The 134637-nt window shown below is 38.3% G+C and overlaps 2 protein-coding genes across 2 annotated transcripts; one reads left to right on the top strand and one right to left on the bottom strand.

The window, feature by feature from the left end:
- Positions 1-27457: 27457 nt before the first annotated feature.
- Positions 27458-88938, bottom strand: LOC122142829. Its single transcript, XM_042753888.1, has 6 exons — positions 88694-88938; positions 84893-88422; positions 83933-84775; positions 29085-29146; positions 28739-28873; positions 27458-27715 (listed from the first exon to the last, which is right to left on the bottom strand). The coding sequence occupies exons 1-6, from the start codon at positions 88936-88938 to the stop codon at positions 27458-27460; spliced, it is 5073 nt and encodes a 1690-aa protein (XP_042609822.1).
- A 23049-nt stretch (positions 88939-111987) lies between these two features.
- LOC122142825 lies at positions 111988-113928 on the top strand. Its single transcript, XM_042753885.1, has 5 exons — positions 111988-112005; positions 112091-112188; positions 112941-113116; positions 113280-113384; positions 113552-113928. The coding sequence occupies exons 1-5, from the start codon at positions 111988-111990 to the stop codon at positions 113758-113760; spliced, it is 606 nt and encodes a 201-aa protein (XP_042609819.1). The 3' UTR covers positions 113761-113928.
- Positions 113929-134637: the final 20709 nt, after the last annotated feature.

Below are 134637 nucleotides of genomic sequence, written 5' to 3'. Positions count from 1 at the left end.
AATAAAAATACAAAAAATACTTAGTAACTTATAATAATGTTCAGTTATAAGTCATTTATGAATTATTAGTTAATGATGAAACTAATCATTTAAAAAACATGACTATACTTTCAGAAATGATTAAAAAGTAATAAGTTAACATTTTAGTAATGTTTTATTAATTCAGTTATAAGTCACTTATACGTTATTAGTTAATGATGAACGAATCATGTACAAATCATTCATTTTCATCATTAACTAATAACTTATAGGTGACTTTAAACTGAATTAATGACTTATTTACTAAAATGTTAGCATATACTTAATAATAATTTATGAAAGTATAGTCATGTTTTGTAAATGATTAGTTCATCATTAACTAATAATTTACATAAGTGACCTCTAACTAAGCTTTTTATTATAAAAGTGTTACCAAGAATACTCTACTGGGATGTGCTATGAGACAGGAGTCAGAGTCAGTGTGCAGTTTATAAAAACAAACTAAGTCTGCTAAGAAAGGTCTTCCGTTTAGCTAATATACTGTGTTTTGTATCACTGTCTCATGGATGTTTTTTTCACTGCCTTGTAATTTCTTCCAGCAAAGTTGAAATGCGATCTATCTACTGGCGATTCCCCAAACCGTGCATCCCAGGGCTTAGAATCTGCTCTGCTGAAGGTCCGAGAGTTCAGGTCACACATCACACTGTTTGGAGATTATTAGTAGAGAGTTCAGATCAATAGAAAACGAAGCTCAGATCAGAACGCAAGCTTAGTGACTGCATGCCCAACGTCACAACAGCAAGAGCACAACAGTGTTGAATAGTTTGTTAGGAGTCGCGTGAGGAACTTGGTTTGAAAAACTAAGCTTCTGTTCGCTCTTGTTCCAGCGAAGTAGAGGGAGAAGATTGGCCGAGATGGATCAGCATTTCTCCAGTTTTCTTGGCTATAAGTAAGCCCCAGTACTGCCATGGAGGCGTGGGTACCCAGGTAAGCGTGGACACCAGGTCCGGCTGGCGGCGGCCCAGCAGCATCCAGTCTGGCGGTATACAGGAGGATGTGCTGATCCCGCTTAATCACACGGGTGCGCGATCCAGGCTAATTCACGCCAGTCACGTCACCTGCCCGGGGACGGACAACAGTCTGTTCAGACCAGCTGCACTCCTATGCCTTAGAAATCCTAGCTGCCCCGCCCCTACTTTGCTGAAGACATGCCCCCTCCAGAACCTTGCCCCGCCCCACCCGGAGCTTGTGTCTGTCCCAGGAATGGACTACAGCATGATTCCTAAGCCCGCACCAACAGCACAGCAGGGCTGCGCCCCCTCCAGACCCTGGCCCCTGGCCCAGCCGGAGCTCCTGTCTGTCCCAGGCATGGACTGCAGAATGATTCTAAACCCCCACTCCCTACTGTGAAGCCACGCCCCCTCGGGCCTGGCCTCACCCACCTGGAGCTCCTGGTCTGTCCCAGGAATGGACTACAGCATGATTCTAAAAACCCCACTCCCCTACTGGCCAGGAAGACCGCCCCCCCTCCAGGCCCTGGCCATCCCATCCACCCGAGCTTGTGGCCTGTGCCTGGAATGGATTCCTGCATGATTCTCTAAACCCCACTACCTACTGTGAGGAAGACACTTCCCCCTCAGGGCCTAGCCCCCATCCACCCAGGCCCTTGTCTGTCCCAGGGCCGGACTACAGCATGATTCTAAACCCCACTACCTACTGGGAGGAGGCCGCGCTCCTCCAGACCCTGGCCCCCGCCCACCCGGGCTTGTGTCTGTCCCAGGAATGGACTACATACATGATTCTAAACCCCACTACCTGCCATGAGGAGGACACGCCCCCTCCAGACTTTTCTGGCCCCACTTCACCCGGAGCTTGTGTGCAGTCCTGGGAATGGACTACAAGATGATTCTACAAGCCCCCACTACCTGCTACTTCAGGAGGCAGCTGCCCCCTCCAGAACCTTGCCCTCACTTCCACCTCGGAGCTTGTGTCTGTCCCAGGAATGGACTACAGCATGATTCTAAGCCCTCACCTAGCTGTGAGGAAGACATGCGCCCCTCCAGACCCTAATGCCTGGCCCAACCGAGCTCCTGTCTGTCCCAGGCATGGACTACAGAATGATTCTAAAACCCCCACTCCCTACCGCTTGAGAAGAGCGCGCCCCCCTCAGACCCCTTAGCCCCGCCTAAGCACTGAGAGCCCTTCTGCCTCTGTCCCAGGAATGGACTACAGCATGATTCCTGGCCCACTCCCTACCTGGCCAGGGAGACCGATACCCTCCAGACCCTGGCCCCCATCCACCCCATGGGAGCTTGTGTCTGTCCCTGGAATGGACTACAGCATGATTCTAAAACCCATCACCTACTGTGAGGAAGACCACGCCCCCTCCAGACCCTGGCCCCCTCCACCCGAGCTCCTGTCTAACTCCAGGAATGGACTACAGCATGATTCTAAACCCACTACCTGCAGCCAGGAAGACACGCCTCCCTCCAGACCCTGGCCCCTGCCCACCCCGGCTTCTTGTCTGTATCCCAGGAATGGACTACAGCATGATTCTAAACCCCACTACCTACTGTGCAGGGAAGACACGCCTCCTCCAGACCTCTTGGCCCCCGCTTCACTGGGAGCTCCTGTCCTCCCCGGGAATGGACTACACAGCATGATTCTAAACCCCACTACCTACTGGCCAAGGAGAGACACGCCCCCCTCAGACCCTGGCCCCATCCACCCGAGCCTCGTGTCTCGTCCCAGGAATGGACTACAGCATGATTCTAAACCCCCACTACCTACTGTGAGGAAGACACGCCCTCCAGACCTGGCCCCCGTCACTTACCCAGGAGCTTAGCCCATCCCAGGAATGGGCTACAGCATGATTCTAAACCCCACTACCTACTGTGAGGGAAGACACGCCCCTCCAGACCCTGGCCCCGCCCCACCAGAGCTCGTGGTGGTCTGTCCCAGGCATAGACTACAGCATGATTCTAAGCCCCATCCCCGCGCCGCCCCACTCAGGACTTCTACATGTGTGTGAACGGGCGGATTGACCCAATCGGTGCTCTGCATCTGGTGCCCTGCCTGCAGCCTCGGGATGAGGGAGCGGATTGACTAAGAGGACAAGAGCCGGCCAGCTGGTGCAGCGCTGCTGGAGAAGCACATGGAGGCTTGCTTGAGCACGATCGAAGTCATGACCTGAGCTGACAGCAGGCATGCCTTCTACTACCTCATATCTATCGGACAGGAGCTGCAGTGAAGCATCTGATAACACACACACAAACACAGAACAACACAGTCCATGAGTCTGTGCTGGTTTGTCTTGATGGGAAATGTGACTGGTGTTTCAGTCTGCAAGCTGCAGAAAGCCTGATTCACAGCGCAAGTGTCAGCAGCGATCATTTTTTACTGTGCATGTTAAGAAACGCAGGTTGTTCACACATTGCGTGAGCTTTGCAGTAGCAGCAGCAGCAGCAGTAGCAGCAGAAGCTTAGTGTTTTAGCTATAAGTCTAGCTCTTCACAGCTAAGCTTCTGCCTCAAAGTTACACTGCACTAATATGGACTAAATTAACATAATTTTAAAGAGTAATCTATTGAGTTTAGTTTGCAGATATGTGTAGATTTGATATAAGTTATAGAAAGTCAAGTAAGTGATTTAGCTACCAGTCAGATTAATTTTTCCTCCTCATGTAAATAAGATTCAACAAGCATTTAATGACCATTTTAGGTAATACTTAAATTATATAGTCACCGTGAATTACCTGCAAAAGCAGACCTGCAGGTCAGTGTGAGTGTTTATGGTGAAGTCTGTCAGTCAGACAGCGGACACAGACTGTTGTGTATCACGCATGATCCTTTTGATAGTGAACATCAGACTGTTAAAGATGGTGTTTTCTACCCAGTTGAATAAACCTGGTTAGGTATATGTTTTGAAGCATGGCAGCTGGTTTGAGCTGGTCCTTAGTTGGTCATGAGCTGGTTTGTTGGTTATAAGCTCTTCCTGAGCTTGTGCATGCCAGTGCTCTGATTCAGACTGCAGCAGTCTTCATATGTCTTTTCATTTCAGACCAAACAGTATGGAAGTAAATTAATGCCAAATGTTTTTGAATTAAAAAGCTTGTTGAATTACAATAATTGAAAAAATATGTATTTGCATTAACTGCAGGTTTTGCATTTTAATGCATTGAATTTTTTAAGTTCTCAGACATTATTATGGGCTGAAATTCAACATGGTTGTATATTTAAGCCATGAATATTTCAGTTCAAAAAATTTCAAAACAGATTTTCATAATCAAAAATTCAAGAATCCATATTCACCTTTCAGATTTCACTTCCAAAATATCTCATCTGTTTAAAAATACAACCTATAATTATTCAACAGACAAGTTTCCCTCAGTCCATTTTATTTCGCTTACACACCCGCTCTACTAAATTCAGCGGTTCAAATTGACAGTAAATTCAACGCTTTCACATCCGGGAACAGCAGAAAATCAGTAGAATTACCGAGCATAATCTCATCTGCTGTAGGTCATCTTCACAGCAGCAGGTTTGGGGTCAGCGCATCTTGACAAGCATCAAACGCAATCGAGACGAGAGGCCTTCATTAAAGGTCAGTTGACTAACTGGCGCCGAGCGGTGAGTTGAATTAGGCCTATATTAAGTGTGTTTAAATATATCATTATTAAAACGTGTGTTTTAAGTGCAGTGGTTTGTTCATTGTAGGATGTTAATTTTACTTTCATTAATCTGGCCAGCAATACTGAGCTATTTAACATGGACATTTTGTACTGTTTTTTGGAAAGACTCCCCTGTTCACGCTTTGGAAAATGCTGTTTTGTGACGCCTACCCTTGACATGGACTACCTGGAGTTTATACTGCTCTCACGAATTGGTCTTTGTAAGTTGCTGGCCAATTTAGTTACCATCCCACCTGATATTTTCGAGGGCCATCACAGAAACTGCTCAGACTAGTTTCGACTAAACCTGTCAGACGGGGGGAGACGCGCCTGTTCGACTATCGCTGCGAGGAGTCCAGGGTCGAGTGGGACGACCCACGTCTTCTTATTCTCACCGGATTACATCACCAATCTCCTGGGGACATGAACTGTTCACTGTTTCCAACCATTGCTTAGGCATGGTCTCCAGTAAGTACACGCACAGTATTCAGACGAATGGCTGAATGTAACCTCTCCATTCGGGCACGATATAAGCACTCTCACGGACGAAGAGTTAGATTGACTGTGTTGGACGGATGTAAAAGCAACACATGACCTCAAGTGTGGATACAGAATGATGATGAGCAGCTTTAAAGGCGCGAGGGACACCAAGTGCAGTTCGACCGGGTCAGTGGTAGGAGCAACTGGTGTTTTTTGTGGTGTTCTGCACCGAAGTTGATACAGTGGGAGTCCATGTCACCGAATGGCACAATTGGGCTGCGTGGTACGAAAGACCCTTTTCAGTGTCAGGTCCTAGGTCAATAATGGCACATTGACACCAACCATAAATGATTTGGTAAGTTTGTCAAAGGCTTGGTTTACTCCGTTATTGCTGTTGCATGCAGTCCTCTACCAGAGCTCTGAGTGCTTTTTTAAAAACCATTTGCATGATATTTTTGTTTCAGCTACAATATAGTCGTCTTCGGGGGTGTGGATGGCTTTTCACGCAAGGTAGTGCCCACTCTTAACTCATTTGGTGACTTATCTATATTCACTAACCATCCAGCAAAATAATTTTCTCTGGTTTAATAAGAGAATGTACCTTGGAGCTGCATCTAATAACCTTGCTACAACCACTTTGGATTTTGTTTTGTCAATAAGCAGTGGAGACATTTGGCTTCCCTCTCAGTAGGCTACATGTCAGTAAGATACTCTGTAGGATACTCTGTACACGTGTACATGTAAACAACATTTTTTTTTTCTAACGCAAACAACTAAATTTGCTGCAGTGTTTTTATTTCCCTTAAACGTTCCGTTGTCTAGTAGCTACAATTTGCTGCCATACTGGGATGTCCTCTCTTACGTCATACTCAGGGATTCTCTGGTTTTACTTAAGCACACGCACTCATCAAAATCTGTTATAACGCATTGTAGTCTTGTTTGTTTACCTGGCCACAGATTCAGTATAATAAGTATAAATTAATACATTTCAGACAAAGTATACATAGTTTTATTTATTTGAAAAAACTCTACATTTAGGCTTGATTTCACAGATTAGGACTTAGTTCAATTTAAGCAGCTTTTTATAAACGTGACTAAAAAGATCAACCATTACTTGTGAATCTTAAGACAAACAGTGGCACTGACATACTGTTAAGATATTTCCAGTGCAAGTTGCTTCAGTTTAAACAGCTCAAACATTATTTTAGTCTAGGACTAGCTTAAGCCTAGTCTGTGAAACCGGGAGCTTATGTCTATGAATTTACATTGAGTAATTTAAAAACATTTCTGAAATGTGAACGTTTCAATCTCTGTGCTTAAACACCCATGTTCTTAGGGTACGAGGAGATCAGGGTGTTGAAAATGTGAACGTGGCTCGCCTGATGTTCACAGTTCGTGGGACAGAAAGAGGAAGCTTTATTTCAGGAAAGAGTGTCCAAAATCAGCGGTGAGTTAAAATAGTTTTTTGTTGAAAATCAATTTTATTATTATTACCATATTTTTTTTAATGATTTATCAACTTGTACATAACATCTGCCTAAAAATGTTAGATTCAATTGACATATTACTTTTCTCTTTTCAGTATAGAGAGGTTGCTGGAGAGACGTCTGGTCATCAATGACAAATGTTCTACTACGATGTTCTACATGCTTTGGAAGAAGGTGGCACCTTCGATATTTCTGACCTTATCATCTGTTTGTTGCCACTATGTATTTCTCCATGGCCTTCAATGATGATCTCAACCCCTTTCCGAAACACCTGGGACAATCACCCAATAGCACAGAGGGTAATATGACTCCTAACCAGCTGTGGGTGATGGGAAGTGTCCGCAACGCTGTACCTGAGCCTGACATAGAGGTATGTTTGTGGATTTTGACAGTAAAAAAAAAACAACTTTGAGTAATCACACTGTATTTAATACAAGACATTTCATTTTTATACTGTATTGATGCAACTTATTCTTTGTCAGAACTGTAAATTGGGATCTCATTTGTGACATTAAATGCTCTATATTGTTTTGTTTTAAGGGATTAAGCATACCACAAATAGATGGGGAGAGTAGTGGAACTGAGTGTTGATGCACATTCCAGTATTGTTGTGCCTCAAACCGAATGTCCCCTGACTGATGAGCAAATGGAAGCACTCAGAGAAACTGTAGACCCCAAAAGACCCTCACAGACTTTTGGCTGGGACATCTATCTAGCTGTACTTCATTTTTGCCAATCGATTATGGAATAAATGTGATCGTCGTCTTCTGTTTTGCAGAGGCAGACTTCTATCAGTAGCAGTTAAGAAATAATTAATATTTGTACTCAATACGTTAAAATATCTGAATAAAAAAACCTGTATGTAAGAATTGTTGTTTTAGTGTAATTTGTACTTTTTTTTTGATTCGACAATTCCATTAGTTAGTGATAAGCACAGTGGATTATGGATTTTTTATTCAAGAATAGATTTATTGCTTAGATTTAATATTTATACTCCCATTGAACATGTTCAAATATACATTTTGCATAAATTCAAATACTTTAAAAGAATAAAGTACTTGACAATATTTTGCAAATTCCGACAAGCTATGGAACAACTAACATTCAACATTTCTATACCACTGCATGAGCCCATGAATGAAAAAATCCATTGTGGAATGATACAAGTTTACAATGTAATTGACTGCACGTACATAACATTAACCCATTACTTAACAATGGAATGTACTATATCTTATAGCATAGTATCAAAACATAACAGCATGATGATCAACAAGCATCATGTAAAAGCAATCCAAAAAAGAAAAAACTTGTAAGTTGGATTTTAACAAAGCATTGGTCCTAAGTGCAGTAACAGCATCTAATAAAAGTGTATATCATGTGTAACAAATGTAACATGTATATGTGGCTAAAAATTACACATGGCCAAAACCATACTTGCAAGTGCCAATGCACATCGTCAAGTCCTTTGTGAAGGACTGGAAATTGTTGTAGTGCCCTGGTAGCCGGCGAACACAGAAGCAGGTAGAGGATTTTGGAAGATCACTTTTCACAATTTCCACAGCCATATTTTTCTCCATCCGCTCCCATCCGACCCAGAACTTCAGAAGGTTTTTTAAGTCCTTGCTGGATGCTGAAATAACAGAAGTTATAGAATTTCACCCTAAAATTATAATTCTCTTATTGTTTACTTGCTCTTTCAGAAAATCACACTGTTGTTTTTCCCTTGTGATATTTGTGATTAGATTCATATAAGTATATAAGTATAGTGGAATTTCAGAGGGTTTAAAGATGTAAGTTTCAAAACAGGACACAGAAGATGGGGTAACACTTTATAATAACTTTAATAAATCCTTTAATAAGCATTATATAATGATCAAATCATGAGAATATATATTCACATTGCTAGAAATATGAGAAAAGCCCTTGAACTAAACTGCTATATTCCTATGGATTAGTTTTACGATCTCTATAAACTTTTTGAAGCATCTAATTGGTAGTTGCAAAGATGTCAACAGAGGGACAGAAATCTTTCAGAGTTCATCAAAAAGATCTTAATTTGTTTAAAATATGAACTACAGTAAAAAAGTGCATTACGTAATATAAAAACTAGATTAAAAACACATTTATATATTCAAAAAAAGCTAAAAAATATAAGAATTTAAGTGGTGTAATGACATGTTAGCATTTTAATTTACAATAAATAATGATCTGTTAATTTACATTTACAAATGTACAAATAAATGCAAAAAGGCATTTTGTAGCTATGAGTGATCTGGATGTTCAAGAGAAAATTGAAGAATATAAGAATGACCGGTTACACTTTATATTAGGTGTCTTAAACTACTTGCGTCAAAAATATTTTGTACAATGTACTTATTGTGTTCATGTTCTATTGCAAACACACTAGCTGCTATTGAGGTGGGATACGGGTAAGGTTAGGGACAGGTTTGTTGGTATGGGTATCTTTAAGGGTTGGTAAAGGGGTCTAATCTTAACTAACCACCCTTTTCACAAGTGTTGTTACAGTAACTATAAGTCTAACGCACATAAAGGTAGTAAATGAGACTAAAAAAACATTTACAAATTATTTTCAACTTTAGATTGGGCACAGCAAAAACATGAACATAATAATTTAATGATTGGTAAAAAAACAATACACACCACAACAAAAGATATTTGTTATGACCTTATAAGCTGTGATTATGAATTAATCAATATGTCATTTAAATTGCATAATCATATAAATTCAAAAAGTTTAATGACATTTGTAAGCACTTCTATTTACAGTAAATAATCTGTTAATCATTATGTAACATCTAATTAGTTCATAAGCAAACATTAACACGCACATTATCTCATATTTCTAGCTATGTGAATATACAGTATATTAAAGGGGTCCTATTATGCTTTTCCACTTTTTCAACTTTAGTTAGTCTGTAATGTTGCAAAGCTCAAAGTTCACACCAAAGGGAGATATTTTATTTTACAGAATCCCCTTTTCGGAAATACAACGAATGGCTTGTTTGGATTACAACACATTTTTTCTGGCTTTATGAAGTCATAATGTTAATCAATTTAAAAAAACTCCGCCCACAGAATATGCAAAAAAAGGAAACATGGCCTGGTTGAGCTGCATTAAAGAAGACAGTGCTGTCGCTATGTCAAAGAGACACTTTTTCCACAACGTTTCAAAAAATCATTTGTTTGACCTTCCTAAGTCTGGCAAATTTAAGAGTAGTGAGAATTTATTTCAAACACTGTTCCTGAACATTATAACCCCATTATCTGTGTGTAGCACATTGTACGGAGAACAGTTTCCAGAACCTAAGAGAGTACAGTGCAGCTACGCACAAAAGCTAAAAGATGGGGCAGTTCCCACTTACTCTGTTGTTTATGGACCACAACTAAAGTATATCTTATTATTTATAGTTGCAGTTTCTATTAACAGTTCCAAGTTATAAGTTATATGTTGTTGCTACAATGTAAACAGAGCAAAGCTTTGCTTCCGCTCACCTGCTAGCCATTATTAGCATTGAGATAGTGTTTGAAAAAAATGAGACATGAAAGAATAGCTTCTTACATTAGGCTTCTTACACTTGGACTTCAACTGCTGTTTAAAAAAAACTCAGTAAGACACTGTTGTACTCTTCAAACTCTGAGGCATATACCTGTCTCAATGAACTGCTTTAAATACCCTGTGATCCGTTCCTTTGTATCGTCCTTTCCTGAGTATTCGTCATCATCTTCGTCATCACTCTCTCTAGGCCAGGAGATATGGGAAAGCAGCATCTAAACAAGCAACAGAATGAGAGTCTTTAATCAGTTATGTCTTCATGTTTGCCAAAAAAATGGCTATTGATATCCTGTTTAAGGGAAAAACATTTGTAGTCCTCTTATCGAGAAGAAAGCCTTACCTCAGGAGTGCATGAGTCCTCCGATTCCTTGGGGAAGAACACCACATCCTTCCTCTCAGTTAGAAGAGGCCAAACAAAAGTGTCTTTCAGTCCTCGTTTGAGTTGCTTGATTTGGCGTGTTCTTCTTCCGAGAACCTACAAAATACAAAGAAAAAATAAATAAATAAATATATACCAAAAAAAAAAAAACATAACCACAGACTGAAAATTCACACAATGGAAGAAAAATTGAATAAACAAAATCACAGAACGGCAAAGTTGGGCACAGAATCAATTATGACCCGCTGCGTCAAAGAAGTTTACAGTCATAAATGAAAAGAGTCAGGGTACTACATAACATACATTATATAGCTCTGTGGAAAAATCATATATACAATCTAAACAGTAAACAAGTAAAAAACGATTCTTATTCCTGTGTAACAGTGCCATTAGAAGCAAGTAAAATTAGTTGCAAAATATAATTGAAATGTATAGAAATAAGGGCACTTTCCATTGTCACAGATACTATCTACAAATTTTAATTACCGCATGTGACAGCAGACGTTCGTAAAGCCACCTTCTATTTTCTTCTGTTGGACCAGGAAGATCCCAAGACAAATAAAGTTCCAGGACTTTACTAGTCTGGTCCTCATTCAGTGGAGACTGTCCACTGAGCTAAAAAAAAATATGTATAACACACACACACACACAAACACACACACATACATACCAGCAACAACATTAAATTCCAAATAGTTAAAACCATTTTCCAAAACATTTTCCAATATATATATATATATACACACCAAGTTGATGGTCTCTCGTATGTCAACATCTGGGCAGTCCTCCAATTGCAAAGCGGCAGTATCTTGAGAACCTTGAAGTAGAACATGAACAAAAGCTCTGCTGAGCCCTGCAAGACATGGGCCACCGTGCAGAAAGGAATGGCCTAGCATTCTCCCCGCTACTAGGAAGAGGTCACTTTCAATGAGGAATTGTGATGATGAGGGCACCAAGTGGTCTGGCTGTCCCTCAAAGAGGCAAGTAACTCCTGTGTTTCCTGTTAATCAATTACCAATCAGCATTAGGTAAATCCCATCAAAATAATTATGTACATTTTTCAGTGCAACTAATTAACTGCATACCAAGTTCAAACTGAAACCATACTTCAGTTTTTCAAGAACTGTAGAAAAAAAGTGTCTGGTGACTCCATCACCAACTGCAGCATCCCCTAAAATCAATGAACATACAGTAATTAAAGCTGACATAATGGATACACTATATGAGCTGCATATTTTATAGCATACACAGTTTCATTTTCTCTAGGCTATACCTTCAAGTTGACATTTAACAGGACAGGCCCAGTCTACATTTCTTTGCTTGTAGAAGTTGATCAGTTGCCTTTCCTGTTCTTCAGCACAAGTTCTCAAGTCCATACACATTAAAAGAGGTTTCCCTGTCTCATGCAGTCTGAGAATTTCCCTTCTGTACAAGGCCATAGCCACTTTTGGATCCGGATGGGTTTTCCAATCTGGTTAAAAAAAAAAAAAAAAAAAAAAAAAATTACATTTATTCCAAAATCATGCAAAATCAAGAGCTCTGTTGCACATCAACAGAAGTGTGTTTTTTCCCATCTCTACTTGTTTACCATAAATTCAAGATGGACTATAAAAATAAAGACTTCTTCAGACTGTCAGCAATAGAACAATGTCAAAAACAGTCACATCATTCTCTTTTGCACTGTACAAAAAAAAACAAAAAAGCCAAATGAGAAACAATTTCATTACCATTATCCACGTATGAAAACTCAGCAGTGTCGCTCACTTCATTATCCATATATGACAACTCAGCTGTGTTATTTTCATCATCCATAGGTCTAAAATTTAGGAAAGTGGAAAAACAATTAAAATGCTGTTTCTAATTTGAGGTAAAGAGTACTTTTATAAATCATTTTCTGTTTATCACAAAAGTAATATTGTTTGGCTTGCACACCTTTCCCCACATTCACTGGCATGAACTTCCAAGATGTCAAGGGGCATTTCTTCTTGACAAATAGGACAGCAAGCCTATAATATAGAATAACCAACCATTTTTTTAAAAACTTTTTTTTGCCTCCGTTTGCAATGAACCTTTTGACCAACTATATTTAGCAAGAAATGCAAGTATACCGAGATAATTTACCTGTTCTTTGTTCTTTTTCTCACTTTCCACATCCTGTGCCTCATGCTGAGTTTCATCCTGACTTTCATTTCCATCTTCAACCACAACAACATCAGAACAAGTCTTAATGTGATTTGTAAGGATCTGAAGTGGGTACAGTATTTTGCATTTTTTGCAATCTCTCATATCTCGAAATGCTTCTGATGGTGGTGGCAAGGGAGCGATATCTAGCTCATCTTGTAGTGGAGCTATATAGATGACAGAATTCTCCCCTATTTTGGAGGTTTTGATAAGCCTGCCTGTGTACCCACAGTCTGCCGGTGCCACAAGTGAGAGCTTCCGACTTCCCCAACCCCCTGAAAGTATAATCAACAACAAGAGAACCATTTAATAATTTAATGTAGCCTATTTGCCAGACTTGCGCTGCACGTTGCATTAACTGTATTTTCCTTTTTTGAAGTGATTTCAAATCTTATTTCAAGATATTCAAAACCATCACTGTGAACAGTGCACATCTGAAGTGTCTCAGCTGAGGGAAATAATCCATTACTTATCACCTTTAATATATCGGCCAAATGTTCTATATAACAATAACATTAGGATATATATAGCCTACAAACAGTGCTTAACAAATTTATTAGACCACCACGCAATGTAAGGTTTGTGCCACAGCTGCCCAAAACTAACAGTATTGGTCATTACCAAAATAATTTATGTTTCTGTAATGTTAATCCATCAGCATGTGTAAACTGAGCTCTTTAATCTCAGTCACAGTTGGCCAAGTCAAAGTACAGACTGAATCCTATTGAACGAATTAGGGATTTAATGGCTTGAAAGATACAGTAGATTGCACAAAAATTTAATCAAAAGCAGGTCTTTGGGAACAACTAGAAATTATTTGGAAGTCATCAGAGACTGTGGAAAAGTACTGTACATAAAACAATGAATGCCATCAAGGTCAAAGGACTGCATACAAAATATTAAGTTTTCAGTTTGTTATTTTCCTAATAAATGACAATAACATTGTCAACATAGTTTTAAACAAGTTTTGACAGATTCCTAAAATATTTGTTTTCTCTTTATTGCAGGTGGTCTAATAAATTTGTGAAGCACTGTGTAGGGGTGTAATGGTACATTTAATTGACCCGAACCATCACGGCATGGACGTCATGGTTCAGTGCATAGTCAGGTGATGAATACAGTCTGTCACAGGCGATCCACACTCTAATCCAGAAGGCGCCGCACATGGTAATGCAGCGCTGTTTACGAACCAGTAACCACCATGACATGACAAATAGCAGAAGAAAAATAACAAACAATCTATGCATACAGCTTGAAAATAATATCTTGCATATCAGTACATTTACCTTAGTCAAGTCATTTAATGTCCACAGGATGTTATTACTGGAGAAATTTACTCTAGAGGGAAGTATTTCACTGAATATATGCACTATATTAGCTTACGTAGTCATTATCTTTACTTTACCCATTAGTAATGTTTCAATTATTTCAAGGAAACAATAATTTTTGTCTGCTAGAGGTCAACTATTCAAAACAATGGTGTTGATTGATTGATTGATCCTTTTAATGCTGGAGGATTGTGTTGATAAATGGCATGCAATTAATTTTAAAACGTATTGTATGATGGAGAAAATGCTGTATTACCGTTACAAAAAATAGGGCTGCTTCTGATTATGCTATGTTAGCTACTTCACAAAATAGTGTTTTTCTCTGAGGCATGGTAAAGCATGATACTCGCAATAAAAAAAAATCAAGAAAATTAGATTAAAACAAGAAGACTAAACGTGTTGAGCCATATAACAATGATTAGTATTCTGTCTATAAATGTATCAAAACAGTAGTTCCCTTGTCTATTAAAATGTGTAATATATTAAGCGTCTTTGGTGTTTCCATGGTTTCTACAAAATAAAACTGGAAACCGAGGGTAACGCGGGTATGACGCAATTGACAGGCGACTCCTCACACGTCCCAGAGCCTTGGTTAAAATTGCAATTTTCTCACGATTTACAAATAGTTGGAAACATTTGGAAGATTGTAAGTACTCAAGTGAACAAAATATATAACACCGGCCTAGTGGTTTTTGGATATTTCATGGAAAAAATCTTACATATTGCAGCTTTAATATATGTTTAAATAAATTTGTCATGAAAAGTTATGACAGTAACCATGTTAATTATTAAATTTCAAAAATGAAGTGGAGAAGTTAATGCAAAACCTGCCTTAAGTGCAATTTACATGTTTTTCTTTTTATTATTTATTTGAGTGTTGATTATTAAATCTAAAAATAAAAAAGGCAACTGAATTTTTGAGGGATAGTTCACCCAAAAATGAAAGTTCATACAGGTTGGGAACAATTTGAGGGTGAGTAAATGATGATGGAATTTTTGGGTGAACTATCCCTTTAATATTATAGTAATGTGCAGGAAAGTGCTCTCTGTGTATACTTTACTGCATAGCTGACTGTGACTTTGTGACTTCGATACCGAGGTTCGTACCGAACAATCATGTTTGTGTACCATTACACCCCTTATATATATATATATATATATATATATATATATATATATATATATATATATATATATATAGATAGATAGATAGATGAATAAATAGATAAATATTACATTTCCTAATAACACACTAAAGCAAATTTCTCTTATAAAACATTTAATGTGCATAACACTTCAGCACAGTACTGTTCTTTCTGTGTGTATGCATTCATGTATGTGTGTGTAATTAATAACTAAATATTTAAACAGCTAGGCCAACCAATTACTGAAGGCAGTAAATATTACCTGATGCCTTATAAAGAAGCCAACCACCAGTTACCTCAACAAGTTTTGGATACAATTCGATGAGTTTATCACATAACTGTTAAAAAAAAAAGAAAAACAGAAAAGAAACATAACTGTTAAAGATAGCAGGATTAATATCATTGCTCCTATCACTGCTCTATATGATCATTCACAAAAATAAATAAGTGAACAGGTTCTTTTTGACATGAAGTGTAATGGCACATTACCTCCTGATGAGTCATACTTTCATCTAGAGTGGCAGTTCTGCGTCCTAGTCCTGCCTGTGTATGGAGCAGTTGATCTGGACCACTAGGGGACCGCTCACATTGGGCTGGCAGCAGATGGAACATGACCTGAAATTGTTTTGGTTTAATGGGCACAGGACATGGTCCAGTGAAACGTCGTTTTCCTCTACGATTTGAGAATAATCCAGGAAAGGACCTGTTTTAAAAATTGTCACATGGAGGTCAGAACAGACCTACGATTCATAATCAGCGAGGAATGTAATATACAGTTTCTACTGACCTGGTCATTTCTGTTTGAACAGAAGATGGCCCCGGAGTTTGGCCTCTAACATGACATGATCTGACAAACCAAAAAAAAAAAAAAAAAAAAAAAAAAAATTCAATACCTGTTTATACCCTGACTCGTAGAAGGCCCATCAGCTCTTTCTTGTGTCAAAAGTGACAAAAGGTGCCTTGCTGATCTCAGCACTTCATTGTCTCCCTTGTGAAACAAACATGACATGGATCGAAGATGGAAAGTAGCTTAACAAAATATTACGTCATCATAGTGGCATAACCAAACAATACACTCTCTGTTTCAGCGTATTACAGTGGTTTTACAAAAAAAAATATAAAAACCAAAGGCAAGAGAATTCTAGATTTATATTTATCAAATTATATCACCTTTGCAGTTATATATATATATATATATATATATATATATATATATATATATATATATATATATATATATATAAAGCAGCTTGTGTATTCGGGGTAAAGAGGAATCACTTAGACACTTGAGTAAACAATGATTTGGGTCTTAATCAACCTTTTCCGCAAATGAATACAGTATACTGACCAATAAAATCATAACTTGTACTCACCGCTCGGTCCATTTCGTCAAATGATGTTTTATGAAGGCCTCTCGTCTCTATTGCTTTGATGCTTGTCAAGATGCGCTGACACCTCCTGCTGGTGAAGATGACCTACAGCAGATGAGATTATGCTCGGTAATCTACTGATTTTCCTGCTGTTCCCGGATGTTAAACGTTGAATTTACTGTCGAATTTGAACCACTGAATTTGTGGAAGCGAATTTGTAAAGCAAAATAAAATGGACTGAAACTTGCCTGTTGTATATTATAGGTTGTATTTTTAAACAGATCGAATATTTTGGAAGTGAAATCTGAAAGGTGAATATGGATTTTTGAATTTTTGATTATGAAAATCTGTTTGAAATGTTTTGAACTGAAATATTCATGGCTTAAATATACAACCATGTTGAATTTCAGCCCATAATAATGCAAGCATGTGTAGCGCCCCTAGTGCTAACCAATACCAGAACAGGGCAACTAACATCTATCTAGGTCCGGGGTGTGGTCTGCCTTGAGTGACTCACAAAAGAGTTAGTAATGAGTTGAACAGTTGACAGTTTTATTACATTAGGGGACACAACAATGAACACAGTACTATAATGTACCAAGAATGAAAATACAATAAAACAAAAATAGAGCTCTTTCAATAAAAGGAAAGGAAAATGTCCCTGTGAGCTGACACTTCAGCTCAATGCTCCTTTAAGTCGAGGAGTATGAAATTGAGTTCAGAGTTCAGTTCCTGGTCCTTTTGTGTGTGTGTGTGTGTGTATATAAAGTCCAGTACTACTACCCGGGTAGAGTTAATAGCGTAAGTGTATTCTTATCTGTATCCTGTCTGAACGAAACTAGTCCGACGTCCTCGGTGGCTGGCCCCACGGCTGGCCACACCGTTCTCACGACCATCCACCATCACTCTGGGCTGGGCTCGCCATCTTTGATGCGTCTACTTCTCTCATAGTGATCAAAATAACAAAAAAAACAACCTACACAAGCAGTGTAAAGTAGTAAGTTATTCTGTTCTATTTCTCCATTTCCAACATGAGATCTCAGTAACTTATTTCTGTCATTTAGTGCATCTTATAGTGTATGACCAATGGCTAGAGACATACCTTGCTTACTGTAAAATGAATTACCACATGTAATGGCAACTGGTATTTTAGCACTAAAATACATATCATGAACTCTATATCACAATTTGCACTTAACAATGACAAATTAATTATTTATCATCACATTTATATGTAACATCCTTTTTCCTTAGCTGCTTTTAAGGTAACACACATCTTAATATTAACGCTTTTCAACATGAATTGAATTAAATTATCAGTGCTAACACATTTAACATTATAATAACCCAAACCAAACACTGTAGTTGGCTATAAATCATTAGTGTGCCATTAGTATTTAACTCAATTAACTAAATGTTTTAATACCAACAAAAATGAATGTATGGCACTTTAGTTTCAACCAAGCTATAAATCCTCCTTGATACAATGCAAACTATTAGCTTGGCACTTAGCCATTAATGATTAACGGTTAGCGATTAGCTAGCAATCTTTTGTGAGCATAAATACAATGATACAATATGCACCAACGTACACTGAAACATTAGACAACAGTCTTATAACCCCGATTGTTTTTTTTATGTTAAGTATCTGAACTTTACAGTGGTTTTTCTGCTCACTGTGGTTAACAACAAACTAGCAAAATAAATGTTTAAACTCACTGGAGTTTCAAACAACAACAACCCGACTGAGGCTGCTCCTCTCGTGCTCACAGTTGATGCTCTACTAATAAAGGGGCTTATCAGTGTAGATACGTGTATATAATCAAAGTTTCACACTATTATGTGGCGTTACATACCAGCAATTGCTCACAGCTCACACACGGTTTCAGGAAGAGATCTACCAAAACATGAAAACTGCGCGTAGCACTCTCTACCAATCCTGATACAGTCTGTTTATGATGCTCTAGTGTATTGCACTCTCTGGTGGGAAAACATAGAACTACACCTCTAAACAACATATATGATTGTAACAATAAAAAAAAACTACATAATTACGGGAAGAAGGGAGGCGGGAACCGGAGAACACTCAAATAAAACTTTAATGACAAAATAAACATAAAACAGCGCGACAGCCCCTCACGGTCGACTGCCGCGCGCAAACCAAAAACCAAACACAAAATAAAACCCAGGCCTGGTCCTCTCTTGTCCTTGTCCCTGGTCGCTCCTCTTTTGTATCCTCCCGATCTCCTCCGTGGGACTCGAGACCGGTGAGTGGAGCAGGTGTCGCTCATTTCCCAATCACTCCACCGGCCTCACTCCGTTCCCACGGCTCTCAGCCCCGCCCCACTCGTCACATACCCCCATCGCCCCTCGCAGGCCGGGGTTACCCACGAGACTGCACTCTACTCCCCCCCCCCTTCCCTCCGGGGGGACCGCTCACGGTGGCTGCGGGGACCTGGGGTAAGGACAGACAGACGAGGCGAGAGAAAAGGAGATGGAAGGATGAGGAGCGACAGAGACGAGAGAGGGGAGAGAGGAGAAAAAAAAAAAAATCCGGTTTCCAGACACGCTGGCGCTCGGCACTCCACCAGCTGTGTGAAGTCCTCCGCGGTGCCTGGCGGTGGCACTGGACGGCCCTCGGTGGATGGCACGACACTCCTCCGCCGCCCGGTGGACGGCGACGGCTCCTCCGGTTTCGGGCAGCCGGCAGGAGTCCCCCATTCCCTGCTCCTCCCCATTCTTGGCGGATGGCAGCAGGCTCCGGCCACCTGGTGAACGGCGGCGACTCCTCCGCTCCCTTACGGATGGCAGCCGCCCCTCCACATCACGGGCGGCCGGCAGCGAGTTCGTCCGTCCCCGGCAACTCACTCCAGCCCACCGCCTCGAGCGTCCACGGCACCAGACTGCTACGCCCTACTCGATAGCACCGCGGATTCACCCCAGCGGCGAGGGATCTTCGGCAGCGCGTCCCTCCTTCCTCCCGGGTTTCGGCACCAGTGTAATAATAAAAACTCCATAATTACGGGAAGAAAGGATGCGGGAACCGGCGGACACTCAAATGAAACTTTAATAACCAAAATAAACATAAAACAGCGCGACAGCCCCTCACGGGCGACTGCCGCGCACAAACAAAAACCAAACACAAAATAAAACCCAGGCCTGGTCCTCTCTCATCCTTCACTGTCGTCGCTCCTCTTTTGTATCCTCCCGATCTCCTCCGTGGGACTCGAGACCGGTGAGTGGAGCAGGTGTCGCTCATTTCCCAATCACTCCACCGGCCTCGCTCCGTTCCCATGGCTCTCAGCCCCGCCCCACTCGTCACAATGATTTTAGTAGCCCTATGTTTCATATGGGTTACACATGGTTAATGCAATGCATATTTTTTCAATTATTGTAATTCAACAAGCTTTTTTAATTCAAAAACATTTGGCATTAATTTACTTCCATACCCCGCTCTCAAGAAAGAAACTCGTAGTCTTGAGCACAAATGGAGAAAAACTAACTTGGAAGTTTTTAGAATTGCGTGGAAAAACAGTATGTCCAGCTATAGACAGGCTCTAAAAACTGCCAGGGCCGAGCATATCCACAAACTTATAGAAAACAACCAAAACAATCCAAGGTTTTTATTTAGCACAGTGGCTAGATTAACAAATAACCAGACGCCACCCAATCTAAATATTCCCTTACAGTTAAATAGTAATGACTTTATGAATTTCTTCACTGATAAAATAGATAACATCAGAAATACAATAACAAATGTAGATTCTACAGCGTCTACTACTTTAGTTTTATCCATCGCACCCAAAGATAAACTGCAGTGCTTTACAACTATAGGACAGGAAGAGCTAATTAAATCATATTGATAATACAAATATGAAGCAACAAAGAGTTGCTTCTCAATATTATTAACTCGTCGTTATCTTTAGGCCTGTAGCAGAAAAAACCGCTTCTCAATATTATTAACTCATCGTTATCTTTAGGTCACGTCCCAAAACCATTCAAGCTGGCGGTTATTAAGCCTCTTATTAAGAAAGCATAACTAGATCCTAGTGAACTGGCAAATTACAGACCCATTTCAAATCTTCCATTTATGTTTAAAATTTTAGAAAAAGTCGTGTCTGCTCAATTGTGCTCCTACCTGCAAAAAAATGATTTCTATGAAGAATTTCAGTCAGGTTTCAGGCCCCATCATAGCACAGAAACTACACTTGTTAAAATTACAAATGACTTGCTTCTTGCATCAGACCAAGGCTGCATCTCATTGCTAGTTTTACTTGATATTAGTGCTGCGTTCGACACCATAGATCACAACATTCTCATAGATAGATTACAAAACTATACAGGTGTCCAAGGGCAGGCTTTAAGATGGTTTAGATCCTACCTGTCCGATCGCTACCACTTTGTTTATTTAAATGGGGAGTCATTTCATTTATCACCAGTAAAATATGGAGTGCCACAAGGATCTGTCCTAGGTCCTCTGCTATTTTCAATATACATGTTGCCCCTTGGTAATATCATTAGAAAATACGGGATTAGTTTCCACTGTTATGCTGATGATACTCAACTATATATCTCAACAAGACCAGGTGAAACTTCAAATTTATCTAAGCTAACAGTGTGTTAAAAATGTAAAAGATTGGATGACCAATAATTTTCTTGTATTAAATTCAGATAAGACAGAGATATTACTTATTGGACCAAAAAACATTACACAGAATCTCGTAGATTACAATTTGCAATTAGACGGATGTACTGTTACTTCCTCTACTGTCAAAAATCTGGGTGTAATATTAGACAGTAACTTGTCTTTTGAAATTCATATTTCCCATGTTACAAAAACAGCATTCTTCCATCCTGTTTCTGATGCAGAAAAGCTAGTTCATGCATTCATGACCTCTAGATTGGACTATTGTAATGCACTGCTAGGTGGTTGTCCTGCATCCTCAATAAACAAGCTACAGGTAGTCCAAAATGCAGCGGCTAGAGTCCTTACCAGGTCAAGAAAATATGATCATATTACCCCAATTTTACAGTCTCTGCGTACCTAACTAGTCTTCTACCACGCTACAACCCATCACGCTCTCTAATGTCACAAAACGCTGGACTTTTGATAGTACCTAGGATAGCAAAGTCCACTAAAGGAGGTAGAGCTTTTTCGCATTTAGCTCCCAAACTCTGGAATAGCCTTCCTGATAATGTTCTGGGTTTAGACACACTCTCTCTGTTTAAATCTAGATTAAAAACACCAAGGATTTGAATGCTTTGGCCAAGCATTCAAATAATGCATCTTAATTTTGGACTGCAGTTATATCTGATCAAATGCGCATTATTATTCTTTAGCTTGGATTAAACTAATTAATTTTACTTGGCTGGAACAGCAACTACGCTAATTATGTCTCTATTTGTTTCCCTGTTTTGCCACAGGATTTACATCCCGTGGTAACTAGGATTTACACAAGCTCCAGTCTGGATCCAGAACACCTGAGAAGAGATGATGTCAGCCCCTCAGAGGACCTCAGATGATGCTAACCCAGAGACAAAATACATAACTACCACATTTTGCGATAAGTTTGATTGCATAATTGCTGTTAATAGTGTTAATCGTCTGTTTGTTTACGTCTTTTATTGATTTTTCTGAACATTTCTGCCGTATGCACATAAACTGACAGTCATCACTGATAAGCTACTACTACATATTGTAGAAACTTAATTTTCTGTAAAGTTGCTTTGCAATGATTTGTATCGTAAAAAAACATTATACAAATAAACTAATTGAATTAGATGAAAATTAAGTTAAATATGTTGAATGTTGTTTATTTGCAGATTAACTGCTGTAATTATGTATATTTTTGAAAGGAATGTCTAATTGTATGTTTTGGCTTTGTCTTTTGCAAGGCTGGGTCTTTTCTTTTTTGTCCTTTCTCGTTTTCTTTCTATTTTCTACTTTTTCATAATTTCCTGAGTCGGATGCTGCACGTTCCTGGATACTAACCAATTTCTGAGGAGGATTTTGAACTTGAACTGTCCTTGCTTTACGTTAAAGCCATCATTGCGTGCAGAAACTGGTGAGCCATGGCCATATAAGGACCGAGCTTTGTGGATCAAGGAATCAATGGAGTGGTATGACTGTGTGTATGTTTTCCTCCCTTTTCTGACTGAACTGTGTTGCTCAGAATTCAATTGCAGAAGTAGGATCTTGTGTGAGCAGCATTGAACTGGAACTGAGATTTAGTGAAATCCTAATTAACATTGAGTCTGCTATTGTGAGCAGTTAATTTGATTTATTGTGATTTTTATTTTTCTATTGTTTTTTTTCTTTCTTTTAAATTCTACTGTATTTTATTTAATCCAGTTATTTGGCTTTATATAAATATACATTTCTTTTTTTTCTGAAAAAAAATGAGGGTGAAAAAGGTATTTCAAAGGGCTATCATTTGGAAGAATTGTATTCAAATTTAAAATAATTATTTACATCAAAAAAGCCAATTAGAAACAAATGGAATAAATTGTAAAAAATAAATTTTATACACATTAGCCAAGTAAGGGTCATTAGCATGAATCTAAATAGATTAAAAAAAAAGATAAACAATCTATAATAGTCACAAAACTAAATAAAATACATAAATCTATATAATAAGTTACAATAAGGTAAATTTTAAATTGTTTGGAACAAGACTTTTATTTAAATTTTATGCCATTACTTTTCTTTTATGTCATGTTGTGATGTTGTTTTAAATTTCACTGCTTTAATTTATTTGTATTCATTATTTTTCCTAAATATATTTACCTGTTCTAACACAGCCAGTGTTTCACCATTGCCTTTCCCCTTGTTGACACTGTCTCTTGAGCGAGTCTAATCTTCTGGTCACTGGTCCAAATCTAGAAACAGTGCCATCCTTTCACGTTCATTTCTGTTGTTCGCTGTTTGAAAGGGAGAGCTGCACTCGTGCCGCAATGCGCGTAACAAAAATTTGGCGAGCCAGCCAGGAGCCAGTTGCTTAGCAACAAGGACAGAGATGACAATTTGTTATGAAAAAAATCAGTGTTGACCTTACATTTGTGATTATGGAAATCATAGAAAGAGAAAACGTGAACGTGGCAAATGTGGTCATAGTCAAAGGCCTCACATTGACCGAGGCAGACAATGAGTTGGAGACATACTTGCAAAAGTATGGCTCAGTCAAACAAAATTTGATGATTGATGACCCAACTTATGAGTTCCATTGCAATGCTATAGTGGAATATGCCAACAGTTCTGTGATGCTGGACTTAACGCCCTTGTTACCCTTAACCTTGGGAAGCCTCTTGAACCCGAGTGTTACATTTGTAACCGGACGGCTAGTGGTGCGGTCACTGGAGGGTACATTGGAATGTTGAAGGCTCTTGCTAAAGAAAGTGGGAGATCCTTCTCAGATGTGCTTCAGGAGGAGTTAGGAAAACTCCAAGAAGTCCACTCTACTAATCACACTTCAGCAGGTGGACAAGATGCAAGCTTTGAAGATTCTAGAAGTGCAGAGGTGGTTGTTCCGGGGCTTATGTGTTGCACCCCAGTGACCCTGTCGACCAATGCTAAAACCAATGAGACGAGAACCCCAGAATTAAAAGACCCAACCAAGAGACCAGTAGCCCCTGTAATCTCCCCCAACTCAGAAAGCACTATTGATGGTGTCACGGTGACTACTAGTCCGGTTTTTCCTCCGAACATTGTAGACCCACCGAGTGTTCAGAGAATGGTTGTAGAACACATTGCTGCAATAGCACAGTACTCCACAGTGCGCCTTAGAGCCTTTTCAGGGAGGAGACCTCGCACTCTAAACGAACCCGACTTTGACACTTGGCGAACAAGTGTAGACTTTCTGTTAAGTGATCTGTCCATTTCAGATTTACGGAGCAGATGAAGAAACATCTTGGGTTGTCAAAACCCTCTGCTTCTTACCCGAAACCACGAGCTGTCACTAAAGTGTCACTTTACTCGCACAAGGCTTATGAAATCAACCTCCTTAAGAAACAGATTGCAGAAGTCCAGGCCCAAGTTGCTACTTTAGGTAACCCCCCAGGTCAGAAGCGCCAAAGTAGGCAGTCTGAGAATGAAGAATTAAGCACTTTAAGAAAAGCAGTGGAAGATTTGCGTACTCAAGTAGCTGCTATGAAAGTGTCTGTTGCTCAAGAGGAGAAGTGCGACAACACTGATAACTCAGTGTCAACTGCAAGCACAAAGTGCTGCTCAAAAGAGTTACAGAGACTATTCCTGTGAAACTGCTAGTCCCTGAGTTTTCCTGCCTCAGAATTTGTCTGAGACAGACACTGGTAGAGATTATAGAAGGACCCAATCAATGGCCAACTGGCCTCGCCTTGGATATTATTTCCGATGCGGTGAGGTTGGTCATTTGGCTGATGTCTGCGATAATGCTGCTAACCCCCCAAAAGTGGAGGAAAAGCGGTATACGTGGAGAGAGCAACAGGCCCAGTGGGCATCTTTGCATGAGAATTCCTCTTTGCCTTTAAACTAAGGGAAATCTCTGTAGCAGGGCATACGACAAGGTAGCCACCCTAAATGTTATAGGCAAGTGCCTGTCATAAGCAGTCAACATAATTTGCCTTTAAGGAGTCTTCCAAAGGGGTTAATAGGAATAAAGTGCACTGCACAGATCATTGTTGGTGGGAAAGAGGTAGATTGTCTCCTAGACACGGGGTCCCAGGTTACTACGGTTCCCCAGTCGTTCTATGAGGTACATCTGTCTGATCTCCCGCTGAAGTCATTAGAAAATTTGTTAGAGGTGGAAGGAGCCAATGGGCAAGCCGTGCCATACTTGGGGTACATCGAGCTGGCCTTGAGGTTTCCTAAAGAGTTTGTAGGTGTTGAAGTCGAAGTCCCCACTTTAGCTTTAGTAGTTCCGGATCTAAAGAGTCTGTCACAAGTTCTTGTCGGTACCAACTCCCTGGATGTGCTTTACAGCCATTGCATTAGGGAGAATGAGAGTAACCCTTGTTCGAGCCTCCATGGAGATCAGGCAGTGATTAAAGTCCTTGAAACAAGGTGGAGGCAAACTAGCAGTGAGGCATTGGGGCATGTGAAGCTGATAGGAAATCTCCCTGAAGTTGTGCCTGCCGGGAGCACAGTGGACCTGAATGGCTATGTTCAACTTTGGGAACCATGTATGGAGAAGTGGGTAACTCTTGAGCCACCGTCAGCCCCATTCCCAAGTGGTCTCCTAGTTGCAAGCCGTGCGCACACATTGCCTTCTAGACGCTCTTCTCAGCTGTCAGTTTTGGTTAAAAATGGTACTCAAACAGAAATAACTATCCCCCCTAAAGCTATACTGGCTGAGATCCATGCTATACAGAGGCTTATAGAGAAAACGGACCAGAATACAAACGAAGTTGAATCATCAGCACCTACCAATGCTAACCTTACCTTTGATTTCGGGGACTCTCCTGTGTCTTCGGACTGGAGGGAGCGGATATCAAACCTGTTAAATTCCATGCCTGAGGTCTTCTCTTTACATGATCATGACTATGGCTGTACAGGTCAGGTAAAACATCAAATCAGACTAACTGGTGAGACACCCTTTAAGCATAGGGCGCGTCCGATTTACCCCCAAGACATTGATGCTGTTCGAAAGCATCTCCAGGAGCTAATGACTGCTGGAGTTATTCGTGAGTCAGAATCGCCCTTTTCTTCGCCCATAGTGGTAGTTCGAAAGAAAGATGGCTCTGTATGGCTCTGTATCGATTTTCGAAACTTGAATTCCCAGACAATCAAAGATGCATACGCTCTGCCCAATCTAGAAGAAGTCTTTTCTGTACTTACAGGCTCAGAATGGTTCTCAGTGCTTGATTTAAAGTCTTGGATCTACCAAATCGAGATAGATGTAGAATAGAATGCCCCAGGGAATCACACATGCGCCAAGTACGTTCCAGAGATTAATGGAGCGGTGCATGGGTGATCTCCACAGGAAACAGGTGCTAGTCTTTATTGATGACCTGATAGTCTTTTCAAAGACATTGGAAGAGCATGAGTCACGGTTAATACAGGTCCTCAATCAACATAAAAAGTACTTGTTGAAGTTGTCACCTGAAAAAATGCCGTTTCATTCAGACGTCAGTCAAATACATTTGGGGCATGTTGTCTCTGGTGACGGGGTAAAGACTGACCCGGCGAAGATTGAAGCTTTAAAAACTTGGCCAAGGCCCACAAATTTGAAAGAGCTGAGAGCTTTTTTAGGCTTTGCAGGGTACTAGAGAAGGTTTGTGTGTGACTACTCGAAGATAGTGAAACCTCTCACGGGACTCACTGAACGGTACCCTCCACTTCGTAAGGGCCGCAGTGGGAAACGAGAGGGGGGTGAGTACTTCAATATCAAGGAGCAGTTTGGTGAACGGGTGGACTATTGCATGTCAGAATGCCTTTTATGTCATAATTTCTAAAGTTGACCTCTGCTGATGTGTCCTGGGTTTTGCTGACCCCAAGCTCCCGTATATGCTTCACACCAATGGCAGTATGACGGGCTTGGTGCAGCTTTGTACCAGGAGCAGGACGGGCATATGCAGGTAATAGCTTTTGCCAGTAGGGGACTGACAAAGAGTGAGGCAAAATACCCTGCACACAAGCTTGAATTTTTGGCATTAAAGTGGGCTGTCACAGCCAAGTTCAGCGATTATTTGTATGGTACAGACTTCACTGTCATAACAGACAGTAATCCCCTGACATACATTTTGACTACCGCAAAGCTTCATGCAACCAGCTACCGATGGTTGTCTAGCTTGTCGACATATACATTTAAGCTTCAGTACAGAGCAGGAAGTCAAAATCAGGATGCAGACGGTCTTTCCCGATGTCCGCATGATGAGCCCTTGGATGATCTAATCTCTCAGAAGGAAAGAGAACGGATCAAGCAGTTTACACTCCACCACCTTGCGGAGCCTGGGAATGGGTCTGATGTTCTCGTGGCAGATGTTGTGAAAGCCATTTGTGAGAGGCATGAGGTGATTGGTTTTCTCAAAGGCCCTGGTCTGGCACACCCTTCTGTCCCATTGGTTGAGTCCCTCACTCATTGTGTTGATGCCTTGCCAAATGAGTTTCAGCACGAGATTGAGCATGGTCTTCCCGATCTCCTTCATCTCTCAGAGGCAGCATTAATAGAATGGCAAGGGGAAGATTCTGATCTTAAAGTGATAATTTAGTGGATGAAAAAGTGGCACTAGGCCAAGTATCCTGAGGGGCCAGCCACCTGACATAGTTTTGTAGTTGAGAGAGTTGAGTCAGCTTGAGCTGAAGAATGGGGTGCTGTATAGGAAGAGGCAGGAGCATGGGGCCTCTCACTATCAGTTAGTGTTACCAGCAGGTCCTTTGGTCAACATTCAAACCAGTAGGCCTTTGGAGTTGGTCTGTATGGACTTTTTGTCAGTTGAGCTGGACCATAGCAATACCAAGAACATATTGGTTATCACAGACCATTTCACGAAATACGCTGTGGCGATACCGACTCAGAACCAAAACAGCTTGTACAGTTGCAAAATGTCTGTGGGAAAATTTCTTGGTACATTATGGGTTTCCTGAGAAACTACATAGTGACCAAGGGCCCGATTTCGAATCCCACACAATCAAGGAGCTGTGTCATGTTGCAGTTATTCATAAGATTTGTACCACACCTTACCACCCCAGGGGTAACCCGGTAGAGCGTTTCAACCAGACACTTCTCCAGATGCTAGGAACTTTAGAGAACGAGAAAAATTCCAGGTGGAAGGAGTTTCTGAAGCCACTACTACACGCATACAATTGTACGTGCAACGATACAACTGGGTATGCTCCTTATGAGCTCATGTTCGGGGGCGACTTCCCACGCATGTCGGTAGATTTAGCTTTTGGGTTGCCAGCAGAAAGCTCCAGCCAAGTCCCCTCCCAATACGTGAAATACTTGAAAGACCGGTTTCAAGAGAGCTACAAGATAGCTAAGAATAATGCTGCTAAATTAGCAGAGCATTCCAAAAGAAGGTTCAATGAATGCATGGTTGCTTCTCTACTTGGAGGAGGGTGACCAAAGTCCTTGTGCGCAATGTTTTAGGTTACGAGGGGAAAGCATAAGCTCGCTGACAAGTGGGAGCAAGGTGTCCACCTAGTAGTCAATAGAGCAGGAGACTTACTAATGTACACTGTCCGACCAGTGGGGCAAAGCGGTCCTCTAAGAACTTTACATCAAGACTTGTTGCTGCCCTGTGGGTTTTTGCAAGCAGAAAGGCCTGAGCAGCGGCCGAAGCAAACTGTTCATAGGCCCAGAACTAGAGCTTATTCATATAATGATGAAAGACAAGATCCAGAGTCAGTGTTTGTGAATATTCTGGGTCTGAGGATGATCAGTTCTTTTAGTCCAGTACTTGAGGACTTTGAAACTCGAGTTCTAATGAGCCCTGAGCAATTATCCTACCCCAAAATTCAGAATGTCCCAATTGACTTATCTGTTGTTGATCCTGCTAGAGAATCACTACCTACCTGTAGGTTTTCAGAGAAGAGTCCAGAAGAACCTGTAAGAGAAAGCTTACCTGACTGTAGACCTGTGGGAGAAAAAGCTTACTTGAGTCTGGAGAAATAGAAATATCTTCTGTTGAGCTGGAGGTCAGGTCACAATGATCCAGGATTGGATCTCTGTTCCAAGTCTGTAGATGAGTTTCTCACCCAAGAGGCTGAAACAAAAGTTCATTGGAAGACTGAGAACATAAGTAAAGAAAATTCAGCTCTAAATTAAACTGTGGATACTGGAGGTAATCAAAGTGAACAAACGAACAACTCTGAGTTTGAGGAAGGAGCTATTCCTAGGCGTTCGCAAAGAGAGAGGTGGCCTGCAAAAAGGCTCGAGTATCCCCAGTTGGGGAATCCACTTACTGTAGTGATCCAGTCTCTGTAACAAGGTCTGAGTGTGGCATTCAGCACTTCTTTGGAGGGAGTTGAATGTTGTGATGATGATGTGCGTGTGTGTTGTGACCCAAACCTCAAAAATATGTAGATGCAACGGGACGTGCAATGTATTCAAGAGGGGAGGATGTAACCCAAATTACTAGGAAAAAAACCTGTTGATGAAAAAAAAAACCTACAACATTCAAGATTGTGTAAAACAGTATTTTAACCCTCTGGTGCCGACTAACGCAAATATGCGTTTTGAGGCATTTTCTCCTGGTAAACCCAAAAAGAACTTAAATGACACTTTCAGTTTTGATCGTACAGATAAGAGCAATACATCAATCGAATCTGTAAAGGGTCTACTTTTATTTGTTTTACACATTTGATAACAACAAAACTTTGTGCATTCATAAGATAAAGAAAAAACAAACAGAGTTCGCTGTCTGCAGCCTTGGTCTGCAGTGATCTTTATTTAGAAACTTGTCATTAAAATGAACTGTAACTCAGTGAAAAACTCAACACAGAGACATGAGAGATATATATAGAAAGCTTGACATGTCTACTTTTAAACAAGCAAGTGCTACCAAAAACAAATATTCTGTGATAAAAGTAATCCATATGAAACCAACGCGATGTCCAGTCTTTCACGCCTCCCTTCATTATATCTAAATGCGACCACGCCCATGTGCCGAAGAGCGCGCAATTGAGGATTATAATCTTGAAGCTCGCGGCGGGTAATGCCCCATAACAACAAACAAAAAGCAGCAAGTTTTTTACATTTTTACTTTGCACTTCTCGCTGAGAGGAAGAGACTGAATTCACAGCAGAAACGACTCGCTGTGACAAATAAGAAAGAATTCACCTCAAGAACCTTTAGATTATTGATGCAGCGGCTTGATCAAAGCAGAGATCCTAAACATGAGATCCTAAAAAATAATTTTTTTTTTTATTATCCTACTTGTATTAGTTTTCACATAACCTGTACACATTTTACTAGTTACGAGACTTTTTTCAAACTATAATTCCTGACTAAAAATGTATAATCAAGTGAAAAACATTATAAAATTTTTTCATTCACAGCATCTAAATGTTCTCACCATGCCAGGATATGTTATGTTATGTTTTTTTTTATGTTATGTTATGTTATAAAACATAAACAGCAATACGATATAAAAAAAATAATGTTTGCTAGCCTAATGTCAGTAAGAATGGTTAGACTAAACTTTACTGAGATAGGCTATTCTCTGTTCACGAAATATAGCCAAATATGTTTATAACTATATATATTGTATAGGCCTACATACAAAGCATTCTTGTGTTTATGAATGTAACTAAGCTTCTGTTCATAAATATCTACTCTGGGTGTAAGTATTTTGAATGTGTTATACCCGGGATCCTCTGAGGTGTAAATGTATCAAGTAAGCTGTAAATATCAGTCCATAATATGTGTGCTATGTGGTAATTGTGTTCTTTTTTTCTAATAAATTACTAGTATCAGTGACCATCACAATAATGGAATAATGTAGTTTAAAAAAAAAAAGGTATAAAAAAAGTATTTTTGTCCTAGCAGAGTCTTTCTTGTAACTCTTCTCTCTGTCACACACCTGACAGAAAGGTCCCTTGCTCATTATGCAGCTCATAATGCGGGCCTTTGTCTTATCAGTTTGTGAATCACAAGCATTATGCATGATAGTTGACGCCTTCTCGCATATACCTTTTCCCTACACAAAAAGTCTAAAAAAAAAAAAAAACAACATTTGTAAATCAATAATTGTTTTCTGTGAGCGAGTAATCAAGAGCAAAAAACTCTAGCGCTTCAAAATCTGTTCTCTAAAGTCTTTCTGAATAAATGTTCTCTAGGTGTTTTATTAACCTTATTTCAGTGACTTCAAAAATTTTAGTTTTTTCACTAACCACGCATCAAAAAAACAAACGTCGCTTTCTCAAAAAAAACCACAATCATGTACATACATGCTGCTCACATATTATAGTAGCCCAGTTTGTGCTGATTACAGTGTTATTTAGACTTTAGCCATTTGTGTGTTTGTAAGCAACTGAAAAAAAAACAAATATCAGTGCATGTCAAAACTTCCCCAAAACAACAGCCTCAGGCCCCAGAGGGTTAATTTATTAATATCTATAAAGAGAAAAAAAGGAAGTGTATAGTAGTTAAATTAAAAGCTCATTTAGAAAAGTGATTTATTTAATAAGATAAAGATTGGTCCAATTTAAACGTACGAGTGGGCAAGTTAGCCCCGTCCTAAACAGGCAGAGGACCAGGGACAGGGACAGAGAGATGCAGTGTTTTTTTTTTTTTTTTTTTTTTTAGAGAGAGAAGCAGCTGATGCGATCCTTAAAAGAAAAGGAAGGAGAAAAATAGAGTTTGAACGAACAAACTAACCAGTTGTATCAGAAAAAATACATGATAAATTAAAAGATTTTGAGATAAAAGTTTGGTGGATTGAAACGTCATTAGTTAATGACCATGTGTGAATGTTAGCGTGGAATGCCCCACGGGGAAGATACAGGGCCTGAAGTTGAATTTTTGCCTTTCTGTAAATTTCATAACTGAAAAATCTAATTCTCTTGGTAGGTGAAGTGAATAAATCCTCAATTACTGAGGTTATTTTGTGTAGATGTTTGGTAAATTTCATTAATTGTAGTTGTATTATGTCCAGTTGTATGTAAAAGATGCATAAAAGTTAATCTTCTGGTTTTGGGAATGGAAGAATATTGTGTGGAATGTGTTAACTAACTAATGCTTTAGAGTTAAAAGTTACTTTTGAGCAGTTTACAAATGTTATTTTAATGTTTTTTTTTTGTCATGTATTCGAGCTATGAGCTAACGGCTGATCGTGGAGCACGTCATGTGGGCAGATGAGGCCTAAGCGCTTCATTTTAAAAAATGCTCTTTGCACATCTATGCAAATTCAGTGTGCTAATGTTAGGAAATTTGTATATTTTTGAAAGGAATGTCTAATTGTATGTTTTGGCTTTGTCTTTTGCAAGGCTGGGTCTTTTCTTTTTTTTTCCTTTTGTTTTTTTTGTTCTTTCTCGTTTTTCTTTCTATTTTTCTACTTTTTTCATAATTTCCTGAGTCAGATGCTGCATGTTCCTGGACACCTAACTGATTTCTGAGGGAGGATTTTTGAACTTGAACTGTCTTTGCTTCGCGTTAAAGCCATCATTGCATGCAGAAACTGGCGAGCCATGCCCCATATAAGGACGGCACCCGAGCTTGTGGGAATCAAGGAATCCATGGAGTGGTATGACTGTGTGTATGTTTTCTCCCTTTTCTGACTGAACTGTGTTGGTCAGATTTCAATTGTGGAAGAAGGAATCTGTGTAAGCAGCATTGAACTGGAACTGAGATTTAGTGAAATCCTATTTTTACATTGAGTCTGCTATTTGTGAGCAGTTAATTTGATGTTATTGTGATTTTTATTTTTTCTTTCTTTTAAATTCTACTGTATTTTTATTTAATCCAATTATTGGGCTTTTATATAAATATACAATTCTTTTTTTCTGAAAAAACATGAGGGTGAAAAAGGTATTTCAAAGGGTTATCATTTGCAAGAATTTGTATTCAAAATTTAAAAAGTATTCTTTGACATCAAATAAGGCAATTAGAAAACAAAGTGAATCAAATAGGGAAAAAATAAATTTTATACACATTAGCCAAGTAAGGGTCATTAGCATGACATTAAAATAGATAAAAAAAGAAACAATTCTAATATAGTCCACAAAACTAAATAAAATATATAAATCTATATAAGAAGTTACAATAAGTAAGGTAAAAATTAAAATTGTTTGAACAAGTCTTTATTTGAATTTTATGCCATACTAGTTTTCTTTTGTGTCATTGCTGTGTGATGTTGTTTTAAATTTCACTGCTTTATTTATTTTGTATCATTATGTGTTCCTAAATACAAAATCCCTGTTCTAACACAGCCAGTGTTGTCACCATTGCCCTCCCCTTGTTGGCACTGTCTCTTGAGCGAGTCTAATCTTCTGGTCACTGGTCCAAATCTAGAAACAGTGCCATCCCTTCATGTTCATTTCTGTTATTCACTGTTTGAAAGGGAGGGTTGTACTCGCGCCGCAATGCACATTACACAACATAACACTGTCATTATTTTTATGCCCGCTAGAGGGCACTAAATTTTAAAATGTACAGGTGCTGGTCATATAATTAGAATATCATCAAAAAGTTGATTTATTTCATTAATTCCATTCAAAAAGTGAAACTTGTCTAGTAGTTTCTTCATTAACAGACAGACCTGATATATTTCAAATGTTTATTTCTTGTAATTTGTGATGATTTCTAACTGACAAACTAAGGAAAATTCCCAAATGCAGTATCTCAGAAACATGGAGAATATAACTTAAGACCAAGACCAAAGAAGGGATTTTGAGAAATCTTGGCCAACTAAAAAAAGTATAAAAATGAAAAGCATGAGCCATGTACAGCACTCAATACTTTGTTGGGGCCTCCTTTTGCCTCGGCATTACTGGCAGCAGAAACGCGGGCGTGGCATGGAGTCAATCGTCTGTGGCACTGCTCAAGTGGTATGGAGCCCAGGCATCTGCACCTCCATAAAGTTGGTCAGCAGCAGGTAGCAGTGAAGTGCTCTAAAACTTCCTGGTATACGACTGTGTTGTCTTGGACCTCAGAAAACACAGTGGACCAACAACCAGCGGATGACAATGGCACTACAAACCATCACTGACTGTGGAAACTTTTACACTTGACCTCAAAAAAATGTGGATTTGTGTGCCTCTCCTCTCTTCCTCCAAGACTCTGGGACCCCTGCTATCCAAAGGAAAATGCAAAATTTACTTTCATCAGAGCACATAACCTTGGACTACTCATCAGCAGTCAGTCCTTTTGAAGCAAGACGCTTCTGATGCTGTGCTGTTGTGCAAAGAGTGGCTTGACGCAAGGAATGCGACAGCTGAAACCCATGTCTTGCATTACGTCTTGTGTAGTGGTTCTGAAGCACGGACTCCAGCTGCATTCCACTCTTTGTGAATCTCCCCCACATTTTTGAATGGGTTTTGTTTTTCACAATCCTCTCCAGGGTGCGGTTATTCCTATGCTTGTACACTTTTTTCTATCCCATCTTTTCCTTCCCTTCGCCTCTCTATAATGTTCTTGGACACAGAGCTCTGTGAACAGCCAGCCTCTTTGCAATGACCTTTTGTGTCTTGCCCTCCTTGTGCAAGGTGTCAATGGTCGTCTTTTGGACAGCTGTCAATTCAGCAGTCTTCTCCATGATTGTGTAGCCTACAGAACTAGATGAGAGACCATTTAAAGGCTTTTGCAGGTGTTTTTGAGTTAATTAACTGATTAGAGTGTGGCACCAGGTGTCTTCAATATTGAACCTTTTCACAATATTCAAATTTTCTGAGATACTGAATTTGGGATTTTCCTTAGTTGTCAAACAAGACATCAAAATTAAAAGAAATAAACATTTGAAATATATCAGTCTGTGTGTAATGAATAAATATAATATACAAGTTTCACTTTTTGAATGGAATTAGTGAAATAAATCAACTTTTTGATGATATTCTAATTATATGACCAGCACCTGTAGGTCGTAATAAGGTGCTGCCACAAACAACCTATAGGATTGTTTTTTTGTTGGAGGACAGTCTGTATATGGTAGGGGGCGCTATTAAACATCTTCTGTACAGAAACAAGCCAAGAAGGAACCAAAACAACAGATGCTTCCACATGTAATGTAGCATGATCAGACATAAACCTTGATCAAAACTTTGATCATGATCAAACGTGATCAAACCTTATGGAATAAATTGTTGACCCATGAAGAGGTAATGACTGTCAAGGTATGGGGTGTTGATAGACATTTTGATTATCATTCTGAATCCAATTTAAATCTTTTTTCAGCTTTTTGTTCAATATGTTTATTTATTTTATTTCTGAAACTTACCAACTTTCAAGTGTTTATAAAAAAGAATGCATGAAGCTAGAATAAAATGTTTTTGTTTACAAGCAGATACCCTGTTCTTTCTTTTGATGTTTTGAATTTATACATATCAATACCTGAATAGGGGCATAATAATATACTTAAAGTACGATGTAAAGTTCACTTAAAGAAAATTAACGAGTATACTTGAAATGTAAAACTACTATACTAGTAGTTTGCTGAGACTATACTTCAAAGTGTACTAAAAATGCTACAAGTATTTAATTAGTAAACTATCAATATATCTACAAGTTCGTTTTAGTATAGCTGCAGTACAAACTAAAAAAATATGTAAACTAGTTGTGTACTCAAAGTTTACTACTGTTATACCTGAGACAAACTTAAAAATATACTTTTATATACTAGAAAGTAGGCCAATTTAGTCTCAAGGAGTACTGAAATAGTACATTTACAGGTATACTACCAGTACACTGATATTTGTATACTTACTACATAAAGTATGCTTAAAAATATATTTGAATTTTACTTAAGTATAGTTAATAAGATAAACTTGAAGTATACTTCTTTTTTTGGTAAGGGTATGCATTCTGCTAGTTTTGCAACTAATGAGAGCAGTCTCAGTACTATGATTATATGGTCAAAATCAGGGAAGGGCAACTTTGGCTGTACTTGCCTGTAGCTTTCTAGTGATCTTAAAGACCTTGATTAGCTTGTTCAGGTGTCTTTGATTAGGGCTGGAGCTAAACTTTGCAGGACAATGACCCTCCAGGACCGAAGTTGCCCATCCCTGGTCTAAATCTAGACTGGAATTCCTTGCAGATATAATTTCTCTCTAAAAAGGAACAGAGTTGCGAGTATCCTGCATTTTCTAGTATTTTTGAAAGAAAAAGGAGATTTGAGATCGGTCTGTAGTTAACTAATTCTCTAGGATCAAGTTGTGTTATTTTTAATGAGAAACTTAATAACAGCCAGCTTATTTTATTTATTTATTATTTTTTGGGGATATATCCTAATGAGAGTACTGAATTATTAAAGGGGTGCTATTATGCTTTTTCACTTTTTCAACTTTAGTTAGTCTGTAATGTTGCTGTTTGAGCATAAAAAAGATCTGTAAAGTTACAAAGCTCAAAGTCCACTTCAAAAGGAGATATTTTATTTAACAGAAATCACTTTTCAAAAACTACAATTAACAACTCGTTTGTACTACAGTGCATATTTTCCGGGATTTGTGATATCACAAAGATCGACGAATGGGACGAGACCTGGTTGAGCTGCAATAGAGAAGGCAACGAGTGTAATCACTTTTCAAAAACTACAACGAACAGCTCGACATTTCCTGACCAGGCGCCGAGTGCTGTCAAACACAACACACATTGGCCCAGCTAACCAGTCACAACACAGACTGGCACAGGTAACCATTCACAGCGCATTTCTTATGAAAGCGGGCCTTCATTTAATGCAGGAACTATTCCAGCCATTCACGCCAGACTGGGGAGAGAGGTGTTGTAATAATGTAAAATATATGAAAAATATATGTTTTTCGCACAACCTAGTATGAGAGCCTGTTGTAATCAAGACCTTGTAAAAGAGCATAATAGGACCCCTTTTAAGAAGAGAATATTGGAAGCATCTCTTTCAATAGCTTAGTCAATGGAGGGTCTAACTTACATGGTGTTGATTTTAATGATCTAACAAATTTAGACAGTTCTTCCCCTTCTATAACAAATAATGAATGGAATGAGCGGCAACCTCCCACTCTCTCTCGTGAAGCCAACAAGGAAGTGACTAGAACTGTAATTCATCGACTGGCCGCTTGAGGCTGGCTGCAAAAGGGAGTCAATCCCATAGACGTTTACAGCTTGGTACAAAAATGATTTTGGTCTAATTAGCTAATTTTGCCCTTCATGACAACTGTGAGGGGGTGAATTTTTTTATAACTCATCTGTTTAAATTATATTAAGCCTTAAAGTTCTGCATAATTAAGGGCGTGGCCACGTGAGTGACAGGTGGATTGCCGCTGCTGACAATGCCATCGCCCTAGGTGGGCGTGGCTTCAGCAACCAGCTCCCGCCTTTTTGCTCATTTTCGATTATTTGGGAGAGTTGCGCGTGGCACGCTGCCAAGATGGCGACGGCCCACTCTGCACACTTTGAGCTTCAAAACTGCTCTTCAGGAGTCTATGGGTGACGTCACGGACACTACGTCCATATTTTTATACAGTCTATGGAATGGAATTGTTTCTCATGGAGTCTATAGTGCATTATCTGATGCAAAACTGTAGCAAATGGTTGCATGGTTATATTTTTCTCTCTGATAGTATCAATCTTGCAAGTATAGAAGTTCATAAAATCAATGCTGCTGTGCTGTTGTGAAATATCTAAACTTGAAGTTCTATTTCTCATTAATTTAGCTACTGTATCAAATAAGTAACTAGGGTTGTGTTTGTTTTCTTCTTAACTCTTTCCCCGCCTGCATTTTTGAAAAAAAGTTGCCAACCACCAGCAGCAATTTTTATGATTTTCAAAATTTGATGGCCTACAGTATGTTTTGCTGCATGAATATTTGAATATGCAATACATCAAAATAAAGATTAAAGCCTCTACTTTAAAAAAAAAACAATCAGTTTTATTCTAGCTTAAAGCATTAGCATTCATTTTTTTTTATCAACATTTGAATATAGGTAGGTTTCATAAAAAAAATTATAATTTTGAGCAAAAAGGTGAGAAAATCAAATTTTTATCAAAAACTACATCCGTATAAAATTAATCTGTATACTCCATAACATTATGCAGTTTTCATTTATATGCTGTCTATTGTTGATGATCGCATTATTTATCATATGCATCTGTTTGTTAGTTTTTCCATCCTGTTCACATGTGTTTTTTGTTTGGGAGGTTTTGTACTCGCTCAGAAGATGTGTAATAGCTCCCCCGAGTGTATAACAGTGAAAACACGAAAAGCCGTAAAAACTCAGGGCACTTTCATCAGGTTTTTCAGTTGATGTCACTGACTGGGGAGATCCTGTTTAATGTTTTGATTGGAACAGAAGAACAGCGTTTTGTCTCATGACTATGTTGCCTCACAGTCACCTAGTTTCCCTGCTAGAGGGTCTCTGCAACCAGAACCAAACGATGCGTGGGATCTGCTAAGCTAGTTGCATGCAAAGCCCTATCTAACTAGCCAAGTATTTGAATGTTGAGCAGAAAGCTCACTGGCTGCTGATGTGGAAAAAAAAAAAAAAACATTATGTCAGATTGAGTTAGAACCTATCTATAGGTCTGCGCCATCTAGAGTTTCATGACAGAACTTTGGTTTCTCTTCAGGAACTCAAGCTGCGTCGTAGGATGCTTTGGGAACGCCCTTCAGTGTGACCGGCTCTGAACCACGTGTGTAATCAATCCAATGGATGGGCGAGATGTCACAGGCGGGTTGACGTAGTGACCAGGAAGCTTAAAAGCACATGCGGTGAAACCAGCATCAGCTTTCTGTCATTCAGCAAGCGCTCTGTGTGTGTGTCAGTCATTATATCTATTTGTATCTGTATCCGGTGCCCGCTCTCATGGTTTTGGAAGTCTGCACTGCAGTCCTTCCCCCCCTGTCTGACTCTGAGGAGATTGATATGGAGAGTGTCGATGAGCTCGCAAGTTGCACAAGCATCAGTTACACAAGCATATTATGCCTAATATTATGATAAGCAGCATAATTTTGGAAGGAGAGCTTGCGCAATCAGCTCTTGGGGGCTGATTGTGTTTTTCCCACTGTTAAGTGCTCTGCTCTCGCCGGACACGCTCTGAAGAGTGTGTCCGTGCCTGTGATTTTGTGATCCCGGTCCCGCTGCTGCTGAGGCAGGTGGCAATTGAGATTACGGGGATCGCACATGATCTGGCGGATGGGTTGGAGACGGCTCTTCCTATCTCCACCCGTGTTCCCTAGATCTAGAGCTCATTCTCGAGGCTTGGAAGCCTGTGCTGTGGTTTCTTCCCCCTCTGAGTGAGAGCTCGCTGCTGCGGCCATTTTCATCTTTCTCAGCTTCCGGTCTCTCAGCCAAGGTTGTTGAGACCATCCTCCAATCCAGAGACCCCTCTACGAAGAACTGTACACCTTGAAATGGAAACTTTTTAGTACTTCACCAGCTTAACCCAGTTAACTGCCCTGTTGATACAGTCCTGGAGGTCCTGCAGGCCCTATTCTCCGCTGGGTTAACCCACTCCACCCTGAAGGTCTACGTGGCGGCCATTGCGGCTTACCACACCCCTCTCGGTGGCCAGTCAGTGGGCAGACACCCCCTAGTTACACGTTTCCTCCGTGGTGCTCTGAGGCTGAGGCCTCTGGTATGATCTTGTGTCCCCATGTGGGACCTGGCTGTGGTGCTAGAAGCTCTCTGTAGGCCTCCCTTTGAGCTTATCGAGGAGATCTGATTGCCACCTCACTATCAAGACTACCTTTCTTCTGGCGATATCTTCTCTCAAGAGAGTTGGGGATCTGCAAGCCCTATCAGTAGCCCTTTCCTATCTTGACTTTGCGCCCAGTCTGGCCAAAGCATTTTTGTACCCTCTACACCATGGCCTGTCGTACTCCACACCTTCAGTCCTCCTCCCTTCAGGGAGACAGACTAGCAGAAGCTTAATTTCATGTGTCCAGTGTGAGCCATTTCTATTGCTCATGAGTCCTCTGATCTCCCTTCACCTCTAGGGGTCAAGGCTCATTCTAATAGAAATGTGGTGGCCTCCAGGACCTTCTTGGCAGGTGTCTCGATACAGGACATCTGCAAAGCTGCGGGATGGTCCACGCCCCTAACCTTTGTCAGGTTCTATGGCCTAGATATGCTCTTCTGTTCTCTTGCCCTAGCTGTGCAGGCTTCCACACTAGGCAGAGATTTGGAAGTCTGGCGTCATGGGCATACTCGTTTAAAAAGTGTCCTCTGGCGCAGCTCGAGTTCCTGAAGAGGAATGTCTCAGGTTACATATGTAACCATGGTTCCTTGAGGGAACGAGATGCTGCGTCTCGGGGCCATACTTCCGGCATCTCTGCTGGCATTTGCTTTACTCCTAAAAACTGACGCCGGTTTCATAGCACTTGCTTTTAAGCTTCCTGGTCGCTATGTCACCCTGCCCGTGACGTCTCGCCCATCCATTGGACTGATTACACATGTGGTTCAGAGCCGATCGTGCTGAAGGGTGTTCCCAAAGCATCCTCCAATGCAGCATCTCATTCCCTCGAGGAACCATGGTTACATGCGTAACCTGAGACGATTTATTCATCCTTATTGTTATGCTTGGTAAACATTTGTAGTAATATGATTTTTTAAGGAACAAACCCACCATATTTATACAACTTCACACCAATACACCAACAAAATCCACCATCTGACTACAGATGAGCCCAGATTGGAAAAACCCTGGAAAAGCTAGCTTCTCAGGAAAACCAGAATGATGCCATCTCCGCATACTGCAAAAACCTTGAGCACAGAATGCTGAACTTGCCCCAACATGTACTGCTGCATTTCCAGCACGAGGTGGACAACTGCATTTTTAAGTATTTGGTGGGCCAGAGCCAGACCCTAGAAACGTCCAATGAACGGTTTCATCTGTAATTTTATGTGCCAACAAGTAACTATGTACAAATGGAAAATTGTATTAAAAATATTTTTTACTTTAAGTACCTAGTTGTTTTTTAATATGTATACATTTTTATATCTTTGTCTTATAAGAGTTTGACTGCCCAGTGCACTGCACATTTGAAAGTAAAATACTTTGGTTACTGGATACTTTGTTTTCTTTCTTTATGTTTTTGGTCAAAAGAGAACACAAAACAAACTCAGGCAATAGTCCTAGAGCTGAAACTAAGGGCACTCCCTGGTGTTAAAGTTAGTTTGTGAGTGTAGTATATATAAGAGTTGATATGTAAAAGCCTTGAAGTGACATTTGAAATATCCATGTATGTGAAAATAAACATTGTTGTTCACTAATTTCACATCAGTGGCAATGAACAAACACACTAGCTATATTTTGCTCCACTGGAAAAGCACTGCACCAATTTCTAAAATAAAGTACTGGCATAGTTCGTCCTTGCTCCGCTTGGCTCTTGTTGTTGTATTGGTGGTGTTTGGCAGCGGGGCCTGCAGTAAGTCTGGGTCTTGTCTCCATCTTCCTTGAACAGTGTCATGATCTGGCCCTTCCTGGTCGATTCCTTCCATGTATATCTCACCGCATTCTGTCCGCAGAAAGTTGTGCAGAGCACAGCAAGCTAAAACATTGTCCTCCACTTTAGCAGTATCTTGAATGTTAATGGTGTTTAGAAAGACTCTAAAACTATTTGCAAGGATACCAAAAGCATTTTCTACCAACCTCTGAGCTCGTGAAAGTCTGTAATTGAAGATCCATTGCTGAACTGATAGTCTGCGTTTTGGATATGGCTTCATGAGATACTCCTTCAAGGGAAATGCCTCATCTGCCACAATACAATAAGGAGCCAGCTGGTCAAAACCAGGAAGTGGTGCAGGGGCAGGGATGTTGACAGTTCTATTTTCTAGGGCATTCTGCAGTGAGCACCCCCCAAACACTCCGCCGTCAGAAATCTGTCCATTTCACCCAACATCTACATATAGGAACCTGTAACTGCTGTCAACCAGTGCCATTAGAACTACTGAAAATGAATGCTTGTAGTTGTAGAATGTTGATCCCGCTGCAAGAGGTGGGCGAATGTAGATGTGTTTTCCATCCAGGGCACCCAGGCAGTTTGGGGAGTTCCATTGAGTATCAAATCCATGTGCTACTTGCTGCTACTGTTCCACTGTGTCAGGGCACTGAAATACAAAAAAATCACATCTAAGAGCACATGTTGGCTTCTTTCATGTCAGCTACAGGATTCATAAAATGATGATATCTTTAACAAATTTACATAGATATATAAACAGATATTACACACATACCTTGAGGTATTTATCTTTTAAAACCTGATAGATTGCAGAGCAGGTTTCAGGAATGAATTCTCTGAATTTTACGCCTTCTACAATAGCAAGACCAAGTGCTGACAATGCCAGTGTCATTTGCAGAGTATCAGACATATTTGCACATGCGAATCCCTCTAAATGATCTTGATCGTGATCTGTAATGTAAGATGGTCGCCACCTTGTTTGTTCACGCTGCAGTTCAGAGAGTCCTGTCAATCGCATTTACAGCACGTGAATTCATCATTTTTTCCCGAAATACAATAAGTGGGCGGTGAACTGGGTGAAGAAAAGAGTGAACTTTATAGTTACTTACACCATGATATGAATAATAAACATCTGCAAATTAAATTTGAATGGATTATTATTGTTGCTTCCATAGACATATGTGTGTATTTTTAGTCTAAATGTGTTGTTTTACTAATACTTATGTGTATTTAAATGTCTGAAACCTAAAATGTGCATTATGTGATTAAGAACACTGCATAGTTGTGATAATATGACAAGAGCAGTGAACGTCTCTCTCTGGCTTAGCGCCAGCCAACGTGCGAAAACGCAGTTTGAATTTGGCAGTTATGTGACGTCACCAAACGTTCTAAATCCCATATGTGGGACCATACCACTCAAAAGGTTAAACAGTCATTAAATATAAGGCCTATATATATATATATATATATATATAATATTATATATATATATATATATATTATATATATATATATATATATATATATACACACACACACACGGATAAAACGGATATTGTATCAGTTGGCGTTCTTCTTCTTCTTCTTCTTCTTCTTCTTCTTCTTCTTCTTCTTCTTCTTCTTCTTCTTCTTCTTCCGCCGCAAGTCTATGGCAGCCCATAGAACCAATTGCGGGAAAGTTGTATAATTTGGTACACTGATAGAGGACAGTCCCAGCATTAACTATAGCTAATTTGAAGTCTGTAACTCCAACTCTCTAGCGCCACCACTTGTCCAAAGTTTCAATATTTTTATGCTAATAACTTTTGAACCGTAAGCCACAAAATGAATCTTTGGCTCAGGCCAAGTCGAATGAACCCCGAAATTCAAAAATTGCAAGGTTTAGTTTTTTCGCTATTTTCAATTGTTCGGAAAACCTACTTTTAAGAACTCGTCCTAGACGGTTAGTCCGATTTTCACGAAAATTGGCTCAGATCATCTTCAGACGATGCCGGCAAAAAGTTATGGAATTCAAGTTGATTCGTCCAACCGTTCTCAAATACCTCATAAACAGATTCTACGAAAAGCACTCAAAAATGATTGCCATTTTAGGTATCGGCCATTTTGAATTATGTTTCAAAATGCTCTATTTTTTGAACGCATTAACGTATTGTTACGAAAATAATAACAAAAATCTTCGGCTCCATGCCCTCTTGGTACTCAAAAAGTTTGTGGGCAGCGCCACCTTGTGGTCAAAAGTTATAATGAAATATCTAATATATGCTAATAACTTTTGAATAAATTAGACTTTTGAAATGAAAGTGGTCTCTCTATATTCTTTGGGTCATGCCAAGAACATCTTTATCAATTATGCCAAAATTGGCCATATTTCCTGTCCGCCATTTTGAATAAAGTTGAAAACCTACTTTTTCGAACTCCTCCTAGACCGTTAGTCCGATTTTCACCAAATTTGGTTCGGATCATCTTCAGACGAAGCTGACAAAAAGTAATGGATTTTGTGTATATATACGAAATGGTTTTCGTTTAACGCATCAACGAATTTGTTCGTAAGATGCCAAAACACATCTGAGGCTGTATCTAATAACTTTTGAACCGTAAGCCACAAAATTAAAATTCTTTTTTCCTCTGAATCCTTGGCTCATACCAAGTCGAATGAATCCCAAAATTCAAAAATCGCAAGGTTTAGTTTTTTCGCTATTTTCACTTGTTCGAAAAACATACTATTTTCGAACTCGTCCTAGACGGTTAATCTGATTCACAAAAAAATTCTCAAAAAATCATCATAACACCATGCCAAAAAGTTATGGAATTCAAGTTGATTCGTCCAACCATTCTCGAATACCACCACAAAAAAAAATACTAAAAAAAGCACGCAAAAATACTTGTGAGGCTATAACTCTGCAACGGTTGGGCGTATTGAGACAAAATTTGGTGTATGTGATAACAAGCATGACCTGAGACTACCTGCAATGTTTCGACGCCGTGCCACCTAGTGGTCAGGAGATATGAAAAATGCATATTTTTGCTTATAACTTCTGAATGGTTTGGCCAAAAATAACAAAACTGGTCTCATTAGATTCGGTGGATCATGTCGAGTCAAAGGATATCCAATTTTCCCATGTCAGCCATTTTGGGTGTCGGCCATTTTGAATTATGTTCTAAAATGCTGTATTTTTTGAACGCATTATAGTATCGTTACGAAAATAATTACAAAAATGTTTGACTCCATGCCCTGAAGCTACTCAAAAAGTTTGGTGGCAGCGCCACCTTGTGGTCAAAAGTTATAATGAAATATCTAAAAAATGCTAAATAACTTTTGAAAAAATTAGACTATTAAAAAGAAATTGTTCTCAATATATTCTTTGGGTCATGGCGAGAACATCGATACCAATTATGCCAAAATTGGCCATACTTCCTGTCCGCCATTTTGATTAAAGTTGAAAACCTACTTCTAACAACTCCTACAACACCATTACAACAATCACCAAATTTGGTTCGGATCATTTTCAGACCAAGCTGACAAAAAGTTATGGATTTCGTGTTGATATACGAAACGGTTTTCGTTTAGCACATCAACAAATTTGATCGTAAGATGCCAAAATACATCTGAGGCGGTATCTCGGCAAAGCTTTGACATATTTGTACCAAACTTTGTATGTGCCATTGTCACCTCACACTGACCATGCCACATCAATTTGGTAACAGCGCCACCTATTGGTCAAGAGTAATAAATCATTCATTTAACCATTAATAATTACATTTATAAAAATGCTAATAACTTTTTATTGCATTAGCCTATTGCAATGAAATCAGTCTCAAAATATTCCCTGGCTTATGCCGACAACATAGATACCAAATATGCCAGAGTACGCAGAACTTCCTGTCCGCCATTTTGATTTATGTTGAAAACATACTTTTTCGAACTCCTCATCAACCGTTGGTCCGATTTTCCCCAAAATTGAATCACATTATCTCCAGACTATGCTGACAAAATGTTATGGATTTTGTATCGATAGACAAAACCGTTTTCGCATACCACAGCGACAAATTTCAGGCATGATGCCAAAATGACACTTCAGCCTGTATCTCTGCAATTGCTTTGGCATACTGACACCAAACTTTGTGTGTGCCATTGTCACCTCACACAGAACACACCCAAAATGATTTGATTACAGCGCCACCTGTTGGTCAAAAGTGATGTCATTTAATCATAATACTAGCGCTTGTATTTATGATTTTTCCGCCATTTCAATTACAATCATCCTAAAATTGCTGTAATTGCTCATTGTTGCCATTGGTGTGATGCTCCATGCCATGCTTAGCTCCTTAATTTGCCGCTGGAGTGCTTGGCCCCGTAATTGCTGCTTGCAGCTATATTTATTAGGGGCCAAGCACCGAAGGTGCGTAGGCACCTATTGAAATCGTTGGCATTATTATTATTAGGGGCCAAGCACCGAAGGTGCTTAGGCACCTATTGTATCCGTTGGCGTTCTTCTTCTTCTTCTTCTTCTTCTGCCGCAAGTCTATGCCAGCCCATAGAACCGATTGCGGGAAAGTTGTATAATTTGGCACACTGATAGAGGACAGTCCCAGCATTAACTATAGCAAAATTTGAAGTCTCTAACTCCAACTCTCTAGCGCCACCACTTGTCCAAAATTTCAATATTTTTATGCTAATAAAGTTTGAACCGTAAGCCGCAAAATTAAAATTCTTTTTTCCTCTGAATCCTTGGCTCAGTCCAAGTCGAATGAACCCCAAAATTCAAAAATCGCAGTGTTTAGTTTTTTCGCTATTTTCAATTATTTGAAAAACCTACTTTTTCGAACTCGTCCTAGACGGTTAGTCCGATTTTCATGAAAATTGGCTCAGATCATCTTCAGACCATGCTGGCAAAAAGTTATGGAATTCAAGTTGATTCGTCCAACCGTTCTCAAATACCACGCGAACAAATTCTACAAAAATCACGCAAAAATGCTTGTGAGGCTATAACTTCGCAACGGTTTGGCGTATTGAGACCAAACTTGGTGTATGTTATAACAATCATGACCTGAGACGACCTGCAGTGTTTCGACGCAGCGCCACCTAGTGGTCAGGATATATAAAAAATGCATATTTTTGCTTATAACTTCTGAATGGTTTGGCCAAAAATCACAAAACTGGTCTCATTAGATTCGGTGTGTCATGTCAAGTCGAATGATATGCAATTTTCCCGTGTTTTGAAATTATGCATTTCCAGCATTTTGAAATTATGTTTCAAAATTCTGTATTTTTTGAACGCATTGTCGTATCGCTACAAAAATAATTACAACAATGTTTTGCTCCATGCCCTGAAGCCACTCAAAAAGTTTGGTGGCAGCGCCACCTTGTGGTCAAAAGTTATAATGAAATATCTTAAAAATGCTAATAACTTTTGAAAAAATTAGACTATTCCAATGAAAATCATGTCTATATATTCTTTGGGTCATGCCGAGAACATTGATACCAATTATTCCAAAATTGGCCATACTTCCTGTCCGCCATTTTGATTAAAGTTGAAAACCTACTTTTTCGAACTCCTCCTAGACCGTTAGTCCGATTTTCACGAAATTTGGTTCGGATCAATTTCAGACCAAGCTGACAAAAAGTTATGGATTTTGTGTTGACATACAAAATGGTTTTCGTTTAGTGCATCAACGAATTTGTTCGTAAGATGCCAAAATGCATCTGAGGCTGTATCTCGGCAAAGCTTTGACATATTTGTACCGAAGGTGCGTAGGCACCTATTGTATCCGTTGGCGTTATTAGGGGCCAAGCACCGAAGGTGCTTAGGCACCTATTGTATCCGTTAGGATTCTTATTTTTATTATTAGGGGCCAAGCACCGAAGGTGCGTAGGCACCTATTGAAATCGTTGGCGTTATTAGGGGCCAAGCACTGAAGGTGCGTAGGCAACTATTGAAACCGGCCAAGCACCGAAGGTGCGTAGGCACCTATTATTAGGGGCCAAGCACCGAAGGTGCGTAGGCACCTATTGAAACCGCTGGCGTTATTATTATTAGGGGCCAAGCACCAAAGGTGCTTAGGCACCTATTGTATCCGTTAGCGTGATTTTTTTCTTCCGCCGCAAGTCTATGGCAGCCCATAGAACCGCTTGCGGGAAAGTTGTATAATTTGGCACACTGATAGAGGACCGGTTTGTCAACATTAACCATAGCAAATTTGGAGTCTCTAACTCCAACTCTCTGGTAGCGCGTGCACCACTTGTCCAAAATTTCAATATCTTTATGCTAATAACTTTTGAACCGTAAAGCACAGAAGGAAAATTATTTTTTCCTCTGAATCCTTGGCTCATGCAGAGTCGAATGGACCCCAAAATTCAAAAATCGCAAGATTTAGTTTTTTTTCGCTATTTTCATTTGTTTGAAAAACCTACTTTTTACGAACTCGTCCTATACAGTTAGTCCGATTTTCACGAAAATTGGCTCAGATCATCTTCAGATGATGTTGGCAAAAAGTTATGGAATTCAAGTTGATTCGTCCAACCGTTCTCGAATACCTCGTAAACAAATTCTACAAAAAGCACGCAAAAATGCTTGTGAGGCTATAACTCCACAACTGTTTGGCGTATTGAGACCAAACTTGGTGAGTGTTGTAACAAGCATGACTTGAGACTACCTGCAGTGTTTCGACGCAGCGCCACCTAGTGGTCAGGAGATACGAAAAATGCATATTTTTTGCTTATAACTTCTGAATGGTTTGGCCAAAAATCACAAAACTGGTCTCTTTAGATTCGATGGGTCATGTCGAGTCGAATGATATCCAATTTTCCCATGTCAGCCATTTTAGGTGTCGGCCATTTTGAATTATGGTTTAAAATGCTTTATTTTTTGAACGCATTATCGTATCGTTATGAAAATAATTACAAAAATCTTCGGCTCCCTGCCATGCCCAAAGAAGGTACTCAAAAAGTTTGGTGGCAGCGCCCACCTTGTGGTCAAAAGTTATGATGAAATTTATAAAAATGCTAATAACTTTTGCTTAAATTAGCCTATTGTAACCGGACTGATGTTGATAGATTCCTTGGATCATGCCGAGAACACTGATACCAATTTTACCAATATTTGCTTAACTTCCTGTCCACCATTTTGATTCATGTTGACAACCTACTTTTTCGAACTCCTCCTAGATCGTTAGTCCGATTTTCACCAAATTTGGCTCAGATCATCTTCAGACAAAGCTGGCTAAAAGTTATGGATTTCGTGTTGCTACACGCTACGGTTTTCTTTTAGCGCATGAACAAATTTGCTGGAAAGATGCCAAACTGCATCTGAGAGCTTTATCTCTGTAAAGGTTTGACATATTTACACCAAACTTTGCATGTGCCATTGTCACCTCACACTGAATACGGCACATCAATTTTGTAACAGCGCCACCTATTGGTCAAGAGTAATAAACCATTCATTAACCCTTAATTATAAAATTTCCAAAAATGCTAATAACTTTTGATTGCATTAGGCTATTGTAATGAAAACTGGTCTCAAATATATTCCTTGGGTCATGCCGACAACAGACCATATCAATTTTTTAGTGGGAAATCTGAACTCCCTTTCCGCCATTTTGATTTATGTTAAAATCCTGCTTTTTCTAACTCCTCCTCAACTGTTCGTCCGATTTTCACCAAAATCGAATCAGATCATCTTCAGACTGTGCTGACAAAAAGTTATGCATTTCGTGTCAATTGACAAAACCTCATAAATCATACAGCACCGTTGCTACAGATTTTAGGCACAGTGCCAAAAATGGTTTCTGAGGCTATATCTCTACAAAGCTTTGACATATTTGCACCAAACTATGTATGTGTCATTGTCCACCTCACACTGACCATGCCACATCAATTTGGTAAACAGCGCCACCTATTGGTCAAGATTTAATAAACCATTCATTAACCATGTAATATTCACATTTATAAAAAATGCTAATAACTTTTTATTGCATTAGCCTATTGCAATGAAACTGGTCTCAAAATATTCCGTGGCTTATGCCAACAACATAGATACCAAATATGCCAGAGTACGCTGAACTTCCTGTCCGCCATTTTGATTTATGTTGAAAACCTACTTTTTTCAAACTCCTCATCAACCGTAGGTCCGATTTTCACCAAAATTGAATCAGATGATCTTCAGACTGTGCTGACAAAAATGTTATGGATTTTGTATCGATAGACAAAACCCTTTTCGCATACCACAGCGACAAAATTTCAGGCACGATGCCAAAATGACACTTCAGCCTGTATCTCTGCAATGCTTTGGCATACTGACACCAAACTTTGTGTATGCCATTGTCACCTCACACAGAACACACCAAAATGATTTGATTACAGCGCCACCTGTTGGTCAAAAGTGATAAGCCATTTAATCATAATACTAATGCTTGTATTTATGATTTTTCCGCCATTTCAATTACAATCATCCTAAAATATAATGTAATTGTGAAAATCTCTGCAAAGCTTTGACATATTTACACGCAAACTTTGTATGCGCCATCACACTGACCACGCCACATAAATTTGGTAACAGCGCCACTTATTGGTCTGGAGTAATAAACTATTCATTAATTATAAACTATGAAATTTTCAAAAATGCTAATTACTTTTGATTGCATTGACCTATTGTAATGAAATTGGTCTCAAATATTCCTTGGGTCATGCCGACAACATACGTATCAATTATGTCATAATAAGCCGAACTTCCTGTCGGCCATTTTGATTTATGTTGAAAACCTACTTTTTTGCACTCCTCATCAACCGTTGGTCCGATTTTTACCAAAATTGAATCATATCATCTTCAGACTTTGTTGACAAAAAGTTATGGATTTCGTGTCGATAGACAAAACCATTTTCGTACAGCTCTGCTACAAACTTTAGGCACAATACCAAAATGACTCTAAGGCTATATCTCTTCAAAGTTTTGACATAATGACAACAAATTTAGTGTGTGCCATTGTCACTTCACACAGAACACACCAAAATGATTTGATTACAGCGCCACCTGTTGGTCAAAAGTGATAAGCCATTTAATCTTAATACTATGCTTGTGTTTATGATTTTTCCGCCATTTCAATTACAATCATCCTAAAATTGCTGTAATTGCTCATTGTTGCATTTGGTGTGATGCTCCATGCCATGCTTAGCTCTTAGATTTGCCGGTGGAGTGCTTGGCCCCGTAATTGCTGCTTGCAGCTATATTTAGGGGCCAAGCACCGAAAGTGCTTAGGCACCTATTGTAATCGTTAGATTTCCTATAATTAGGGGCCAAGCACCGAAGGTGCGTAGGCACCTATTGAAATCGTTGGCGTTATTAGGGGCCAAGCACCGAAGGTGTGTGGTATGTCAAGCATGACCTGAGACTACTTGCAGTGTTTCGACGCGGCACCACCTAGTCAGGAGATACCTTGTCAGGAGATATGCAAAATGCATATTTTTGCTTATAACTTCTGAATGGTTTGGCCAATAATCAAAAAACTGGTCTCTTTAGATTTGGTGGGTCATGTCGAGTCGACTGATATCCAATTTTCCCGTGTCGGCCATTTTTAATTATGTTCTAAAATGCTGTATTTTTTGAACGCAGTATCGTATCGTTACGAAAATAACTACAAAAGTCTTCGGCTCCATGCCATGTTGGTACTCAAAAAGTTTGGGTGCAGCGCCACCTTGTGGTCAAAAGTTATGATGAAATTTAGAAAAATGCTAATAACTTTTGCTTACATTAGCCTATTGTAATCGGACTGATGTTGATTGATTCCTTGGATCATGCCGAGAACACTGATACCAATTTTACCAATATTTGCTGAACTTGCTGTCCACCATTTTGATTCATGTTGACAACCTACTTTTTCGAACTCCTCCTAGACCGTTTGTCCGATTTTCACCAAATTTGGCTCAGATCATCTTCAGACAAAGCTGGCAAAAAATTATGGATTTTGTGTTGCTACACGCAATGGTTTTCGTTAAGCGCTTGAACAAATTTGCTGGAAAGATGTCAAACTGCATCTGAGAGCTGTATCTCTATAAAGGTTTGACATATTTACACCAAACTTTGTATGTGCCATTGTCACCTCACACTGACCATGGCACATCAATTTGGTAACAGCGACACCTATTGACAAAGAGTAATAAACCATTCATTAACCTTTAATTATAAAATTTGCAAAAATGCTAATAACTTTTGATTGCATTATTGTAATGAAACTGGTTTCAAAATATTCCTTGGGTCATGCCGACAACAGACATATCAGTTTTTTAGTAGGAAATCTGAACTCCCTGTCTGCCATTTTGATTTATGTTAAAATCCTACTTTTTCTAAGTCCTCCTCAACTGTTGGTCCGATTTTCACCAAAATCGAATCAGATCATCTTCAGACTGTGCTGACAAAAAGTTATGCATTTCATGTCGATTGACAAAACCGTTTTCATACAGCACCGTTACAAATCTTAGGCACCAAGCCAAAATGGTTCTGAGGCTGTATCTCTGCAAAGCTCATACATACCTCAAACAAACTATATATGTCACATTTACACCACACACACTACAAAGCCACATCAATTTGGTAACAGCGCAACCTATTGGTCAAGAGTAATAAACCATTCATTAACCATTAATAATTACTTTTATAGAAATGCTAATAACTTTTTATTGCATTAGCCTATTGCAATGAAATTGGTCTCAAAATATTCCGTGGATTATGTCGACAACATAGATACCAAATATGCCAGAGTAAGCTGAACTTCCTTTCCAACATTTTGATTTATGTTGAAAACCTACTTTTTCGAACTCCTCATCGACGGTTGGTTCGATTTTCACCAAAATCAAGCCAGATGATCTTCAGACTGTGACAAAAAGTTATGGATTTTGTGTCGATAGATAAAACCGTTTTCGCATACCACAGTGATGAATTTGAGGCATGATGGCAAAATGGCACTTGTAGCTGTATCTCTGAAGTGCTTTGGCATATTGACTCTAAACTTTGTTTGTGTCATTGTCAACTCACACAGAACACACCACATCGATTTGATAACAGCACCACCTAACAGTCACACTACATAAACAAACAAATCACGCTACTAGAGATTGTATTAATGATTTTTCTGCCATTACAATTACAATCATCCTAAAATTGCTTTTATTGCTCATTGTTGCATTTGGTCTGATGCTCCATGCCATGCTTAGCTCCTAAACTTGCCGATGGAGTGCTTGGCCCCGTAATTGCTGCTTGCAGACATATTTAGGGGCCAAGCACCGAAGGTGCGTAGGCACCTATTGAAATCGCTGGCATTCTTCTTCTTCTTCTTCTTCTTCTTCTTCTTCTTCTTCTTCATCTTCATCTTCATCTTCTTCTTCTTCCGCCGCAAGTCTATGGCAGCCCAAAGAACCGATTGCGGGAAAGTTGTATAATTTTGCGCACTGATAGAGGACAGTCCGAGCATTAACTATAGTAAATTTGGAGTCTCTAACTCCAACTCTCTAGCGCCACCACTTGTCCAAAGTTTCAATATTTTTATGCTAATAACTTTTGAACAGTAAGCCACAAAATGAAAATTATTTTTTCCTCTGAATCCTTGACTTAGGCCAAGTCGAATTAACCCCAAAATTCAAAAATTGCAAGGTTTAGTTTTTTCGCTATTTTCTGTTGTTCGAAAAACCTACTTTTTCGAACTCGTCCTGGACGGTTAGTCTGACTTTCACGAAATTTGGCTCAGATCATCTTCAGACCATGTAGGCAAAAAGTTATGGAATTCAAGTTGATTTGTCAAACCGTTATCGACTACCACGCGAAAAAATTCTACTAAAAGCACGCGAAAATGCTTGTGAGGCTATAACTCCGCAACGGTTTGGCGTATTGAGACCAAACTTGGTGTGTGTTATAACAAGCATGACCTGAGACTTCCTGCAGTGTTTCGACGCAGCGCCCCCTAGTGGTCAGGAGATATGAAAAATGCATATTTTTGCTTATAACTTCTGAATGGTTTTGCCAAAAATCACAAAACTGGTCTCTTTGTATTCGGTGCATAATGCCGAGTTGAATGATGTCCAATTTTCCCATGTCAGCCATTTTAGGTGTCTGCCATTTTGAATTATGTTTCAAAATGCTGTATTTCTTGAACGCATTATCGTATTGTTACGAAAATAATTACAAAAATGTTTGGCTCCATGCCCTGAAGGTACTCAAAAAGTTTTGGGGCAGCGCCACCTTGTGATCAAAAGTTATAATGACATATCTAATAAATGCTAATAACTTTTGAATAAATTGGACTATTGAAATGAAAGTGGTCTCCATATATTCTTTGTGTCATGCCGATAACATCGATACCAATTATTCCAAAATTGGCAATACTTCCTGTCCGCCATTTTGATTAAAGTTGAAAACCTACTTTTTCGAACTCCTCCTAGACCGTTAGTTTGTCCGATTTTCACCAAAATTGAATCAGATGATCTTCAGACTGTGCCGACAAAATGTTATTGATTTTGTATCGATAGACAGAATCGTTTTTGCATACCACAGCGACGAATTTCACGCATGATGCCCAAATGACACTTCAGCCTGTATCTCTGCAATGCTTTGGCATACTGACACCAAACTTTGTGTGTGCCATTCTCACCTCACACAGAAAACACCAAATTGATTTGATTACAGCGCCACCTGTTGGTCAAAAGTTATAAGCCATTTAATCATAATACTAGTGCTTGTATTTATGATTTTTCCGCCATTTCAATTACAATCATCCTAAAATTTCTGTAATTGCTCATTGTTGCATTTGGTCTGATGCTCCACACCATGCTTTGCTCCTCAATTTGCCTCTTGTATTATATTTAGGGGCCAAGCACCGAAGGTGCTTATATTTAGGGGCCAAGCACCGAAGGTGCGTAGGCACCTATTGAATCGTTGCTTCACGTTATTATTAGGGGCCAAGCACCGAAGGTGCGTAGGCACCTATTGAAATCGTTGGCGTTATTAGGGGCCAAGCACCGAAGGTGCGTAGACACCTATTGTATCCGTTGGCGTTATTATTAGGGGCCAAGCACCGAAGGTGCGTAGGCACCTATTGAAAACGTTGGCGTTATTTTTGATAATAGCCAACACCGAAGGTGCGTAATTACACCTATTGTATCCGTTGGCGTTATTAGGGGCCAAGCACCGAAGGTGCTTAGGCCACCTATTCAATCCGTTGGCGTTATTAGGGGCCAAGCACCGAAGGTGCGTAGGCACCTATTGAAATCGTTGGCGTTATTATTATTATTAGGGGCCAAGCACCGAAGGTGCGTAGGCACCTATTGAAATCGTTGGCGTTATTCTTCTTCTTCTTCTTCTTCTTCTTCTTCTTCCGCCGCAAGTCTATGGCAGCCCATAGAACCGATTGCGGGAAAGTTGTATAATTTGGCACACTGATAGAGGACAGTCCCAGCATTAACTACTATAGCAAATTTGAAGTCTCTAACTCCAACTCTCTAGCGCCACCACTTGTCCAAAATTTTCAATATTTTTATGCTAATAACTTTTGAACCGTAAGCCACAAAATGAAAATTCTTTTTTTCCACTGAATCCTTTGCTCAGGCCAAGTCGAATGAACCCCGAAATTCAAAAATCGCAAGGTTTAGTATTTTTCGCTATTTTCAATTGTTCGAAAAACCTACTTTTTCGAACTCGTCCTAGACGGTTAGTCCGATTTTCACAAAAATTGGCTCAGATCATCTTCAGACCATGCTCGGCGAAAAAAGTTATGGAATTCAAGTTGATTTGTCCAACCGTTCTGAATACCACGCGAAAAAAAATCTACGAAAAGCACGCAAAAATGCTTGTGATGCTATAACTCCGCAACGGTTTGGCGTATTGAGACCAAACTTGGTGTGTGTTATAACAAGCATGACCTGAGACTACTTGCAGTGTTCCGACGCAGCGCCACCTAGTGGTCAGGAGATATGAAAAATGCATATTTTTGCTTATAACTTCTGAATGGTTTTGCCAAAAATCACAAAACTGTTCTCATTAGATTCGGTGGGTCATGTCAAGTCGAATGATATCCAATTTTCCCGTGTCGGCCATTTTAGGTGTCTGCCATTTTGAATTATGTTTCAAAATGCTGTATTTTTTGAACGCATCATCGTATCGCTACGAAAATAATTACAAAAATGTTTGGCTCCATGCCCTGAAGCTACTCAAAAACTTTGGTGGCAGCGCCACCTTGTGGTCAAAAGTTATAATGAAATATCATAAAAATGCTAATAACTGTTGAAAAAATTTGACTATTGCAATGAAAGTCATGTCTCTATATTCTTTGGGTCATGCCGAGAACATCGATACCAATTATTCCAAAATTGGCCATACTTCCTGTCCACAATTTTTATTAAAGTTGAAAACTTACTTTTTCTCGAACGAACTCCTCCTAGACCGTTAGTCCGATTTTCACCAAATTTGGTTCGAATCATCTTCAGACCAAGATGACAAAAAGTTATGGATTTCGTGTTGATATACGAAAACGGTTTTTGTTTAGCGCATCAACGAATTTGAATTGTGTTTTGTAAGATGTCAAAACACATCTGAGGCTGTATCTCGGCAAAGCTTTGACATATTTGCACCAAACTTTCTATGTGCCATTGTCACCTCACACTGACCACGCCACATCAATTTGGTAACAGCACCACCTATTGGTCCAGAGTAATACAGCATTCATTAACCATTAATAATTACAGTTATAAAAATGCTAATAACTTTTTATTGCATTAGCCTATTGCAATGAAATCAGTCTCAAAATATTCCCTGGCTTATGCCGACAACATAGATACCAAATATGCCAGAGTACGCTGAACTTCCTGTCCGCCATTTTGATTTATGTTGAAAACCTACTTTTTCTAACTCCTCATCAACCGTCAGTCCGATTTTCACCAAAATTGAATCAGATGATCTTCAGACTGTGCTGACAAAATGTTATGGATTTTGTATCGATAGACAAAACCGTTTTCGCATACCACAGCGAAGAATTTCAGGCATGATGCCAAAATGACACTTCAGCGTGTACCTCTGCAATGCTTTGGCATACTGACACCAAACTTTGTGTGTGCCAATGTCACCTCACACAGAACACACCAAAAATTTGGTTACAGCGCCACCTGTTGGTCAAAAATTATAAGCCATTTAATCATAATACTAGTGCTTGTATTTATGATTTTTCCACCATTTCAATTACAATCATCCTAAAATTGCTGTAATTGCTTATTGTTGCATTTGGTCTGATGCTCCATGCCATGTTTAGCTCCTCAATTTGCCTCTGGAGTGCTTGGCCCCGTAATTGCTGCTTGCAGCTATATTTAGGGGCCAAGCACCGAAGGTGCGTAGGCACCTATTGTATCCGTTGGCGCTTCTTCTTCTTCTTCTTCTTTCTTATTCTTCTTCTTATTATTCATTCTTCTTCTTCTTCTTCAGCCGCAAGTCTAAGGCAGCCCATAGAACCGATTGCGGGAAAGTTGTGAAATTTGGCACACTCATAGAGGACAGTCCCAGCATTAACTATAGCAAATTTGAAGTCTCTAACTCCAACTCTCTAGCGCCACCACTTGTCCAAAGTTTCAATATTTTTATGCTAATAACTTTTGAACCGTAAGCCACAAAATTAAAATTCTTTTTTTCCTCTGAATCCTTGGCTCATGCCAAGTCGAATGAACCCCAAAATAAAAAAATCGCAAGGTTTAGTTTTTTTTCGCTATTTTTAATTGTTCGAAAAAAAACCTACTTTTTCGAACTCGTCCTAGACGGTTAGTCCGATTTTCACGAAAAATTGCTCAGATCATCTTCAGACCATGCTGGCAAAAAGTTATGGAATTCAAGTTGATTCGTCCAAACCGTTCTCGAATACCACGCGAAACAAATTCTACGAAAAGCACGCAAAAATGCTTGTGAGGCTATAACTCCGCAACGGTTTGGCGTATTGAGACAAAACTTGGTGTGTGTTATAACAATCATGACCTGAGACTACCTGCAGTGTTTCGACGCAGCGCCACCTAGTGGTCAGGAGATATGAAAAATGCATATTTTTGCTTATAACTTCTGAATGGTTTAGCCAAAAATCACAAAACTGATCTCTTTAGATTCGGTGGGTCATGTCGAGTCGAATGATATCCAATTTTCCCGTGTCAGCCATTTTAGGTATCGGCCATTTTGAATTATGTTTCAAAATGCTGTATTTTTTGAACGCATTATCGTATCGTTACGAAAATAATTACAAAAATGTTTGGCTCCATGCCCTGAAGCTACTCAAAAAGTTTAGGTGGCAGCGCCCCACCTTGTGGTCAAAAGTTATAATGAAATATCTTATAAATGCTAATAACTTTTGAAAAAATTGGACTATTGCAATGAAAGTGGTGTCTCTATATTCTTTGGGTCATGCCGAGAACATCGATACCAATTATGCCAAAATTGGCCATACTTCCTGTCCGCCATTTTGATTAAAGTTGAAAACCTACTTTTTCGAACTCCTCCTAGACCGTTAGTCCGATTTTCACCAAATTTGGTTCGGATCATCTTCAGTCCAAGCTGACAAAAAGTTATGGATTTCGTGTTGATATACGAAACGGTTTTTCATTTAGCGCATCAACGAATTTGTTCGTAAGATGCCAAAATACGTCTGAGGATGTATCTCAGCAAAGCTTTGAAATATTTGCACCAAACTTTGTATGTGCCATTGTCACGTCACACTGACCATGCCACATCAATTTGGTAACAGCGCCACCTATTGGTCAAGAGTAATAAACCATTCATTAACCATTAATAATTACATTTATAAAAATGCTAATAACTTTTTATTGCATTAGCCTGTTGCAATGAAACTGGTCTCAAAATATTCCTTGGCTTATGCCGACAACATAGATACCAAATATGCCAGAGTACGCTGAACTTCCTGTCTGCCATTTTGATTTATGTTGAAAACCTACTTTTTTCGAACTCCTCATCAACCGTTGGTCCGATTTTCACCAAAATTGAATCAGATGATCTTCAGACTGTGCTGACAAAATGTTATGGATTTTGTATCGATAGACAAAACCGTTTTCGCATACCACAGCGACCAATTTCAGGCATGATGCCAAAATGACACTTCAGGCTGTATCTCTGCAATGCTTTGGCATACTGACACCAAACTTTGCGTGTGCCATTGTCACCTCACACTGAACACACCAAAATGATTTGATTACAGCGCCACCTGTTGGTCAAAATTTATAAGCCATTTAATCATAATACTAATGCTTGTATTTTATGATTTTTTCCGCCATTTCAATTACAATCATCCTAAAATTGCTGTAATTGCTCATTGTTGCATTTGGTGTGATGCTCCATGCCATGCTTAGCTCCTCAATTTGCCTCTGGAGTGCTTGGCCCCGTAATTGCTGCTTGCAGCTATATTTCTTCTTCTTCTTCTTCTTCTTCTTCCGCAGTCGCAAGTCTATGGCAGCCCATAGAACCGATTGCGGGAAAGTTGTATAATTTGGCACACTGATAGAGGACAGTCCCAGCATTAACTAAAGCAAATTTGAAGTCTCTAACTCCAACTCTCTAGCGCCACCACTTGTCCAAAATTTCAATATTTTTATGCTAATAACTTTTGAACCGTAAGCCACAAAATGAAAATTCTTTTTTCCTCTGAATCCTTGGCTCAGGCCAAGTCGAATGAACCCCGAAATTCAAAAATCGCAAGGTTTAGTTTTTTCGCTATTTTCAATTGTTCGAAAAACCTACTTTTTCGAACTCGTCCTAGACGGTTAGTCCGATTTTCACGAAAATTGGCTCAGATCATCTTCAGACCATGCTGGCTAAAAGTTATGGAATTCAAGTTGATTCGTCCAACCGTTCTCGAATACCATGAAAAAAAATTCTACGAAAAGCACGCAAAAATGCTTGTTAGGCTATAACTCCGCAACGGTTCAGCGTATTTAGACCAAACATGGTGTGTGTTATAACAAGCATGACCTGAGACTACCTGCAGTGTTTCGACGCAGCGCCACCTAGTGGTCAGGAGATATGAAAAATGCATATTTTTGCTTATAACTTCTGAATGGTTTGGCCAAAAATCACAAAACTGGTCTCATTAGACTCAGTCGGTCATGTCGAGTCGAATGATATCCAATTTTCACGTGTCGGCCATTTTAGGTGTCGGCCATTTTGAATTATGTTTCAAAATGCTGTATTTTTTGAACGCATTATCGTATCGCTACGAAAATAATTACAAAAATGTTTGGCTCCATGCCCTGAAGCTACTCAAAAAGTTTGGTGGCAGCGCCACCTTGTGGTCAAAAGTTATAATGAAATATCTTAAATATGCTAATAACTTTTGAAAAAAAATAGCCTATTGCAATGAAAGTCATTTCCTCTATATTCTTTGGGTCATGCCGAGAACATCGATACCAATTATGCCAAAATTGGCCATACTTCCTGTCCGCCATTTTGATTAAAGTTGAAAACCTACTTTTTCGAACTCCTCCTAGACCGTTAGTCCGATTTTCACCAAATTTGGTTCGGATCATCTTCAGACCAAGCTGACAAAAAGTTATGGATTTCGTGTTGATATACGAAACGGTTTTCGTTTAGCGCATCAACGAATTTGTTCGTAAGATGCCAAAATACATCTGAGGCTGTATCTCGGCAAAGCTTTGACATATTTGCACCAAACTTTGTATGTGCCATTGTCACCTCACACTGACCATGCCACATCAATTTGGTAACAGCGCCACCTATTGGTCAAGAGTAATAAAACATTCATTAACCATTAATAATTACATTTATAAAAATGCTAATAACTTTTTATTGCATTAGCCTATTGCAATGAAACTGGTCTCAAAATATTCCTTGGCTTATGCCAACAACATAGATACCAAGTATGCCAGAGTACGCTGAACTTCCTGTCCGCCATTTTGATTTATGTTGAAAACATACTTTTTCGAACTCCTCATCAACCGTTGGTCCGATTTTCACCAAAATTGAATCAGATGATCTTCAGACTGTGCTGACAAAATGTTATGGATTTTGTATCGATAGACAAAACCGTTTTCGCATACCACAGCGAAGAATTTCAGGCATGATGCCAAAATGACACTTCAGCCTGTATCTCTGCAATGCTTTGGCATACTGACACCAAACTTTGTGTGTGCCATTGTCACCTCACACAGAACACACCAAAATGATTTGATCACAGCGCCAACTGTTGGTCAAAAGTGATAAACCATTTAATCATAATACTTTTAATAATAAATTTCAATTACAATCATCCTAAAATTGCTGTAATCGCTCATTGTTGCTCCACGCCATGCTTAGCTCCTCAATATGCCGCTGGAGTGCTTGGCCCCGTAATTGCTGCTTGCAGCTATATTTAGGGGCCAAGCACCGAAGGTGTTTAGGCACTGCCAAGCACCGAAGGTGTTTAGGCACCTATTGTATCCGTTAGGATTCTTTCTTATTATTATTATTATTATTATTATTATTATTTCTTCTTGATCTTCCGCCGCAAGTCTATGGCAGCCCATAGAACCGACTGCGGGAAAGTTGTGAAATTTGGCACACTCATAGAGGGACAGTGTCAACATTAACCATCGCAAATTTAAAGTCTCTAACTCCAGCTCTCTAGCGCCACCATTTGTCCAAACTTTCAAAAAATGTCTGCTAATAACGTCTGAACCATAAGGTACAGAAGGAACATTATATTTTTCTCTGAATCCTTGGCTCATGCCAAGTCGATTGAACCCCAAAATTCAAAAATCGCAAGGTTTAGTTTTTTTTTTTTCTATTTTTAGATATTCGAAAAAAGTACTTTTTCTATCTCTTCCTAGACGGTTAGTCCGACTCTCACCAAAATGAGCTCAGATCATCTTAAGACCATGCCATGCTGGCAAAAAGTTATGGAATTCAAGTTGATTATTCAAAACGTTCTGGAATAACACGCAAACGAATTCAAGAAAAAACACGCAAAAATAGTTATGAGGCTATATCTACGCAACAGTTTAGCGTATTGAGACCAAACTTGGTGTATGTTGTAACAAGCATACCCTGAGGCTACCTGCAGTGTTTCGGTGCAGTGCCCCCTAGTGGTCAGGAGATACGAAAAATGCATATTTTTGCACAGAACTTCTGAATGGTTTGGCCAAAAATCACAAAACTGGTCTCTTCAGATTTGGTGCATCATGTTGAATCAAATGATACCCAGATTTCCCATGTCAGCCATTTTGGGCGTCGGCCATTTTGAATTATTATCTAAGTTGCTGTATTTCACAAATGCATTAACGTATCTTTACAAAAATAATTACAAAAATGTTCGACACCATGCCCTGATGGTACTCAAAAAGTTTGGGGGCAGCGCCACCTTGTGGTCAAATGTTATAATGAAATTTAACAAAAATGCTAATAATGTTTGAATAAATTCAACTATTGGAATGAAACTGGTCTCCCTAAATTCTTTGGATCATGCCGAGAACATCGAAACCAATTACGACAAAACTGGCCAAACTTCCTGTCCGCCATTTTGATTCATGTTGAAAACCTAATTTTTCAAACTCCTCCTAGACCGTTAGTCCAATTTTCACCAAATGTGACTCAGATCATCTTCAGACGATGCTGGCAAAAAGTTATGGATTTCGTGTCGATAAACGAAACGGTTTTCGTTTAGCGCACCAACGAATTTGCTGGAAGGATGCCAAAATGTATCTGAGGCTGTATCTCTGCACAGATTTGACATATTTACACCAAACTTTGCATGTGCCATTGTCACCACAAATTGATCACGCCACATCAATTTGGTAACAGCGCCACCTATTGGTCTGGAGTAATAAACACTCATTAATTCTTAATTATTAGCATTTTTGAAAATTTCATAACTTTTGATTTCATTGACCTATTGTAATGAAACTGGTCTCAAAATATTCCTTGGGTCATGCCGACAACATACATATCAATTATGTCATAATAAGCCGAACTTTCTGTCGGACATTTTGATTTATGTTGAAAACATACTTTTTTGCACTCTTCATCAACCTTTGGTCCGATTTTCACCAAAATCGAATCAGATGATCTTCAGACTGTGCTGACAAAAAGTTGTGGATTTCGTGTCGAAAGACAAAACCGTTTTCGTACAGCGCCGTTATAAACTTTAAGCACTGTGTCAAAATGACTCTAAGGCTATATCTCTTCAAAACTTTGACATACTGACACCAAACTTTGTATGTGCAATAGTCACTTCACACTGACCATTCCACACTAATTTGACAACAGCGCCACCTATTGGTCAAACGTGATAAGCCAATAAATCCTATTACTAGTTGTTGTCTTTATTGTTTTCAAGCCATTTTGCCTAAAATAATCTTAAAACGGTTTTAATTACTCATTCCTGCCGTTCGTCTGAAGCTTGCTCATGTAGCCCCGTAATTGCTGCTTGCGCTAATTGCCAAGCACCGAAGGTGCGTAGGCATATTGTATCCGTTGGCGGTTTTGCTTGGGCCAAGCACCGAAGGTGCGTAGGCACCTATTGTATTTGGCGTTATTATTCTTCTTCTTCTTCTTCCGCCGCCGCCAGTCTATGGCAGCCCATAGAACCGATTGCGGGAAAGTTGTATAATTTGGCAACACTGATAGAGGACAGTCCCAGCATTAACTATAGAAAATTTGAAGTCTCTAACTCCAACTCTCTAGCGCCACCACTTGTCCAAAATTTCAATATTTTTATGCTAATAACTTTTGAACCGTAAGCCACAAAATGAAAATTCTTTTTTCCTCTGAATCCTTGGCTCAGGCCAAGTCGATTGAACCCCGAAATTCAAAAATCGCAAGGTTTAGTATTTTTTTCGCTATTTTCAATTGTTCAAAAAACCTACTTTTTCGAACTCGTCCTAGACGGTTAGTCCGATTTTCACGAAAATTGGCTCAGATCATCTTCAGACGATGCCGGCAAAAAAGTTATGGAATTCAAGTTGATTCGTCCAACCGTTCTCGAATACCACGCGAAAAAATTCTACGAAAAAAGCACGCAAAAATGCTTCTGAGGCTATAACTCCGCAACGGTTTGGCGTATTGAGACCAAACTTGGTGTGTGTTATAACAAGCATGACCTGAGACTACCTGCAGTGTTTCGACGCAGCGCCACCTAGTGGTCAGGAGATATGAAAAATGCATATTTTTGCTTATAACTTCTGAATGGTTTGGCCAAAAATCACAAAACTGGTCTCTTTAGATTCGGTGGGTCATGTCGAGTCGAATGATATCCAATTTTCCCGTGCCAGCCATTTTAGGTGTCGGCCATTTTGAATTTTGTTCTAAAATGCTGTATTGTTTGAAAGCATTATCGTATCATTACAAAAATAATTACAAAAATGTTTGGCTCCATGCCCTGAAGCTACTCAAAAGTTTGGTGGCAGCGCCACCTTGTGGTCAAAAGTTATAATGAAATATCTTAAAATGCTAATAACTTTTGAAAAAATTAGACTATTGCAATGAAAATGGTCTCGCTATATTCTTTTGGTCATGTCGAGAACATCGATACCAATTATGCCAAAATTGGCCATACTTCCTGTCCGCCATTTTGATTAAAGTTGAAAACCTACTTTTTCGAACTCCTCCTAGACCGTTAGTCCGATTTTCACCAAATTTGGTTCGGATCATCTTCAGACCAAGCTGACAAAAAAGTTATGGATTTCGTGTTGATATACGAAACGGTTTTCGTTTAGCGCATCAACGAATTTGTTCGTAAGATGCCAAAATACATCTGAGGCTGTATCTCGGCAAAGCTTTGACATATTTGCACCAAACTTTGTATGTGCCATTGTCACCTCGCACTGACCATGCCACATTAATTTGGTAACAGCGCCACCTATTGGTCAAGAGTAATAAACCACTCATTAACCATTAATAATTACATTTATAAAAAATGCTAATAACTTTTTATTGCATTAGCCTATTGCAATGAAACTGGTCTCAAAATATTCCTTGGCTTATGCCGACAACATAGATACCAAATATGCCAGAGTACGCTGAACTTCCTGTCCGCCATTTTGATTTATGTTGAAAACCTACTTTTTTTTTTTGAACTCCTCATCAACCGTTGGTCCGATTTTCACCAAAATTGAATCAGATGATCTTCAGACTGTGGTGACAAAATGTTATGGATTTTGTATCGATAGACAAAACCATTTTCGCATACCGCAGCGACGAATTTCAGGCATGATGCCAAAATGACACTTCAGCCTGTATCTCTGCAATGCTTTGGCATACTGACACCAAACTTTGTGTGTGCCATTGTCACCTCACACAGAACACACCCAAATCATTTGATTACAGCGCCACCTGTTGGTCAAAAGTGATAAGCCATTTAATCAAAATACTAGTGCTTGTATTTATGATTTTTCCGCCATTTCAATTGCAATCATCCTAAAATTGCTGTAATTGCTCATTGTTGCATTTGGTGTGATGCTCCATGCCATGCCATGCTTAGCTCCTCAATTTGCTTCCGCTGCTCAATTGCTGCTGCGCTGGAGTGCTTAGGCCCCCATAATTGCTGCTTGCAGCTATATTTCTTCTTCTTTCTTCTTCTTCTTCTTCTTCTTCCGCCGCAAGTCTATGGCAGCCCATAGAACCGATTGCGGGAAAGTTGTATAATTTGGCACACTGATAGAGGACAGTCCCAGAATTAACTATAGCAAATTTGAAGTCTCTAACTCCAACTCTCTAGCGCCACCACTTGTCCAAAATTTCAATATTTTTATGCTAATAACTTTTGAACCGTAAGCCACAAAATGAAAATTCTTTTTTCCTCTGAATCCTTGGCTCAGGCCAAGTCGAATGAACCCCGAAATTCAAAAATCGCAAGGTTTAGTTTTTTTTTTTTCTATTTTCAATTGTTCGAAAAACCTACTTTTTCGAACTCGTCCTAGACGGTTAGTCCGATTTTCACAAAAATTGGCTCAGATCATCTTCAGACCATGCCGGCAAAAAGTTATGGAATTCAAGTTGATTCGTCCAAACCGTTCTCGAATACCACGCGAAAAAGATTCAACGAAAAGCACGCAAAAAATGCTTGTGAGGCTATAACTCCGCAACGGTTTGGCGTATTGAGACCAAACTTGGTGTGTGTGTGTAAACAAGCATGACCTGAGACTACCTGCAGTGTTTCGACGCAGCGCCACCTAGTGGTCAGGAAATATGAAAAAATGCATATTTTTGCTTATAACTTCTGAATGGTTTGGCAAAAAATCACAAAAAACTGGTCTCATTAGATTCGGTGGGTCATGTCAAGTCGAATGATATCCAATTTTCCCGTGTCGGCCATTTTAGGTGTCAGCCATTTTGAATTATGTTTCAAAATGCTGTATTTTTTGAATGCATTATCGTATCGCTACGAAAATAATTACAAAAATGTTTGGCTCCATGCCCTGAAGCTACTCAAAAAGTTTGGTGGCAGCGCCACCTTGTGGTCAAAAGTTATAATGAAATATCTAAAAAATGCTAATAACTTTTGAAAAAATTAGACTATTGAAATGAAAGTGGTCTCCCTATATTCTTTGGGTCATGCCGAGAACATCGATACCAATTATGCCAAAATTGGCCATACTTCCTGTCCGCCATTTTCATGAAAGTTGAAAACCATACTTTTTCGAACTCCTCCTAGACCGTTAGTCCGATTTTCACCAAATTTGGTCGGATCATCTTCAGACCAAGCTGACAAAAAGTTATGGATTTCGTGTTGATATACGAAACGGTTTTTTCGTTTAGCGCATCAACGAATTTGTTCGTAAGATGCCAAAATACATCTGAGGCTGTATCTCGGCAAAGCTTTGACATATTTGCACCAAACTTTGTATGTGCCATTGTCACCTCACACTGACCATGCCACATTAATTTGGTAACAGCGCCACCTATTGGTCAAGAGTAATAAACCATTCATTAACCATTAATAATTACATTTATAAAAATGCTAATAACTTTTTATTGCATTAGCCTATTGCAATGAAACTGGTCTCAAAATATTCCTTGGCTTATGCCGACAACATAGATACCAAATATGCCAGAGTACGCTGAACTTCCTGTCCGCCATTTTGATTTATGTTGAAAACCTACTTTTTCGAACTCCTCATCAACCGTTGGTCCGATTTTCACCAAAATTGAATCAGATGATCTTCAGACTGTGCTGACAAAATGTTATGGATTTTGTATCGATAAAAAAAAACGTTTTCGCATACCACAGCGACGAATTTCAGGCATGATGCCAAAATGACACTTCAGCCTGTATCTCTGCAATGCTTTGGCATACTGACACCAAACTTTGTGTGTGCCATTCTCACCTCACACAGAACACACCAAAATGATTTGATTACAGCGCCACCTGTTGGTCAAAAGTGATAAGCCATTTAATCATAATACTAGTGCTTGTATTTATGATTTTTCCGCCATTTCAATTACAATCATCCTAAAATTGCTGTAATTGCTCATTGTTGCATTTGGTGTGAAGCTCCATGCCATGCTTAGCTCCTCAATATCACTCTGGAGTGCTTGGCCCCGTAATTGCTGCTTGCAGCTATATTTATTATTTAGGGGCCAAGCACCGAAGGTGCGTAGGCACCTATTGTATCCGTTGGCATCTTTCTTCTTCTTCTTTTCTTCCTTCTTCTTCTTCTTCTTCCGCCGCAAGTCTATGGCAGCCCATAGAACCGATTGCGGGAAAGTTGTATAATTTGGCACACTGATAGAGGACAGTCCCAGCATTAACTATAGCAAATTTGAAGTCTCTAACTCCAACTCTCTAGCGCCACAACTATTCCAAAATTTCAATATTTTTATGCTAATAACTTTTGAACCGTAAGCCACAAAATGAAAATTCTTTTTTCCTCTGAATCCTTGGCTCAGGCCAAGTCGAATGAACCCCGAAATTCAAAAATCGCAAGGTTTAGTTTTTTTGCTATTTTCAATTGTTCGAAAAACCTACTTTTTCGAACTCGTCCTAGACTGTTAGTCCGATTTTCACGAAAAATTGGCTCAGATCATCTTCAGACCATGCCGGCAAAAAGTTATGGAATTCAAGTTGATTTGTCCAACCGTTCTCGAATACCACGCGAACAAATTCTACGAAAAGCACGCAAAAATCCTTGTGAGGCTATAACTCCGCAACGATTTGGCGTATTGAGACCAAACTTGGTGTATGTTATAACAAGCATGACCTGAGACTACCTGCAGTGTTTCGACGCAGCGCCACCTAGTGGTCAGGAGATATGAAAAATGAATATTTTTGCTTATAACTTCTGAATGGTTTGGTCCAAAAATCACAAAACTGGTCTCATTATATTCGGTGGGTCATGACGAGTCGAATGATATCCAATTTTCCCGTGTCGGCCATTTTAGGTGTCGGCCATTTTGAATTATGTTTCAAAATGCTGTATTTTTTGAACGCATTATCGTATCGCTACGAAAATAATTACAAAAATGTTTGGCTCCATGCCCTGAAGCTACTCAAAAAGTTTGGGTGGCAGCGCCACCTTGTGGTCAAAAGTTATAATGAAATATCTTAAAAATGCTAATAACTTTTGAAAAAATTAGACTATTGCAATGAAAGTCATGTCACTTTATTCCTTCGGTCATGCCGAGAACATCGATACCAATTATTCCAAAATTGGCCATACTTCCTGTCCGCCATTTTGATTAAAGTTGAAAACCTACTTTTTCGAACTCCTCCTAGACCGTTAGTCCGATTTTCAGTAAATTTGGCTCGGATCATCTTCAGACCAAGCTGACAAAAAGTTATGGATTTCGTGTTGATATACGAAACGGTTGTCGTTTAGCGCATCAACGAATTTGTTCGTAAGATGACAAAATACATCTGAGGCTGTATCTCTGCAAAGCTTTGACATATTTGCACCAAACTTTGTATGTGCCATTGTCACCTCACACTGACCATGCCACATCAATTTGGTAACAGCGCCACCTATTGGTCAAGAGTAATAAACCATTCATTAACCATTAATAATTACATTTATAAAAATGCTAATAACTTTTTATTGCATTAGCCTATTGCAATGAAACTGGTCTCAAAATATTCCTTGGCTTATGCCGACAACATAGATACCAAATATGCCAGAGTACGCTGAACTTCCTGTCCGCCATTTTGATTTATGTTGAAAAACCTACTTTTTCGAACTCCTCATCAACCGTTGGTCCGATTTTCACCAAAATTGAATCAGATGATCTTCAGACTGTGCTGACAAAATGTTATGGATTTTGTATTGATAGACAAAAACCGTTTTCGCATACCACAGCGACGAATTTCAGGCATGATGCCAAAATGACACTTCAGCCTGTATCTCTGCAATGCTTTGGCATACTGACACCAAACTTTGTGTGTGCCATTCTCACCTCACACAGAACACACCAAAATGATTTGATTACAGCGCCACCTGTTGGTCAAAAGTGATAAGCCATTTAATCATAATACTAGTGCTTATATTTATGATTTTTCCACCATTTCAATTACAATCATCCTAAAATTGCTGTAATTGCTCATTGTTGCATTTGGTGTGATGCTCCATGCCATGCTTAGCTCCTCAATTTGCCGCTGGAGTGCTTGGCCCCGTAATTCAGCTGCTTGCAGCTTTGCATTATTTAGGGGCCAAGCACCGAAGGTGCGTAGTCACCTATTGAAAAGTCTTTGGCGTATTATTCTTCTTTCTTCTTCTTCTTCTTCTTCTTCCGCCGCAAGTCTATGGCAGCCCATAGAAACCGATTGCGGGAAAGTTGTATAATTTGGCACACTGACAGAGGACAGTCCCAGCATTAAACTTTAGCAAATTTGAAAGTCTCTAACTCCAACTCTCTAGCGCCACCACTTGTCCAAAATTTCAATATTTTTATGCTAAATTCAAAAAATCGCAAAGTTTAGTTTTTTCGCTATTTTCCAATTGTTCGAAAACCCTACTTTTTCGAACTCGTCCTAGACGGTTAGTCCGATTTTCACGAAAAAAGGCTCAGATCATCTTCTGATGATGCTTGGCAAAAAGTTATGGAATTTCAAGTTGATTCGTCCAACCGTTCTCGAATAACACGTGAAAAAAATCTACGAAAAGCACGCAAAAATGCTTTGTGAGGCTATAACTCCACAATGGTTTTGGCGTATTGAGACCAAACTTGGTGTGTGTAGTATAACAACGCATGACCTGAGGACTTCCTGCAGTGTTTCGACGCCAGCGCCACTAGTGGTCAGGAGATATGACAAAATGCATATTTTTGCTTATAACTTCTGAAATGGTTTTTGGCCAAAAATTCACAAAACTTGTCTCATTAGATTCGGTGGGTGATGTCAAGTCGAATGATATCCAATTTTCCCAAAATGTCGGCCATTTTAGGTGTCCGCCCATTTTGAATTTTGGTGTGTCAAAATACTGTATGTTTTTGAAGTTTCAGCATTATCGTATCATTACGAAAATAATTACAAAATATTCAACGTTTGGCTCCATGCCACTATAAGCTTCACTCAAAAAGTTTTGGTGGCAGCGCCACCATTGTGGTCAAAAGTTATCATGAAATATATTAAAATCATATGCTAATAAACTTTGAAAATGAAAAAAATTACGTACTATTGCAATGAAAGTCTATAACTTTGTCTCTATAGTTAATATCATGGGTCGTGACGCGGAACATCCGATAATCCAATTTATTCCAAACATTGGCCATACTTCCTGTCCGCCATTTTCCTTAAAGTTGAAAACCTACTTTTCGAACTCCCTACTAGACCGTTATTCCGATTTTCACCAAATTTGGACGGCATCATCTTCAGACCAATGGCTTGAGCAAAAAGGGTGATGGAGTTTTCGTGTTGATATACCTAAACGGTTTCCGTCAGCGTAGCGCATCAAATTCCGAATGCTGTTTCGTAAGATGCCAGAACAGCATCTGCCTGCTGTATCTCGGACAAAGCTTTGACATAATTTGCGAGCCAAACGATTCTATAGTGCCAGATTGTCACCTAAATACACTGACCATGCCACCATGGTTTTCAATGATTGGTAATTTTTCCAGCGCCACCGTACTTGGTCAAAGATTAATAAACCCATTCAGAAGCCCATTAAGCGTCCTGCAATGGCCCGAAGGTTTTATATGTGTTTGCCTTTCAAGAGTTTTTTTTGAGTAATGTTAAACTGGTCTCAAAATACCCCCGGAAGATTATGCCGGAAAAAATAGATAATAAATATATACCTGCACGCAGCCGTGCGGGCCTCAGCCATCAGTCAATCGCCACCCCTGTGGCATCGGAAAACTGTGCCCCCGGGCACATGCATTTACAGTACTCTCCTGGCAGCGGTTTTAAAAAGAATTCGGCAATTAAATGGTTAATCCAAACCATCAAGACTGTGAAAGATAACACACAGAACAATATCAAAACTTTAGTAACACTTTTAATATTTCAGTTATTAACGTGGACTCTATTAGAACATAACAATAATTATATAGCATGTCAATGTAAGTTAATATTTAAAACTTAAAAAATTTTTAAAAAATAATAATAATCTGTGTTCACTAATTAGTTAATGCACTGTGTGAACTAATATCAGCAAACATGTCATACAGTGATGTGAACTAGTATTCTGTTCATGTTTAGTTTTAATGTTTTTACTATTGTTAACAAATTGAGACTGTTATTATTAAGTGTTTACTGAACCAGGTATTGAGTTACTACCAACATTGCCTAATTATTAGGCATGTGATATTGTGAGTATTTTCTAAGCACATTTTACAATTCCAAACGACATCAATCTTAATAACTACGCATTAACTTTGTGTTTAATCACATTTATGAAGTGATATATAATTGTCCATGAAGGACTGGAAGAGAAAAACGCTTTATTATTAGGGTTTTTTTTTTTTTACAGATGAAATGAGCCAAAAAAAGAGTTTTTTGGGGCTCAAAAAAAAAAAAACTCAACTGAAAAGTCAAAAATTCTTAAATCACCATGAGAAATATTCAACCTTAGTTGCAATCAGACAATGCAAAATTAAGACCTGACCCCTTGGACAAAAAATGCGGACTGGGACAGGGGGTTACAGTTTTATTTTCTTCGATTCAGTTTATGTACTGGGACATAACTGGAATATAATATTTTTTTACTGGATAGAGCATTAACTAACATAAAACAGATTGTTCTTTGGTTTAGTTCAGGTTTAGTTAATGCATGTATTAACGTAAACCAAAGCGAGATTACTTTATAAATTGTTTTGCAACACTTTCATGATCTATAAAACCATTTCTTCGCTCAACAAATTAATTTAATGATGTCTATCCCTATAAACATTTGTGAAATTATTATATAAAACTATATTACCAGTAAAATTCATTAGCTTTTAAAAATATGCATTAATTTTTCTTTGAAATATTATAAAAAATTAAAAAAATCCTCACAACACTCTACAACAACAATTAAAAAAAAATAATACAACCAGCGCCCATCTGGTGGTGGCCATGATTGGGTATTACACACTGCACGTTTGGTGTTGCTATCTGAACCAGTCAGAAGTGAAGTGCTTCAATGGAGCGCTGAAGAACAGAATAACACTGGGCATATGTCACTACACTAACTCCAGTTCTTAGACACTCCTGTCCTGTAATCTCGTATTTTTTCCGAGCCCATGTTAATGGATCAGAGCATTCACACTGCGTTCAGAATAGGTTAGAAATAGAAAGGTGGGAAAGAATGAATATCCATGAGCATAGAGAGTTGTGAGTTACACGGGACCCCCGTTTGAGCAGAGGAAAACTCGGTTTTAAGATGCGTCCCTCACTTCGAGCGAAATCAGCATGTATCTGAGCACGCGTTTCTGGTTTTAGCGTGCCAACAGAGAGATTCGCGCGTTCCGAGAGCGGCGTCTCGCTGCTGCTTCTGCACCGCATACACATACTGTCGCTCTCGCTGCTGCTTCTGCACCGCATACACATACTGTATGTCACACTGCAGACGGAGTAAACGTGTGAACCTGTATAATGTATAACAAAAAATCTATTTCAACACCTGAGGCACCGCTACAATGAGCTCTATGACCAATGCGTGACAAGAAAACATCCCGCTAATAATTCAGCACTCCTGAATATAAGGAGTTTTTTCACTTCCAGCCTTCAAGGACAATTATATTTCACTCATAAAAGATTAAATCACAAATGTATAGTATTTTATTAAAATTGATGTTATTAGGAATTGGTAAAATGTGCTTGGAAAAAAAAATATCACCAGAATATCATGTGTACTAATTATTATGCACTCGTGTGAAAAAAGCATTTTTAAAACGATTTTATTGATCTATAAGCATTTGTAAAATATTTTTGACTGCATTATCAGCTTAGTCCCTTCATTTAATGAGCTGAAACTGTTTACTGTTACATCCATGAGATTGTGTAAATTCAGATAAATGTCATGCTCGCAGGATGTATGTCATGGAATGGTACAGTAAGTTTCAAATTAATTACAGAATAAAAAAAATATAAATCCACGTATGTATTTTTAAAAGATAACTTTATGTTGCAATTAGCATAATTTACTGACATATTTATAAAAAAATCATGTTTAAGCTGGTGAAAAAAGAAAAACAGCAACACACAATTACTGATATTTTTTTTCTTTTCACAGTGATTAAGAGTTAACTTTCTCTTTCTCTCTCTCTCTCTTTGTCAGCTGGGCCCTCAACCCCCCCCCACGCCCCCTTCCACACACTCAGTCACCAACAAAAAAGTCAGTCACTCAGCCCTCCTTCCCTCTCCACACAGAGAGAGAGTGGCCTCAGAGTGAATAAGATGTTTGACAGTTTTTTTACCCAATTTTCTGTGTCCATACAGTCTTGTAAAAATCGTGAAACTATGCATATTTCCTCAGAATGACTTGTTTCTATGAATGAAATAGTTTTTGAAGTTTTTACAAACTGCAATTAAATAAAGACGGTAATGTTTTGCATACTGCAGTTATTTCAAAAAAATCACCATGCCTTAAAACCGTTCAAGCTATCAAAATCCGATATCCGCAATTTAAGTTCCTCAATGTTTTGGCATCATGTAGAACAAAGTTTACGGGTGTGTATAGTGTACTTCTCTCCTCTAGGCTTGGTATGCATTAATTCCACAGCATACTGTGAAGATATACTGTAATAGACATTTCCTGCTTGTCATTTTTAAGCCTAATTTACTAACATATGCCACGGGCAGACCGTTTGAGATATCAAAAAATCCCCTGGCAGCTTTTCATCCCCCAATGTCTTTGAGATCATATTCACTGAGTTTCGAGGCAAACGGTTGAAAGTCCTCAGAGTATTTCAAATTCCAGAGCGTGCTTTTTAAACAGTCCTGAATAGCTGACTTCCTGTTGGGCGGAGCCCATGACGTGAGAGGCAAAGTTGTTCGGCTCAATGAGATCTATAAGTATACAGAGTTTCATTTAAATACATGCAAGTATGTGTGAGCTATGGTTCAAGATTTCTGACTGTGTTCCAGGGGGCTGCAGTAGAGCCCCTATGCCCACGCGGGTCCCAGCCTCTGTGGTGTGTCCTGATGGCTGCAGGTTCCAATGTATGTGCCACCTTTCAAGAGTTTTTGAGTATTTTAAGGCCCCAAAAACCCCCGGGAAGGTTTAAGGGAAAAATAAAAAAAGCTAAGAAGAAATATAGCTGCAAGCAGCGATGGATACATGGTGCTCGGCCCTAAATATAGTCAAGCAGCATATGGCCCGAGCGCCACCAGGGGTGGCATCAGGGAAAACTGTGCCCAGTTGTCTTCAGGATTGCTTGAAAACTAAAGGTAGGTGTGACTGATTAGAGTTGGAGCTGAACTTTGCAGTACAGTCGATCACCAGTAACAGGATTGGGCACACTTACTTTAGCAGTTTGGATTTAAGGGATACAGCAATGAAAGGGTTAATCCAAACCATCAAGAGACACACACACACAACACAATATATAAAACTTGAGTAACACTTCCAATAAGGTTTCAGTTATTAACATTAATTATATTAATTTACATAAACAATAATTGTCTAGGGGTGGGCGATATGACCAAAATCTTATATCACGATATGATAAATGAATTAGTCTTCATTGTCTAAGTTATGTACATCTATCTATCTATCTATCTATATATATATATACGCATAATCATTAGCATTAGCATTATTTGTTTTCTTCTTATTCTAGTTACAAAAGTGATTTAGTCAAGAGCAGTGAGAGATTTTCATGAATGGCAGACAGGACGAATATTGGACAGCTACTCCTTTAAGACCGAACTCCAGATCCAATATACTGTTATATATGCGCTTTCTCTACATAACTGTTTACAATCATTTAAAACCTAAATGACTGTGTTTATGAAGATACTTGCATTTTGACGCATATAAGTGTTTATGCAATCGTTCAAAGTCAATAAAGCCGACAAAAATGCTCCCGAGCTCTATTAGCAGCTGATGCGGAGCTCACGCACTCCTCTCACACAGAAACAGAGACAGCGCCACAGCATATAGCTCTGTTTTTGTGTTTCAACGGCCTAAAATCAGTACTTAATACATTTAAAAAAAAAAATAATATTTTTGTTTTTATGTTTGAGCTTATATATCTTTATTATCATAACAGTCTGAGTAATTCTGATTCTTGAACAGTAAACTTTGAAGTGTAAGCTTTGTGAACATATGTTGATTATGTATCTAGTCAGAAAGACTCATAAGCAGAAACCTTATATTTTTTGGTATGTAATTTCTGTCTCTATGCCGAAAATGGGGTATACTGGTAAGGGGTCAAATTGCAGTGCTTAAAAACGCATGAAAACATTAAGTTTTCATGACCAGGCGCACAACAACGTGACATGAGCGCGCCATGCTGTTATTCACGCGTCTGTCTGTCTGCATACACGTGTAATGCATGTGACTGCCGTCATTCAAATAATGAAAACGTATTGCCGTAAACAATGTATTTTGCGGCACCACAAAATAAACGATAGAGCTCAATATGAATCGATAGACTTTTAATTTCGTCCATCCGATTTAAATCGCCATATCACCCAGCCCTAGCATTTAATAATGTGACTCTCTCTCTCTCTCTCTCTCTCTCTCTCCAACACACACACACACACACACACACACACACACACACACACACAAAAGAATATATATAAAATTCTTGTAACACTTTTCATGATATAACCATTTTTAAAAATACTTTTAATGATCTATAAACATTTGTGAAATGATTATATAAAACTATATTACCAGTAAAATTCATTAACTTTTTAAAATACATATTATTTTTCTTTGAAAGATTTGTATAAATGATTTAAATGCTCTATGTGTTTCTACAATAATTATTTAAAAGTAATCCTATAGCTCCATCTGGTGTCCATCACTGGTAGTAAAAAATGCATGCTAGATCCAGAAGTTATGATAGTTTTAATTTTATGCTGGCTCCTGAACATGATAAATTTATGAAACTTACTGTGTTTTCTAAGAATGACTTCTACTACATATGTAAAAAATTATGAAGGGTTAGAATAAAGAATTCAAAAGATATAGGAAAATAACTGTTGCATTTTTTAATGTTACTTTAATAAATCGCTATGGCCACACCGTTCAAGGTATCCTAAACCCGTTCGCAATTTAACATCTTCAGTATATTGGCATCATGTTGACAAAGTTTGGTGTGTATAAAGTAATTCTCCTCTGTGGAGTATGCATTAATTCACAGCCATATTTTTCCAAAAATCCACATTTAAACCAAAATAGCCGACTTCCTGTAGGTCGCAGCTGATGACTGTAAATTAGAAAGTTGTCCGTCTTGATAAGAACAATATATATACCAAGTTTGGTGTCTGTAGCTAAAACTAACCCCCCCCACTTTTGACAAAAGGTGGCGCTATAGAGTGCCTCCTCCACGCCCTTCCATGTGCTTTTGCCATTGTCTAGCTATCATTAATACTGATATGTGTTTTGAGTTTCATGTAATTCTGAGCATTTTATCTGCCTCAAAATCACTAGAACAGAATATTCAAGATTGACAACGTTGCCATGGCAACACTATATCAGATATCAATATCCCCACAACAGATTTACATCGGCCGTGTTTTGTCATTATTCTGATGAAGATTGAAGCAAATCGAGTAAAAATAAGATGCTGAATTCAAAGCATTTTGAAAATGACACACTTCCTGCTGCCAGTTGGTGGCGCTATAACTTTGACTCCTAATAGTCACATCTATGCGATCGGCATAATACATCGAACAATCCGATGAAGTTTGATCTAAATCAGAAAATGTATGTGGATGTTATTAGACATTTCCTGTTTCTCATTTTTTGCCCCTAATTTCAACGCCTCGCCACGGACAAACCGTTCGAGATATCAAAAATCCCCTGGCAATTTTTCATCCCCAATGTCTTGAGATCATGTTCACCGAGTTTTCGTGGAGAACGGGTGGAAAACCTCAGAGGAGTATTTCAAATTCCAGAGCATGCTTTTTTTTGAAACAGCCCTGAATAGCTCACTTCCTGTTGGGCGGAGCCTATGACATAGAGCGCGAAAGTTGTTCGGCTCAATGAGATCTATAAGTGTACTGAGTTTTATATAAATACATGCAAGTATGTGTGAGCTATGGTTCAAGATTTCTGAATTTGTTCCAGGGGGCGCCGTAGAGCCCCTGTGCCACACCCCGGGTCCCAGCCTCTGCGGCATCCTGATGGCCGCAGATTCCAATGTGTGCCAATTTTCAAGAGTTTTTGAGTATGTTAAGGCCTCCAAAAACCCCGGAAGGTTAAAAAAAAAATAAAAAAAATAATAATAATAATAAGAATAATCCTTAGAAAAAAACAAGAGGGCCCTAAGCCCATTGGCTCGAGGCCCTAATAATCCTTCTGAGGAAACAAGAGGGCCCTGCGCCCATTGGCTCGGGCCCTAATAGTAATAAGAATAATCCTTACAGAAACAAGAGGGCCCTGCGCCCATTGGCTCGGGCCCCTAATAATAACAAATAATCCTAAGGGAAACAATAGGGCTCTAACAAGAGGCCCCGCGCCCATTGGCTCGGGCCCTAATAATAATCCTTAGGGCAGGTGTGTCAAACTCAATTCCTGGAGGGCCGGAGCCCTGCAGAGTTTAGATTCAACCCTAATTAAACACACCTGATCAAAATAATCAAGTCCTTCAGGCTTATTTGAAATCTACATGGTATGTGTGTTGGCGTAGGGTTGGAACAAAACTCAGCAGGACTCCAGCCCTCCAGGAATTCAGTTTGACACCCCTGCCTTAGGGGAACAAGAGGGCCCTGCGCCCATTGGCTCGAGCCCTAATAAGGCATAGTGAACCAACACTAAAAACAAAGTTGCCTAATACAGCATACATGTAACGCGTCATATAGCCTTTATTTGTATAATTACATCACAACCGTTTTGTATGTTATTACAAGCAATCTCCACATTCTCACCACCATTCATAAAAAGTTAGGAGGACTACACGCTTCAGTGCGATTCTACTCATTTGGCACTTTGAAGTACTTGAAGCTGCAGATGGCGCCGCATAAGCTTGTGCAGCATTCTCGGGAACATTCGTCTATGATGGTTTAGAAAATATAACCTTTCGCAGTTTATTCAGTTCATAGGCCATTTCGGAATAATATAAGCATACAGACAAGTAACAGTAGTCTTAATCATTCAGTCAGTACTAAACCAAATATATTGTATTTTGTGTTTTATAATTTATATATAAGGCAACAATTAATTTGATATTAAGAACAATGTGTCTCTAAAACAAATAAATGAATAAATGCATGTTTTAAAAATGCACATTGAAGTAGACATTGCATTTTTAATGTTCTTAAAGGAGATGAGTTGTAATGATATGTATTTTTCCAGCGATATCCAAACACTATGATTGTAATCTTGGACATTCCGATATTGGCTCATTTTAAAACCGAGATCTAAGGATATTCGATGTCCATCCAGGCCGAGCAGGAAAGCCAGGCTGGTAACAGGGGCCTTGATTCTATTATCCCTAACTCTAATAAATTATTTCAAAAGCACAGAAAATACAACCAAAAACACCCCAAAAAAACAACTAAAAGACAAATAAAAAAATCGCTCTGGAAAGATTTAGGAATATCAAATACATACATAGAGTAATAACAATAACTTCATAAAATCACAGGTTGCAACATAATATGCAACTAATTAAACAATCAAAACACAGTGCAAATGTGTATATTGGCACCTCAGATAACAGGACAAATTAAATAAATAAAAACTCTAGAGCAGAACTAGAAACAGAACATGAAAGTACCTCTGCCTTTCCAAAAGGCAGCCTTTTGAAAACTCTTAAACAAGCCAGTGGGATGGTGGGGGGTAGAGGGACTACAGTTGGGAGCTGTCAGAGGAAGAGACTACTGCCCAAGTGTTGAAGGAAGAAGGTCACGGAGTGGTGGTGTCGTGAAGAAGAGACCACTGTAAAAGTAATTATAGGGTGTCATGGCAGAATGGCATAGTGGGATGCCTTGATGGAACCGGAGCAATGGAGACCCCATTGTCGAATCCTCAGGCTGTGCAGACCAGACAGAAGGCCAAGGCAGAGAGATCAGATGGCTTGATACCAAGATGGGATGTAACCAGATGACTGGACAACCAGGGTAATACAGCAGGGCTTGAGGGCCTAGTGGATGTAGAAGATCTGCAGACACGAGGAAGAGCCAGTGGGAGTGTTGAAGATGGTGGGCTGGAGGGATTGAGTACATTGGACCCAAATGATTTTGAAGGTATTGGCAGAGTTATTTTATTTTAAAAAATGTACTAAAAGTTGTTTAGACTTATGAATAGTGTTCTCATAGTCCTAAAAACTCAATAACATACATTAAGAAACAATAATGTACATGTGAAAAACATATGCAACGAACAATATTTATAAATAATAATTATACTCACATCATGTATCTGTAAAGATGTCTTGTTTAGCAAAACTGGGAGGGAGGGATGCTTTGATGGAGCCCAAAATATAGAGAGACTGTGGAGCCATGGATGAGGCAAACCAGGACAGAGTTGAGTAGATTGAAGACCAAGGTTGAAATCAGGAAAGCTTGGGGGGGGGGTGGAGACCAAGATGGGTGCCAAACTGCTGGCGGACCCAGTATAATGCCACTGGACTGGAGGGCCAAGGTGAAGACAGAAGATCGGCAGACTGAGGTGGAGTCGGTGGGAATGATGAAGATTGCAGAGCTAGAGGAAATAAGATGTAGGCATACTTGTTTTGAATTAGAAAATAACAGATGATGTGTATTGTGCTCGTACTCCTACAAAACAGTAAAAAAAGTATAGTTGTTTATTGTAATTTTATGCAATGTTTAAGCAGATTAACAAATAATATACATATCAAAAACATATGCAAAATAGCATTTATATAGAGCAAATATGCTTACATTAAGTCTCTGTGAAGATTTTTTTGTTGAGTAGAATGGCAGAGAAGATGTCTAGATGGAACTAGATGGTTGGAGATCCACTTGGATCCAAGGACGGAGAAGACCAAGTCAAAGCCAGTTAGTAATGGTGGAGATCAAGACGGAGCAAGTGACACTTGAGTGGACCTGAGTGACAAAGTGGAGATGGAACAGATCTGTGAATGAGATGGAGCCAGTGGTAGTGACGAAGATGGTGGAGGTCGAAGGATGTAGGACCCCAGGGCAGCTGAAGGATTGGAAGGTGCATGCATATCAATTGTTTCGAACTAGGGGTACAGATGAGGTATAGTTTTTGTCTTAGTCTTACAACACAATAAAAAAAATTTGTCATTTATTGTAGTTGTCTGTAAATATTAAAATATAACAGAATACCCATATTGAAAATCAGAATTTCATATAACATTTAAATAGAATTTATAAATAATAAAAAACAGTCACATCAACTCTATCTGAAGAAGATTTATTTATTTATTTTTGTTCAGCAAGAATGAGAAAGTCGGATACCTTGATGGAGCCAGATGGATGTAGTCCCATTGTGCAGCCAGGAGATACAAGACTAATGAACAGTAAGGAAGCCTGGACACTAATATGGAGCTAGAATGCTGGAAAACAAAGGTTATGCTGCTGACCAGAAGTCTGGAAGTATGTTGCGGAGCCAGGGAGATGACAGATCAGGGTGCAGTCAGAAGGATCAGGGACTCCGTTGGAGCAGTGACAATGACAGGGCATAGCATTGAAATCAGAAGCCAAGGTTGCCAATGGCAATAGAATTAAATCAACATGAAACAAACTAAACAGCTTTGCAAACTGAGACAAACAATATCAATGAACTGAAGAGTTGAAATACACAGAGATAAAGATGAACTAAACTAAACACAAGTGAACATAATTGCTAACCAAGGAAACATGACAATATACTAGAAACTTGCAGCTCAGGAGAAAAGAACTAAACACAGAAACTATAAACGCAGTAAAAATTTAACAAAATGAACAACAAAATAGGATTCCAAAAACAGAACAGAACATGAGAAATCAAAGAATAATGGTCATGCCTAATGGCTTTGTTGACCTGGCTTAAGCTTGAACCAGCAAGTTTTGAGTTCTACACTTGAGGTTCGGCTATTATGCAAAACCACACCAATGGGAATTGCCACTCATAGTTAAGTGCATTGAATAATGTTGATATAAGTAACAAATATATCACTTGTAAATGCAGATATAATTTTGTTTACATTGCAGTTACAACTATACCTACAAACAATTCAATAAAAAAAATGAATTGAATATATATTGTATCCACATTGAAATACAAACTGTAATAATAAGGGGTTCTTTTTGGTACTTCTGTCCTGTTCTTAACAGTTTCTGCCGTGAATGACGTCAAGGAAGTACGCTTGTAGTCATGATTATGTAACACGTCTATCATCCTGTATTATTTTGTAATGTCCTCAACAGATTTTCTACAACATAACAAAACAAAATTATGTTATCAATTGTTTTAAACATAATTAATAATGAATAACATCAAAATAAAATATGAAAAACAGCATTATTAAAAAAAATTTAAGTACTCACATCAAGTCTCTGTTTAGTAGCATGATTTTAGTGAAATCCACTCTTTGTTCTTTTTGTTGTTTGGTGCAAGACATGGAGGATGTTTTTTTTTTTTTTTTTTTGTGGATAATCAGATAGTCAGTAGAAGGTGCTCTAGATGAGTTGTAGTGTCCTCATAGTGTAGGGTCCTCATAGTCCTACAAAACAATAAAACAACATTTTGTTGTTTAATGTATTTTATGCAATATTAAGAACACTAAGACTTTTCTGCTGAGTTGTTGCATACCAGATGGTAAGACATGAAATGTTCTTTTTTGTTTTGGAACCAAGAGAAGGTCACTTCTTTTTAACCCAGGTGAAGGATGATATGCTAATATTTTAGTTCAGTTGTCCATAATCTCCAGTTTGTTTTGTGGCTTGAGAAAGATTTTTCTTTTGTAGACTGTGAAAGTAACACTACAGTTACAGGCATCTTACATTTGTTTTTTAAATCATGATTTACTAAATTTATAAATAAATCATCTCTACACAAAATTAATAATGACATTACATCATAAATAATTAAAACAGTGCTATAAGTAGAAAACATGCAAAGTACTTTAAAGCATGAACATAGCTTGTTGGATGCCATTCTAAATACCTGTTCAGAACTGGTCCACAAAAAAAAAAAAAAAAAAATTAAAAAAAAATAAGAATAAGAGCAAGACTAAAGATTAAAAATGTCAAATTATGCCATTTGAAACCCAGAAACCTGAAGACCCCAATATGAAGGTCTAGCCTCCTCTAAAGGTAAAGCTATGGCCATGCTATGAAATAACAGCACTAATCAGTGTGGTTTTGCATAATAGCCATAACTTGCTGATTCAAGCTTAAAAAAAAAAAAAAGAAAAAAAAAAAAGGAAAAGGAGACTGGTTTGGCTGACATAAGTTTAAACAAAACTTTTAAATTATTGCACAAAAAAAAAAAAAATACAGTCAAAACATGGGGGAAATGAATAAAATACAAATATATTATATTGCCATTTACTGCTATGAATGGAATGGAAATTAAAAAAAAAAGAAAATGACATAGCAAAATTAACCATTGTACTGGTTTAACAATTAAATAAAAAGTGTTAAATTGACAATATGTTGTACTCAAAATCCATTCCTGTGGCTATGAGTTATGGGGTTGATTGGCACAGCTAAAAACAAACATATGTGTGACCCTGGAGCACAAAACAAGTCATAAGTAGCAGGGGTGTATTTGTAACAAATAGTTAAATAGTACTTTACTTGCCTAACATGGTGACCGTGTATAACATGGAATTATGGTTTGATTCCATAGAGGGAACTTGAAAAATGGCTAGTACATCCAAGGAACACAGCATGTGAGCGCAAATTACCTATTTCCTACTTGAGGAAGAAGTGATGAAAAATTAAAGGTTTGCTTGAATCATAATTAAATTGATTTTTTAAAGGTTGCAAAGATGCAAACTTAAAAAGATATAAAGCCTGTACCAATCAACCCCTGTGTCAGCCAACCCAGTCTCCAGTACCTACCCACCCTAGGGAGCCGCCTCGTTTTATGTCTTGCCTCCCTACCCCCCTCTCCCCCCACTGGCAGGCCGAAGCTTCACACATATACTTATACATATTAGATCACAACAGTGAAATGAGTATTGCCTGATGAAAACTATAGTAAGTTTGCACAACATTGACACTTATGCCTACTATATCTTTTGTATAAACATGGTCTATTAAGGTTCCTTTTTCTGTGGTTGGATTTTGTACATGTTGATTGTATCCATGTTGTTCCATTAATTTCATAACTGTAGATGAAGTAACAATGTCTTCATTAAAGTCTCCCATTATCATTTTCTTTCCTGGATGCTTTTCTATCTCTTCAATAACATGTAATAGCTGCTGTCGAAACTTGTCAGTTTTATATATATTGGGGCCTATACAAAAGTGCAGCAATCAAATTGACATGTGGAACTATAAAATATAAGCATTCTAAGTTCCAGTACTCAGGAGTAAAAATATTACACTCAATTTTCTCAGAACAATACAACCCAACTCCACCCCCTCTCTGATGTTTTAATTCAGTATAAAGAGCTGTACTGTTGTCATAACACTTAGCTCTTGGATTGTGCTTGAATACAAATTCTGGTATTTGTGGTTCTTGTGCTTTGTCATCAGCATTTAGCCAGGTTTCTGTCAAACAAATACAATCAGCATTCATTAAAACTGTATGTGCAAGAACATCCTGAAAATGAGCTTTGATACTTTGTACATTAAGCAATGCTAATTTGAATCTACCAAGTGATTCAGTGAAACTGTCCTTTTCCATAGACAATTTTGGCATATCTTTCATAGCCAACTCAATTTTGTCATTACAAAATATGGCAGACTCTTTAAAGTCCTCAATTATTAATCCACTAAGAGATCTTACTCGGCTCAATGCAACATATGCTTGCCCTGCTGTAAAGATTTTCTTAAGTGATACAACAGCTCTGTCTACTGTGAGTCCTTGCACTTTATGAACTGTGCACCCTGCCAATCTGAGAGGAAACTGACGTCTTATACCACCATCATTTGTGACTTGATCTTCTTGTACTTCAATTACTGTTGAATTTTGGGAAAATCTCTGGGGGTTTTTAGATCTCTGAATTTTACCGACATTTGGATCATCAAACTCCACATGTATAGCTGATGGAAAATCATCATCATTGCTTTGACTTTCAGTTATGTAGTAGACAACTGTACCAAACGCTCCATTGACCAGACCGTCAGCAACATCAATATTTTTTTTTAGCATAACCCTTGCTCCAATACCAAGGGAAACACATTTAGACAAAGATGAGTTGAAAACTTTCGTATGAAATCCAACTTTACGTTCCATTCGTCCAGTTTTTGAATTTTTGACATAAGATTTAGCATTTATACTGATTGCCTCTGGGCAACATTCATGTAGCCTTTCAAAATTATATTTATCAACTTCAGCATTTGTAGCAAATATGTGAATATCATTACACTTCTCTCCAGTTTCACATTGTTTTAACATAGCAATGTCATTAGTTGAAAGACATTCCTTTTTCTTATGTACTCTCAGCCGATTTAACATTTCAGCAAAACTTGGATCTTGTTGTCGAACAACTTTAGTTAGTTAATTCAGCAAGTATCAAATCCATGGATGTATAGACAAAAGACGAGGGTTTCCAAAAAGGGAGTAGTCCATAGACACTTCATCGATAATTACAAAAGACGATGGTCAAGTACCCAAAAATTTTTTTGTGCGTAATGAGTTTATTTTGTCATCGCTAAGAGGCTGATATGGCAGTCTGACATTTGCACCAATTGCAAGTTTATTATGTATTGTTCCCCCTCCAATGCCAAAGCTAGCAACTCCAGTTGAAGCTGTCAGAAGTACAGTAATGTCATCAGGATTATCAGAAAGCTGAGATAAAAGTCTGCACGATTCATATTGAATTGCTTTAATTAGATGACTTTTTCCTGTACCTGCTCCACCAGTAAGAAATAATCGAAATGGTTCAGGGTTTTGTCCAAGTACTTTCTGTAGACACCACTTTTGCACTTTGTAGAACACAGCAGATTGTTCCTCGTTTAATGATCTTAGTAAATTCAATGCCTCATCTCTAGGCATCATAGTGTGGTTTGTTTCAATGGTACACACAGTTTGAGGGTTAGCTATAAGATCTGGAATAAGTTCTTGACTGTCATCTTCATCGACCAATAATTTATCCTTCATCAGTTCTATGCATTCATCACGCTGTTTTTCGGTTTCAGGACATATCTGGGCCCAGGCATCTTCTAAATCAATATCCTGCTCCAAAAGCTGTTTAGCTTGTTCTATTTTATCACTTTCCTTTTCAAACAATGCTCTGTTGCCATCAACAATTAATTTGACTTGTTTCACTTCAAAACCAATCTTTATGACACCACTGATGTAAAACTCCTCATCTGTGTCATACTTGCTAGGCTTCAGATCAGAGTCATCATAATGTGGTAAGAAAAGCTGCAACAATGAATGATAATATTTTTCTGGATCTTTTGTGGGGGAAAACCTTGGATACCTCACTACTGCAGGTTCAGTGCGTGTCCTCCGCTTTACATGGCCATTGTTGTTATTGAGTTTAATCATTTCATTTTCTGCTGTTTTGTTTTGTGAGGAAACCTCTGATTTTGTCAGAACTCTGTACTCAGAACAAAAACTGGCAAGACACAGATTATCTAGAGGTTCTTTCTCTGGTCTGTTCTTGTACCTGTCAATGACACTTGTCATCCAAAAATTGTTTTCATCATCTGACTGGTCATTTTCCACTTTGTTTTGGAGCATATGCAAAGGCAAACTCATCTTTATAGGATTTTGTCCTATTGGAATAAATTGTACTTTACGGGAACATTCCTTCAAATGCATGCCTGTCAGCCTGTACACTGCCTCTTGAGCAGAAATTTCTCTGTTGTGCAGATAGATGGTTCCCAACTGTTTTAATGATGCTTTAGCATCAAGATTTCCATTCATAGCTTCATTTTGTGCACGTTGAAGCAGAAGTCCCATTTCTTGTTCAGCTTTTGTAATGTAACTAAGTATGTAGACCACTACAGAAAAAGCATCTGTAACATACTGAATATCCATATTCCCTTGCCAAGCACGCAGTAAATCTTTGTTATACTGATTTATCCAAACATCTTTTGGATTTCTTTTCAAGACAATACTTTTCTTTTTAGAACATTCATTGTATGCTTTTTCAAACATAGTTTGATTAATCCCAATAAATGGCAAAAATTTAAAGCGGTTTTCTACTTTCTTTATAATTGCACTTGCTGTGGTATCTTCACTGTTGCCTTTCAACTCATCTGCATTGTTTCCTCTTGTAATGAAAGTCAGACTAGATGGTGGTCTTGGAAAATTAAATCTACAAACTGTATTTTTCTTCCGACATGTTTTTGAATGTCTTGTACTGTGCTTCTGAACAGTGTTCACTGTTTCGTAAAGTACAGTGTCATTTTCTGGTGGTATCTCACAAGTGATATATGTGTCAATAAAGTCAGCAACCAGAGCATCATTGTCTGCATCATGATCATTGAGCTTCGGAGCATTTTCCACCCAAAACAGACAGTGAACATGAGGAGAACCACGTTGTTGAAATTCAACACGATAAAAGTAGTCTTTTATCTTGCCAATAGGCTTTGCTGGTGACATTATGACATTTTTAAGAAAACAATGCCATCTGTGATCAAACATCCTTGCTGCAGTTACAGGATTTCGTCTTATGAGTCCACATTTTTCAGACCAGTCAAGCTCATCAACATTTATTTGTTTCCCTTCTTGCTTAATAAAAGTCTTCATCATTTCAGGCCATCTCAGATCAGCAGAACTAAAAGATGCAAAGAAAGTCGGTATGCCTAGTTGTCTGATCAGGGCAAACAGATCTTTTTGCGTAGACATCCAATAGGGAGGGGTCCCTCTCACTGGTCTTAAGAACTTATATCCTTCATCATAATTTAATATTCTTTGCAAGGAATCAGAGTTTGTTAGCATATCTGCTGTTACTTTTAAGCAATTTTTCTCAGAGCCTTTCCTCAGTGCAATTGAGACATTGGATACAATTTGATCGAGTTCTGATATATATTGCGCATAAAAAAGGAAGTCTGTGTTCTGTGCAAAACGTCCATCTGCATTTAGTATTCTTGCATTCAAGTATCGTGACAATGTGATTTTTTCCTGTCTTTCATCATGAAATGTTGGGCCACCAGTAGGATAGAGAACAGGGAAACACTTTGCCTCATTGGATTTATCAGATAGCAGTCTAATAGGACTGTTACCTTCACCTGGTGCAACATTTAGCACATCATGAAAATGTTGATCAATTATTTCTGAACCCAGATCAACAGGTTGCAGCGATGTATCTGACAAAAGACCACTTTGTTCTTTAATATATGTTATGTCTTCCTCTGGATCATCTTTAACTACTTTCTCATCTTCATTTTTGTCTGTTACATCTTGTTCCTCCATTTCAAAATCATCATCACAATTCTCAACTTCATCAGCTGCATTCAAAGAGTTTATCCACTGCTCATTAAACTCCACATCATTATACCACTTATTATGTCTCACCAAATAAGACAGTGCATGTCTGACACGATCAGTGCTGACATATTTATATTCATAATGGCCTTTATATGTCAATTTCCGTTTCAGTTTTATTTTTATCATTTGATCATCACATTCATTACGTGGAAGAATATTTGAGACAACTGCAGTATTAACAGGAATAGAAACAACCGGCCCATGACAGCCTTTCTGTTTTCCACGTGGAAGACAAAGCAACTTCATAAAGGAAATATTGCGTGCAATAAGATGTTCCTCCAATGAGTTTAGACCTTTTAGTTCTTTTGGAATGTCCACCAAATGCATGTTGTTGGCAATACTCTCTTCAGGCAATCTTCCACCCAGAATTTTACGATGGCATGTATAGCAAATCCACAATTTACAAGCTGGATTACCTGATAACTGGCATCTATTTTCACATTCAGTATTGCATATGTGTAAATATTTTGTAATACATCTTTCAGCCAAATCTGTAATTTGTTGACCTCTGATTTTATAGCAATCTCTTTTACATTCAATAACCTGTTTTCTGAACAATAAACGATGACAAACACTGCAAACAAATTCTGGGCCTGTACTGACTTCTTGATGAAACTGATTAATAGTGAAATCGATATCTTTCTGTCTGTCCTTCTGTTTTGCAGACATTTCAGCTCTTTTTTGTATTATACTCATTCTGAAATTTTCATTGTCATGATATTTCTTTTTAGAGTATTCACGTACGCTTGCTTTAAAGGTGGGGTTTTTGCTGTATTTATTCTTTGAATATTCACATACACTTGCTTTAAAGGTTGGGTTTCTGCGATATTTATCCTTTGATCTTTCACATTTTGACTGTTGTACATTATATTGTTCTTATATTTAGCTCTAATATTTTCCAGTTTTTTCTTCTTAATACTGTCTTCACAGTATTTCGTTCTGATCCTTCAAATTTTCTGCCTGTAAACCTGTCACAGTATTTCGTTCTGATGTTCTCAATCTTTTTCTGCCTGTAATCACTGTCTTCACAGTATTTCGTTCTGATGTTCTCAATCTTTTTCTGCCTGTAAACACTGTCTTCACAGTATTTCGTTCTGATGTTCTCAATCTTTTTCTGCCTGTAAACACTGTCTTCACAGTATTTCGTTCTGATGTTCTCAATCTTTTTCTGCCTGTAATCACTGTCTTCACAGTATTTCACAGTATTTCTCATCTCTGATGTAATCTCTTCACAGTCTTTTTGATGTTCTCAATCTTTTTCTGCCTGTAATCACTGTCTTCACAGTATTTCGTTCTAATGTTCTCAATTTTTTTCTGTCACTGTCGTCACAGTATTCGTTCTAATGGAGTCTGAAGCTTGCGGTCTGTGGGTATTGCTGACGGTCTCTTTTACTTTTAGAATACTCTGCTATGTCATTTAATTTCCTTTTTCGCAAATTGCGAGTTGTGCTCTGATCATCCACTTCAATGTTACATGCTTTTTGAACATACATTTTTCTTGATTTTTTATGTTTAACACAAGTAACAACTTCATAGTGATTTCCATTGCAGTGCTGTCAAATAGATTGCATTATCTGTAAAAACACCTGTTCAGTTAGAGGATGTGTGCATTCCCATCTGTCATCATTAAAAGTCATTACATTAATTTTTAAAAGGTCAGCTGCACAAAAATAATTCCACATGACTGCCCCACGTTCCAGAAAACTTCATTTTAGACTGTGTCAAATAATCTTTCACTGATCTATACTCTTCTCTTAAAATATCTCTCAACATTTAGAACTTTTAGCTTCAAGATGTTTCACAAATCTGCACGTCTAATTATCAAGTGTTTCTCTTGATTGCCACACACTGAGTGTGCTATTGATCTAAACATGCAATTACCATCTGATTTAATGGATTTTGTTTTGCATGGTACTCCTAAAGAACCAAAATGTGTGCCTTCAACACCAATGCTTTCATTAGTCAGTCGTAAACGTGCACACAAAGCATCCTGATCTGCAGACATTAAAGGTTGGAAACTGAACTCAGTACCTACTGTATCTCTAAAAATTATGTCATCATCTATTGATAAATGAGCGTCCTGCTCGGCAGACGTTACAGCTTCGCAAATGCGCTCAGCAGGCCTACCTACTGTCTCTCCAATAAGACGTCATCATCATTGCAACTTAGCGTCCTGATCAGCAGGCTGGAGACTAACTCAGTACTGTCTCTCCACTAATTACGTACATCATTCATTGATAAATTAGCGTCCTGATCGGCAGACATTAAAGGGCTGGAAACTGAACTCAGTACCTACTGTCTCTCCCAATAATTACGTCATCATTCATTGATAAATTAGCGTCCTGATCGGCAGACATTAAAGGCTGGAAACTGAACTCAGTACCTACTGTCTCTCATTCATTGCTAATTAGCGTCCTGATCGGAATACATTAACGTCTGGAACTCATTACATTGTCTCTCCATAATTAGTCATCATTCTGATAAATTAGCGTCCGATCGGCAGACATTAAAGGCTGGAAACTGAACTCTCACTGTCCTACTCATCATTCTTGATAAATTAGCGTCCAATAATTACTGGAAATTGAACTCATACCTACTCTCTGTCCATAATTACGTCAACATTGATAAATTAGCGTCCTGATCGGGAGACATTAAAGGCTGGAAATTGAACTCAGCATCTACTGTCCCTCCGATTACATCATCAGCCATGAATAAATTATCATGCAGCTTGCTCACATATGCAAGTTCTGGCTCAGTTTTCAATTGACTGTTTTCTTACTTGAATCCAGGCATGTCTGATCCAACTTGCAAACACTCGTTTGTTTGTTTACAAGTGTGTGTTGATCGGTGGTCTTTGATATACTTACTCTGCTCCGAGCTCGTAGATGAAACATGTGGTAAGACTTGCTACTTTATCTTTACGTGTGCGTTTTACCACGGTGTCCGATGCACTTACTTTCCTTCTCTGTGGTTGCATGTGAAACATTGCCGCTGCTTTCTTGACCAGACTTAGAACTTGCCTCCATAGTTGTGGTCTTACCAATTACCGTTGCTTTCACAGACGTCACTTCAAAAGGTGTTCCCTGGGCATTCAGTGAGAAGGCAAGGTTACCAACATGACTAAACAACATGTATATGTCATCACAGTAAACTATTATGCTTCTTCCATTAGGCTCAGGTAAACCTTTACCATTACGTGAATGGGGATCCACTAGAGCAAATATTGGCCCTGCCTTTATGACTGCACAAATGTATTCTTTAATGTTTAACAAACATGCATCACACTGAAGCAGAGCCCTCTGAAGTGCTTCTTCTATAGACATAGACACATCTCGCAATGATTCATCATAGAGATCAACACCAATAACACCACAGAAAGATTCTCCATGCTTTATTGAGAATGTTGTGTTATGAAGTGTGTGCTGTCTTGGCATTTCTGCAACAGAAATGTGACCCAGCACTGTTCGATCGTGGATCTGCCCCTGCAGTCTATTGAGTGTGTACAGCTCATCTCCATGCAACAGAACAGCATCCAGGTCCTCTGTTGTCCATGTCAGCACATCCTTAAGCACACTCGTCATGACTGCTGTGATACTGTTCACTGCACACTGACGGTTTCTGTTCAAACCAAATCGCGCATCACCCTGATGGAAAGAACCACGTATGACTTTCTGTGGGAAATAACCAGAGTTATTGACAACTGAAGCTCTGGTAACATCACTCCAGCTTTTGTTAGACATTGGAACACTTGTGGCAGACTTTGGAACATTTTTGGCAACACTTGTGACAGACTTGGGAACATTTTTGGCAACACTTGTGGCAGACTTTGGAACATTTGCGGTAACACTTGTAACAGAGTTTGAAACATTTTTGAAAGCCTTGTGACAATTTTGAGAGTTCTTTGTGTCAGATTTCATTGAGTTTTCAATGTCAACACTCTCTTGTAAAGAGCTGTTAGAAACTGCCTTTTTTTGGAGAGGAGGCACAACCTCTTCTAAGTCCAAGAAGGAACTGAGCGTATAACGCTCAGCATTCCTCCTCTTGGCCGCCAAAGACCGACGGAAACCCTTTCCACGTGGCATCTGCAATTACATAAAACAACACACAGAGAAACAGGAGTTTAGCACAGTGCTTTCTAAATTGAATTTTATGCACTAGTCTAAAATGTTTTATACATAACTTTCATCATTACTTCACAAGCAAAAAGTTAAACTAATTAATTATTTTTGCCCTTAATTTGTACTATCTTTTTAGCCAAAAAACTTGTCAATATTTGTCATTTAACAAAATGTATTTACCTTCACAAAAATACACTGATACTAAATTAGTTTTTTCACAACAACTAAATTACCAAATACCAATTAATGCTTTCAATTAACTTGCAACTAAACTGTTAAATAATGCATTTGTTTAACTTTGACACAATGACCTGCATTGCTAATATTTTCATAATGACAAGCAATAGTTTTACCCATGACTTACCTTAGAATGAGTTCTGAAAGTCTTCTGAAAAACAAGGAAAAATATCAAATTCAGTTTCAAAAAATATTGGTAAGCAATTAGTCGCCAATAATTATAATCAGTTTCAATGATTTATCACTATTTGTTTCATTAAAATGTAAAACAATAATATATAGATATATATATATATATATATATATATATATATAGATATATATATATATATTATAGTAGTTTTATCAATCTATTAAAAAATGTGCTACTTAATTACACCTTCTTTCTCCAATTAATCACGATTAAAAACATTTCAGCTTAATATTTTATATAACAATAATTTCAGTTATTGTCCCACATTACAAACAAATTAATAACAGTGCCATCATTTCACAGACAGGGCTTAAACTAAACCAGGGATTAGGCCTTAGTTCAATTAGGATATTTATGTATCTTTTATATGTGCCCTAGAAAAGAAAAAAAAACATTACTAGTGTGGATCTTAACACAAAACAATGTTAGTAATATGTCAGTACAAGTTTCTTTCAGTTGAAATGACTCAAACCTGCATTTTAGTCTTGAACTAGATTAAGCCTAGTCTGTGAAACCAATGGAGTATATTTTAAATATTTATTTAATGCCATCTTTTTTATGAAAGATGATAATAATATTACTACTATCTCTATGGAATTCATTAAAAACATATACATTCAACATTTTAGTATAATTAAAAGCTTACAGTTTTTAACATTTTAAAACAGATTAGTCTTTATTACACCTACAATTTTGCTGTTTCCTTTGTTCATTGATTACCATTAATGACAGAAAATCACAGCAGTTTTAATTTTAAAATTTAATTTTTTTAGTAATTGTTCAGTTTGGAACTAAACCCAGATAATTTATACTTTTTATTACAATAGTGTATAAAATTATAATGATATAACAGTACCAATCATAACTTTTAATGTTTTGCATTGCTGTTTGATCACGCATGGCGCTTTAGACAACAAGCAACGGAAACTGAAGAACCTTTCTAATAGCTTGTTTAATTTAACAAAACAACCTATGTGAGCATATTAAGATATTTTTATTACATAAACTTAATATTTCCGACTCAGGACAAAATGGACGTGAATGCACAAGCGACCTTGACTGTGCTGGTTAGAATGTGTAATGCCTGTTCTGGAAACGCTACTTCCACAAAAACACACTAAAACACGGCAAGTAAACCCAGGGAATTCACAACTTTTTATTACAATAGTGTTCTCATTATAATAGCATGTATATGATATCCTCAATTATAGTTATAAATGTGCATTGCTGTTTGAGATGTGCACGTTAAAGATAAAGATGATCACCAGTACAATTAAGCACTTACTGCATCATTCATTACCTCAACCAAACACGTCCTATTTTATGATGAATCATGTACACAAAATAAACATATTACAATTTACAATGGCTAAACCTCTGTAGATGCGCTCCTTTTGTAAACGTTATTGCATGTTTTGATATAGTCACATAGGTATCACCTCTCATCATCTTGCCTTGCAGGGAAAAAAGTTGTCAACGAACATTTTCGTCTTCGTTAATGAAATTTACACTGCATCACACCAACTGGTTTATTAGGCTGCTCTGAATTTAAGTTCTGACACTGTCTAACATGACGCAGATCTGATGCACATCTGATTTTCTCAGAACTCTCAAGTTATTTAAGAAAATTATTTATCTATTTTAAGACTGCTCTAATGACCAAAGATCGACAAAACAGGAATTTTGGCATAATTCTGTTTGGTAATTCAACGTGTTTGTTCAAACACGAAAGAGAACTCGATACTCTAGTTATACAAACTTTAATACCTAAAATTATATATATATATAAGGTACATTTCAACATCAATCTGCCTTATATATATTTAGGGACACATTCTGTATGAAATTTCACTTACCTCAGTACTGCTCCATTCATTCCCCATTTCACATAAAAGCAAACAAACATAAATTAGTCAACAAAGCTGCCTTCCTTCACACTTAAAACACACTTAAAATTTATCTCATATTTCCTTATATGATCTAATTTAAGAAAAAATATTGGCATTTAGGCCAAATGGCAAAGATATTAAACTCTTTATTGATTTTCTTTTGTTATTTCAAATTAAGAAAAAGATACACATTAACATAAAACAAAAAATATACAAATAAACAAATACTTTATACATTATTATTATTCAGCTACAGTAGATTTCACAGTAGCATTCAAAAATTTTAATCATAAAAATAAAACACTCAATAGACTTTACTGTATATTTATAGATTGATTCGTATTAAAGCTACTATTAAAGTTCCCAGTCCAAGAGCAGAGAGTTATTATCTCCTTAGTCTCCAATGACTTCCAGAGTATATTTTTTTCCTACTATGCAAGTCAATGGAGATGAGCAAACTTTTTGTAATCACATTATTCAAAATATCTTATTTGTGTTCAGCACAAGAAGAAATTAGATACATGTTTGGAACAAACTTTAGACGTGAGTAAAATTATTGAGAGAATGATCATTTCAACTGGGTGAACTATTGCTTTCAGGATAAGCAATAAACATGTTTACTATAAATGCTGCTCTGTCACTTAAAGACCTGCACGCGACGCGTCTACTATATACACCAAAACATGACGCGCACCCAATTTTCTCTCAAATGTTTGCTTGCTTTCACTTTAGTCATAACACAACTGTGTTTACGTAAATCTTTTATTGAGTTCAGTATTAGCTTAATAAGACACAAAGATCAACTTACTTATCAGTAACCAAATCGCTGCTTAACAGGCTGTTTAGTGCCGTTACGCGTCGGGTTAAAAAATGCGCTCAGAACACGCGCATGTTAGAACTGCGCATCAGTACGCGAATGAATATTTTAACCATGCAAATGCAAATAATGAACTTTAGTGACTTAGTGTCCCATGATGTAACTCTACACTCTGCGTTAACATGTGATGTCAATGCACGTCGCGTTGTACAGTATGTTGAGACGTAGGCGCCAGAACTGAACTGATGTGTAGCGGTTACTGTCGTAGTACGATACTACAATTTTCTGCAAAAAAAGTACAAATCATCGTGAAAAACATTTTAATCATCTATTCTAAGATCAAAACTCGTGCAATCTGAATTCATTCCGATTGATGATATTATTTACATAAAAATAGCTAAACTTGATCAAAGACCATTCGCAGTACAACCGCAGTATTTACCTCACAGAAGAATATGAAGTTTAGTCTGTTGCATTTCGTGTTGTTTTTAATGAAGCGCATGATATCTCAAAATTGTACAAAATACGTATATTTCCTACACATACTGAACTGTCCTCTCTTCAACGAAGAACAGGATTCGAGAATAACATTTTCTGTAAATAATAGATATGTTTCACACCAAACCTTTATCATATACCTTCAAAACACCTAATCTATACAGCACACGTCATATTGAATTATTTTAGAATACACACGTTCCATGCTATTTTATTAAGGTTAGCTTTACAACGACACGGTGAATCAGGTCCTCATTAAATTAAACACACACCCTAACGCTATTTGTCAAAAACCTAAACATACACATGTCAATTAATATACAAATACTTCAAACTATATTAGATATATTATGAATGAGCAGTCATAAAATAGCAGATTAATAAGGATTATATAGACAAACAAGAAGCACATTCTTACCATTAGAGAGATGGGAACAAAAATTGGCTTTTACCATCGGAAATGTTCTCTCTGACAATCGCAGCTCCCCCCAGTGGTTGGGAATGAAATAAAACACATACCTTCCTTGCACATACTTAACACAACTTTTATTTTATTAGATTAACATAACTCACAATTTATTCACCAGGACACTTACTATTATAACTATTATTGCAACAGCAAATCAATGTTTATTGTATATTTTACTGCTATAAATTTTACATGCACAACAAAAAAAAACAAAACTGAACTTGTCCTTTTAGAGTGAAAATAAGTTAATTCCCACATAAGACACCCACACAATACACACACACACACTCTGTTTAAAAGGAAAAAATATTTATTCACCCCAGTTTAAAAACAGTCTGTCGGTGCCGTCATGTTTTGGACATTCAACATATTGCATTGGTTTTGTTTTCCTGTCCTCAAACAGAGGACTAACCTGTTTATTTTTAAAGTAACACATTCTACATTGATTAAAAAATAAAATAAAATCTGTTTTAATGGTAGTATTATTTTGATACAGAAATAAATTCTTTATAATTGAGATGAGAATATATTAGTGCTAATTAAAATGTTTAAGGAAAACAAATATATGCATTTGAAATATAGCAAATTAATTTTAAATTTAATTCAGGTACAATTACCAAACATATGTCAATGGTCTTTTTTGTCTTCTTATTAATTTAATTAATGAACTAAGTATATAAAAACTATTGTCAGTGCACTAGAAATAAAAATGCCTAAACTTTATTAATAAAGCTTATTTAAAAAATACAAGGCTTAAGACAATTATTTCCTTGGTGGTACAGACTGAGACATGCCACAATAAAAAAAAAATGCCTTCTACCTTTTTGTTTTGCTTTTCCCTCCTTTGTACTGAACTCATACCGTACCATGATGTCTGAACCAATGAACTGAACTGTAACTTCTGTGTACCACCATTCCACCCCTACTGTACATGCATTAAACTCACATTTTTTCCACTCTGACCAAGGCACATGTAGTAGTGCTGCACATAGTCAATAACAGTACCACATCAATAAATTGAATTACTGAAACTGAATCTGAGACTGTATCTCTATGAAAACTTTGTCACAAACTTTGACCCCAAACTCAAACTAATAGCCTACATACAATTCCACTGTTATATTTAGCAATAGGCTACAACATAATTCTCTGACACAAAAGGTTGTGTAATTCTGTTTTTTGGTACAATGATCAATTGCAAGTAATCAACTCCATTATCATCAGCAACTCGAGAGATGCTGCATAGCCTATAGGGCAGCATGCATGAGGCAGTTGTCAGACACTTTTTTCTCCCCTTTATTATTCATTAAAGTCAGATATGGCATTATTTATATGATATTCAAGAGTTTATTATTTTTAAAAAAAAAGTTTCATCCCATGTTATATAATACACAAAGAACAAATATCTCCGCTCACATTCACTCTCATGCAAACTACACATACATCTACTGAATGTATCTAATGCACTGCAGCGAATATTTATTCTAACATTCCTCAAAAATGCTGCATTTAATGTTAGCTAGCATGAGGACACTGACGCACTGAATCGTTCTGTCTTTGAATAGTTCAAAGTTACTATCAGTAATTACCTTGACAAACTCTACATCATTAAAAATATAAGTCTAAAGTTTCAGTATTTTGATCACTATGTTTTTCTGAGAAACTAATAGTGACAGTAATACTGTATAGTCGATACGTTACAAATTATAAGCCTCAGCCGCTCCCATTAAAAAAAAAATAAATAAATAAATAACAACAAACTCCTGTGTGATTGTCATGAAAGCACTTGACCAAACAATGTCTCTCAGGGCGTTTATCTAAAAAAAATTGCACATTTGGAAAAATATTGATAGATTCTCATAGGTTTACAGTTATACCGCAGCAGCAAGTTGAGACATGATGCCAAAAGGACTATTCAGCCTTTATCTCTGCAATGCCTTGACATATAGACATATAGACAATAGACAATTTTGTATGTCATTGTCACTTCACTCTGACCACATCACATCGATTTCGTAACTGCGCCACCTATTGGTCGAAAGTGATAAATCCATTAAATCATATTTTTAATTACTGTTTATATGATTTTTCAGCCATTTTCGCCTAAAACATCTTTAAATGTATTTAATTGCTCATTGTTTGCAGTTGGTCTGACACTTCAGACATGTCTTGTCATTATTATTATTGATAATGATTTTAGCCTACCTAGTTTGGTCTGTTAAAAACACTGTGTTAATACATTACGTCACTTTAAGAATTTTACAATGTCCCCAAAACCATTTCAATCATTCAGTACCATTTATAACATTTCCTTAAATTTCCATTTTAATTATTTGCCTTCAAATGCTGCTATGCTGCAAGGGGAGAATGGAAAGAATAAAAATGGCTAAACATCGGCTATAACTCACACAATAGCCTATAAACAACCAAATATCATAAATAAAATTATTTAGACAATCTACTTTTCTATACATTTTTTCTCCTTTATCTTGAATTCCATGTTTAACAATACATTAATACAAATTAATTCCTAACATGTCTAGTTAAATAATTCGTAACACTAACTTAAAATTTAAATAAATGTTCCTTCAAATCTGCTGCTATAGCCTACTATGCTGCAAGGGAAGAAAGGAAAAAGAAGAAAAAAAAAAAAAAACCAGCAAAGAGTAAAATCACCCTACCAATCACACAGTAGCCCATAACCCAAGAGAGACGGACAGAAAAACCTTTGTTAGGCTGAAAGAAATCAATCGTTTGACATCAGAACACTTAATATTTATACTATGTTATGTTACCTCTTATCATAACTGTCTTTTATAACTGCTGTTTTACATGAAATACGAATGGGCAAGTTAAGGTTTGAAGGTCAGCTTGTATTATATGCTCAAAATGTGTCTAAATTCTCTAAACAAAAAATAAGTTTAAATAAAATATTTTGCCAAATTAAATTGATAACCACACAAATATCGCATAATAGCAACAGTGCCATGAGCCTACAAGCGCACCTAATTAAATCATCGTCATAGACGTAATCACTACAGGACCTAGCTGAACACATGTAGCCAATAAAACCACCACAGATTACAATTGAAATTATTTAGACATATAGTCTACTTTTCTAAACATGTTTTTGCTTCATTACTTTATGCACAACCCCATTTCCAGAAATGTTGCCACATTTTAATAAAATCCAGTAGATCAAGATTCTGGGATTTGTTAATTCTCTTTAACCTTTGATTAACTGACAAAAGTACACAGAAAACATTTCCAATCTTTCCACAGTCCAAATTGATAGCATTTTGTAAATACAGACAAATTTTCATTTTAATGCCTGCAACACACTCCACAAAAGTAGAAACAGAACCAAAATAAAAGTTAAAAGCTTTTAGAATATCCAAGTTAAACTGTCTATAACAACCAAATATCATAATTAAAATTATTTAGACATAATCTACTTTTCTATGCATTTTTCTTTACCTTGAATACCATGTTTAAGAATACATTTATTACAAACAAATTCCTAACATGTCTAGTAAATAAGGTAAAAAAATGTAATATTTATTGAACAATTTTTTGAATGTAAAGCGTTTGTCAAACCTTTTGGACACAGAAAACTTGGGTGATGAGAGCGCGCGGCCCAAATGTATGTTGTCCATATTTCTTATAACAAACACAATCCATTTCAGCACATAAGCGCAATTTCAGACGCTGTATTAAACTAATTTAAACTTAATCTACTTTTCTATTTAAGCTTTTGTCTTTACAATGGCATAGGCCTGTACATTTTAAACAAATCAATCTTCACACCTGTAGCCTACTTGAGTAAAAGAAGCACACAGTACAACAAATATTTAGATAAACGAAATAATATTTATTTAACATTTATTACAGCCTATAAACGAGCAGAAAACTTGGTGAACTACTGAACATTTAAAGGAAACGTAAAAACACAATAGGTTATTACGGAAACATAGCCTATTCGTCAAACCATGCTCTTCTTCACGAAGCTGCGAAACTTGTTTAGGCCACCGAGCCAGGAGTCGCCGCGCCGCCTTCCTCTGCGACCTGCCCTTCAGCATGCTCTGCCATCTGCGACGCACCTTCGTCTGTATCGCCGGCCCGCTGGTCATCCGCGCCGGAAGCACGTCTCGCATCCGCAGCTTCGATAGATAGAAGAAAGCCATCCACGTTCACTTTTACGTCGAAAAACTGCCGACTGAAGAAAGTGATCTTCGATGGCCCTCCGCATCGTTAAACGCACTGCTGAGTCCGGCGGCGCGCAGGTAGGTCTCGTCAGCGCGGAGCTGGTCAGCAGCACTCTCTCGTCGCCGTCGGCAGTCGAGAAGATGGCTTTTCCTCCAAAACAGGTCGAGAAAGCTAGTGACGCCTGCTTCAGGTTGCATCTCTCACACCTGTGTGTCAGGGACTTCTCTACGAACTCTGTCTGGTTAAACTGACAGCTGGAACACTTTCGCTGAATCACGACGTCGATGCCCTTTAAAGTGGCGCTGAAAAGCGCCTTTGATCCGTCCTCCTCCTCGCCCGCCTTCCCCGTGTGGAACTTCCAAATCTGCGATCTGCTCGATGGTGCTTCCCGGGCCGGTACACAGACGGATGCTCCCATCTCTTTCTCTCGTACACAAGTTCTTAAATGCATACGACTTGCCGCCCTCAGCCTGGTTAACGTAGCTGTCCCACAACGTCACGCTGATCTCGCCCGTCCCCCATCGCAGATTACTACTTCTTTGAGCTCAACGTCCGAGCCTCGGACCGTCACCATTCTGCTTAAGGAACTGTGTACTCGAACCTTCCCACGGACCTCTCCTACCTGCATAAATCAACGACAAAGAAAACATTACTTTTCTTTTCCAGAGCCTAGCTTGAGCTCTGAAACGCCCACTCTGAAATGCACACCTTCTGCTTTGGGCCAAGAGCCTTCACCTCCGCTACACTCATCCTTTTGCAGCCTGGCGGCGAGTGACGCAGAAACGGCAGCCTGGTAACCTCCACTTTGGTCGCACGGGAGCATAAAACGTCGTATCCGTCCGGATCAGAGAAGCCTACAAGAAACAGGCGAAGTCCACAATTAAAACTGAGCCCACCAACGATACAGCACAACACACTCCATCTGTAAGGCCGAGCTCTAAAATCAGTTAAGCTACTTACTTAAGCTGCGCCTGACGTTCAGCAGTTTAACTGCGTTGCCGTTCTTTTCAGCCTGACTGAAAACGGATTGCTTGTCCATCGCAAAAACGACCACTCTATGGTATTCATGTCGAGCGCTTTGTAGAACGGCTGTGAAAAACGAAGAGCTGTTTCTAGATTGCTTTCTCGGTGACACGTCATGGATGAACCCTTCCACCGCGTCATCGCCGTCTTTTTGCACTTTTGCTGGACTGGCCATTCCGCTGCTTTTTCCAGATGTCGTCTTCTGGCACTCCAAGATGGCTGTCTTGCACAAATGACAACATGTTCGACCACCCGGGCCTATTTATACCTCTGATATGCAAATTAAGCTCAGACTAAGGATTGGCCTATGCTTCGCATCAAAAGCGAGCGCGGGCCAACCAGGTGCATTCTTCAACACTTGACGTAAAAAAAATAAATAAATAAATAAATAAAATACAAATAAGATATTAAAATGCTCTTAAAAATGCCCCAATGCCTTAAGACACTGTTTTGTAAAACACCACCATAATCGGTAAACGCATAAAAGCACACAATGTACACACAGGCAAGTAAGTCCTGATTACCTAAAAATACAACACATTAAAGCGATTTTAAATGCTTCCATATAGAAAACCTTTCTAAGGAAAATACTTAACACATCGTTAAGCTCGTGCGATCATATTATGCTCATCTGTGTGTCTGCACGTACTATACGACGATTTATTAATAATGTTGTCTTTTTTTTTTTTTCTGCTGACTCGGGTCTTTTAAAACTATGGTCTTAAGTCATTGAACCACATTAAGCGCTTTCCTTTAATGGTTTTCTAAAAATGAAGAATTAAGCATTTTTCAGTGTGCCCACAACCATTTTAATCATTCAGTGCCATTCGTAACATTAACTTAAAATTTAAATAATGTTCCTTCAAATCTGCTGCTATAGCCTACTATGCTGCAAGGGAAGAAAGGAAAAAAAGAAGAAAAAAAAAAAAAAAACCAGCAAAGAGTAAAATCACCTACGAATCACACAGTAGCCCATAACCCAAGAGAGACGGACAGAAAAACCTTTGTTAGGCTGAAAGAAATCAATCGTTTGACATCAGAAACACTTAATATTTATACTATGTTATGTTACCTCTTATCGTAACTGTCTTTTATAACTGCTGTTTTACATGAAATACGAATGGGCAAGTTAAGGTTTAAGGGTCAGCTTGTATTATATGCTCAAAATGTGTCTAAATTGTCTAAAAACAAAAATAAGTTTAAATAAAAATATTTTGCCAAATTAAATTGATAACCACACAAATATCGCATAATAGCAACAGTGCCATGAGCCTACAAGCGCACCTAATTAAATCATCGTCATAGACGTAATCACTACAGGACCTAGCTGAACACATGTAGCCAATAAAACCACCACAGATTACAATTGAAATTATTTAGACATATATCTACTTTTCTAAACATGTTTTTGCTTCATTACTTTATGCACAACCCCATTTCCAGAAATGTTGCCACATTTTATAAAATCCAGTAGATCAAGATTCTGGGATTTGTTAATTCTCTTTAACCTTTGATTAACTGACAAAAAGTACACAGAAAACATTTCCAATCTTTCCACATTCCAAATTGATAGTATTTTGTAAATACAAACAAATTTTCATTTTAATGCCTGCAACACACTCCACAAAAGTAGAAACAGAACCAAAATAAAAGTTAAAAGCTTTTAGAATATCCAAGTTAAACTGCCTATAAACAACCAAATATCATAATTACAATTATTTAGACATAATCTACTTTTCTATGCATTTTTCTTTACCTTGAATACCATGTTTAAGAATACATTTATTACAAACGAATTCCTAACATGTCTAGTTAAATAAGGTAAAAAATGTAATATTTATTGAACAATTTTTTGAATGTAAAGCGTTTGTCAAACCTTTTAGACACAGAAAACTTGGGTGATGAGAGCGCGCACGCCCAAATGTATGTTGTCCATATTTCTTATAACAAACACAATCCATTTCAGCAAATAAGCGCAATTTCAGACGCTGTATTAAACTAATTTAAACTTAATCTACTTTTCTATTTAAGCTTTTGTCTTTACAATGGCATAGGCCTGTACATTTTAAACAAATCAATCTTCACACCTGTAGCCTACTTGAGTAAAAGAAGCACACAGTACAACAAATATTTAGATAAACGAAATAATATTTATTTAACATTTATTACAGCCTATAAACGAGCAGAAAAACTTGGTGAACTACTGAACATTTAAAGGAAACGTAAAACACAATAGGTTATTACGGAAACATAGCCTATTCGTCAAACCATGCTCTTCTTCACGAAGCTGCGAAACTTGTTTAGGCCACCGAGCCAGGAGTCGCCGCGCCGCCTTCCTCTGCGACCTGCCCTTCAGCATGCTCTGCCATCTGCGACGCACCTTCGTCTGTATCGCCGGCCCGCTGGTCATCCGCGCCGGAAGCACGTCTCGCATCCGCAGCTTCGATAGATAGAAGAAAGCCATCCACGTTCACTTTTACGTCGAAAACTGCCGACTGAAGAAAGTGATCTTCGATGGCCTCCGCATCGTTAAACGCACTGCTGAGTCCGGCGGCGCGCAGGTAGGTCGTCAGCGCGGAGCTGGTCAGCAGCACTCTCTCGTCGCCGTCGGCAGTCGAGAAGATGGCTTTTCCTCCAAAACAGGTCGAGAAAGCTAGTGACGCCTGCTACTGGTTGCATCTCTCACACCTGTGTGTCAGGGACTTCTCTACGAACTCTGTCTGGTTAAACTGACAGCTGGAACACTTTCGCTGAATCACGACGTCGATGCCCTTTAAAGTGGCGCTGAAAAAGCGCCTTTGATCCGTCCTCCTCCTCGCCACCTTCCCCGTGTGGAACTTCCAAATCTGCGATCTGCTCGATGGTGCTTCCCGGGCCGGTACACAGACGGATGCTCCCATCTCTTTCTCTCGTACACAAGTTCTTAAATGCATACGACTTGCCGCCCTCAGCCTGGTTAACGTAGCTGTCCCACAACGTCACGCTGATCTCGCCCGTCCCATCGCAGATTACTACTTCTTTGAGCTCAACGTCCGAGCCTCGGACCGTCACCATTCTGCTTAAGGAAACTGTGTACTCGAACCTTCCCACGGACCTCTCCTACCTGCATAAATCAACGACAAAGAAAACATTACTTTTCTTTTCCAGAGCCTAGCTTGAGCTCTGAAACGCCCACACTCTGAAATGCACACCTTCTGCTTTGGGCCAAGAGCCTTCACCTCCGCTACACTCATCCTTTTGCAGCCTGGCGGCGAGTGACGCAGAAAAGAAACGGCAGCCTGGTAACCTCCACTTTGGTCGCACGGGAGCATAAAACGTCGTATCCGTCCGGATCAGAGAAGCCTACAAGAAACAGGCGAAGTCCACAATTAAAACTGAGCCCACCAACGATACAGCACAACACACTCCATCTGTAAGGCCGAGCTCTAAAATCAGTTAAGCTACTTACTTAAGCTGCGCCTGACGTTCAGCAGTTTAACTGCGTTGCCGTTCTTTTCAGCCTGACTGAAAAACGGATTGCTTGTCCATCGCAAAAACGACCACTCTATGGTATTCATGTCGAGCGCTTTGTAGAACGGCTGTGAAAAACGAAGAGCTGTTTCTAGATTGCTTTCTCGGTGACACGTCATGGATGAACCGCTTCCACCGCGTCATCGCCGGCTTTTTTTGCACTTTTGCTGGACTGGCCATTCCGCTGCTTTTCCAGATGTCGTCCTTCTGGCACTCCAAGATGGCTGTCTTGCACAAATGACAACATGTTCGACCACCCGGGCCTATTTATACCTCTGATATGCAAATTAAGCTCAGACTAAGGATTGGCCTATGCTTCGCATCAAAAGCGAGCGCGGCCAACCAGGTGCATTCTTCAACACGTGACGTAAAAAATAAATAAATAAATAAATAAAATACAAATAAGATATTAAAATGCTCTTAAAATGCCCCAATGCCTTAAGACACTGTTTTGTAAAACACCACCATAATCGGTAAACGCATAAAGCACACAATGTACACACAGGCAAGTAAGTCCTGATTAGCCTAAAATACAACACATTAAAGCGAATTTTAAATGCTTCCATATAGAAAACCTTTCTAAGGAAAATACTTAACACATCGTTAAGCTCGTGCGATCATATTATGCTCATCTGTGTGTCTGCACGTACTATACGACGATTTATTAATAATGTTGTCTTTTTTTTTTTTCTGCTGACTCGGGTCTTTTAAAACTATGGTCTTAAGTCATTGAACCACATTAAGCGCTTTCCTTTAATGGTTTTCTAAAAATGAAGAATTAAGCATTTTTCAGTGTGCCCACAACCATTTTAATCACTCAGTGCCATTCGTAACATTAACTTAAAATTTAAATAATGTTCCTTCAAATCTGCTGCTATAGCCTACTATGCTGCAAGGGAAAGAAAGGAAAAAAAAAGAAGAAGAAAAAAAAAACCAGCAAAGAGTAAAATCACCTATGAATCACACAGTAGCCCATAACCCAAGAGAGACGGACAGAAAAAACCTTTGTTAGGCTGAAAGAAATCAATCGTTTGACATCAGAACACTTAATATTTATACTATGTTATGTTACCTCTTATCGTAACTGTCTTTTATAACTGCTGTTTTACATGAAATACGAATGTGCAAGTTAAGGTTTAAGGGTCAGCTTGTATTATATGCTCAAAATGTGTCTAAATTCTCTAAACAAAAAATAAGTTTAAATAAAATATTTTGCCAAATTAAATTGATAACCACACAAATATCGCATAATAGCAACAGTGCCATGAGCCTACAAGCGCACCTAATTAAATCATCGTCATAGACGTAATCACTACAGGACCTAGCTGAACACATGTAGCCAATAAAACCACCACAGATTACAATTGAAATTATTTAGACATAATCTACTTTTCTAAACATGTTTTTTGCTTCATTACTTTATGCACAACCCCATTTCCAGATATATTGCCACATTTTATAAAATCCAGTAGATCAAGATTCTGGGATTTGTTAATTCTTTTTAACCTTTTATTAACTGACAGAAGTACACAGAAAACATTTTCCAATCTTTCCACAGACCAAATTGATAGTATTTTGTAAATACATACAAAATTTTCATTTTAATGACTGCAACACACTCCCAAAAAAGTAGAAACAGAGCCAAAATAACAGTTTAAAAGCTTATAGGAATATCCAAGTTAAAGTGTTTTAAAAAACCATCCAAAATAAAGCTGATGAATTAGTAATACTTCATGATAACTCTTTTCAAGCAAAGCATGATATTGTCTCACCACCCTCCACTGAATGTACATGACCTTTGACCCTCAGATGGCATTGAATGAAAAATCATCATGCTATTGTGTTAAATATTACTACATGGCCTCTGGAACTCTTTTAAAAACTGTTGTGACTTAACACAGTCTGCTTCTGCACCTAGAAATGCAACTTGAATCTCTGTTAATCCAGCAGAAATCTATTTATCAATTCTATACAGACATGACCCAAGCTTCTCAGGCCCAAACTCTCATCTCAGATGATCCAAGATAGTGGAAATGTGTGATGTGCTCAGGACAATCCACTTTTCAGTTTGCTTTTAGAAAAATGGACATTAAGTTCTCAGTCTCAATGACAAAAGTCCCATCCAGACATTTAATCAGCAACAGGTGCAAAAGCAAACATCTGTTACGGTTTGGGAGTGCATCAATGTTAATGGCATGAGTCAACTGCATTTGTATGGAAGAATCATTGATGGGGAAGTATATATTGGGATTAGACAGAGACATAAACTGCCATCAAGAGGACATCTTTCCTGAGAAGCAAGAAAACGACTGGCCTCATTCTGTACGTGCTTCAACAGAAGAATTTATTAGACACTCTATTCTATAAGGAACGTTCTTCACTGACGTGCCTGCAGTACAGATCTGTCTTTCATTGAAAATGTATGACCACACATGAAAAGCAGAATCACACCAGGACAACCACAGACTGTTCAGCACTTCTTGCAGGCAAAAATGACCATTAATTCCATTGCAAAACTGCAACAATTCTTATCCTCAATTCCCAAATGGTTACAAAGTGTAATTAAAATTAAAGATAATATGACAAGGTGGTAAACATGACTCTATCCCAACTTTTTTGGAGTGTGTTTGCAGCCATCAAAATCAGAATTTATTTATATTTACAAAAAAACACTTAAGTTGGTCAGTGAAAACATTGGAAATCTTTTCTTTATCCATCATTCACTTAAATAAAGGTTCAAAAGAATTAACAAACCACAGATTCTGACATTTTATCACATTTTACAAAATGTCCCACCTTTGAAATGTGGTTGTATTATACCTGCTGTTTTACACAACATACAAATGTACAGGTTTAGGTTAAGGTTTGGCAATAAGCTTGTATTGTATGCTCAAATATGTCTATATTCTCTAAGAAACAGCCACAAAAAAATACATTTAAATAAAATATTTTGACTAAATTGAAAACCACACAAATATGTCTTAATGGCAAAATTGTCATTCCCAGTGGCTACAAGTGTACCTGGTTGAGTCATCCTCAGATGTACTGAAATCTTACTTAACATATCACTAGGTACAGGACCTAGTTGAACATATATACCCTATAAAACACAAATGACAACTAAAATGCTTTAGGCATAATCCACATTTTTTGTTCTTTACTTTGTATACCATGTTTAAGAAGGGCCTGTCTAAATTCTCTACGTAAAAAATAAGTTTAAATAAAATTTTTAGCTAATTAAATTGCAGCCCACACGAATATGTCAGTCGCTATACAAACGGATCTAATAGAATCATCCTCATAAATGTCATGAAGACAGCTCCTTAGTATCACAGGACCTAATTGAACACAAGTAAAACAGCCATAATGCCTTACAAAGTTCCAAGACCTTAAGTCGCAAGTGTATGGAACTGAGAAACATGACTTTAAAGATTTTAAGTTGCCCTGCCAAATTAATTATAGGTAGGACACTGCAAATCAGGCAAATAGATGTTTTAGCAATGAAAATTATATAAAAAAATCTTGAGCTCAAACTTGACTTTTGACCACTATTTTAAAGTCACTGTAGCCTACTCTGCCTTTGTATTGTCAGCAAAAAGTGAGAAGTCATGCCAAGGCAAAAGAGACAGGTGTAGCTGCAACCTGGAGCAATGGGCGTGCCGAAAGGTAGGAGCGTGCCTAAAAGTTTTCTTATTGGTGAAAGGTGTTTTACTGTGTTGGCCAATCAGCGGAAAATATACATTTACGTAATTTCCTTTAGACAACAGAAGGTGGCGGCGATAAGACGTGAGGTAATTATTCATCATACATTTATCTATACTTTATATACCACAAATGTATATTAAGATAGCTTGTTACAATACGATCTTAATTTTTCCTTTTCGTTATATCTAGCAGCTTTAGTAGTTTATTGTTGTTTACAGACATACTGTATGTACAGTGAGACAAAACGATGACCGCATCTGCATCGAAGGTGAAGCTCTCAGAGTTGAAAGTTTGTATCGGCATCCTTTTTCTGCAATACAGTACAGAATACATCCTGTGAAGTACCATTTCCAGAGAAATATAAAAGGAAATGACTGTGTAAGTTACATTGTTTTTAATTCATTGATTTATCTCTATCAACATAATCACACACGATATTGTAGTAACAATATATTGTAATCTTTATTTGCTGGAAAATTACAATCAGTCACATTTGTGTTTTTAGCACACCTGACACATCCCTAAACTGGAAATTTAAAGCAGAGCATGCACCACTTGCAGGTTATTGTAGCATATGTAAGTGCCATATGGGTCACCACAGTATGGGTCACCATACTTGGCTGAATGAATTTTTTTGTACATATGCATCATTTATTTTTGCACTGTTAATCAATTTTACATTTTCACGTAGTGCAAGTCAATGTAAGGAAGATACTGTACTACAGATATTTAAATCTTTTTTTGTATCTACTCCACTTTTTCACTGTCTGACCATCATCTTAATGTTTATGCAGTTCAATGTTTTTTTTTTTTTTTTTATCTAAAGCACCTTGTTCAGTAAGTATTTACATGTTTCTCATATCTGTCAGGGTCTAAACATGATCTGTTTCTGTTGTTCTGATGAAGGAAATTTGTATTGGGCGGGATTCAATGTCTGTTGAGAACCATGTGAATGTGCTTCAAAGTGAGTATCGGAAAACACATCCAGACACCTGGACTGTCAAAGATCACACGGCACGAACATTCTCCTGGAGACGCTTAGAAAGCACGGAAGGAATGTCTGTGGAGGATGTACAAAAAAAATACCCATACTTAAGAACACCTGCTGGAGTGAGTATAGTAAAAAAAAATCATCAACTGTAAAATATCTTCTTTCAAATCTTTTCTTGTAATATTTTATTCTTCTGTACCCTTTTAGCCCATCTGTTAAAAATTTAAAAACAATACCTTTAGAAAACAATGTAAGATTTATCAGTGTAAACAAGGACATGAAATGCATCATATATTGTGACCCTTATACATTAGCTTCTAATAGTTTTTTTTGCAGTTCTGCACTGTATGTAGCTACACTGTCTGAGCCAAAGAGGATGGAACAGAATTTGATGAAATTGAAAAGCATTTATTAGTTTTTTATTATTATTATTTTGTATTTTATTTTTTAATGTAGGGAGACCCTGCTACACCCTTTCCTACCATACACCTGATGGATATTGACTGTAAAATTGCAATCATAGGAGGAGGGTTCAGTGTGGTGACAGAAGAGTGAATAGACGTGTGTCAGTGCACCAGCCTTGATGAAGCCTTCATAACAGCCTTCTGTATGTATTTTCCTTTCAACATTGTATATCCAACATACCTGAGAAAGACACCGACTTTCCTTCAGAATCACATTGTCAACATTGTGGAAGAGGAAGACAAGCACTGCCAGTAACTTTACTGAATAATTAGCCTTTTGTATTAGATCCTCATGCCTCAACTGTACCATTGCCCAAAGTGCACTCGAAGGACATTTACTCTTTTGAAGTTACTCCAACATGTTAAACCAAAAATTTGTATAACCTATGGTATAGATGAGTGCCAGTCACCTTTTTTTGTGATTCCATTCTTTTAGAAATCATGCACAGGAATCATATGTACTTTTAGTAACAAAAATGACTGGTCTCAGTGAAGAGTCAGCAGTACAGTTGTCTTATAATATAACGGAGAAAGGTCTGGCTGCAGACTTGCACTTGCACTCTCACACACTTGCGCTTCTGCTAGTGACAACACTTGCAGTCTTTTTTATTTTATATTTAGAAATACTTATTGGTTACTTTTGGTTTGAATCTCTCAACATTTGTTTTTTTCTTGTGTAGGTATCATTGACTGGAAGTCTGTCAGTCCAGATATAAGGAAGACCTACAGAGTGAGTTTGAGCTCAGCAGGTGTGATGGCTGTGGATGCATCTACAAAAACACCTCTGGATATTGTAGCCATGGAAAGAAGGGGGTCTTCACAACTTTCTATTCAGACAAAGAGTTTGCTGAATTTTGTTCTAATGCACTGCTACTACAGAATAAATGAATGAGTGGTTTATCTATTTCTATCTATCTATCTATCTATCTATCTATTTATCTATCTATCTATCTATCTATCTATCTATCTATCTATCTATCTATATTTTTTTTTTACTTGAATTGGTGACTGAAACTGAAAGCTAAATAAATGTTTTAGTGCATATAGCTGTGTCTGTTTGCTTGTGTAACTTAACATAAGGTTACTAAGCTCTGACTAATTTTTAAATTTTATAATTTAGTGGTTTTGTCAACTATATATTTTTCTCTATCAAGCAAAACATAGTTTTCGAGGGTAACACTTTACAATAAGGTTTCATCTGTTAACACTGATGTATTAACTAACATTAACTATGACCAATACATTTGATACAGTATTTATTAAACTTTGTTAGTTAATAAAAATACAGCTGTTCGTTTGTTCTTGTTAGTTCACTTCACAGTGCATTAACTAATGTTAACAAATACAACTTTTGACTTGAACTTCAGAACAGCTAGTGCAACTAACCGTGTTAAGAGACGTTTGTATTCTCGAAAAAATAATTGTAATTTGTTTTTGATTATTGATAAATCAAGACCTAAACTTGCGATGGTGATGACGTCAGTAAACCGAGCCATGCAGAAGTTTTGAAGGTACTTTCAAAAGTAATTTAAAATAATATTCTTAATATCATTAACGCCGTTTTTACCTTAGAAGAATTAAATTTGGTTTTATAGGATTATGTTGAAGTTATGGCTTCCTTTTAATCTGCGGTTAAGAATATATGGCTCCCCAGCTTTTTTTTTTTTTTTTTTTTTTTTTTACCCTTTATGCACTACCTTTTGACACGCCCCCTACCTTTCCTTTCACCAATGAGAAACCTTTTGGCACGCCCCCTACCTTTCGTTTCACCAATGAGAAACCTTTTTGTCACGCCCCCAGCTTTTGGCACACCCATTGCTCCAGACTGCAGTTAACCTACTTAGGGCAAAAGGCAGTAACTTCCACATTATCAATATTTGGTTGCTGATCACCATTAACAAAATCATTAGAATAACACCTGTATAAAATCCAGTAATCATGGCATTTAATTTGTATGACTTACAATTATTTATAGCCATCTACTTATTGCTATCCTGTGTTTGGTTGCATTCTGATAGCATTATTAATACATTTGACATGGCAAAATACCTACATAGATATATTAGTCTAGCGTTGGCTCGACCGTGTTTAGGGCAGGGCTGAAGGCGCCGGCGAAGTTTTGGCACTCTGCCAGCTAGATCCATGGGTGTTTCAACCCAGGTCCGGTACCCGAACTGGATGAGGCGGGGCTTAGCCCCGCAGACTCACCTCCGGTTAGACACCACTGGCTGGACTGGATTTCCAGCAGACGTCATTTCCGTATCGTCATTCACTTTTCAAATTGACGTCATTTCCGTATCGTCGTTCACTTTTCAATTTTGACGCGCCATGCAGATGTCAGCGGTAAGAAAAAATAATAAACTGTCAATGATTTATAGGTCATGTCAGAATTCAAATGTACAAACTAGCTAGTTAAAAAAAATCGTCTTGTTTTCAGGGTACTGTGTCGTGTTTTTTTAAAGGTATTACTGAACTCTGGTGTGCCCTCAATTCTAGAGCTAACGTTAGGTTGCTACAATAGATTTTCCAATTAAATCGTTCTTTGAGTGTTATGATGTATATTGTAAATACGTTTTTTTTTTTCACTTGGATGTGTGAAGATTGTACCCAGTTAACGAGATCTCATATAACAGTCTTGGTAGAGAATAGTCTAAAATGCTAGGTTGTCTATGCACACGAGAGTTTGCTAGCTAGCTATGTTTTTTTGTTTTTTGTTGAAGTAGTACTTTTCCCTATGCACGTGTGCCTGCCTGTTTAATATGTTTATGATGATATTTAAAGCGCTTTGGTGGCCATGGGTCTGTTGAAAGCGCTATATAGCCTAAATGCAGTCCATTTACCATTTTACATATTTTGTATAGGAGAATATTAACATTTTATATGTTTTTTTTGTTTTTGTTACCACACTATTTTTTACAGTCCATCTACCACACACAAGTTTTCACCTACATTGTTCAATTCCTTTTTTTTTTTTTTGAAAAGTTATTAATTGGATTTTTGTAAACTCTTATGAATTATAAGGTACTACCGGTATTTCATATGTCTCACTATACTTATTACATAAACAATCTATTAATACTACCCTCTTCTTTTAGGCAAATCACATTAGTGTGCGTAGAGGGGACGGAGCTACCACCAATACAGAAATGCACAGAGTGCTGCAGCCGGTATCACTGCCCACTGTGCAATTCAAACATTTTTAAACCCACAGACCGATACCGTGTAATCATTCATTTAAAGGCTCATCTTGCGACATCTGTAAAATACAAAGGTGGGTACATTTTCTCAATATGACACACCATATGTATATTGTTTGAATCTGTAGTTAATGTTTTTTTGTCTTTGTTTCCACAGGCTATTGCATGTACAACTGCAACCTTGGCAACAAACAACATCACCACCATCATTTTTTTAAAAAATCTTTTTTTTCACAGATGCCAAAAAGTGTTTTGGAGAAGGTTTGTCTAGAGGTGATCCTCTCAGACGGAGATGCCGCCTACCTTACCCTGTCATTAACATGTACAGCCTTGAGGGATGTGGTGAGCAGTCTAGAATTTAGACACCGGGCCCATTATGCTTGGCTGGAGAATAAGTTTTTAATCAATTTTTCATTTCTGTATTGGCCTTAAATCAACACTTCTACTCTAATATAGTTAAATATAAACATGCTCATTCTAATCATATTGTACATCTGTTCTTGCTTTAGGTGTGGTGAATGTCAAAAAACTGCCCCAGGCTGTAAGAGACATGTGTGTCCCTTTTAAAATTGTACAATGCAGAAATTGCAGATGTGTTTTTTCAAAGACTGGGTGGGGTACTGTAGAAACGGAAGACATGGAGACCTGCGAGGGTTTTATACAGACCCTGAATTTCCTGAGCATTGCCCAGACTGCCAGTTTTAGGGGGCAGGAATGAGGTGTGGTGTCCACAGTGTGCAATAGTTTATTTGGAACTGTTCATATTTTATTTTCTCTTGAAATAGGGACTTCCCCCACAACCTTACGGGCCTGACTGTGGCATCTTCATTCTGATGGTCAGATTTGACAAATTTTACTAATTAGATTGTGTCATTTCCAATAAATATCGCAAAAACCATGAAGTGTTAATTTGATCTGGATTGTTTAGTAAATTGTCTGATCATGTGAATCTATGTATATTTTAAAAACAGAACAAAAAAAAAAAGAAGAATTGAATATCCAAATGGGCAAGGCAAAATACTGTGGTCAATTAACATGTACAATTCTGTTGTATTGACAAAACGTTATAGTCCATTTATCTAGGCTGAATTTAGGTCACAAAAAATAGTGATATGATCTGAACAATATATATTTTCAAGGTGGTTCTTGTGAATGCAGTTATTAAGTATATTATTGAGAATTGTTTTATGTAAAGAGATATGATAAAGATCATATTTCAATTTGCACACAGCTTTTATATTATATATTTTAAGTCATAAAAGTAAAATGACAATACGGAAAAATACGTGTGCAATTAAGCCTGCAAAGAATGCTGTCTATCCACTGGTGAAAACAAAAAATAAATATGCTGTCTATCCATAGGTGAAAATATAAAATAAATAAATGTCAATCCAGAGGTCAAAATATAAAATAAATACACTGTCCATCCAGAGGTGAAAACTAAATATGCTGTCTATCCAGAGGTGAAAATATAAAATAAATATTCTGTCCATCCAGAGGTGAAAATATAAAATAAATATTCTGTCCACCCAGAGGTGATAACTAAATATGCTGTCTATCCAGAGATGAAAATATAAAATAAATATATCTCAATCCAGAGGTGAAAATAGGAAATAAAATTGCTGTCCATCCAGCGGTGAAAACGGAAATTGGCGGCGAAACGGAAATGACGGAGAAAATGGAAATGACGTAGGCTGTCTATCCACTAGTGTCCAGCCAGTGGTGTCTAACCGTAGGTGAGTCTGCGGGGCTGTAGCTGGATGCTATTGTATTCAACTGCTACGACATGTGTAACACTTTTCTGTCAACTCTGCATAATCCTTCGCGATCGAAATCGCACGTTTGTCGATGGAGCGGGTTCAGACCATACTAAATGTTCTGACCGCGTTTGTGCAGGAAAAAGCTTTGAGGACATCAGAAGTTAGAAGGAATGATGGCAGCTGCACATAGTACACAGGCTACACCATAATTTTAATGAACATTAAAACGAAGGCACATAACCGTACAATCTGGTAGGTAGCAGCCACCAGTAAGTTACAGTAACGCGCGGCTAAACAAGAGTAGAGTACCATAACTCAAGCCAAAGAGCGGTAACTGATGTTACAGTGTTCTGCCTTTGTTTCTCATGGTCTTTTGGAACTTACTGTTAAGACAACTCATTATTTTCTAACAAAAAAAAAAAAAAAAAAAAACGGAATTCATTCAAGATACTCATCCACATGACAAACGAAGGTCTTGAATATGCCAAAAATCTAAATAACTCATTTTCGACCAAAAACGAAGTTATGATCTTTGTAAGTTTCTAGCAGAAAAAGAGCTAGAGAAAGGGAACTCCCAAAGGGGAACTTCCACCTCTAATGCAGGGTCAGTCAATAAAATTAAAAAGATCACAGCCTTGATCAACATGTATTTTAAAATAGACTAATATGTAAATATATATTTTTATTTTTAATTTTAAAATATTGTTTAAACTATGTTTTTCCTTGTGCATATTAAAGAAATAAAAATAAAACAATCTGTAATACCATACTGTAGCCACTAGATGTCTGTATAGCCTTTTATATAAATATACAGGGCTGTGAAATCTCTAGTTGGTGAAAAAAGACAAGATTGTTTTTTTTTTATTATTATTATTATATATAGTTTTATTTTAAATTCATTGTTAAATAAAACTAAATTGATTACTTCTTACCTCACTTTTATATGACTTTAAAGGAATCCAAAAGTAATCAGGTTACATTAATAATGTGCTGTTTGGATTACATTACTGAATACTTTTTTAATGAAAGTAATTTGTAACTGCAATGGAATACATTCTAAAACTAACCCTCCCAACCCATCAATTTATTATGGCTCTTGCAGAGCTTCATGTACAAAACTCGCTCAAGCTGAGTCAAACCCCAAAACAATTATGCTTTTGTACACAGACTGTAAACTTCTAAAATTCTTTCTTTCTTTCTTTCTTTTCTTTTAAATGCCATACCAGCTTCTAAGGCTATATTAATGGCGAGAATAAAGTGCAATCAATCAAAGGAAGACTAGAAAAAGATGTTTAAAATTTATTATTCTAGAAACCTTAGGATCATGTTCGGATTCACTTGATTAAATTTTTTTACAAAACTATCAACGGAATAAAAAAGGTTTTCTCACACAGGCAGATGTAATACAATCTAGAAGGATATGTTTAATGGACAATGAATTCTGACAAAATGAACATTTTGAAGGATTTTCTCCTAAGAGTAAAAATTTATGTGTAATTTTTGAATGTCCTATTCTGCATCATGTATAGATGACTTCATTCCAATGATTCTCAAAACAAAGGTTAAGTTTTTTTCTTCACATCAGGATTTATTTCATGCAACAGAGTAATAAACCATTTATTAACCATTAATAATTACATTTATAAAACTGCTAATAACTTTTTATTGCATTATCCTATTGCAATTAAACTGGTCTCAAAATATTCTGTGACTTATGCCGACAACATACATACTAAATATGCCAGAGTACGCTGAACTTCCTGTCCGCCATTTTGGTTTATGTTGGAAAACCTACTTTTTCAAATCCTCATCAACCGTTGGTCCGATTTTCACCAAAATTGAATCAGATGATCTTCAGACTGTGCTGACAAAAAATGTTATGCATTTTGTATCGATAGACAAAAACAATTTTCGCATACCACATCGACGAATTTGAGGCACAATGAGAAAATGACACTTGAGGCTGTATCCCTGGAATGCTTTGGCATATTGACACCAAACTTTGTGTGTGCCATTCTCACCTCACACAGAACACACCAAAATGATTTGATTACAGCGCCACCTGTTGGTCAAAAGTGATAAGCCATTTTAATCATAATACTAGTGCTTGTATTTATGATTTTTCCGCAATTTCAATTACAATCATCCTAAAATAGCTGTAATTGCTCATTGTTGCATTTGGTGTGATGCTCCATGCCATGCTTAGCTCCTCAATTTGCCGCTGGAGTGCTTGGCCCCGTAATTGCTGCTTGCAGCTATATTTCTTCTTCTTCTTCTTCTTCTTCTTCTTCTTCTTCCGCCGCAAGTCTATGGCAGCCCATAGAACCGATTGCGGGAAAGTTGTATAATTTGGCACACTGATAGAAGTACAGTCCCAACATTAACTATATCAAATTTGAAGTCTCTAACTCCAACTCTCTAGCGCCACCACTTGTCCAAAAGTTCAAAATTTTTATGCTAATAACTTTTGAACCGTAAGCCACAAAATTAAAATTCTTTTTTTTCCTCTGAATTCTTGGCTCATGCCAAGTCGAATGAACCCCAAAATCCAAAAATCGCAAGGTTTAGTTTTTTCGCTATTTGTCAATTGTTCGAAAAACCTACTTTTTTCAAACTCGTCCTAGACGGTTAGTCCCCGATTTTCACGAAAATTTGCTCAGATCATCTTCTGATGATGCCGGTACAAAAAGTTATGGAATTCAAGTTGATTTGTCCAACCGTTCTCGACTACCAACGCGAACAAAATTCTACGAAAAGCACGCAAAAATGCTTGTGAGGCTATAACTCCGCAACGGTTTGGCGTATTGAGACCAAACTTGGTGTGTGTTATAACAAGCATGACTTGAGACTACGCTGCAGTGTTTCGACGCAGCGCCACCTAGTGGTCAGGAGATATGAAAAGTGCATATTTTTGCCTATAACTTCTGAATGGTTTGGCCAAAAATCACAAAACCTGGTCTCATTAGATTCGGTGGGGCATGTCGAGTCGAATGATATCCAATTTTCATGGCCGTGACGGCCATTTTAGGTGTCGGCCATTTTGAATTACGTTTCAAAATGCTGTATCTTTGAACGCATTATCGTATCGCTACGAAAATAATTACAAAAATGTTTGGCTCCATGCGCTGAAGCTACTCAAAAAGTTTGGTGGCAGCGCCACCTTTGTGGTCAAAAGTTATAATGAAATATCTTAAAAGCTAATAACTATTGAAAAAATAAGACTATTAAAATGAAATGTGTCTCGCTATATTCTTTGGGTCCTGCCGAGAACATCGATACCAATTATGCCAAAATTAGCCATACTTCCTGTCCGCCATTTTGATTCATGTTGAAAACCTACTTTTTCGAACTCCTCCTAGACCGTTAGTCTGATTTTCACCCAAATTTGACTCGGATCATCTTCAGAGTGTGCTGACAAAAAGTTATGGATTTCGTGTTGATATACGAAAATGGTTTTTCGTTTAGCGCATCAACGAATTTGGTCGTATGATGCCAAAATACATCTGAGGCTGTATCTCTGCAAAGCTTTGACATTTTTGCACCAAACTTTTGTAGGTGCCATTGTCACCTCACACTGACCATGCCACATCAATTTGGTAACAGCGCCACCTATTGGTCAAGAGTAATAAACCATTCATTAACCATTAATAATTACATTTATAAAAATGCTAATAACTTTTTATTGCATTAGCCTATTGCAATGAAACTGGTATCAAAATATTCCTTGGCTTAAGCCGACAACATAGATACCAAATATGCCAGAGTAAGCTGAACTTCCTGTCCGCCATTTTGATTTATGTTGAAAACGTACTTTTTCGAACTCCTCATCAACCGTTTGTCCAATTTTCACCAAAATTGAATCAGATGATCTTCAGACTGTGATGACAAAATGTTATGGATTTTGTATCGATAGACAAAACCGTTTTCGCATACCACAGTGACGAATTTCAGGCATGATGCCAAAATGACACTTCAGCCTGTATCTCTGCAATGCTTTGGCATACTGACACCAAAACTTTGTGTGTGCCATTGTCACCTCACATAGAACACACCAAAATGATTTGATCACAGCGCCACCTGTTGATCAAAAGTGATAAGCCATTTAATCATAATACTAGTGCTTGTATTTATGATTTTTTCCGCCATTTCAATTACAATCATCCTAAAATGGCTGTAATTGCTCATTGTTGCATTTGGTGTGATGCTCCATGCCATGCTTAGCTCCTCAATTTGCCGCTGCTGGCCCGTAATTGTGCTTGGCCCCCGAAGGTGCGGAGGCACTATGACAATCGTTAGCTGCTTGCAAAACACGCTATATTGAAATACGTTGGCGTTATTATTAGGGGCCAAAGCACCGAAGGTGCGTAGGCATTCTTCTTCTTCTTCTTCTTCTTCCGCCTTCTTCTTCCGCCAAGTCTATGGCAGCCCATAGAACCGATTGCGGGAAAGTTGTATAATTTGGCACACTGATAGAGGACAGTCCCAGCATTAACTATGGCAAATTTGAAGTCTCTATCTTCTACTCTCTAGCGCCACCACTTGTCCAAAATTTCAATATTTTTATGCTAATAACTTTTGAACCGTAAGCCACAAAATGAAAATTATTTTTTCCTCTGAATCCTTGGCTCAGGCCAAGTCGAATGAACCCCGAAATTCAAAAATCGCAAGGTTTAGTTTTTTCGCTATTTTCAATTGTTCGAAAAAACCTACTTTTTCGAACTCGTCCTAGACGGTTAGTCCGATTTTCACGAAAATTGGCTCAGATCATATTCAGACCATGCCGGCAAAAAGTTATGGAATTCAAGTTGATTCGTCCAACCGTTCTCGAATACCACGCGAAAAAATTCTACGAAAAGCACGCAAAAAATCCATTTAAGCCATAACCCCCCAACACTTAGAAAAATACATACCAAGTGTTATAACAACCATGACCTGAGACTACCAGCTACCCTGCAGTGTTTCGACGCAGCGCCACCTAGTGGTCAGGAGATATGAAAAATGCATATTTTTTGCTTATAACTTCTGAATGGTTTGGCCAAAAATCACAAAACTGGTCTCATTAGATTGGGTGGGTCATGTCGAAGTCGAATGATATCCAATTTTCCCGTGTCGGCCATTTTAGGTGTCGGCCATTTTGAATTATGTTTCAAAATGCTGTATTTTTTGAACGCATTATCGGATCGCTACGAAAATAATTAAAAAAATGTTTGACTCCATGCCCTGAAGCTACTCAAAAAGTTTGGTGGCAGCGCCACCTTGTGGTCAAAAGTTATAATGAAATATATAAAAAATGCTAATAACTTTTGAAAAAAATAGAGACTATTGTAATAAAAGTTATGTCTCTATATTCTTTGGGTCATGCCGAGAACATCAATACCAATTATTCCAAAATTGGCCATACTTCCTGTCCGCCATTTTGATTAAAGTTGAAAACCTACTTTTCGAACTCCTCCTAGACCGTTAGTCCGATTTTCACGAAATTAGACTCGGTTCATCTTCAGAGTGTGCTGACAAAAAGTTATGGATTTCGTGTTGATATACGAGGGGTTTTTCGTTTAGCGCATCAACAAATGTGTTCGTACGATGCCAAAACACTTCTGAGGCTGTATCTCTGCAAAGCTTTGACATATTTGCACCAAACTTTGTATGTGCCATTGTCACCTCACACTGACCATGCCACATCAATTTGGTAAAAGCGCCACCCTATTGGTCAAGAGTAATAAACCATTCATTAACCATTAATAATTTACACTTATAAAAATGCTAATAACTTTTATTGCATTAGCCTATTGCAATGAAATTGGCCTAAAAATATTTCCCTTGGCTTATGCCGACAACATAGATACCAAATAGCCAGAGTACGCTGAAACTCCTGTCCGCCATTTTGATTCATGTTGAAAAACTACTTTTTTTTTTTGAAAAAAACTCCTCATCACCCGTTGGTCCGATTTTAACCAAAATTGAATCAGATGATCTTCAGACTGTGCTGACAAAATGTTAGGGATTTTGTATCGATAGACAAAACCATTATCGCATACCACAGCGACGAATTTCAGGCATGATGCCAAAATGACACTTCAGCCTGTATCTCTGCAATGCTTTAGCATACTGACACCAAACTTTGTGTGTGCCATTGGCACCTCACACAGAACACACCAAAATGATTTGATTACAACGCCACCTGTTGGTCAAAAATTCATAAGCCATTTAATCATAATACTAGTGCTTGTATTTATGATGATTTTTCCGCCATTTTCAATTACAATCATCCTAAAAATTGCTGTAATCGCTTGTTGCATTGGTGCTCCTCCATGCATGCTTAGCTCCTCAATTTGCCGCTGGAGTGGCTTGGCCCCGTAATTGCTGCTTGCAGCTATATATTGCGTAGGCACCTATTTATTCTTCTTCTTCGGTTCTTCGTCTTCTCTTCGTCTTCTTCTTCTTCTTCTTCTTCTTCTTCTTCCGCTGCAAGTCTATGGCAGCCCATAGAACCGATTGCGGGAAAGTTGTATAATTTGGCACACTGATAGAGGACAGACCCAACATTAACTTTAGCAAATTTGAAGTCTCTAACTCCCAACTCTCTAGCGCCACCACTTGTCCAAAGTTTCAATATTTTTATGCTAATAACTTTTGAACCGTAAGCCACAAAATGAAAATTGCTTTTTTCCTCTGAATCCTTGGCTCAGGCCAAGTCGAATGAACCCCGAAATTCAAAAATCGCAAGGTCTAGTTTTTTCGCTATTTTCAATTGTTCGAAAAACCTACTTTTTTGAACTCGTCCTAGACCGGTTAGTCCGATTTTCACGAAAATTGGCTCAGATCATCTTCAGACGATCAATTCCATGGCCGGCAAAAGTTATGGAAATCAAGTTGATTCGTCCAACCGTTCTCGAATACCACGCGAAAAAAATTACTACGAAAAGAACGCACAAAATGCTTGTGAGGCTATAACTCCGCAACGGTTGGGCATATTGAGACAAAACTTGGTGTGTGTTATAACAAGCATGACCTGAGAGGACTACCTGCAGGGTGTTTCGAACGCAGCGCCACCGCTAGTGGTCAGGAGATATGAAAAATGCATATTTTGCTTATAACTTCTGAATGGTTTTGGCCAAAAATAACAAAACTGGTCTCTTTAGATTCAGTGGGTCATGCCGAGTCGAAATGATATCCAATTTTCACGTGTCGGCCATTTTTAGGTGTCGGGCATTTTGAATTTATGTTTCAAAATGCTGTATTTTTTTAACGCATTATCGTATCGCCTACGAAAATAATTACAAAAATGTTTGGCTCCATGCCCTGAAGCTACTCAAAAACGTTTTGGTGGCAGCGCACCTTGTGGTCAAAAGTTATAATGAAATATATCTAAAAATGCTTATAACTTTTGAAAAACTTAGACTATGTAAAATGAAAAATGGTGGCTCCCTATATTCCTTGGGTCCTGCCGAGAACATCAATAACAATTATGCCAAAATGGCCATACTTCCTGTCCGCCATTTTGATTAAAGTTGCAAAACCTACTTTTTCAAAACTCCTCCTAGACCGTTAGTCGATTTTCACCAAATTTGACTCGAATCATCTTCAAACCACGCTGACAAAAAGTTATGGATTTCGTGTTGATATACGAAACGCGTTTTCATTTAGCGCATCAACGAATTTGTTCGTAAGATGCCAAAAATACATCTGAGGCTGTAATCTCGGCAAAGCTTTTGAATATATTGGTCCAAACTTTGTATGTGCCATTGTCACCGTCAGACTGACCCATGTCACAATCAATTTGGTAAACAGCGCCACCTATTGGTCAAGACTAATAAATCATTCATTAAACCCATTAATAATTACACTTATATAAATGCTAATAACTTTTTAATGCATTAGCCTATTGCAATGAAACTGGGTCTCAAAATATTCCTTGGCTTGAGGCCGACAACATAGCTACCAAATATATGCCAGAGTACGCTGAACTTCCTGTCCGCCTTTTTGATTTATGTTGAAAAACCTACTTTTTCGAACATCCTCATCAACCGTTGGTCCCGATTTTCACCAAAATTGAATCGGATGATCTTAGTAAAAAAAACAAAAAGGAACTCAAGTGCGAACACGAAAAAAAATGGTTTTATGGATTTTGTAATTGATAGACAAAAACCGTTTTTGCATACCACAGCCGCACGAATTTCAGGCATGATGCCCAAAATGAAAATTCATCCTGTATCTTCTGCAATGCTTTTGCCTCCTGCCCACCAAACGTTGTGTGTGGCCATTGTCATCCTCACAAAGAACACCACAAAAATGAATTTTGCTTACAGGCGCCACCTGCTTGGTCAACAAGTGATAAGCCCATTCTAATCATATTACAAGTGCTTGGTGATTATGATTTTTTTTTCCACCGATTTCAATCCTACAATCATCCTAAAATTTGCTGTAAGTGTCCATGTTTGCATTTGGTGTGATGCTCCATGCCATGCTTAGCTCCTCAATTTGCGCTGGAGTGCTTGGCCCGTAATTGCTGCGTGCAGCTATATTTATTAGGGGCAAGCACCGAAGGGCTTGGCCCTATTGTTCGTTAGTTTTCTTTTCTTCTTCTTATTAGTATTATTATATTATTATATATTATTATCTTCCGCTTCCGCCGCAAGTCTATGGCAGCCAAATAGAACCGATTTGCGGGGGAAAGTTATGGAATTTGGAACGCTAATAGAGGACAGTGTCAACATATTTCACCAGAGAAATGTGAAGTCATAATTCAAACTCTCTAGCGCCACCACCTGTCCAAAGTTTCAATATTTTTATGCTAATAACTTGAACCGCGAAGCCACAAAATGAAAATTTTTTCCTCTGAATCCTGTCAGGCCGAGTTGAATGAACCTCAAAAATTCAAAATCGCAAGGTTTAGTTTTTTCGCTTATTTTCAATTGTTTGAAAAACCTACTTTTACTTAACCGCCCCAGACGGTTAGTCCGATTTTCACTTAAAATTGGCTCAGATCATCTTCAGATGATGCAGCAAAAAGTTATGGAAGTTGATTTGTCCAACCGCTTCTCGACCACACGCTAACAAATTCTACAAAAGACGCGAAAATGCTTGTGAGGCTATAACTCCAGAACGGTTTGGCGATTGAGACCAAACTTGGTGTGTGTTATGCAACAAGCATGACCTGAGACTACCTGCAGTGTATCGACGCAGCGCCACCTAGTGGTCAGGAGATATGAAAATGCATATTTTTGCTATAACTTCTGGAATGGTTTACCAAAAATAACAAAAACTGGCCCCATGATCTGTGGTCATGTCGAAGTCGTAAGGATATCCACTTTCCGCGGTCGCCATTTCAGGTGTCGGGCCATTTTGAATAAAATGCTATATATTTTTTAACGCGATATCAGATCGTTATGAAAAATAATTACAAAAATGGTTGGCTCCAGTTCGATGCTACTCAAAAGTTTGCGGCAGGCCACCTTGTGGTCAAAGTTATAGTAATGAAATATCATAAAATGCTAATAACTTTTGAAAAAATTAGACTATTAGAATGAAAACGGTGTCGCTATATTCTTTGGTTCCTGCCGAGAACATCGATATTACCTGCCAAAATTGGCAATACTTCCTGTCCCCATTTGATTCATGTTGAAACCTACTTTTCGAACAACCTCCTAGACCGTTAGTCTGATTTTCACCAAATTTGACTCAATCATCTTCAGAGTGTGCTGACGGTGTTATGGATTTTGTGTCGATATGCTAAACGGTTTTCAAGCAATGCATCAACAAATCTCTGGTCGTGAAGATGCCAAATACATCTGAGGCTGTATCTCTGCAAAGCTTTGACATTTTTGCACTAAACTTTGTAGGTGCCATTGTCACCTCACACTGACCATGCAACATCAATTTGCAACAGCGCCACCTATTGGTCAAGAGTAATAAACCATTCATTAACAACCATTAATAATTACATTTATAAAAATGCTAATAACTTTTTATTGCATTAACCTATTGCAATAAAACTGGTCTCAAAATATTCCTTGGCTTAGGCCGACAACATAGATACCAAATATGCCAGAGTACGCTGAACTTCCTGCCCGCCATTTTGATTTATGTTGAAAAAACATACTTTTTCAAACTCCTCATCAACCGTAGGTCCGGATTTTTCACCAAAATTGAATCAGATGATCTTCAGGACTGTGCTGACAAAATGTTATGGATTTTGTATCGATAGACAAAAACCGTTTTCAAGATACCACAGCGACAAATTTCAGGCATGATGCCAAAATGACACTTCAGCCTGTATCTCTGCAATGCTTTGGGCATACTGACACCAAACTTTGTGTGTGCCATTGTCACCTCACACTGAACACACCAAAATGATTTGATTACAGCGCCACCTGTTGGTCAAAATTTATAAGCCATTTAATCATAATACTAATGCTTGAGATTTATGATTTTTCTGCAATTTCACTACAATCATCAAAAAATTGCTGTAATTGCCATTGTTGCATTTGGTGTGATGCTCCATGCCATGCTTAGTTCCTTCAATTCTGTCACTGGAGTGCTTGGCCTTGCAATTGCTGCTTGCAGCTATATTTATTATTCTTCTTTCTTCACGCAGTCTATGGCAGCCCATAGAACCGATTGCGGAAAGTTAGAGACTTGGCACACTGATAGAGGACAGTCCCAGCATTAACTATAGCAATGAAGTTCTATCTTCTACTCTAGCTACCACCACTTGTCCAAAATTTCATTTTATGCTACAACTTTTGAACGGTAAGCCACAAATGAAAATTCTTTTTTCCTTCTGAATCCTTTACCATGCCAAGTCGAATGAACCCCGAAATTCAAAAAAAAAATCGCAAGGTTTAGTTTTTTGCTATTTTCAATTGTTCGAAAACCTACTTTTTCGAACTCGTCCTAGACGGTTAGTCCCATATTCACTGAAAATTGGCTCAGATCATCTTCATACGATGTTGGCAAAACTTATGGAATTCAAGTTGATTCGGCCCAACCGCTCTCAATACCACGCGATAAAATTCACTAAAAAGCACGCAAAAATGCTTGTGAGGCTATAACTCCGCGAACGGTTTACGTGATTGAGACCAAACTTGCGGGTGTTATAACAACAAGCATGACCTGAGACTACCTGCAGTGGTTTCGACGCAGCGCCACCTAGTGGTCAGGAGATATGAAAAATGGCATTTGCTTATAACTTGGAATGGTTTGGCCAAAAATCATAAAACTGGTCTCAGTAGATTGCGGGTCATGCCGAAGTCGAATGATATGCAATTTTCATCATCGCTATTTTGGGCGTCGGGCCATTTTGAATTATGTTTCAAAAATGCTGTATTTTTTAACGCATTATCGTGATCGCTATGAAAATAATTACAAAAATGTTTGGCTCCATGCCCTGAAGCTAATTAAAAGTTTGGTGGCAGCGCCACCTTGTAGGTCAAAAGTTATAATGAAATAAATATATAAAAATGCTAATAACTTTGAAAAAAATTAGACTATTGAAATCAAACTGGTTCACATATTCTTGGGTCATGCCCCAGAACATCGATACTAATTATTCCAAAATTACATACTTCCTGTCCGCCATTTTGATTAAAGTTGAAACCTACTTTTTTCAACCTCCTAGACCGCTAGTCCGATTTCACCAAATTTGGTTCGATCATCTTCAGACCGCTGACAAAAGTTATGGATTTTGTGTTGATATACCTAAACGGTTTTCGCGAAATGCGATCGGACGCATCTGTTTTCAGGAAGATGCCAAAATACATCTGAGGCTGTATCTCGCAAAGCTTTGACATATTTGCACCAAACTTGTAGGTGCCATTGTCACTAGACTGACCATCCCACATCATCAATTTGGTACGCGCGCCACCTATGGGTCAAGAGTAATAAATAATTCATTAACCAGTAATAATTACATTTATAAAAAATGCTAATAACTTTTATTGCATTAGTCTTGCAATGAAACTGGTCTCAAAATATTCCTTTGAGTTTATGCCGACAACATAGATACCAACATGCCAGAGCACGCTGAACTTCCTGTCCGCCATTTTGATTTATGTTGAAACCTACTTTTTCAACTCCTCATCAACCGCTATCCCGATTTTCACCAAAATTGAATCAGATGATCTTCAGACTGTGCTGACAAAATGTTGTGGATTTTGTATCGATAGGCAAAACCGTTTTCGTGATACCACAGCGACGTAATTTCAACCATGATGCCAAAATGACACTTCAGCCTGTATCTCTGCAATGCTTTGGCATACCTGACACCAAACTTTGTGTGTAACATTGTCACCTCACACAGAACACACACCCAATCATTTGATTACAGCGCCACCTGTTGGTCAAAAGTGATAAACCATTTAATCATAATACTAGTGCTTGTATTTATGATTTTTCCGCAATTTCTATCACAATCATCCTAAAAATTGCCGTGAATTGCTCATTGTTGCATTTGGTCTGATCCTCCATGCCATGTTTAGATCCTCACTTAAAGGCTGGAGTGCTTAATGCTGCTTGCAGCTATATTTAGGCTGCTAATCGAAGGTGCGTGAGGGGCACCTATTGCATCCGCTGGCGCTATTCTTCTTCTTTCTTCTTCTTTCTTTCTTCACCGCCAGTCTATGGTATCTATAGAACCCGATTGCGTGGAAAGTTGTATAATTTGGCACACTGATAGAGGACAGTCCCAGCATTAACTATAGCAAATTTGAAGTCTCTAACTCCAACTCTCTAGCACCACCACTTGTCCAAATTTCAATATTTTTATGCTAATAACTTTTGAACCGTGAGCCACATAATGAAAATTCTTTTTCCTCTGACTCCCCTGGCTCAGCCAAGTCAAATGAACCCCGAAGATTCAAAAATCCAAGGTTTATTTTTCTTTCGCTATTTTCAATTTTTCAAAAAACCGTACTTTTTTCGAACTCCGTCCTAGCGGTTAGTCCCGATTTTTCACGGAAAATTTGGCTCAATCATCTAAGAGATGCCGGCCAAAAGTTATGGGAATTCAAGTTGATTGTTTCCCAACCTTTCTCGAGACCACGTGACAAATTCTACTAAAAGCAACCAAAAATGCTTGTGATCTATAACTTCCCAAACGTTTTTGCGTATTTGAGACCCAAACTTTTTGGGTTTATAACAAGCATGACCCTAGACTACCTGCAGTTGTTTCGACGCCGCCACCCATAGTGGTCAGGAGATAGAAAATGCATATTGTGGTTGCTATAACTTTCTGAATGTTTGAACCAAAAATCACAAAACTGATCCTCGTTTAGATTCGGGGTGGGTCATGCCGGATTTGAACGATATCCAATTTTGTTCCCATATGTCGGCCCATTTGAGGTGGCGGCCATTTTGAATTATGTTTCAAAATGACCTGTATTTTTTTTTTAAACGCATTATCATATCGCTGGACAAACATAATTACAAAGAATGTTTGGCTCCATGCCCTGAAAGCTACTCGAAAAACCTTTGGTGCAGCGCCACCTTGTGGTCAAAAGTTATAATGAAATATAGAATAAATATCTGCTAATAACTTTTTGAAAAAATTAGAACTATGGCAATGAAAGTTCATGTCGCTAATATTCTTTGGGTCATGCCCGAGAACATCTGATATCCAATTATTCCAAAATTGCCCCCCCATACTTCCTGTCCCAATTTTGATTTAAAGTTGAAAACCTACTTTTTCGAACGTCCTCCACCCTAGACCGTTAGTAGTCCGATTTGTCACCAAATTTGGTTTCGTGATCATCATCTTCAGACCAAGCTGACAAAAAGTTTCAGGGATTTTCGTTTCGATTATACGAAAAGGTTTTCGTTTAGCGCACTCAACGAATTTTTGTTCGTAAGATGCCAAAATACATGCTCTATAGAGGCTGTATCTCTGCAATAGCTTTGACATATTTGCACCAAACTTTGTATGTGCCATTGTCACCTCACACTGACCATTGTCACATCAATTTGGTAACCCCGCGCCACTCTAGTTCAAGGAGTAATAAACCATTCATTTACCATTAAAAATTGCACTTATAAAAAATGATAATACTTTTTATTGCATTAGCCCTATTGCAAATGAAAAATTGGGGCCTCAAAATATTCCCTGGCTTATGCCGACAACATAGATACCAAATATGCCAGAGTAAGCTGAACTTCCTGGTCCGCCATTTTGATTCATGTTGAAAAACCTACTTTTTTTTTTTTTTTTTTCGAATTTCTCCTCAACCGTTGGTCCGATTTTCACCAAAATTGAATCAGATGATCTTCACACTATGCTGACAAAATGTTATGGATTTTGTGTCGATAGACGAAACCGTTTTCCGCATACCATAGCGACGAATTTCAGGCATGGATGCCGAAATGACACCTTCAGCCTATATCTCTGCAATGCTTTGGAGTGTTAATGAACACCAAACTTTGTGTGTGCCATTGTCACCTCACACAGAACAACACCCAAAATGCATTTGATTACAGCGCCAGCTGTTGGTCAAAGTGATAAGTCATTTAATCATAATACTAGTGCTTGTATTTATGATTGCAGCCATTTTCCGCGACAATTTCAAAATTGCACAATCATCCAGGCTTAATCCTTAATATGCCGCTGGAGTATTGGCTCCATGCTGTTGCAGCTTTGGGGCCAAGTGATGCTCCATTGTATCCATTAGCTTAGGGGCAAGGCCTTAATATGCCGCTGGAGTGCTTGGGGCCCCCGGAAGGGCGTAATTGCTGCTTATTATTAGCAAGAAGCCGAAGGTGCGTAGGCACCTATTGTATCCGTTCTGTTATTATTCTTCTTCTTCTTCTTCTTCTTCTTCTGCCGCGCAAGTCTATGGCAGCCCCATAGAACCGATTGCGGGAAAGTTGTATAATTTGGCACATCTGAGAGAGGGACAGTCCCAGCACGTAACTAGTAGCAAATTTGAAGTCTCTAACTCCAACTCTTCACTAGCGCCACCACTTGTCCAAAGTTTCAATATTTTTGACTGTACCTAATAACTTTTGAACCGTAAAGCCACAAAATTAAAATTCTTTTTTACCTCTGAATCCTTGGCTCAGGCCGAGTCGAATGATTGAAACCCAAAATTAAAAAATCGCAAAGGTTTAGTTTTTCGCTATTTTCAATTGTTCGAAAAACAAACTTTTTCGAACTCGTCCTAGAACGGTTTTGTCCGATTTTCAGGAAAATGGGCTCAGATCATCTTCAGAACATGCTGGCAAAAAGTTATGGAATTCAAGTGATTTGTCCAACCTTCTCGAATACCATTCCGAACAAATTTCTACGAAAAGCAAGCAATAATGCTTGTGAGGCTATAATCTGCTAACGCAAAAAAAAAAACAATTTGGCAGGATGGACAAAACTTGGTGTATGTTTTATAACAAGCATGACCTGAGACTACCTGCAGTGTTTCGGACGGCAGCGCCACCTAATTGATCAGGAGATATGAAAATGCATATTTTTTGCTTATAACTTCTGAATGGTTAGGCCAACAAAAATAACAAAACTGGTCTCATTAGATTCTCGGTGGTCATTTCAGTAGTCGAGGTCGAAATGATATCCCAAAATTTTCCCGTGTCGGGCATTTTAGGTGTCGGCCATTTGAATTATGTTTCAAATGCTGTATTTTTTGAACGCATAATCGTTATCGCTACGAAAATAATTACAAAAGAATGTTTGGCCTCCATGTCCTGAAGCCTACTCAAAAAGGTTTGGTGGCAGCGCCACCTCTGGTGGTCAAAAGTTATAATTGAAATATCTTAAAAATGCTAATAACTTTTGAAAAAATTAGACTTTTTTGCATGAAATGTCATGTCCCCTATATTATCCTTTGGGTCATGCCGAGAACATCGATACCAATTTATTCCAAAAGTGGCCGTACTTTCCTGTCCGCCATTTTGATTAAAGTTGAAAACCTACTTTTTCAGAACTCCTCCTACGAGACCGTTAGTCCTATTTTTCACCCAAAAAATTTGGTTCGGATCATCTTGTCCGACCAAGTGACAAAAAGTTATGGATTTGTTTGTTGAGTATACGAAACGGTTTGTCGTTTTAGCGCATCGACGAATTTGTTCGTAAGATGCCAAAATACATCTGAGGCTGTATTCTCGGCAAAGCTTTTGGACAATTTGTACCAAACTTTGTATGTGGCATTGTCACCTCCAGACTGACCATGCACACATCCAATTTTGTAACACGCCGCCTACTAAAAATTGGTCAAGAGTAATTAAATCATTCATTAACCATTAATAATTACATCTATTAAAAGATGCTAATAACTTTTTATTTCATTAGCCTATTGCAATGAAAACTGGTCTCAAAATATTCCTTGCTTATGCCGACAACATAGATACCAAATATGCCATGAAGTACGCTGAACTTCCTGTCCCGTTCCATTTTGATATTATGTTGAAAACCTACTTTTCGAACTCTCCTCAGCCAACCGTTGTTGTCCGATTTTTTCACCAAATTGAATCACATGATCTTTCAGACTGTGCTGACAAAATGTTATGGATTTTGTATTTGATAGACAAAACCGTTTCGCAGATACCACGAGATCGAGCACAAATTATTCAGGCAAATGATGCCAAACAATGAACAGCTTTCAGCCGTCATCAACGTGCAATGCTTGGCCATACATGACACCAAACTTTTTGTGGTGCCGACCCTTGTCATCCCACGCAGAACACACCCAAAGCACTGATTTGATTGACACGCGCCACCTGTTGGTGCCAAAAGTGATAAGCCCACTTTGAATCATAGACTACTAGTGCTTTATTTAGAGTTTAGTTTTCCCGTGACTCATTTACGCGTCAATTACAATCATCCTAAAATTGCTTCAGTTACTCCTTTCCTGCATTTGGTGTCGCATGATGCCATGCCGTGCTGTATGCTCCTCCAACAATTTTTCCTCTGGACGTGCTTGGCCCGTGTAATTGCTGCCTTGCACCTGTATTTATTATTCTTCTTCTTCTTCTCTTCTTCTTCTTCGCCGCAAGTCTTAAATGGCTAGCCCATAGAACGCGATTCGCGGGAAAGTTGTATAATTTGGCACACTGATAGAGGAGACAGTCCCCAGCATTAACTATAGCAAATTTTTGAAGTCTCTAAACTCCTAACTCTCTAGCGCCAGCCACTTGATGTCCAAAATTCACTATTTTTATGCTAATACTTTTGAACCGTAAGCCACAAAATGAAAATTCTTTTTTCCTCGCTGTCTCCTTGGCTCAGGCCAAGTCGAAAATGACCCCGAAATTCAAAAATCGCAAGGTCGTGTAGTTTTTCGCTATTTGTCACTTGTTTGAGAAACATACTGTTGACGAACTGACCTAGCCGACGGTTAGTGCCGATTGTTCGATGAAAAATTAGCGCGAACACTAGGCACAGTATTCAGCTGTCTGATGATGGCGCGCCCCAATGAAAGGATGATGGAATCAAGTTGATCGCGCCACACCGTTATCGAATACCCACGAGAAAGACGTCAAATTCTACGGAAAAGCACGCAAAACATGCTTGTGAGGCTATGTAACTCCGGCAACGGTTTTTGGCGTTAGGAAGACAAAAGACTTGGTGTATGGTAAAACCAAAGCATGACCTGAGACTACCTGTTCAAAAGGGGTGGTGGTTTTCGGACCGCCAGAACCACCTAGTGGTCAGGCGAATATGAACAAACGCGATATTTTTGCTTATAACTGCTGAATGGTTGGGCCAAAAATCCACATAACGGGTTCTCTTTGTATTCGGTGGGTCTGCGAGTCTGAATGATATCACTTTGTCCAGGTGGCGGAGTCGCAGTTTACGCGTCGTCGTGCCATTTGAATTTTGTGTTCAACATGCGATATATATAACTAGTTATTGACGAATTATCGCTATCGTTCCGAAAAATAATTCCAACAAAGTTGATGTTGCTCACATGCCCTCGAAGCTACCTCCCCAAAAAACTTCGGTGGCAGCGCAACCTAGTTGCGGTGTGTCTAGAAAAGTTACTAATGAAATATCTTACAACACTGCTAATAACTTTTGAAAAAATTAGACTATTGCCATGAAAGTCATGTTTATATATTCTTTGGGTAGTGCCGAGAACATCGATACCAAATGATTCCAACAATGGCAATTACTTCCTGTCCGCCATTTTGATTAAAGTGAAAAACCTACGTTTTCGCGTACTAATTCCTAGGAACGTTAGTCTCCGATTTTAACCAAATATTGGGATGGATCATCTTGTAGACCAACCTGATACAACAAGTTCAGGGAATTTCGTTGTTGATACTACGAACGGTTTCGTTTAGCGCATTCAACGAATGTGTTCGTAAGATGCCCAAAATAAATCTGAGGCTGTATATCCGGCAAAGCTTTGACTATTTAGTACCAAACTTTGTAAGTGCCATTGTCAATATCACATGGACCACGCCACATTTCAATTTTGTAACAGCGCACACCTATGGTCAAAGAATAATCAATCATTCATTACCCCTTAATAATTACCACTTATATAACAATGCTTATAACTTTTTATTGCATTAGCTTATTGCAATGGAAACTTGGGTCTCCAAAATATTCCTTGCTTATGCGAAACAACATTAGATACCAGAAAATATGCCAGAGTAACTTGACTCGAACATTCTGTCAGCCATTTGTATTTATGTGCTTGACAAAACCCTACTTTGATTCGAAACTCCCCTCATGAAACGTTGGTCGCCTTTTACACGAACAATTGAATCACATGGCTCTTCAGGACTGGGCTGATCAAGATGTTAGGGCATTTGTTGTGTATTGATAGACGAAAAACGTTGTCGCCTACCACAGTGGACAAATGTCAGGGCATGATGCCCAAATGACACTTCAGCCTGTATCTCTGCAATGCTTTGGCATACAGACCCCAAACCACTTTGTGTGTGGCATTGTCAACGCCACACAGAAAAACACCAAATGATTTGATTACAGCGCCAAACGCCGGTATCACCCAACACCCCCCCACCGTCGATAACGTCGATTAATTCATAATACTCGTGCTTGTCGTTTTATGTCGCGTGTTCCCGCTTTTCAATTACCAATCTCCACTACTATGAGCTCTGTAAATTGCGTAATGTCATTGGTTGCATTTGGTGTGATGATCCATGCCATGCTTAGCTCCTCAATTTGCCGCTGGAGTCCTTCGCGGTCCGTAATTAGCTGCTGGCCCCTATAATAGGGAGCTCTTGAGCTTATTATAGGGGCCAAGGCACCATTGAAACCGTGCTTGGCGGTTCTTATTGTATCTTCGTTGGCGTTATGCTTCTTCTTCTTTCTTTCTTCTCGAAAAGTTAATGCCGCAAGTCATGGCAGCCCACCATAGAAAACCGGACGCGTTACGCATGGCGACACCCAGTTGTATAATTTGGCACATGATAGAGGAACGTCACCCCAAGCATTACCTATAGCAAATTTGAAGTCTCTTACCTCCAACTCTCTAGCGCCACCACTTGTCCAACGTTTCAATATTGTATGCTAATAACTTTTGAACCGTAAGCCACCAAATGAAAATTCTTTTTTCTTTCTGGAATCCTTGGCTCAGTGCCAAGTCGAATGAACCCCGAAATTCAAAACATCGCAAAGGTTTAGTTTTTTTCGCTATACGAAAAGCACGCAAAAATCCTTGTGAGGCTATAACTCCGCAACGGTTTGGCGTATTTGAGACCAAACTTGGTGTGTGTTATAACAACCATGACCTGAGACTACCTGCAGTGTTTCAATGCAGCGTCACCTAGTGGTCAGGAGATATGAAAAATGCATATTTTTGCCTATAACTTCTGAATGGTTTTGTCAAAAATCACAAAACTGGATTCGGTAGATTTGGTGGGTCATG

Source organism: Cyprinus carpio, unplaced genomic scaffold, assembly GCF_018340385.1.
Source record: "Cyprinus carpio isolate SPL01 unplaced genomic scaffold, ASM1834038v1 S000000171, whole genome shotgun sequence".
NCBI lineage: Eukaryota > Metazoa > Chordata > Actinopteri > Cypriniformes > Cyprinidae > Cyprinus > Cyprinus carpio.
This window is presented reverse-complemented; position numbering and strand designations above follow the sequence as displayed.

Excerpts from the sequence above, each read along its gene's own strand:
- LOC122142825 (XM_042753885.1), top strand. Across the intron at positions 112,189-112,940 it reads GCGCCATGCAGATGTCAGCG|GCAAATCACATTAGTGTGCG; the intron begins GTAAGAAAAAAT and ends CTCTTCTTTTAG. Across the intron at positions 113,117-113,279 it reads GACATCTGTAAAATACAAAG|ATGCCAAAAAGTGTTTTGGA; the intron begins GTGGGTACATTT and ends TTTTTTTCACAG.
- LOC122142829 (XM_042753888.1), bottom strand. The coding sequence starts at position 88,938 with ATGAGAAATACTGTGAAATACTGTGAAGACAGTGATTACAGGCAGAAA. Across the intron at positions 84,776-84,892 it reads ACGCACAAAAAAATTTTTGG|CTAAAGTTGTTCGACAACAA; the intron begins GTACTTGACCAT and ends TGAATTAACTAA. Across the intron at positions 29,147-83,932 it reads CAGTTTCACTGAATCACTTG|GTCTACAGTCAGGTAAGCTT; the intron begins GTAGATTCAAAT and ends TTTCTCCCACAG.